We start from the raw sequence: 144,179 nt of genomic DNA on the forward strand, positions 1-144,179 counted from the left end.
TATAGACTGTTCTTGCCGCGACTCTTGCAGCCCCCTTCTGCCCACTTGCATCTCTCTGTTTTGCATATTCTTTGCCCTTGTCGCTGCCTCGCGACACGACGCTCGTTGGACGTATTAAGTTGCCATCAGAATTTTTTTTTTTTATTTCCCCGGTCCCTCAATATTTCATGCGAGAACCTATCGAGAATGCCTTCTGGCACTAGGCTCCGGACGTCGCGAGTTTTTACAAGATTAATTTTTCATTTTTCGAGAGGGATGAATTTATATACAGCTGAATCATCGAGACGTGGCTTTTAATCGTGGCGTTCTCCTTTCATAAGCGACGGAGAATGAAGTCGAAGTGCTTAATAATGTCCAACTTTTATTCTTTGATTAATCTTTAATTTTATTCTCAATTCTCAAAACATGTATTGTTAACTGTTCATATAATCGAAGATTGGTTGAAAGAAACATATAATTTCTTTAAAAACAAAAATAGTGTTGCAGTTTTCCATTTAGAATTTAACAAAATGTGAACGTGAAACCATCGATGAATTCTGTGTCTGACTAAAACGATTGTCATTAGATTATCGCGTGGGAAAAATCCTTGAGCTCTAATTAGGACCAGTTCCGATTTCCCATGCTCTAATTGGAATTTGATCGATCGATGCAGTCCGATCTCATTCGGCAGAGTAACAGTCTGTCGATCAGGTTCTGATTTGGCACCCCACTTAGGGACTACTTTGAAACCTAATGCGTGTTCGATTGGATTCAGACATAATTCTAATCATAAATTTAAAGTATAATTCTTGTAATCTCTAAATAGTCACGAAATTAATTTCAGTTTCGTTCTGTTTTGCGAACATCTTCGAAACGTCAAAACTAATGTTGTTGTCAGTCAATGTCACTGCCAGTTAATCGATCGGTAAAATTGTTGTCGATCAAACCTGGTGTCGTTGAAAACAGTGTCGGTGATTTCAATGGGATTCGATTTTGCATCAATTTTCACTTATGTATCACGAGAATTGCTTGCTCGAGAAATGCTTAAGTCAACCCATCGAACAATTGTTAAAATAAACGCGAAATATACGAAAATTGACTGCAAAGTGTGCAAGTAGCGAATTCGAGAGATTGTACGGGGCGGAAAACAATATTTACGGATATTTTGCATCATAGTTCCCCAATTTTCACTTATGTACCACGAGAATTGCTTGCTCGAGAAATGCTTAGGTCAACCCATCGAATAATTGTTCAAATAAACGTGAAATATACGAAAATTGACTGCAAAGTGTGCAAGTAGCGAATTCGAGAAATTTTACGGGATGGAAAACAATATTTACGGAAATAAAAATGGGGAAGTCGAAGTGTCATGGACCGTGTATTTCAAGTTTGAAATTCCAGGGAAGTTACGAGGGAAATCTTCAGAATTCTTGGATCGTATCTCGTTCGAGATCGTTGGTGCAAGAATCATTGGTGAAAGGGCAGAAAACTTAGCGGCGGTCGGGTGTATTGGAATTTCTGTAACTATTCCGCAAACGTTGTAGTTTCAGTTTCTAATCCCAACGGTTTCTAATTATGCCGCGGCATAGCGTTTGCCGAGGACCGTGTATTCACCTTAATAATCGAAATTTCTAATTAGAAGGGAACACGCGAGTCAAGCTTTTAGCGTTATCGTAGGAAATCGGCGCCAGCTTACAATTAGCCGGGCGTATTTATATTCGCAAAAGGCGCACGTGCAGCCACGTTCAACCGGAAGAATCATTATTCCTTCGACTCCGCGCGTGCTCGATATCGTTCGATGAAAACTCTATTTTTCTCATTAACGTGCTAATTTTTCACCCATCGCGGGCTCGAACAGTCGAATAACCAAGTTTTAAAGCTTCGCGTAATACGTAATACGTAACGGGGGCTAAAAATAACAATTTTAAAAACTTGGTTATTATTTCAGTTAAGTAATCATAAAATTTAAAGAAAGGGATTTTATCAATCTATATGTAATTATATAAAAGTTATTCCAATAATGCTATTTTATGCATCAAAGTATATAGATTTGTCACAGTTTTCAGAGGCGAATCTGTGTATTTAGATCCAATCTATGGTGGAGATTTGATTGAAAAAACCTTCAGAAAAATTCATTTCTGTCATAAAAACTAGGTCCACGTTTTTTAAATCATTTCTGCGCATTTTGCTCGTCGAAAAAGATCGATAGTTTCAAAAGGATTTTCCGTTTGAAACATTTTGGTTTCTCCCAAAATATTAAAGTTGACCAACGAAACGTGAATCCATAGTAAACGAACCACACACACACAAGCAACTCTATGTGCTCTGTGTGACTGAAACTTTTACTAGCTTTGTGGGAGGACCAATCGTTTGCAACATGTGGTTTCTTCACAAATAGCATATCCAAAGTAAAACATCCGACTATGATTTGTATGCTGGACATTCTGGAAATATGTCTGAAAATAAATATCAATTTATTTCTTCTATAGTATATTATTTAAATTTCCACCCCTTTGAAAACAGCAAAATGTGTACATAAGCAATCTGAGCAAATAAGGATATCATAGGAGTGCATAGAGGCAGGTTTCCAGGAAACTTTAAAAATTTCCACCGTTAATAGCTCGAGGAAAAGATTGTTATGGGGATGATTTACAGCCACCTCGTGCTCCACCCTTTACAACATCCCCGTAACGATTGGAAATCGTTGTCGTTCCGGGTGGAATCTTCGATCGGAACAGTCGTTCGCAGCGGGCGGATCGTTTCGCGGAAGGGAACCAAACGTTCTCGTATAACTCACGGTGCCCTGATACCGCGCCGACGAATAGAAACGCCATTGAAATTCCACGCGTCCTACGACGATAATAAAGATAGCTACAACCATTGACATTTCTTCCCGAGCAAAAGAACTGTTGTCGTAAAACCGGGGAACTTGTAACGCGCCACGCGACCTCCAGCACCACCTCCACTTAAGCGTGATCGAACTCTTAACTCCAACGGGAAATTCCCTACGAGCGATGACGTTCGAGTTATTGTCCTTATCGCGAAAGGATGGCCAATCAAGCTTATATCGCGTGGATAGTGTCCCTTCAAACGTGTCTCGCCGTATCCCTCGATCCTTTACGATCGCCTCCGACGTTTCTCGCTGAACTTCCGTTCACTCGTGACGCGTATTTCTCGTTTACAGATTCAAACTTAATGAAAACTCTTTGAAACGTGTGTTTCCTGGCAGGTGGGAAAATAAAAATTTGTTTGACATAGAATTGGCGTTGGGAAAATTGCACGGTGGAACAGCAGCGGAATTTCGGGGGTTTGACGAACGAACCCCGCAGGGAGATTGCAATTTCGGGATACGTCGAGTTTAAGTTGAAGACATCGCGGTGAAATTCTGAAATTGAAGGGGTTGGATTTAGTGAGACGAGGTGCTCTAAACTTCGTTTAAAGAAGCACGGTATCGGGAATGCTCGGTGGATCAGGGGCGGGGACGGTCCGGGCGCGAATGTACGAATAAATCGAATTTGCTCCCCCTCCGGTCATTAAAGTCGGCGAACGTCGATGCAGATATTGAATTATGCGGTTTTGGCTGGATGCAACGATGTTTGCGAGTATAAAAGACAGGAAAGGAACGAGCCTTTACGATCCTCCACGGCCATCCCCGCGCAGCCCCTGCAATCCTCTTTATGACGCGACTTTTGCGATAACTGTAATGGCCACTCTCGCAACACGAAGCACGCCATTACCGTCACTCTATTTCACAGTTGATATCTCTGCTCTTTCAGGCACTACGGCCACCCTCACACTCTCGAGCGTCTCTTAAAGGCTGCACCTTGACCCAGTGTATCTAACGGGTCGTGTGCACCTGCAGGGGAACTCGATAAAAAGCATGCAACACAGTTATTATTATACCATCGAGCGTTGATTTATTTTTAGACGAGGCTTTTTTTTTTTGCGAGGGTTGCTTGTTCCGATGTTCACGTTGGTCCGTTTCAGGGGTCGTTGCGCGCACGATGATGCATTCCATAAAGATGGTACCTTCAGCTTATTAATATCAGATTCAATGCAGTTTTACAACATAAAAGTCCATTTTATTCAACATATTTTATTTTTTAACTTATAAACTCCTAGGAATAACTTCAGTGATTCTAAACACTTTGACTGCCACGTCATCCATGTTCTGGGTTTTTAAATGTCGTGTTTGACTCTTCACTGGCTCTAACAATAAGGAGGTCCCCTCAGTTGGGAAGGATAGAAATGTTCAACCTGCAAATCACTACTGTGCCTGCTATACAACTCGATCGTGTGACAATCTAACGGTTTCCCTGTCGTTTGTGTTTCCAGACGGCGACGCAGTGGAATCGAAAGGCTGACAGTGTCCAGAGGGAACGAGAACATTTTAAGAGGCGACGACTCGGGGCGTGGTGTCGATAATTCGAGCAAGGAGACTTCCGGCAGAACGTCGGCCCTCGCGATTCCGTTAACGACACGTACGGGCGATCGATACACCGGGACTTCGTCGGGTTTCGCGTCCAAAAGGAACTCTGGACGAGAGGAGATGTCCCGCAAGTGGTTCAAGAGACGAGACAGCACGTTCAAGCCGCCAGACATACGAATATAGCGAGTCGAGAACGGTTCAGCAGCCGCTCGAGGGACGAAGATCCAGCCCCGCGGTCGGCATCACGGCCAGGGATGAAACAGATTCGCGTTTCCAGGCGCGGAGGAAGGAAGGCAAGATCAAGCAGAGCCTGAGCGATCGCGTGCAGTCGTCGAAGACCGAGAAGCAGGTCGGTTTCTTCGACAGGCCCGCGTTCAAGTTCGGCTTCAGCGAGAAGGCGAGAAGGAATTCCGATTCGAAGGAGGTGGGTCCTCGCGTGAAATTGCAGAAGAACGACTCCTTTCTCAGGAAGCTCGTCAGAAGTTCCAAGGACAACATCGCTGGGGGCTGCGAGAGGCTGGTCAGGAACATACAGAAGAGCCCGTCGGTTCTGCGAAAGAAGTTCTCGTTCAACGGCGGCGAGGAGAAACCGGTGCCACCGGTCAGAAGAAAAGGATCCACCAAGAGGCCTCTGAAGTTCGATCGAAGCGGAACTTGTTTCAAAGATTCCCTCGCCAAGGAGTCCACGAAGATCCAAGTTTCCATCGTCTGTCCGAGCATCGACACCGTCGAGGACGGTTTTCTGTTGGTGAACGAGCCTTCGCGGATCCAAGTGAGCAGCCACGAGGGTGGAATCTCGCCGGTTCAAGCGCGTCGCGCGGTTTTCGAGGACGAGGATTCGTCGAAGAGCGTGTCCGTGGAGGACGTGGAGGATCTGATAAGGTCGGAGGACAACCTTAGGTTGCTGGAGCAGCGCGTTCTGATCAGGAGACGCTTGGAGAAGTCGACGAAGCTCTTCGAAGCGCTTCAGCCGAATCAACGGAGGTCCACCAGCGAGAAGAACCTTGTCGGGGACTCCAGATTCGACGCAGGCGAGCCAAGGTCGTTGATTTGGTCGGACAAGACGAAGGTACGGTGGAAGTCGTGGAAAGCGAAACGCTCGCCTCCGCCGGACGACTGGCTGGTTCAGAGGTCGACGAGGCTTCGGTGGACTCTGAATAACGAGCACGGGTCAGCCGATAAGCTGATTTCAGCAAGGAAGTCATGGATAACCGATGACGGGCTGCACGCCAGCCGTCAGTCGGCCACGTCGCACGGAGTAAAATGCAGACTTGCGAATTTCGCGGATGCCCGACAGCCAGACGGTGGGGACGCGGAGGGGACCAGAGACCGCGAGACTGCGGAAGAGCAAAGTAAACACGAGCTAGTCGCGAAACCGGACGGGAACTCGAGCAGCCTCGTCTGCTCGAACGCCGAGCCGACTGTTTTTCGCCCGGAAGCGAGCTTACGCGTCGAGACACGGCCCAACGATGAACGGCTAGTCGACGAGACGAAGACCAAAACCAACCCCGATGAAACTGCGGACCAAAGAGACTCTGCGTTGCCCGTCGGCGATGATACGAAGATCAACGTTCCTCCCGATTTCTGTCCAGTTCTGATCGATCGTAAGAAGTCCCAGACGAGATCCGCGAGAAAGAAGAAAGTGAAAATCTCAAAGTGTCGGAGGATCCAGGACTCGAACGATTGGAAGATGAAGTTCACGATCAGGATGATCAGGGTCCGCGACAAGCTGATGCTCGGTCTGAGCGCGTTCGCGATATTGTTCACGATCTTGTTGGTGATGGATCTTCAGATGGACCTGGGCTACAGCGGCCATCACCTGGTGCCCAGCCACGGTCGCGTTCGTATCGGCGACGATCCGAACACGGACACCATTTACAACAACTTCCGGCGGAAGTTCCTCCAGAGAGCGAACGCCAGCAAGGAACAGAACAGTGCTGACGTGTCCGGTACCACGCAGAACACCGGCAAGGACGTTGCTAACGAGCCTAGGGACTCGAGGACCGAGAAAACGAAAGTGCACGACAGCTTTTCGGATTTAGTGGACGTTCTGGTGAAAGGTTACGGTGTTGGGGTGTACGAGGGGGTGGTCAAAATTAGCGGAGAGAATCACTCGTATAATCCTACCTTGAGGGAGCTGAAGAAAATAAATCTAAAGTGAGTATTCGTCTTTTTCCTGGGTAAAAAATTAAATTTCGTTTAAGGTCGGAACGATGTTAATTATAAAATGAAACTAACACTTATTTATTCGTTATAAAGGTAACCGTAACTCGTATCGTGTGTCACGAATTTATCAAAATATTAACTAACGATTCAAAATTTTATTAAAATAATTTCTGTTATATTAGTTATTGCAACATCATATTCTAAATCCAAGTAAAAGGTATTATATAGTCACCATCGATAACCGCGCGTTAGATTTGTTTTTTTTCGGAATGTTGATAAGGTTTCTATAATTAGCTCTATCGAAGCAAACGTACGCGATAAATATCGTCCACCTCTCGGCTTATACGGCTTATGGCAATAATCAAGCTCGTTCCTGTCCCCTGGAACAACAGAGACTCTCGAAAAGGAAATTTACTCATTTATTCGTAACATATCAATGAAATATGGCGCGCTACTGCGTTTAAGTACTGATGATGCGGTATCGTACTTATATGGCTGCTTACGCTCGTTAATTGAAATTTATGCACCGACACGTACCATTTATCGCAGTCGTGTTACCCAGTTTTATTTTCAAGGGAATTGTGTAATGTAATTAAAAGAAGTACATCCACGAAACACACAAAGGAACTGCATTGTATTGTAATTATCTTGGTTTCTCACACTTGCGTAACACGCTGTTATGCTACGTTAATTAGCTACGTTAATTCAGTCGAAGTCAGACGCGGGCAAAATTTTATTAAAATAATAACCAACGCAAATCAACGTATAGCAATTTATTCGTGACGTTTATCTATTTCTTGTGAAATATTTCCTTTCTTCGTTCGTCGTTTGAAATCATTACAAATATTTTGCGCGTCTCTTCGATCGGAACTTTAAATAATATAAACACGTTTTTGGAAGAGTCATTAACTGCTTATCATGAATAAGTGTCTCTCGGCAATATCTCTGTTGATATCGTGAACGATACGACTCGATTATTTGCAGTATATTTCGAGTCGGTTTATAATTCTGAGACTCACTCTTATGATAAGATTCTTCATATTTATGAGTCGATTTAAATGAATAAAAAAATATAAATAGTAACTCCAACTAAAGTTTTCAAGATGTTTTCCATCTGTACATGTTTTATAAATTTCTATCTCTCAACGATAAGTATTTCAAAATTAAGAACCTTGCAGGGATTAAATAAACATTTTCTTCGGCTTGCTGGCCATTTTCAAGGCAGTTCTAAACCATGACTTCTCAATTATTTATAACTTGGATATCTAGAGAAAAAACGTTAGGAATTTTTACCATTTCGGGTTGGAAAATCTGGAACATGTCTTCGTAAGACGTTTCTTAATCAACGTCAGCTCGAATAACAGACGGATGAGTCAACGAGCAACGACATTCGTTTATTTAGTTCGAACCTAAGACGCGCACGTATCTGGAATAGTGTTTAGAAACAGCGTTATTTTTACTGTTCAAACGATGAATTCCTTATCGGTGACGATAACAATGCCCGGAGAGGACGTCTCGTAACAGTTTTCCGTTTGCGTCGACCCTAGTGAAAATATCTGTTCCCGTTTCGTCGTAAGATAAGCGAGCTTTTCAGTTGCTGGCGCGCGACAACTAATTAAACGGAATAACGCCCAAAATAGCAAGTTTTAATCTCGCCTGACCGGCCATCGAAATCTCCTAAACCGATTCCCGGGGCTTCGAATACCACTCTCGTTGTTTTTTCGCCGCGCAGTTAGAAAAGTTTCTGCTATTGGACGAAAGGTTCGATGGAAAACCGATCGGGCCATGGCGACGGAATTAGGTTAGGTTAGGACAACAAGAAATAGTGTTAACGTAAGTTTAATCGATCGTTTCAACAAAGTATCGACACGCTCAATTTTAAAAAAATATCCTTACATATTGAAATGATTTTTTTTTACAAAACAAGTATAAATTATTTATTACATATTTATTTATGTCTCAGGGATGTTCGAGATTTTTTTCACATATTTTATATCGATATTCATACGTAAAGATATTTGAAAAGAGAATGAGTCGATACTTTTTTGATCCACCGTGTATGGATGTTCTATCGATAGAAACGAGATTTACTGTCAAGTATCAGGCTTCGATGCGTCTTCGATTTTTAATTCAGCGAAATCGAGAACGTCGTTCTGTCGTAACAAGCAGATAAGAGGCCTCGAGTCGCGATATGTGGATCACGAATGTTCTTTGCACTGATTGCGTCGACCTTATGCTTTTAACTCGCAGTATCCAGAGAAATGATATGCGCTCGGAGACCGGTAGAAGCATTTCAACCATTTCCCAGCGCAGATGCTAAACATTAGCTTCGTTTGCTGGCTCCTTTTCTTCTTATCAGGGCTCCAATGAAACTGTTAAAATTTTCAATTAGTTCTCACATTGCTGTCATGTCTTTTTACACTTCACTTTTCTGTTCTGAGAAAACACTTTCATATCCACCGTGACTTATCTTCGATGTCTGTTCGAATGTTGACGCAACAATTAAAATAGAAAAAGAAAGAATTTAGGAGTTTAAAGTTTAATAAATAACCTTTATTTATAAAAGTTTACAGTTTCGTTCGAGCCCTGCTTCTTATCGTTGCATCGAAGATTGCATTGTCGAGTCAAAAACCCTGGCTCAGCGGAAATTTTCGTTTCCTTTAATTTCCATTCGCTGGTGCAAATTCTTCTTTCTTTATCCCGCGTTCTTTTTAAGCGCGAGAAAGTAATTTTAACAAACGGCAAAATCTTCAAATGATTTCGAATAGGGAAACCAAGATACGTTTTAGGAATATTTACTTTCCTTTTAATGTTTTTCTCATTGAACGACGTTATTCGCTGAATAAACAAAACGATGTTCAATACCAGACAAATAATATTCGGATAATTCCTTTGCGTTGTGTAATTTCAGTATTCTGTACAATATTGAATTAATTAACGTAGAAACGAGGGAACGAAACGTGTGTCTTTATAATAATTAATATATTGAGGAGTATAATAAAATTAATAAACCGTTCCTCTGAACGTATTTCTAAAGTTAAACGTAATTAAATATGACGGAAGTATTCGATCAATAAATAAAATTTTAGTTTTCCGCCGCGATCCAAATCGATAAATATCGCGATCAGTGTCGATTCAAGTTTGTATCAATTAACGAGCGATCTATTTTCTCGTACGACACAATTAAAAAATATCCTTGAAAGAAGACTTCCTCGACTGGTCGTTGAATAATCTTTCTATCGCTTAAACGATTTTATTGTCTCGCAAGCGCGAATCAGCCGCGTCGCGTGAACCTCTGCACACACCAGCGCGTGTTGTATTAGCATTCACTCACTTATGTGTGTGTCCAGGGCACATATTCTTGTGCAAGCAAGTTGTCCCATGGCAAACGTAATTATACCGATGATAGAAGGAATACGCATGATTCACGTATGTGTTTGCACGGATGTGTTCCCATCGACCGGCGGGGTTGCGCGTCGTTTTCATCGCCTGAACCCTTTCCACTCGACCGTTCGCGAGAACGTGATTTTTCCCCGACGCTTTTCCTCTCTTCGTTCTCCCCCGACGGTCCTTCTCCTCGGAGCCTAATTCCTCCCGCTCGGAATTGCGTGTAATTGTTCTGCACAATGGCCGCGGTAGCCAATCGACAATTCCGACCACGTTGAGTCGTTATAATGTAGAACCGCTCGATCGAATTAGGCTACCCTCCGACTCGGGGGACGGGCGATTGTTTTTTTACTCGATCTCGACCACCAGGCGACTTTAATTCGGGAATTCTTTCACCTGTCGATTTACAGACGTATCCTTCGAACTCGTAAGTGATTTAATCAACGCTATCCATGAAAAAAACCAAAGCTTTTCACGACTTCGAATGTAGAAATGCGTCTCTAATTATTCCAGAAAAAAATGAACCGACCACGTGACGAGAAATAAATATGCGTAATTCGGTGGCCCCCGACCGAACGTTCAGCGTACAACAAATTGAGAATGCCCTTTAGGAGTACAGCAAGCTTTACCCGGAAATCTGTTTAATCGGATTTGGCCTGGCGCTGTCGTTCACGTGCCCATAAAAAAGCTCACCTTTTCTCCGTCCCGCGCGCGCGGCGGGGTTCCCCCCCCGGGAATAAGGATATCGCGATCCCCGGGCGACGTGAAAAACTTCCAACGATAGGAGCTACCCGAGGACTGCATTGAGACGCAGCAGACTGCATTTTTCATTGCATTTCTCTGTGAAGATCGATCCACGGGAATAGAGCTAGGGAACGAAGGGTTTCCGAGGTTCGTGTATTATCGAGCGACCGGGAAGGAAAACAAGAAGCATCTCCCCGAAGGTTACACGTTGTAAGCATCCTCGTAAGCACAGGCCCTCCGTTCTCACTAGATAGACAGCACCAGTGACCTCGCTGTCTGGGGAATACGCCATTGTTTTGCGCCGCACAACCGTCAACAATGCCTTAATGTCCCCGTTCGAGGGGGTTACTTTACCTTTGAATAGACTACGTGTGTCCCGTGCACAATGCCGGAGCGGACCGTTTACACGTGAACTACTCGCCCGCTGATACGCCGCGCAACAGATATATTCCGTCGAGTGCGACAATACTTGTTCGCAGCAGAGTCGTAAACGTTCGATGCAGTCCACTCTCTGAAGCTCCTCCAGTTGGGACGCGGTAAGGTGAATACTGGGTGGTTGGGAGCCATGGCCTTCCGGTGGGATCTATAATTGACGGCGCAAATACAAGGTGCTCCATAACGCGTGACACCCACCTCGATCGTGGGCAGGGACAAGCAAAATCGAATCGAACGCCTTCATTTAGTAGAAACCAGCATTTCGAACGAATTCTTCCTCTTCCATTTTGCGTCGATCGGCCTTAGTTTTCGAGATACGGTAGTGATTCGTAAAATGAACTGACGTGATTCGTAAGATGAACGTGAGAGCTATAATTGACGATACAAGTACAAGGTTCTTCATAACGCGTGCTAGCTAACTCTGATTCGTAAAATGAACTCCTGACATGATTCGTAAGATGAACGTTTCCATCCATCTTGGAACCAGTGAGGCGTGAAAGGCTCGTATATTCCAGTAACTTTACAAGTCATAATAGAGCAAGACAGTGACTGTGACATATCAAATGAAAATGGTGGATGGTCTAATACTTTTGAATGACAGTCTACGTTACACCGAGAACACTCGTAGAAACGTGGACGACTCGCAGTAGGGTTGCTTGGAAGTTCCAGCCCCGGGGTGACAGGTGTTTTCGCGTGCATCGAACACGGGCCGATTTCGAGAGCTTTGTGTGAGATACAAATGCCGGGGAAAAACAAGGAGCACGATAAATATTTAATCATTCGCGGTCTACGGGTCACCGTGCAGTGACAATCCCACGACATCGTTCTTTTTAGAGAACAGAAACATAAAGTATTATATCCGCGTACAGCTGATATTTACTATATACGGGGTACATCGAAACTATAAATAAAGTCTTGGTTGACCCTACCCGGACAATGAACCCATACATGCGTTCGACGAAAGCCATCGGTGTCGTCGATGAACTCCGGCAGTTCACGATTTCAACTCAAAGGTTTCCAAACTTCGTTCGAAACAACCCTTCTTCATAAAATATCAATATCATTTTATTATCGGTTACGAAAGTACCTACCACGCGTCGAAGTTCTCCATTTATACAGCAAATACTACTTTTATCTTTTCGTTTATACGACTGGAATTCTTACTCGAACAGTGGATTTAATTAGCAGCCATTTGATTCGAATGTAAACACACTTTAAATTATTTTTATTTGGTTCCAATGGTGTTTACTTTGTTTCCAAAAAAGTTTCCTCGATATCACCTGTCCTGACAGATGGAATAATTTTCCCCGTGCCCGATGGAATCAGGTTTTCAGTAACAAAGTGAACGCAATTCCCTCGCGAGCGTATTCTTATACGCATGTATCCCGGCGCGCATGATGCAAATTACCATCGCTAGTGTACACATTATTACCCGTGAATTTACACGTGTATAATAGCGTGTACGGGGTGGAGTTATGCATACACGTTTGAACGCGTGTGTACACGGGCTGGCAAACATGCATAATAGCGCATCATCGAGCAGGTTAACGCGTGCGTTGTATCGATTCATCGGCGGAATTTTGGAGGGACACCAAACATTGGAGACTTCAGAAACGCACACAGACCGCGGATCTCCGGGGTGAAGATGACAAAGGTGCTCGAACCGAGTGCCGGATGTTTGCCCGGAAATAATTTATCGTAACTCGGCCGAGTCGCGGCCAGGCGAATTCATGTGGTAGGAAGTACCTCGGTCTATGAGCTTTCTAAGGGCCTCCATTGTTAATTTTACCGAAACCGATAAATTTTCGAGCGTATTAATGGCTCCACCCTACCCGGGGGTCTCGACGGAACGTTGGATATTCTATTATTCTTGCTTTAACGAAAATAAACGTTGCACCGTGTAAAAATAACCAAACGTCGGAACGTTTATTAAAGTACTTAGTTTTATTTAGGAATTATTACCGATCCGGTGAATTTCCTTTTAGACGTCGATCTTTCAGGGGCTTTGAAATATCATTAGGTCACGATTATTATGTAACTATCGGACCCAAGAGAAAATTGTTATTCGAGGCTTTCTGGAAATATTCGAAATATCAGTCGAACGATTAACCGACACCAGGACCGAAATCGTTTCGAATACTCCACCGACCAGTATCGAAAACTTGATTTGTAGGTTATTTATACCGGTGACAGGCGTATCGGAAATTTGCTGGTTTCGAATCTCGCGCTCTACATTGTTAACCCCAAAGAATTGCAGTCGAGTCGTTTCGCGAGTTCTCTTCAAGTTGAAATATGTCGGTGCAACAACGGGAAAACTGTTTTCAGGAATTAACTCTTATTTTCGTAACCTCATCTTTTTTAATCAGTTCTTCGTTTTGTTGCGAAATAAGCGTTTAAAATTGCCGCCTCGTGACATGTGCGCCGCCTAGGATGGGAACAAGTAACTGAAACAAAAAATTATTTGAAAATAATGAGAAAAGAACGATCCGTCTTCATAATTTTTGCAAGCTTCGAGCAATAGTTAGAAGAAAAGCGATCATTTGCAACGTTATTAATCACGGTGGTTCACGATCTGAACGACCGGCCGATTTACGGGTATTCCTCGAACTGCTCCCCAGCGGAGGGAACGTTTTAGGTTCAACACATTTTTCCTCACCCCTCCCCCGGCAGAAAGAAAAAAGGAAATCGTCCGGGGTCGTAGAGTTAAAATATATCGTAAAAGTTGCAGCATCCGATTCGAGGCGAGTGGGGTTCGCTCCTTTCTCGGTTCCTTCGTTTCCCGGGATCGCGAGAGGCAGGTGCAGCCATTGCACATGCATCGTGTACATTTTCGAGCGGCGCCTGCAACACCCGGGACATTTTTCATCCGACTTGCTCGCCGATTTAGAGGCAATTCCGTGCCCCGGGACTCGGTTCGCCTCCTTGACGAAAATTAATCGAACACTCGACCGACAAAGTCCTGATTTCGGGCGGTTTCGCGTCGGGAATCGAAACGAGCGCTACGAGATTGAAACACTCGTCGTCGAATCCTGGCAGCGGTAGCGATATCGAGACGCGAGCAGAAATTTTCGCTGCTTCGTTCGTCAAAATACACCGCCGTGCAAACGTATCAGCTGGTTTTTTAATTAAACCGGGTGTCAAATAAACGCTCGGATAACTGCGAATCATTGTCGATCGGATAAGTGAATGTTAGTCATCTCCATTAATCAGAAGGGACTCCCCAGAAGCTCAACGTCGAGTTGTGTAATATAACCTTATTTCGAATATCGATGAGACATAATGCAAAGATGAAACTTTTTTATTTTTGTTTCTTTTTTAATGAAACTTTTACCAATGTGTTTGTGAGAGTTTTCTGATTAAAATAAGACCAAACACGATATAATTTGTTCTCAATCTACTTCTAAAAGGGTACAAAATCGTGTTAAATACGCTTAATATATCTTGTATTTCAGAGTTCTTTAATCTCTTATGTATTTTCATAGAAATAGATTTAATCGACACTCGCATTTTCAAGGTAGAAGGTTACGTGTGGTTTTGTATGCATTTCGTTAATATCCTAATAATTCATTCAGTCGTTTCTTCCATCGAACGGGCAATTAATTCGCGAAAGTTGAATTTCGCTCGAGTTTGGATGTATTGCAGTTTCACCGATACTGCTTAGTGAAATTTACTCGATAATTTACACGCTGATATCGATCGCGGACCACATTCTGGTGTTAGGGAGAGTTATTTCATTCTTTGTATAACATAGTTTATGAAAATTGATTTTCAACGTGTATTACAACTTTAATTGCATAACTAATATCTATTTTTCAATCATCGAGTTTGTTTTCTAACCACAGTAATTCCTGCTATCGAATTACAATTTTAACAAACTCCTGGAGTTATTTAAAAGATCGAATCTTCTATTTTTCAATTCTTAAGCTGAACTTGGGGATTCTTTTACGCTAGGGAGCGAGCAGGAAAGACGATTTTACTCGAAAAAATGTTTCAAACTTAAATAGTTCCCAGAACTACCCGTTTCAAATTACCATGAATTTTCAGATTGGAATTCCTTCCTTAGAATTACCTCTTCAAAAGTTCATGTGCAATTCTCTTTCACCATTTTATTCCTCTTTGAATAAATATTTACTTTATTTAAAAAATAGAAAATTTATCAACTGAAATGGTGCTCATTTCATTCAATAGAAGGTACTATAATTTAGTTATTTTTTCTTTTAAATTGATTTAACATCCCTAGTGAGACCATTAATATTTTTTGGTAATAGAAGGTAAACATCTTCCATCTTATTAATCTTCAAAAGAGAACGAACTCAGGTTTTTACGTTGCAAGTTCTCCGAACGAGAGCTTTTTTATCTTTTCGATGGAGAAGTCAGTACGATTCGAAGTTCGAGATAGAAGTATCGTTGCGTGAAGACGTTTCGCGACGAGGTGTTCCATGTGCTATTGTCATTAGGTCGCTTCCTTCCTCGTCGAGTAATTGTCCTTGCTAACGAACACAACGTCGCTTTGTGCTGTTGGAATCGCCTTGGTGGAAACTAGAACGGATCCGTTTCGACGGAACGTCTCGAAGTTTCGAACGGATGTTGCTTGCGCTGTGATTTCGACGCGCGGGAGCTGCTAAGTGGTATTCGGTAGGCGTGTTTGGTAAATTAAAGGTTTTCCCGTTAAAACGCCTTTGGCAGCGATCGATCGTTGCTTAAGTTACTGGTAGACAGATTCGAGGGAAATTTAATTTATAGGAAGTCTTATTTTAATCAAGAAAGTCTCACAAATATATTAGTAAATGGTGTCATTAAAAATAAATAAAAAATAAATAAGTTTCTTGAAACAGACACGATAAAGGTAATATAAGATAAAATTAAAGAGGACTGACACGTTAGAAGAAAAATGTTAAGAAACAGTAAAGTGTCGTAAAAAATATCTCGTTCGAAGGAGAACGAGTTAAACGATTTACGATGGAAAATCAATCAAGGAGAAATTGCAGTATCTTAGCAACGGAACAGTTTGGAAAATATTAATTTCGCGATACGTATATTTGAATAATTTTTGCTCCCTTTTATCCGATATATTTTTATCGAATTCGGTCGTGAAAAGTAGGGCATGCCATTTAAAAAATCGAAGTTGACCCACAAATCTCCGAAGTGCTTCCACCGAGAAAAAAAATACATACGTCACTTAATAACTACGCCCGTCCATCACAAACCATGCAATTCTCTATAATTGCTTACATACACGTGTAATATTTTCTTTTGTTACTGGCGAAACTATGGCCAGAGATTTTGGAAATATGTTTTTTTCCGAAAATAAAATGTTTTTCAAATTTGTCTTTGTTAGAGTACGGATAACTTTCGATCTATGAATGAGTTTTATTTTAGAATCTTGTTTGTTAAAGGTTTTGCTGCTACTATTGAAGGTATGAATATAGAGCGAACCATGTTAAACCAAATTTGACCTGTTTTAATCCGGGTTGTTGCAAAAACAAAGAAAAATAACATTTCCAATTATTTTGCAATGTTTACCTAAATTCATTCTATGGTTACAATTTTTTTTTTTTATAAATATTTAAAAAAAATTTTGCCACTCCGACGTTTTAAAAAATAAGTTACGTTCAAAGTATCGCATTTTCCGTAGTTTCCGACGATAAAGGCTGAACTCGGTCCGTTCATTGATTTTTGCTAAATCATGTCGAACTTATCGAAAAACATGGTCACGAGGAAAACGCGTTTTAAGCGTCGAGTGGATGTAATGGAATTTTTACGATATTGTAATTTTCCTTGGCATTTTGAAACCTAGAACCATCTATTTTTTTTCAATCTACCTCGGCACATTACTTTCCCGTAACACTGATTTATTCCCCACACAGTTTTACTTTCAACAAAGTTTGAAAAATCTCGCTGTTGCCACTTCCAATAAATATAGTTTTACTCGACGTTTACACGATAAAATGCTTATAGCTACGTTACTTATATGCGTGTTATGATACGAAAGTTTCGAGAGAAAATGCAGCACGAGTACCTGAGATGGGTGTTGCAGGTGGAGGAGACAAGATTAGAGAAGTGATGAGGGACGAGATGAAGGTGGCAGAAAAAAGGGCAATGGAATATGAAGGAAACCTAAAAAAATTTCAAACTGTTCTGGAAAAATTATTTTTGGCTGCAGGGATCAATTACAATCATTTTTGGTCAATAGACATACCCTCAAAATCCTAACCATTTTCGAGAAAAAAATTCGAATAGGTGCCTAAATTGTCGGCGAAAATAAATTTTTCCAAATCGATCTGGAAAAATTATTTTCAGTTTTGGGGATCAATTACAATCATTTTTGGTCAATAGACATACCCTCGAATTCTTACGCATTTTCGAGAAAAAAATTCGAATAGGTGCTTTAATTGTTGGTGAAAAAAAATTGTTTCGAATCGATCTGGAAAAATTATTTTCAGTTTTGGGGATCAATTATGATCATTTTTGGTTAATGCACATACCCCAGAAATCTTACGTATTTTCGAGAAAAAAATTCGAGTAGGTGGTGAAATTTTTCGCCAATTTAAAAAATTTCAAATCATTCTAAAAAAATTATTTTTTGTTGCAGGGACCAATTACAATCATTTTTGGTGAATACACATACCCCTGAAATCCTACGCATTTTGGAGAAAAAAATTCTTTACTGAAAATACGATGTCTGACTCAGACATTCCGATTCCCCTGAAGTTTCAAGCGTACGTTTAAAGAATCATAACTCCTGAACGGATTGGCGGATTTTAATGTTTCAAAAGGCAAACAACGCGTAATTTAATGGAGAATATGTAGAGAATCGAAGAATATTCGAAAAGTTCCTTAACACCGTAACAAACCATAACTCTTACAATATCGGTATTGTAAGAGCTCAAACAGTAAAAATGATGGGGACGACTTTTGACTATCGCCATTTAGTTAGTCTTCACGCGCCATGTTCGAATATTGCGACACTCGTTCGAAAGTTGTCGCATGTTCCGGTTATCACCCTTAGACGATCCTGTTTGTCGCGGAACAAAGCTAATCGAGTGCCTTCGGAATCGAAGTTAGCGATTCGAGGACAAAAGTTTTCCCTCCGGGAGGAATCCCGCGGGCGTACAGGAATCGTCGATTCGGCGGACGAATCGCCGGGACGTCGTAAACAAGACGCAGCCAGCGTGCAATGGAAATTATAAATGACCCGGGGTAAACAAGCGGCGCGAGGCGAGAAAATGGCTTTTCCTCGGGAGGAATGCGTCTCTGTTTTCCAGAGCGGAACACCGCGGGTGAAAACTCCCGTTTTCCGTTTCCCTTTCTCGCCTTTGCCCCTTTTCTCTCTCTCTGGCCGCGGTTTCGGCGGTCCCGTCTCACTCTGTCACCGGGGCTCGGTTTCTCCGCTACGTCCGACTCCGACTCGTCCGCCGTGGAAAAAACCGCGGCGGAACAGATCCCCGAGGTCCATCGATTATTCGACGAGGCTCGTCCTTAGCGGGGAAACCTTTCTTGGATTTCCCACCCCCCCGTCATCGATTCGAGATTTCTCTTTCTTATTTTCATTCTCGTTCGTTCGCCCTTGTCTTTTTTTTCCCTACCCCGTTGTCGCTTCCGCGAGAGGGAAAAGCTGTTCGAAAGCCTTTGAAATCTCCTCGAAGTCCTTTGAATTGGGCCACCTCGCTTCGAGGTTCAAGAGAAAGGGAAAGAGAAATGGCGACCGAGGAGCATTCCGACGCGGCGGTGGACTAACGAAGAGCAGAATCCTAATTAGGATCGGCTCGAACGGCGACATTTAATTAACGGAAAATCAATTTCGCCGGGACGAAAAAAGTAGCCGGTATCAATTTGCATTGTAATTAATCCCCCGGGTACGATCGATCTCGTACGGTTCTTCTTTTCTGCTTTTTTTTTTTCGCTGATTTCCACGCGGTTCTTGGTAATTCGCGCGTCTTTGTACGCGCGGTGACGCTAATTTCACGAACGATCTCGCGCCTCTCCGTCACTCTTCACTCAAACACCCATTTGAGAAGTAGGTAAGGGTTAATTCCGGGTTGCACGGATCGCTACTTTAAAAAGTCAAATTCACGAATGAACCTTTAAACCAAACTGTTGTTTCCGACGAACAAACTTTGTGTGTTTTCGTCCTTGTCTTAATATTAGAGCGTTCGTGGCCTCGATCGGTCAGATTTATTGGTAATATCGAGTTCGTTTCGCTCTCCCCGTGTCGATGGAACCAGTTTCTGACAGCACGCGTCATGATCCCCCAGCGTCTCTGTCCTCGTCGGTTTCGACGAACGGAAAGAACGGAACCCGTCGTCGGTCGGCGAGCGTGGCTTTATCGGGGATAACTTTATCCTTTCAGCGGCGTGTTATGAACCGACCCAATAACCGTGACACAATTTCTTTCGTTTTCCCTCGCGTGAGAATTCGATTGTTTTCTGCCGTGCGGCTTTTATCGGTCGTGTCGGTAAATCCGTGGCTCGCTGGTAATTGGTTGGAAGAAAGCAACGTTGTATTTTACTTTTTCGCTCGTCTCGTTCGGTCTCGCGTAGATCACGCTCGCGCGGAGAGAATTCTGCGTGAAAATTCGAGCTGCCACTAATTCGTCGAATTATTCTACGTTCGAACACTTCGAATAGAATTTGCGACAAGGGGGCAATTTTACGCGAAGAAATACGGTTGCCCCTGTTCTTCGCGAGGACATAAATTCTTGGAATTGCATCGACAATGTGAGCGTTACAACTTTGGGGATCCATAAGACCAACATACTTCTTTGAAAAACAATGTTCAAAAAATAAGAAAAACGAAATATACAACGACCTAACGTTGAACAATTCAATAGTACCACCCTCGATAAAATAGAAAATAAAATTTTTTGAAAATGTTACGATGACAATAAGAACGATCTAAAAAGAAAAACAATGGAATATACAGTATCCGAATATGATATTATTCGAGATGTTCCAACTTCAGTGAAAATGCAACAAAAGGTGTGTAACTGGAAGTTCGAAATGGTTCCACGTGGCGAGATGCATTCGCGAGAAGAATTTGATATATCGCGGCCGAGTCGAGATTTATTTTCTGTTACGAACATTTGGGAGGTTTGATAAACGCAGAAACCTCGGCGAAGAAATTCTTTAAGGAAAAGATACGATGATTATCGGGTTAGTAGTTCGTCGTGAATAATAAATGGTTAATTAGAATGCGGCCGTTCATGTAAATGCACGTTTTTATAGAAAGCGGGCAGGAAAGTGGGGCTCAGATTGAAATTTGTTTCGTCATTAGGTGGTCTTAATTAATGTAGCGTATTTATCTCGCAAGATTTGTAGGTTGCAGTTATTAATTCGAATAATGGCGTCGTATTAATAGCATGTAAGAAATTTTCTAGCTCGACTTGAAATTTAGCATTCGTTAAGAGACATTTGAGAAAACCATATTTATAATCAGAATAAAGAAATTATATTAGTTTTGATATCTATCACATTTAAATGTGTGTTTATTGCAGAGATAGGGAATTTAAAATTTTTTAATAGCTTCTTGGTAACTTTTGTTGAAGAAAGCTATTTTTTCCCATTCGAATTCATATTTTTATAATAAGAGCGTATTAGCTTGCAGTTAGCGAGTCGCGAGAGAAATATGATAAAATGGACACGGCGAGATAAACTCTTCCGGTTCTCTTGAAAGGCGTACCGTCAGCTAGGAGACAATATCGTATTTCTGCAATTCTCGTCCGTACGCGATAAAAATATTTCACGTTCCAAACTCCACGCGTGTTATTTTTATCATCGCGCGTTGTATCATAAATGTCACGTTAGAAATACTGCGGTAGAAGAAGTTACGGATAAATATCGATGACATGGAAATCTTGAATCAGCAGGTCGCCAAAAGCAGACGCTGAACGTACGAAAGACTCGAATCTGAATTATTGTTATGACATTATTGTGATATGTAATCAGCGTTTCGACATAGTTCGTAAGTTTCTAGATCGTAACGAGCAATGGACACCTGAAAAAGGAAAAATAATAATAATACGCAATTCACCATGGAATTCACCATTTTAATTCGAAACGTTACCACGCGTCCCCGGAGGTCCGAGAAGACCACTTTTGAACGAATGGAAATTGAATCGAACGCCACGAAAGTCCGGTAATTTCCTCGTCTGTCGAACAATCGGTTGCATAAGCCCATAGAAAAACGTGCTCGTTGATGAAACAGGTATAATAGACCGGGCAGACAGGATGTCGCGTGGCGGATGTTGCCTCCATTACATAAATCCCTGATTTGTCATCGTTCGTCTCGTCCCGCGCGAGAAAACCTGCCGCGCAAACCTGTTCTGCAATCGTAGAAAAATCCACGTGCCTGACGTTATTTATTTAAGGGGCGAGCCAATTTATTTAATGCGCCATAAATAGAATCTCCCGCGAGCACCGAGTTCGCGGACCAAACTCGGCGCGTATAGGTTCCTCTAACGATTTTCAAACTTCATTTTCTTGGAGTCGTAATTTAGTTTGGTCGAAAGGCTTTGAGATAACAATATAGAACGTATATCTCACAGTCAATGTATATACATCTCCTGGTCAGTGTTCTCGAAAGAATTCTTTTCTGTTTGGTTGAGCAAGTAAAAACGTATGTCAACGCGATAAGGAAAGGAATAACTCTTTATGACTGTTAGACAAACACGATAGATGCAAAAAGACCGTAGTGGTATCGTTGAAAGTGAACTTTATAAATAGTAGACGTATTAAACACTATCAGATAGGTAAATTAAAAGTAGGTGTTACGAGTGTAACGTTGTCGTGGGACAGTTCCCGCTCCCGCCACCAGGTGGCCACTCTCTCTCACAAGTGCTCGACCGCCAATCTAATGGCGTCCGAGGCAGCTAACGATTCCACTGTTTCTCGGTATTCTCGGTAGATAAATTCTTAAACGAGATCAACGGATTACTTTGTTTGCCCGTACACGTGTCAAGATACGATAACCGTCCAATAACTTCTGAACGGGAGTGTATGTAACGGAACGGAAGATTATTTAACCAATCGGATGCTTTATTTATCGCGGAGATAGGTCATGTCAGATAAGAGGAACGTGTTTGCTCGGGAGAGCGTACGGTAATCCGCCCGGCAAAATCACATTTGCAATCCGCGGTATCGAAATAAAAAGAAAACGTCCGCGGGATGGAGCCAGCGGACCGTGTTAATATAAAGTTGGCGGTAGCGAGCGCGCATGGGAAATTAAAAACGGTTCTCGCGATCGTCTCTATCGCCGGCGCGCGTTTCAAGATTTATCAAAACGACGCATCCGCCAACGCGAATCGTTACCGCTCGGCATTTTTCTCATTAAAAGTATCCAGCGCGCGCGCGCGCGTGCACCGACGACTAAGCGGGAGCATAATTAGGGAGGGTTGGAAATTTACAGCGACCGGACGGAAGACGGACCTTTATGTGATCGCAGGAAACAAATCCGCGCCTATCCGTGAAACGATACGCGCGCTCTGGAAAATTAAATCTAGCGGCGCTGGTCGCGTAATTAAAATAGTTTCGTTCCGTGTTTATCGACGAAACGAGATGAGCGCGCCGCGTTGGAATTTGATAGAATTTCATGAAACGCGAAAACGAAGAAAAAGTGCCCGGACAGCCCCCCGGCGTGCTTTGTCGATAATTACCGATTAAACTCGGTAAAACGTATAGGGTGATTATCGAATGTGGGACAAGCTTGTAGCCAGGCATTAATCCTTTGCGGTTCGTCGCATTTTTTATGCGTCGTCCCGGAAATACAACCCCCCTGGCGAAAAGCTTTCGATCGGACACGCTGATACGTAATTTACTAGAAACATTCTCGCGTTTTTGAAATATTGTTCTGCGACTTTTCAGGATTCACACGTATTCGTAACAGTTTGTGTATTTATTATAATTTTTTTTCATAGACCATCAGATCGATTAGAGCTCCAGATATAGAAATCCACCGTGTAAATAGTATGAAATTTTTACTTTCTCTTTCGTTTTATTTTCGGGTTCAGGAACTGGATGAATTGTATAACAGTTCTAACTTTATCGAAGGGATGAAATAAAAACTTTTGAAGAATATGAAACACAAAAATAGTTAAATGATTTTTACTATATTTTTTAAATTTGCTATCAAGAGATATTTTTCGAACAGTTTTTTTCTAGACAGAATAGGAAAATATATCTTTAATCCGCGACTTTGAAATATTTTTCTAAGAACTGTCTTGCACGTGAATTTAATAAAAATCAGCGCGTTCCACTTAAGTGATGTCCTTTGTTAGAGGTATAAAACCAATTTGTTACGTAAGCAGCTTTCAGAAAAATCCATAAGCAGCTTACGCAGCTGAATTTGTCGTTCAGAAATACACTTCTCTAAAAAAGCATATGTTACTCGTCTAAAAGTTAAAATCTTTCGACTGTGTTTGGAATTGCAAAGTAAACAAAATATGAAAAGTTTTTTTTCGTGTTTCGACAACTCATTGATAACCTGAGGTACCTCCATCTTATTCTTCAAGAATCTTCAGAAACACTGTACTTTTAAAGTCGTATTAGTGTACAAAACTTTAGACGATAAATCGGGGTACGCGTATACGATCGTCAGTCTTATAAAGATCTTAAAATCTATCATTTGTAAGTGTTGTAGTTGCCTCCGTTCACGGTAATAATGTTGCGTTAAAAACGAAGGTTCTTAACAGTGATTCGTCGCTTGGAACCGTGCAAGATTCGAATCTCTCGCGCCACGCCGGTAGCCACGGTTAATGCGCTCCCTATCGCAACGCAAAATGCTTCTCCAACGAAACTCCGGATTCCGAATGCGTCGTTCATGCATCCAATGCAATCTCGAGAGCTTCCAGTTCCATCTTCGTTCGACAATACTCGCAGAAATTCCCCCGGAAACTTGGCCCACTTCCTCTATTCGTCTGTTGCAAACTTGCCCACTTTCGAAAATTGCATTTCCTAATGACGAAAAGCGTGCATTCGTTTCGGGACCACTCGCCGCGTCGTTAGTCCTATCGCCGCGGAGGGCAGTGTATTAACTTCCTCAAGAAACGCCCACTGCGATCGAAGAATTAGTCCCCGGTACATCAAACCGCAAACCAGCAAGGTATGGCTAAAGTCTCCCTGAAAATGTGAATAAAAACAAAATTACGAAGTGAAAACAAACGCATTCGAATGCTCCAAATTCAATAGAAGCGACAGCATTTGATGTTCAGCTGTGTTTTACTATGTTTCTCTGTAAAACAACTTTGTTTATGAGCATCTATACGTCACTATTGGAGGATTTCTTTCTGCTCTAGCGCGTAATGACACAGGACATCTTTACGGACCCTGATAACGCGCATTTAACGCGAGAATACTGCACACAAGATTACTATTTGGTCCTAGGAACCATTTCAGATTCAAGCTTCCGGACCCAGTCGTTTTTAAATCTTAGATCTGCCCGTTTTACCTGTCACGCGGGGTTACGCGTTCCCCTAGATCGCGATTTCCTCTCGCGTGCTTATTCTAATCCGTTCTTTCACCCTCTGGTCTCTTCATTCGTGGGTGGTCAAACCCCGAGTAATGCTCGTATTCGAGCGCAAAGCGCGATTCTGGACAACACTGGCGACTCTAATCCGTGCACGGTCCTCCGTGACCGCTGGCTCCGGGGCTAGGCTAAGCTGCACGTGCTGAGCATATTCATAGTTGGAAACGCGTGTAAGGTGCGCTTTGCGGAACCCCTGGACGCACGTGTGTGCCCCTGTGTGTGCAACCAGCGCTTACAATCGGTGACATTTGCGCTGATTAGTTATTCGTACGCACCAGCATGGCCGCAATTAGACCGATTCCTAGAATTGCCCGCTTTCCAACGTGTCGATTTGATGGACACGCAGCAAAATCTCGACGCGTTTATCGGTCATTGATCGATTACGAATATTTGTCAGGATTTGTCAGCGATCGATGCTCAGACAGACCACCCTCTTCCTCTTGTCTCTGATCGATAGATTCCGTTGGTTTACAAACGGATCGAATTTTCTTATTTTCTTATTATCTTTTTGATTTAAATAATATGTTGTCAATTCGTATGAGTGTAAAAGAAATGTAGGTTTCTCCGTAAAAATCTAGAGGCCACCTTGAAAATTTCGAAAGAGATTAGAATAAATTTAGTAACCTTGTCTCGAAGCTCTCCTTAAATCGTGTTACACTGGACAAAAAAAATTTTCAACGGACCACTGGTAACGGAATAAATTATGCTGATCAAGTCTCGAGCACCCTGTATACCGAGCGCGTCTCCCCATAAATCACTTCTTCTACTTGTCCTGATGTTCGAGTCTTGCTCCACTGTACGCGTAAAGCAAATGTCCCAATTTTTACTTGTTTAGGCATCGACTAGTCGCAAAAGAAATTTCTCGAGTTAAAACGCACTAAATTATTCATTATTAATAGTAATGAATTACTATTTTAATAATACACCAACTGATATAAGGAACATTGAAAAACAGCATTTAAGAAAGTTTTATTATCAATTGTGCTCTGTATCTGCATTTCTGTTCATGAAAAATATTTACACATTTCTACTCATTATTTATACCAATTTCTCCTCGTACGTAGGGTTGCTCTTGCAGTTAAATTAGATCTTTGTAGACATAAAATGTGTTACAAATAATACTAGATAAACGAAGCTATTTAAACTATTCATACAAACATTCATTAAAATATAAATTCAATATAAATAATAAAAATAGAAAACTTGATTATCAAAACAAATTTACGTTCCTCCTTTCTGTTGTTTTTTTTTTTTATAAATGAAAGTCGCTGCTTTTCGTTCGCCAATAGTATATTTTACACCAACGTACATAGACACGACGAACAATGAACGAACACGTCAGCCAAGTCGAACTCCGTCGCGAAACCGACGAATTTTCAAAATCAATTTTCTCCGGAAACAAAGCGTCGTATGAAAAAAAATTTTATTCCATATTTCTGATTCGCTTTCTCATGTAGATTGACTATATTGTCGGTTGGACAGCCAGTTACCGGACACTCTGTATATACTATGGTAATTTGCGTAGAGAAGATGACCCTCGACCCTTGTACAGTTGTGTGCAAAAGTTTCCGGTCAAATGGATTTTTCGTTTACGTGTTCCAAAAGCAATATTTAAAAAAAATTGTATTCATTACCGGGAAAGAAATCTTTACGCTGTGTGTTCGCGATTTTCCTATAATTCTTATTCTTTTTTTAATGAAGATGATAGTTCGTTTAATTGCTCCTTATATTCCGATGGAAAATATAGGCTGCATAATTCGCGCGTGGGAATTTTTATTAACAAACCAGTATTTTCTCACGGTCAACTCTATGTTGCTTTATCCTGTTCAAGAAATCGAGGGAATTTTAAGGTATTTATTACCGGGGGAAGGCAGCAAGGAAACCTTTTAAAAGACAGTAGAATTTTAATTAAAATGTGGTGTATAAGGAAATTCTAGAGGTAAAGATAAACTTTAATCATCTGTCCTGTTTAATTATAAATTTTATTTACAAATAAGTAAAAAAACCTTCGTTCATATTTCTTGCTTAGAAAGAATAAAGAAACAGTTCCTTCGAATCATTTGGTTTATACTTGAAAACGGATGATCGATGGCGAAACTAGAGACGCCAACGATTAATTATGGATTTGGAAAATGTCGATGCCCGTGTGGAAAGTTCTCAGGCATTCGTTTAACAAATATGTGGCTATTGATTCGTGTGAATAATTACTATCGTGCACGAGATGAATTTCACTATTTTCTAATTTCGATTCAACGCCGGACGAAAGTGTTTTTTCTCTCTGAGATTCTTACTTAAATTAAGAAATCAGAAATCATAGTAAAAGTCGTGAACAGCGTGAGCGTGTTACTTTCTTCGATTTTCTGCTTCTTTACGTATAGACTTCCGTAGTCCAAAGTCCTCCCTTTCGGATTATGAGTTCTTTTGAAATTTTCTCTTTGCCGGTAACGATCGATTCGAACCGGCCCGTAAAAAGGAGCTCTTCTCAGTTTACCGAGACTTCTTAGATTTTCCCTTCTGGAAAAAGTTCTACGCGAAAAACGGACGATTCGTCGAGCGCAAATAAACACTGGGGCACGTTTTCTGTAAACGTTTCACCCCTCCATATACGATAAACGATTTTCATTAACGGTACGTCGATTATCAATGCTTGGCGATTTTCTTGGAAATCTTTACGGAAAAATGTTGAAAACAAAACATTAGACGCGAGGAGGAAAATTTTAGTGATAAACGCGAGAAATGTTTACCCGTCGGAATTAATGTTCTTCCTATCTTTCATTTACTCGTTTCCGCGAAAATTCATTTGGTAATCGCGAATGTATAGAAAGAGGAACGCAGATAAGCCGTGCCCATGAATGACCAGGCGTATCTAGACATGGTTTTGTACATCGAATGAAAACCATATCTTGACGAGTTCGCGATGAACCAAGTCAGATAAATGCATTATTTTTTATGGAAATTGGAATATTTTAAATTAATTTTTCTCCCTGAAAGAGAATCGCCAGGTAAGAGATATTCTCTCTTTTCACGATCGTTATTTACGATTGCAACGTTTGTGACATTCTAGTTATCGCCGTACTTTCATTTTTTTTTTACGCGCTGATTAATAGAGAGTTCACGGTAACGGAGAACTTGAAAGGGGTAATTAAAACGGGAGTGGATAAATTATAACTTTCGATTACAGATGAATTTTCAATTTCACGTCCGCCACCGGGCAGACGCGGAATTTTCAAAGTTCAAAATTAGTTTTCAATTATGGGGTCCGCGCCTGTTAAATGGGTCAACGTAAATGAAAGTGCCCGAACAATTTATTACATGTCGAAAGTCCCGCGGTGTTTTCGTTATATTCTTTCCGTTATTAGTCGAAAATAATAAATCTCGCTGGCCACGGGAAAGCAGACAATCGTGTACCAATGATCGCGAAAATTCATCGGTTTCAAGCTATTTTTTACACCCTTTCGAATTACAATTTTTGTTACAAAAATAATACTATCTACATAGCTGTTACGATGAAACTAAATTCACGAAGATACTGGCTTCAGTTACGTTTTAGTTAGCTCTAATATAGGTTTTATTTCGGTTCTGATTGCGGTTTTAGTACATTTTACCTGTCGCGTTTCAATACAGGTTTTATACTACAGAGTGGTTTTTAAATTTGAAACTATTCTCCAGCAAAGTCCATTTCAGTTTGAAACGAATTTGAAAATAACATTTAAGGGCTTTTATTGAATCTCGTATAATTCTAGTAGCGGAGCTCTATTAAAAATAATAAATCGTTTCAACGAAGTGGCAAATAAATTAATCAATTGAAAATGCATCGATTCATTTTTCGTACAAAATACTCACTTTATTTCGCGATAGATTATCATTCGAATAATTTTGAAAATTAATTTCAAAGCGATTCGAGAATGATCCGATTTTCGCGTTAACGAAATTATTTTGTTCGTGTAAAAATTACACGGAAATTGATCAAGATTATACGTTTGCCGAACAGCTGGCCCCGATTCTCTTTTAAACTCGATTCATAAATATGCACGCGCGCAAGGATAGGTACGCGGAAGGCTGCGTATCGCGGAAAATGCCAGGGGTGATCTCCATCGAGGGGAATATTAATTATAATTAAAACTTACGGAGCGCATGGCGTATAATCTCGTTTGTTGGTACACGATCCCCGATCCCTGTTAACGGGACACCGTAAAAGTGAATGGGGACGGGCTCACCGGAAGGGTTGAAATAACGAACGCCCGCGGAACGAAAGTTACGAGTCGCTCGCCGTGAAATCGGAATCCGTGAATGCACATACGAGAGTTCTCACCCGACCTCTGTAAACCCTCTACCTATTTAAAGGGCAATATATTAAATGTCGTCGATTTTTTATGCATTCTCACGAGCAACAAATTCAGTATCCACAAATGGAGAAAATTACGAATAATGCATTTAAAGTTCCCTTTCTATTCTGTTTTTAGGATTTTTTCTTAATTATCAAGGTTCCATTATCTAATATACAAATCCACATTACGTTGAATGTACAAATTTTATAGAAATCCCCCTTGGAGTCAGTGAAACGAATAATGTAACGTGATCCAGTGTCAAATACCCGTGTGAGACAGTACAAGTGTACAGTGGTCCCTCGATATAGTTCGCAGAGCCATCGCCAGACCGCGACTGATCGGTTCGAAGTGAATTCGTTGTCCGTAACTAGCGAATTTTTGTATTTACTCTCATTGAAACCATACCAAACGATATTTTCTCTCACGGATAAGAATTAAAAAAGGAATGTTAAATAAAATGACATACTTTTTATAATAATAACATAAGACAAATAAGGTGATGAAACCAGATTTCTTGCACTCCTTAAAAATACCAGTGGACACAAAAATTGAAAATTTGAGACAGTTAAAATTGTTTTTTAGATTTTTGTTCGATCCTTCGTACTTTGTAAATCTTTTGGGAATCGGCCATACACCGGTGTTACATTCTGCACGTTCCTCGAGAAGCCGCTGCGTTTTATCTTCCCCAGACTATCGCATTAACGCAAGATTGGCTATGCATGTTTTTGGTAGAATATCATTACATTAACATAGAGTTGTGTATGTTAATCTTCACAGAATATCTTGGCACTGTCACTCTTTGGTCGAATATCATTACATTAACATAGTGGCATTTGAATTCCATCGGAATATTGCTCCACTTATTTTTTTCCCCTCCCGAATACGTTATGCATGTTTACGTTTTCGAAGCGCCATCCCAACACGGGTGGTCCATTCAGCGAAACAAAACAATTTTTCGCGCCCGTCTACTTCACGAAATTGGACAACTTTTTATTTACTATATTTTTGTAAATTGCATATATGTTTAATATGTAAAAGTGATATGGTAAAGTTCCCAGGATTTTGTCGAACGTTGTGAAGTGTACGAGCGTGAAAAATTAGGTTTTATCCCGCCGGATCGACGATCGTTAGCTGTCGTTTGAACGATAGGGCTGGTAAATAACATCGTTGCATCAACGTCTGGAAAGCAGAGAGGTTTTTCTTCTCACATTGGTCCCTTTGAGCGAGCACGGTATTGTTTCTTCATCTGGTTGCATGTACCGAGTGGAACTCTCCTTTTCTGCTCGCCTCGAGAGTCTCACAGTTCTACCGAGAGAGCGTGAGAGAATTCGAGATGCGTTGATTCAAGCACGGTGTAATTGTTTCACTCTGATTAGTCAATTTACAGGAGACCCTAATTTTCCTCGCCAACGTTTACAATTAGAAATAGAAAACGTGTCAAAACGCTGCGCACCGCCGCGCCAGAATATTCGTTTACGTGAAAATTAGAAACAAATATTTGTTTTATCAATATCTCATCACGAACACGAAGATTCAACGCTGGTTAGTTTCATGAAATATGTACGTCGAGAGAAATTTAAAAACATTATTACAAAGTAACGTTTCAATAGACAAAATTTTGTTGTCGTTGGGCAGTAATAATGATTATAACACGTAATATAATTCGACGGTTTATCAGTGCCATTTTGAATCCGAAAACATTTAAATATATTAATGTGAAAGAAATAGAAATTTATTAAAAATATCTCGGGATTTATCAAGATCAGATCCTCGAGGTTTTGTTACATTGATATCGTCGGTAGATTCAATGGAGCAAAGTTTCAGCTCCGTTCTCGTGGTCGGTGAAGACGCTGGGGAGTGGAAGAACTTTTTCGACACACCCGTTACAGTTGGAGAGCACTGAATTTTAAAGATAGCCATCTAGTCCCTCTTGCTGGTCACTCTTTGGTCAAATATTTGAGGCGCCTCTTTTCTTCTCCACGAGGAGACTCTTCTCTCTCGCGCGTACTCTCTCCAACGCCCGAATCTTCAACCCAGATGGCCTATTGACTCGAAACGACCTCTTGAAAGAACCGCAGAACTTTTGAAAAGAGCCTCCGACCGGCAACGACACTTTGTACACTGCTAGAATTAGAACGAAGTTGAGGAAACTATATATAACACGGATCCAGGAGAGCGAAGTCTCTCTCTAATTGTGGTTTAAATATCTTATGAAATATTAATAACCGCTATGCCAGAAATAAAGTAAAACTAGGGGTAAACGAACCACTCTCGATAAAGGGTGAAAGATCGAACGGAAAAAATTGAATAAAAATCTTATTTCTTTCAATTATATTTAGAAAAAATATCTTGCAAGTTAAATGCCTCAATTTACGCTAATTTAAACGTGTACTTGTCATTAAAAAAGTGTAACAAATTATTTATAAAATTTCATTACATTGCTGTAGATTGGATAACTAAAAATAATAATAATTTGTACGTTTTGCATCGAACTGGGTCCGGCGGTTTATCGAGAGCCGTACGCAGCCATTTATCGAACTTCTTTTTAATCGATTCTGGCAGGCTGGCGGGGGTTCGATGCAATAATTAATCAGAAGACTCGATGTTAGTCGGGTGGTTTTGTTCCGGCAAATCCTTGTCTTTTGCCAGCTTACAGTTCGGCAATCAAAGCGTAATTTTACTCTCCCCGTTAAATTAATTCCGCCCGGGGCCAGTTAATTACCAATTTCACTGGAATTCAATAAATACCGGGATCGATACGTCGCAACACGTAACTAATTAATTGAGGTCAAAAGGCAGTTCCTACCTTCGTATTTGTTACATGCTGTTCTCTAAAAGTGTCTTTTTTTATTTGTATCAACAGTGTACAATTCGTGAGTGTAACTTGCAGACAGAGGTGTACTTTACGAATGATTGTTTTAAATGTCAGGCCGGTGCAATTGATCAACTTGTATCAGTTTACTAGGTTCGAGCAACGCAGAGAAAATTGACGAGTTGGCGAAACCATAAAACGTGAAGGTTAGTTTCGACCAAGCGGAAAAATCACGATTCTCTGGGATTTTCCTGCGAATTCGATGATCGACGATGATGCATCGCGCAATTTACGAGTGCATCGGGTGCAATCGTTGTTACGTACGTGCCGGGGAGAAAAGAAGGGACATCGGGGGGAGGAAATTCTCTCGACGATTATTCTTCCCTCTGACCACCAATTTTACCCAAAAAATTTGATTAACGAAATTATTCGAGTCGAAGCAAGCAGCTTGTATCGAATGTTAAAAGAAAAACTGCAGTTCAGGTAATCAAGTTCACGTTGATTGATTTTTCGTATTTTATGAGGACAGTAATTTTACGAACGTAATCCTTTATTTGGTTCAAGAAGAAAAATAGCAGTTATGAATCTTTTATTTAGTAAATATGAAGTACTAATAAAAAATACACGTTTCGTTAATTATAAATAGTCCAATAATTTTCATTCAAGGATTGTAAAAAATAAATTAATTTCCACTTGCTTCCCGCTGTGCTTTCGATATTTTATTAACCAGATTTGAACACTGGAATACGTCCCAGCAGGAGGTATCGTGAAATCGGTAAATCGGGTATCGACGAAAATTACGTTTCAATAAATCGTGTTCCATCGTATTATTATTTAAATTATGCGGTCGTCGACCATTGTCACTCTCCTATTGAAAAACTGATTACCGTCGAATCTGGGCAGAGATTCGAAGTCGAAAACCGTGTCGGGGGGGTCAAACTTCCGGCAGCCGACAATATTCGTCGACCTCTGTAAACACCTGTCGCCCCGGCGTAATTCAGTTTAATCGGAAACTCGTTTAACTCGCGGCCACTTTTTCTTCGAATACAATGGACGCGTGAAATGCGATTATTTAACTTTCCGCGGCCACGTCGTCGAGTCGAGTTCTCGTTGAAGTCCCCGTCATTAGCATCTTCCAGACCTCGAATGCTCGCCTGGAACGTTGTCGGTCCCCGGGACACGGACAAACAAAAACGTTCCCCTACGTTGAAATTCCATTTCGCGGTTTTTGATAAATCATATTTGTATTAATCCGCGCAACGAGACAGGTACACGCGGGGTTCTCGATTTCCACAAAGTGACACTTTACTCCGGGCGTTTGGTTCCCGACACTCGATCGTGCTGCTCGTTAATTGCTCAATTAATTAACCGTTATTGGCGCGGGCAAGTGCACATGCAAACACGGCACACGGTTTATATAATCTTCGCTCCAGTTAACAGCGAAGGAACGACACAATTTTTAACGACGGTTTCAATCAGTTAATCGCGTCCCTTTTTATCACTTTCGTGCAAACATAGTTCTTCGACCACTCGGGCGTTGCAACATTCAGTATGCTGGAATATTTTAGACTCGTTCAATTATTAGTCGATCGTTCCCCTATGTATTATATATAAGGCAATTTCTATTTCCAAGCGATGATATTTTACGTGAGATTATGCAATGGACCATCCCCCTATTACTAGACATATGGGGTGTTTGGTCACTCCTAGAAAAAATTTTAATGGGAGATTCTAGAGGCCGAAATAAGACGGAAATCAAGAATATCAATTTTTTGACTGAGGCTTCGTTGAAAAGTTATTAAAAAATTAAATTAAAAAATTTCAAATCATACTGAAAAAATTATTTTCGATTACGGGGGTAAATTATAATCATTTTTGGTCATTAGACCTACCCTCGAAATTCTACCCACTTTCGAGAAAAAAATTCGAGAAAGGATGAAATTTGTCGACCAAATTAAAAAATTTCAAATCGTTCTGGAAAAATTATTTTCGGTTGCAGGGGTCAATTACAATCATTTTTGGTCATTAGACCTACCCTCGAAATTCTACCCACTTTCGAGAAAAAAATTCGAGAAGGTGTGAAATTTTTTGGTGAAAAAAAAAATTTCAAATCGTTTTGGAAAAATTATTTTCGGTTGCAGGGGTCAATTACAATCATTTTTGGTAATTAGACATACCATCGAAATTCTACCCACTTTCGAGAAAAAAATTCGAGAAGGTGTGAAATTTTTTGGTGAAAAAAAAAATTTCAAATCGTTTTGGAAAAATTATTTTCGGTTGCAGGGGTCAATTACAATCATTTTTGGTCAATAGACATACCCTCGAAATCCTGCGTATTTTCGAGAAAAATATTCATTACTGGCGGAACTTTAAACGTTAATAACTTCTTAACGAAGCGTCCATCAACAAATTGATATATTCGATTTTTGTCTTCTTTTGGCCTCTAGAATCTTCCATTAAAATTTAAAGGGCCATTTTTTTAAAATACAGAAATAAATTTCAACACCAACTCCAAAAATTTACTTTTAAATTAATACGCAGAGATTTATAATTTACATAGTAGAGAAAATTTATTTTTGATTAAATATTGCAGATTACATTGGATTTGGGATACTCTTGTTTGGCAATTAACACGTATTTTCACCATTATTATTACTTTTAAGGGTCGAAAATATTGTTTTACTTAACTAGTTTCCTCTTCGATGCGCGAATTTGACGGTCGTTGAAGCGACGCGTAGCAACGGGCGAGTCTCTAAATTGAAATTCCGCGCGCTTTGGTATTTAAACTTCGCCGTTTCGCGTAAAGAAACGTCGCGTTCCCGAAGTAATCGTCTCGAAGCATCGGAGGAGGTGTCGAAATTGCATCCTTTCTCTGGGAGCGAGTCGTTGGAGCTCGTTTAGTAAATTCCGCGTTGTCTACTTGTCGCGAAAATCAATTTCTGCCTTCGAGCTCGGGGACACCGAACCCCATTGCCCAAACAGCGAACGACACAATTGATCACGATTTCGCTGGAAATCACAGCCGCCTCGTTCAGTCGTTTAATATTCTCGCGGTCCTTCAATTTATTTTAATCGACGGCGAATATACTCGTCGGGAATTTTTACTGGAACGTCGTGCAACCGTGCGACGATTAATCGAGCTTTAAATAAATAATGTGGAATTTAAAATTTTTCGATCTTAAAGCGTTTCGAGGCTTGCACTTGCTGTCCATAAGTTACGAGACACGCGTTCAACTTGAAAGGTGCAAATTATGAATACAGTCGTTTACTAGATACTGGTAATACTATCATAAAAATTTTTTCTAAGAAATACAAACATCTTTATACAGAAATCTTTTATCGAGGTAACAGTTCTGACTTTTAACGAGGTATGTTTATGCTGCTTGAATCTTTCCGTATTTCATTAACTGTTTCATCACTGCATAACTGATAATATTGTTTAAATTAAGTATATTTTAGTTAGATATATAATTGTGCGACAGGAACAATTTTTGTGTAATATAATTTAGTAAAAGTCAACAACTGTTATGGGGTAATATTAAAGTAATTTATATCGAGAATAAATTTAAACACCTTACGAGTGAATTAAGTTTAAAAAATTAATATTTGCTTTCTTCGTTAGTGCGTGGTCGCACAATTATATCTGTTATTTATGAGGCAAAAGTGTTCGATGAAACGCTGTACTTATAATTATTTTCTCGAACGTAATAGCCGCGCTCGTTCAAGCTGTGCATTTTATTAAATGTCCCGCGGAAAGAGTTATCAAAGTGTTACGTGCACATGGAGGCCTGATTCTGTTAGCCTCTTGTTATTGCAGCCTCGCCATCTTGTCATCTTGCGGTTAATTTGCGGCATCCAATTTGCATTAATCGGTGACGATGCACGCGGAGAAGTTACATCTACTCGCATGCATATTCATATTAAATTTATGCATCGCGTCTGGTCCGATGATTCCTCGTGTAATTGATAAGGAACGAAAGGCGCAATCTCGCGTAGATTTTACGCGAGCTCGCCATTTCCTGTAATCAACGAGCACAGAGATTCGCTCTCTTGGAAAGCTTTCAAATTCATGGTTTCATCAAGATTGCAAGCCTCCTCGCTGCTCTGCGATTGTTCAAGCTATCGGCTGTAGGAATATACGGACCATGGCGCGTTGAGCTTCAAGTAATTATAGGTCCGTCGGGATATGATAATTCGCGCGTAATTTATTCGCGAGAAGGGGCATCGAACGATTGACAATCTTTGATCGTTGTCGGAATTTTCTTATTTGGTATTCGTATTCAAAGGGTGAAATCTAGAGTTATTATTTAAAAAAGCAAATCAGATTTTGCTTCTTTTGTGATATCTTGGCAAACTAAAGGAATATTGTCTTGGTAGTTGTGAATTTTAATCACTCTCGACCTCTTCAAAATGTAATGAATTCCAGAAGGGACTGTTTTGTAGTATATTTTTGTATCAAGTTTGAACACATTTAGATCTATATTTGAAGAAAAATTTTTCTATACAAAAAAAATAGTTTAGAAGTTGCGGTAACCTTGGTAAATAATTTTAAAAGTAAGCAATGGAGTCCCTAGCAATATTAAGGGGACTTGATCGGCGCAGTTTCACGGGGAAACGAAGTTACACTTTACAAAAAATGGACGATTTCGTTGGTCGATCTTCTCTGGAGAAAAGCAGACATAATTATTCCATGTTAAGAGCTGCCAAAGCGAGGGGGGAAGTGGACCATCCCCGTCAGAGTATGACAAATGGCTGATTCATATGCATGAGGATGCACTCTCCAAAGAAGTTCCATTCAACGGCAAAGTGAAAACGTCACTTTTGTGTTTTGTCCGTCGATCGTGATAAAAGAAAGTGGTTAGAATTTTATCCCGATAGATTACACGACGAAATTGACAGGACAAAGTTCCTCGATACGATATCGTCTACATTTGCCACATTCCCTTGCTCAATTTTCGTAACCAGTATTTAATTTTTGGTTGAAAATATAATAATCAAAGAATATTTGTCATAGAATTGCATCGTTCGACAGGATACAATACAAAGTATAATAAAATGTAATAAAATTTTAAACGACTATTTGCAATAGTTTTCTCTCCGTAACATTCTTTACTTTTTCTAACTACGCAATTACGTTACGAGTTTTTCTGTTTTATTGATATTGCCAGTTATTCGAGTTTATTTATTTGACTGAAACAATCGAACGGGAACAACAGATAGTAAACAATGGATGTAACAATGTTTCGTAAAAATTCAATTCCCGATTCCAGGCTCAAACGATTTTCGTAGCCGTGGTTCTCTTAATTTAAATAATATGAATAAAAGTCGCGGTCGTGGTATTTCCCCCGGTTCCTCGGCGCTAGATTTTTAAAGTCGCCTCCGGAAGACGTCGCAAACTTTATTTTGCGCGGACGTGAAACGATCTAAAATCGTGGACCAGGGTGTTCCGTATACACGTACACCGCAACGCCGGTAAGGCATGCATAATGCATATTGTGCACTTACCAGATCTGGACTGCATCACGGGGAAATATTATCGACTCGGGAATATCAATGCGAGGAGGTGAGAGTGTCGTTTCTTTTGTCCACATTCAATTCCGCGACATACGTTGCCTGGACAGGGAAGAATGGTAGCCGCATAAATAATAAAACGTCCTTCCAATCGCGAATTTTTGCCTCGCGCCCTTATGAATTCATCCCCGTGCCCTCGCTAAAAATACTTGCAACGTGTCTTCGTTGAAAAATAGATATCTTCGTCGAAAAATAGAGTTTTAGATATTGTATGTCATCCGAGAAGTCTATAAAAAGCGTGCCAAAAGCGTAGACACGTGAAACGCGAATAAATGGTAGAATATAGAATAAGAAAAATAACAGTATCAGAGAAAATCAATACAAATGAGGATAGAAAGTAAGATCAATCGAGCGTGAATAAAAATAAGTCAGACACGAACAACGATCGATAAGAAGTTTGGAATCAGCTGAATATACAAAGCATTCAAAGCTCGTCTTGTAAGTTAAAGAAAATGCACACAAAGAAGAACAATTTACTGTAATGATAATTCCAAGAGAAGAAACGAGAAAGAAGAAAACAACTGTTACGGAATACATTAATACTAATGGGAAACATGTTGCACACGTCGGTAGATAAACCGGGATAATTCCAGCTGCCCGGGCAAGGAACGCTATAAAATTTGAATAAATTACATGTTTGCTACTTTTCGTTGCGTTGAACAGTTTGAAGCATCTTGTTTGCATCAGCGTGACTAAGAAAGCGTAAGTTCACGCGATACTAGCCGTTTAACACCGAATGATTTATTTTACAGCAAGCTTTCGAGTGCCATTAGGAAAGTTCTGAAATTTATTTGCGGAGACCTTGACGATTCCTTCGTTTCTTCCCCCCATTCGTTTATTAGCCACGTCGTGTTTGATTTATGAACAGTTAGCTAAATAATTCAACGGAAGGCACAGCAACAAACACGTTACTCCCTGTTTCTGTCAGTTCGCAGGTGGTTATTCGTAGCAATAGTGGATTTTATCGATGACACGTATAGAAATTGTAACAAGCATAGTTGAGTGACATTTATACGAAGCTCGTTCGAAGTAGTGGCTTGTTTCGGTGATTGATGGTTTCCCGTGATATTCGATTCGATCGGTGGGCTATGCAAATAATTATTTGAATGATCACTGTGCGTCGCGTTCCCATGTAAATGGCCGTTTGATTGATGATCATTCCGCGCCGATTGGTAAACGACGATAAATTTAAGAGATCTTTATCGCCGTTGACAATCTCTTTCGCGATGTTTCCTAACAGGGGATAACGTTTCGTCAAATATCAAAGAAAACTCGCGAGCGTTCGTGAAACTGTGCACTTTTAAATTGCAAGGTTTCCACGCGCATGGTTTTGCTTTTACCGTCATTGTCGCCTTTCACGGTGAAAATTCACGGTGTACTTAAAAGGGAATACGACCCTTTGAAGCGTCAAGTTCGTCGTAGTATCGACAGCAAAAATCTAACGCAAAAATAACGAATCGAAAGCATCATTTTCAAAGTGTAAACAAACATATAAGTGACATTTTTGTTGACAATTTAAGGTTGCAAAATAATCTAACATTTTGTTATTTTCTTTTTATTATCAAAGTGTCTTGCTCCCTTGACGATCACAGTGTATACAAATTATTATGTTCCACGTCTTTTTTAAATAATTTTAGAACTGTTTACATTCGGAACAATTTATGTGCGAAGGGGGGAAACGTTCGAAGATGCATCGATGATACGTCGATAAGAGTATTCGATAATTTATCGATGATCGTCAGCGGCGTTTCTGGTTGGTCGTAGCGCGGGAACAACACTCGTCGCGCATAAATTTGCATCCGGTTGTTAGAATTTGCGGATCACGGGCCTCCGACAGAGGCCACACGCGCGCGTTCGCGTTTTACGTGCGCGCGAAGACGTGCATTGCTGAATCGCGACGCCTCTACCGTCTCTAAAACAAACAACCGGGGCGTATTTGCCCGGCGAGAATCGGTAGAATCGCTGATGTCTCGTAAAATACGCGCGTCGCGTCTTTCTCTTCGTTTTTCCCCATTTCTTTTTTTTTTCCACCGATAAATCTTCCTGGCGGGCGCCACCCTCCACGCGTCGCTTTCAATGGCTTCTGTCGCTGATCCGCGCGCTAATTTTACCTCGATTCGACCGCGAGGCGGCCCGAGTTCTCGATAAAATAGCATAGATTCGTGTTCCTGTCGCTCGTCGCGCGCTGAGAACGATGTTCCAACGGTGTGAAACACAAATTCGGCTCCTTTGCTTCTGCGAATGCGTAAGACTCGACACATGGACCGCATTCATCACCTCTTTATTGAGCGGTTATTTCTTAAGTGGTCTCAGACGGACGAAAAACAGGCGATTTTCCTAGGTATCATTTCTGAAGAAAATATGAATCAATATTAAATTCATATTCATCAGTGTACTTGCTGTAGTGTCAAGTGTGTTTAGCAATTTTTTGGTTTAGTTTGAGAGAAAAGGCATATGGTAATTTTCGTTATAAAATTAGTTTTGGAATTTGAACTTGAATCTATTTTTACATTTATTTTTGAAAATCAAGTTTTCGAGCCTCTCTTTTGTGCAAAATAATAAACATAAGTGAAGAACATAGAAAGTATAAATCACAGAAAAAATTTGTTTTAGCTTTCAGGTACTCTAGTAAGGAGCAAGTTATTTATTTCACGAAGTGAAGTTATTCAATTAGAAATGCATTAATTCATTTTCCATTTGAGATACACCATATATCGAAATTACTTTTCGAATAACTTTGAGAATTAATTTTGCAATAATGTGTTTCAAAAATTTTCCCCAAATCGTCCAGGTCTGCCCTATATAATACCAGTACTTATTTCAATTAAATTTTATCATTTCGTATAGATTTTAATGCCTGGATTTATCAAAGCAGCAACTGCTTTTGTTTGTGTTTCTCGAAACCGTTCGAAGAGCCTGAAATTGAATCAACAAGTACGATCCTTATTTCTCGAAGGGTTTAACTTCCGGTGGCGTGGCGCATGCACTCGGAAAGGGTTACACAAAGCTCGTTTCGCATGCACGAGACCGAGGCATCTTCGAGAAGTCGACGAGTCGGATAGAATGAATCGACCTCGAAGCAAGTGTTCGTCGAGAACGTACCGCGCCACGAGCTCGATTTATAATTTATATCGCATAACTCGCGCGCGATTCGAGCATGGGTTTTGTTCAGAACGATCCGGATTATTCACTGCGAAACGCATAATACTTTTCAAAATAACATCGGGGCGATAATTGCTTGGTAATTAACGAAACTACTCCCTGGTGGAAATTTAGTAAATATTGATTTACCGAATTAATTCAATCCTGTATTTAATGCATAATTATAAACGATTGCGTGTAGCTATTAGGATTGGTTCATTCTACTCCCACCAATGAACGGTGGAATCTGTAATCCCCAAGCAATATATTATTATCGACTGTCGGGGCCAGAGGCTCGAATGAAACTCGTAACATTTTCAATTAATTCTGATATAGTGTTACTTTTTACTTTTCATTTGACCGTAGAACAGTTTTTTATTATTTTAGCGTGTGGATTCAGCTCCTTAAGCAATTACATTTAATTCTGAAACACCCTGTATATTCAAAGAAAGACTGTTTTTTAACACGACCTATTATTCTGGATTTTAGTTTTCCTTTGCATCGCATCGAGTAATGTATTTCCTTATTTCCAATAATTTTCCACAACAGTGAAATTTTGTTTCAGTATTTTCCACGCATATTTGCTTGATTCCGGTTTCGTTTTTCAGTAAACGTGACAGATGCACTCTTTCCCAACACAATGTCGAACGCTGTAGCATAGTATTGTTCACGGTTGTGGTAGATGTTAATCTCGGGTATTACGAGAAAGAAATGTTCCCCGTTGGTGGTCCCGTTTCGAGGAGGAACGCGAAACGAAGAAAGTTTAGCGCGGTCACTTCTGAAAACACCTGAACGCGGGTCCGCCAGAGGCCAGATAAAAGAAATCTGTGTAATTGAAGTTGCCAGATGAGTTTGCGGGCTACGTGGCTCGGCGTGTACGTATTCGGAACCTGTTCGACGACGTGCCAGGGCTATGGCGACCCTATGAATAACAAATGAACGCCACCTTCGTGGTTTCGCTCTGCCCGCCGCCTTTTTTCTTGCGCCTCTTTCTTCCTGCTCCCGTCCGAGCTCGCCTCGTGTCCTCCTTGTCCCGTCCTGGCGTGGATAAAGCCGCGTTAAAAGATTCAGTGGCAAGTGTTCGCCATTAACACCAAACCTACAGACGCTTCACGTGTACCCGTTCCTACTATGACCGGTCAAATGACCTTTCTTTTCCCCTTTTTGTCAGACAACGTACCCCTAACGTTTCAATTCTATGCACAGAATGGTGTGTCTTTAACTGTAATCGAAAGCTTTCTTTCTCTTTTATGTAGCATACCTTTTCTTATCCCGTGCATTTTAAAAATCTGTGTTAAAATATTCAATATTTTTAATCTAAATAATACAGTTTTCCAATATTAGAATCAATAGATATTGCTGGAACTTCTTTGGGTATGTAGCATCAAAGTAAATGTGAAAATAAACATAGAAGGCGGCATAAATTATAGTAGTTGTTATATTCATTGGATTGAGGATGGAATACCCTTTAAAATGAGCGTTTGTACGAGTCGATAGCTCTATTAGTTCCGGAGATATAGCGATTTTAGTTTCAAGTCGATGCGGTGGCTAGTTTCGGAGATATGAGGGTCCAAAGCGTTTGTTTACATTCTTACTAAGGTCATTGACCGCACGTGCACTCGGTCAACGCGCGACAAGGAGGTCCGACGCGATGCATTAGACGGAGACAGCGATAGTCGAATTAAGAAAAACTACCTTTTACATAAATTACGATATCTCCGAAACGGAAAGTCCGATCGTCAAAAACCAAAAGCCATTTTAAAGGGGAGACCTTACCGCTTCTAACAGTGGTTCAATTTTGGATAAAGCACTGGTGGTTTCGGAACTACACGCGTCTAAAGTTTACCTATTTTTAATACGCGGTGTTTATTAATTTATTAGCTATGAAAGACGCCCATACAGGCTGTTTCGCGTATCCAGGACGAAATGTCAACACTTTCCGAACCTGTGTTTGCATGTATTAGGGGTGACGATGTTTGGCCAGCAGAGCTATAGAAAAACGAACCCTTCCACGATTGTTTGACTCCTGCAACGTCCCTGCGCTTCTCAACCCCCGAAGAAAAGTAAATTCAGCGAGTCATTGACTAACATACTGATACTGGGAGATCCAAGTAACTAAAAATGCACTGATGTCTGATTCCAATTTTGCAACGACAATAAAACGTCGAATGCAATAAGAAAAGGTCGTGAAAAGGGGGACGCTGAGTGTATTATTTGCCTTAAGACGTCAAAATCAGGGGAGCTTTTTATTAAATGCACTCTTTATGCACTGGGTGTAAAAACGACGTTCTCATTTCTGACTATTGTTCGACGTCTCAGAGAACTTCGATAATTTCATTATTTCTAAACTCGAAGCAAATATCGACTAAATTAAAGCTCTCAGTTCAGACGGGAGAACATTCTGAAGAGAATAGGCGAAGAAGTGTTCGGGTACCTTTTGTCCAACTATTTTAATTTCCGTTGACCCCCACGCTATTTTTCACTAAATCTCCCGACGAAACCAAACGCCAGTTCGCCAGAATCTCAGCGAAAAAACTTCCTGAAACGTCGGTACCGCGGTGGCTCGAAAATCGCTGATGTATTCGATATAAGTTCGGTCGTATCTCGCGTTGGAATTCTAATTCCCTGCGAAGAGGTTCCGCGAAAAGATCGTTCGGGATTCATCTCGCGTACCGATACAGAGATTCCGCCGGACATATCCCAGGGCTCAATCTCGGATCCGTTGGTTTACGATCGGTCGTACATGCGAACGAAGCTTAAATTCTAGTCTTGATAGAGTTACAGACGCGGACGGAGTTGCACGAAGCACGCTGCCCACGGCACAGACGAGGGGGGGTGAGGGTGGAGGGCGCCGGGGGTGACGGGGGCGAGACGAGATTAGTTCGACTCGCGCGTGTGTTTCCGAACTCAATCTACGCCGGAAGATTCGGTTTGCAGTTTGGCTTGTTCGCGAGCACGCCGCCTGCCAGGCACACCGGAAGACTCGCGATGGTTTCTCGACTTCCGGCCGCCCGTCTCGCGCCACCCACCCCGAACTTCCCCGGGAAACACACTAATCAGACAATCCCGTAATCAGGCCAGGCTCGTTTGCTCGGGTGTCTCAAAGGCGTCCGAATTAATTGACTCCGTGGCTAATTTAATAATTTACTTATGACCGATGGGGGAGGGATGGGGTCGAACATTCCGATACTTCACGTTCTCGTGTTATCGTTTTCACACTCCATTCGTAATACAGGCTCGATTTCTTCGAATTATAATTTACAAAATATTGTTATTTACTGTCATTTACAATTTTGTATTTAAGTTATAAACGATTTTATAACACGTAAGTGGGTACCATCAACGTGTTAAGGAGGGAGACTCGTGTAAAATGGTAAAACGGGAAGCGATATTTGACAATTTTTTTTACATTTAAGGATTTGATGAAATTTTTTTGTATTGCCACTAATTTTGACTATTTTTCGTTGTAAAAATTTGCGAATATCACTGAAAGAGTAGTAAATATATACGCGAAACATCGATGCAAGAAGTTGCATAGTTTCTTTATAAAAAAATATCAAAAACGCGTTTTGCAGTAGAAGACCCCCTTAAGTTGACGGAGTGTATAATAATCGATGAAACGAATCGAAGTTGGTACATTGCTAAGGAGCGAATTGGCACGAACCAAAACCGAGCAGATAGAGGCAATTTGTAGTTTCTCCGACTTCCGTTTGCCGTGGTTTCAGCGGCGAAGCTTGCTGGTATGGTTGGTTTTGGTTGGTCTATATTGTTTCTTGCAGTAATTCTACTATCTTTGGTAGAAAGCAATCACGGCACGCAGGTGTCTTTTTCCTGATTGGTATTTGCACGGAGGCACAGGTGTCATTGGCTGACTTTTCCATCGGTTTTGCGAGATAAGTGGAGTCTGAGGAACCGATGGTATCTCTAAGTACCTCCTTCGATGGTGAATCGACTTCAAAGACCCTCGTGGAAGGCGTGGATCTCACGACACCTTAATTAGGTAACTTCAGAAGCGTCTGAATTAATTGCCCCAGTCCTTTGCACGTGGCATGCATTACCAACAATTCCGCGGAATGATATAAAATTCTTCGAATCGAGTTAGACGGGCGATCGCGGGATTTCGTTCGAGTCTTTTGCGTTTGTAAATATTCATCGTTTCGGTTGCCTCGACGCGATATTTTAATAACAATGGCGGTTCACGACGGCGGATAGAAGTTTATTTTGCTTGTTCGGCTTGTTAATCTTGATTTATCGTATTTCCCGTCATTTTGGAATTCATTTGCAGAATTCCGGGCACAGAATCGAGACGCCCGGTATTCTTCCGCTGGAATAGAACCGATCGATGCATTTTATATGGAATGTTTGCTCGGTAAATTAAGTTAGCATCCGTCACGGGTCGAGAAAGATTGATGACGAAGCTGGGTTAATTTCGAGGAATTCTTCGAGTGTTTAGAAATCCAATCATAACGCTGTCATGCTAATCTCCATTGTCCGAGGTGCTATTAATTCCAAGGTCTGGCCTGCGGTGTTTTATAAATAACAGAGATTATTCAGATAATATCATTTCTTTAAACGGAAAATCGCCGATGACTAACTCGATTCTGATGGATATTCGTCATCGACTCGTCGCTTTCTTCGCTGCATATTCTCTGTCTCGTTTATTGTCCCTTAGTTTTGTTCGAGTCTTTTAATATCTATTGGCTTTTCAAGTGGATCTTATTCGAAATTTAACGATCGCCTTCGAATTGGGCGAAGCGAAGCAACGATCCGAAGGTAGTGATCTGTTCTATTTTCCCCGTTTTTACTGACATCATTCGCTCAAAATCCGCATGCCTTCGTGCACGTTGTTCCACACAATTCATGCGTGTGTTTCCGTTCTGCGTAGATGCGTTTATTATGCATGTAGCTCACCGTGTATGACGAGGATTAAGCTCAGTGCTAGGCAAAACAATGGATTACCTGCAAAACTACATCGTCCTCGCCGCTCTGACGTAAATGCTCGCTGAAATTGCTTTGCCAATGAATTGGCTACCGATAGTACTTCCAGTAATTACCACATTTTCGATTAATGTCGCCAGCGCGTCTATTTATACCTCGATCTTTAAAAGACTCTTACTAGAATCTGCAGTCAAAGATTTTTCTGTCGAATTAATTAGTGTGCTTGGTTTCTCCAGCCAGTATAGGATATTCCAATATTCGGGATAGCAATAGAATAATCCTAATAATAGAAAATATTAGGTTGAGTTTGATAGTTTGAATAATACAGTAATACCCGGATAACTGTGATTTTCGATCGGATAAGTGAACGGTACTCATCCCCACTAAGAGGAGACTAATCTGGGCTTGAATATCGGCCAGACAATACATAATGCAAAGATGAGACTCTTATTTTTGTCCTTTTTTTTTTAATTAAGATTTTATCGATTTATTTGTGAGAGTTTTCTAATGGTCATTTAGCAAACTTACGCTATTATGTAGACACCATTTTACGGACATTGGGATTTAACGGACATTCGGATTTTACGGGCAGCCTTTTCCTCAATTAGTCCACTAAATCGAGGTTTTACTGTATTTCAATAAACCCCCATTAACGCGTCCTGGATTTAACAGCGTACACGCGCTCGAAACGAATCTTTTTTAATGCCAATTACGTAACAAATGTTACTTCGATACAAATACAGTGCATTTCATCGTTTATACGCGCACATCTGATTTTGCGTACATCTGACTTCCTGTTAATTAATTAATGCTCCGATTATTAGTATGTTGCTTGGCCTCGAAATTCACGTATATTCGCAAGAAGTTATATCAATTAAAACCGTACGAAGAAGTTATTCTCTTGAAAACAGATTTTTTGAGGTTATCTAATCGTAATTCAGTATAGAATATCTTCCTGTGTACTTTTATAAGAAGATGGTGGCTCGAGATTCATACAAAAATGATTAAACAAGTCTAACGAAGAGTGTAAATAAGAATATTGTCTCGTGCGAATCGAAAGTCGATAAAATCAGAATTTTACGCCCAATCGCGTAAATCGAGACTTTGGAAATCGTGTGAGCGTCAGAAAATTACATACAGCCGATAATCGTTTGAAATACTCGTTTGTTCGCGGATTTCGATATTCGACTGCCATAATTCCCGATGAAATTAGCAAATGCCCCGCTGTACTATCGTCCATGGCGGATTAGCGTATTACAACAGAATACAGTTCGGTACGCGCTAATGCCTTTTGTTTTCGCGCTTCGTTAAAAGCGACGTTACCGTCGCCAAAATGATGGGACCGTTCCAATGACGTGCTAATTAATACCAATGCGTATCAATTCCCAAACATTGCGTCCAGCCAGCGAATAAGTAGCGAGATAAATTGTCGTTGACGTTCTTTACAGCCTCGATACAATCCAAAGTGTATCGATTAAATCATCCATGGCTGAGCTACCGTACAAAAATCATGCAAAAAAGTTAGATACACGCTTTGATTTCTGATCGATTTTAGAATCCGTAGGACGAACAAACGTTGAACGTTCCTCTCCGTTTCAATTACTCTCAGTGTTTTTTTCTTTTGCCTTTAAAAGAGTATTGCTGGCCAGACTGTCAATTTTTTCAATCTTTTTTGTGATTTTTTTTTTATGGCAGGTACGCTGTTTCGTGCTGAGATTTCACCGATATATTTATTCATCTTATGAGCATGTACAGTATTTTTTTCATGAAAAAATATTAAAAATTGTGGGAGTTGTAACTTCTTGTTTAAATGTGTCCTTTTACATTAGCTTCTATGATATTTCAAGATCCAGCAGACCGATTAACTTCAAATTTGGAGAAAATATTTAGCAGACACTCCTCTATGGCTAGGAACTAGAGATTTTTAAAAATATTGAGTTTTACTATTTTTTTTTAAAAATAGAAATTTGAAATTTGCAGTGTCGTCATTCCTTTATTTATCGAGATTTTGACTTCTTCCTAGTTTCTGCTATAACTACCCCCTTCCTAACGAAGATACTTTAGCCCCTTCCGTTTCAGATTTACAGATACACTGGAATAGTGGATGGATCACTTTTTTCAGAGGAGCCATTAATTAATAAGTTATAACTCCCACAATTTTTAATATTTCTTCATAAAAAAAATACTGTACATGCTCATAAGATGAGTAAATATATCTTCCAAATCTCAGTACAAAACAGCCTACCTATCATTAAAAAAAAAAATCACAAAAAGGACTAGACAGCAATATCCCCTTAACCCCTTAACCCCTTAACGTACGATTTAAAATTGTACTAAAATGTATTAAAAATGTATTGATTTTAATATACAAAACGAGTGAGTAGCCTCGTGATTGCAAAACTTGACATCAAGTACTTGTGACAAGTCAGTCTCGTCATTCTATGGCAAAGGGTTAATGCGATCAATTAGCAAGTACCTCCCTCGATAATGAGTGATCACTGTCGCGCGAGAGTCTCGATTCGACATCCACGGGACACACGGATGCACTTTAATCGAAGATAATTTTCCGCGAAACACGCAACGGGCGCGAGGATCGTTTTAACGATCAAGAACCAACCGATTCTCTGGATTCTGTTTCTCAATTATCTCCTAGGCGATCCTTGGGTCTAGGCAAGGCTTTAATTCATAATACGATTGGACGCAGACTCTCACGACGGATCATCCTCGAGGACCTGCCTCTGTCTTTGACGCGTATCAACGTTGGATGATCGAAATCTGCGTGGATTAATTTTAATTCGATTTACGTCATTCCGTCCATCTTTGATGTTCCTTGAAACAACCCTTAACAGTGCTTCAAGATCGAGAAGTTTTGGAATATGCAGAATTTTTAGCCCATTAAAATTTCCTCGTTCAAAAATCAAATTTGCAATTTAGTATTAAATTACGAGTCTCTATGTCAATTCTATTTGGATTAATTTTAATTCGATTTGTGTCATTCCGTCCATCTTTGATGTTCCTTGAAACAACCCTTAACAGTGCTTCAAGATCGAGAAGTTTTGGAATATGCAGAATTTTTAGCCCATTAAAATTTCCTCGTTCAAAAATCAAATTTGCAATTTAGTATTAAATTACGAGTCTCCATGTCAATTCTATTTGGATTAATTTTAATTCGATTTGCGTCATTCCGTCGATCTTTGATGTTCCTTGAAACAACCTTTTACAGGGCTTCAAGATCGAGAAGTTTAGAAGAGGTTTTGGAATATGCAGAACTTTTTTTCCATTAAAATTTTCTCTTTCAAAAATTAGGCAAGTTAAAATTAAATTACAAAATTAGCAAAAGTTAGAAATTTTGCCCATCTTTGCTTTAAGAGTGAATTTTGGAAATTTAGAAATTCCTGAAAATTAATATGACATATGAAATTGAAAAAGCCCCCGTGCACGTGTACTCCAAAAGCAAAACGTTAGCTCTTTTTCCCCTCTGTGTTCTCAAAAGTGAGAAATTTTGCCCAAATCTACTTTAGAAATGAAATTTGGAAATCTGAAAATTCCTAAACACAAAAATAACATAAAATTGAAAAAGTCCCCTTTGCACCCAAACTCCAAAAGCAAAACATGGGCTCTTTTCCCCCTCTGTGATCTCAAGAGGTTAGAAATTTGGACACGAACATATAAAGAAATGAAAATGAATCGTGAATCCTCGAATCGTGAAGGTTATCCGTGATCCAACGGTTCGGAGATCGGCCATTTCCTTTTTCATTTTCGGGGAAAAAGGGTGAAGCGCCGCGGACCGTGGCCCCGGGCGCAGCTTGAAACTGTCCCCAGCGTGAGTAATAGAATCGCATTGAAATCTGCGGACCGCGAAAATAAACAAGAAAGTTAATTAATACGACGTGGACGGGGCGAGGCGTGCAGTTCGATTCCGTATCGAATCGTTCTCATAAAACGATACTCGGACAGCCTAGTTACACGGGTGCACGTCTACAGGCAAGACGTAATCAGTCAGTGTACATGAAAGCGTGACCTAAGCCTTCGTTACTGCACGTGCATGCGCCATGAAATTGCATTAGTGATCACTGCATATTGAGGCAGACTGTGTGCATTCTGACCTATACACACAGGAACGCGCGACCGGGTACACGTACCCGGTTCCGTGTACACTTGCACGAATTGTATGAAACCCCAACTAGATATACACGGTGTGTCTACTTTAACGATCTCATCAATTGCGACCTAGCCAATATATGCTCGAGGCCGCCGTTTTCATATCGATTTTCACGCCCCGGCCAAAAATCATATCTTCGCTTCGCGACGCAACCGTCGACCCTAAACGATTTTTTTTTTTTTTCGAACAAACGTTATCTCGTAGCACGCGAAAACCAGCTGGACACGGGTTAGAAGGGGGTGAAATCAATCGCGATAACGTACCCGTTAGCTTTTGATCGGTCGGGGCTAACGAGACGTTGGCAAACCGAGATTTCAGATTTCGACGAGGCTTCTATTTATCAGGTTTCTAGTTTTTATAATAAAAAGATTGATAGTGGAAATTTTCTCAGATTCTAAGTTTGGAAATTTTCTGTTTATGTAAAGAATGAACGTTTCGATTCTTGCTTAACGTCTCTTGACGAGTTTGGAATCGTTTGAAGAGACTTACACTGATATGATTGTGAATGAAATTGCGTTGATGTAGAAAGATTGATTATTTTCTCAGATTCTAAACTTGGAAAGTTGCTTATTGTGTTGAAATTCCTCTTCTGTTTATGAAAATAATAAACGAGTTTGGAATCGTTTGAAGAGACTTACGATCATGTAATAAATAAAATTGTATCAAGATAGGAGCAAAAGGGGCTCGTGATCCATCTCAGGATAACGCAGATAGACGTCCTTAAATCCAAACAAAAATTAAATTAACCTTCCATGCACCAGTTTTCAGAGTCTGATTTCATAATTTTATTATCGCGCGCCATTGTGGCTCTAAAACAGTAGGATCATCAGCATATACAGTGATATGATTGTAAATGAAATTGCGTTGATGTAAAAAGATTGATTATTTTCTCAGATTCTAAGCTTGGAAAGTTGCTCATTGTGTTGAAATTCCTCTTCTGTTTATGAAAATAATAAACGAGTTTGGAATCGTTTGAAGAGACTTACGATTATGTAATAAATAAAATTGTATCCAGATAGGAGCAAAAGGGGCTCGTGATCTACTCAAGATGGCGCAGATGGGCTCAATTAAATCCAAACAAAAATTAAATTAACCTTTCATACAGCAGTTTTCAGAGTCTGATTTCATAATTTTATTATCGCGCGCCATTGTGGCTCTAAAACAGTAGGATCATCAGCTCGAACGTGAGTGTAAGTAGACACGAATACGCGTCTCGGTCCCATTCCATGCAAATGTGAGCCAACGGACCCTGAAGATTATTGTCAGACGCGAGACGATCCAGAAAATGTAACTCGTAGCCTTTTAAAATGCATGGAACGGCATTCACAGCTCTTGTCGCGCGTTTCTACGTCGGGACCGAGGGTTTGCTGCCCGTCTGATAGGCCATCTCATGCCAGAGAGGGGTGTTTTCCATAGCGCTACGTGAACACCATTAAGGGATAGTCCCTGGCCTTATCTCCGGCTAGAATGGTCGAGTTGCGTATGCGTGACACGCGTCTCTAAGAATCCGGGCTACTTCGCTACCCAAAATCCACCGAATTGCACCCTTTTCTTCCCCCTCGTACTGTCTCTTCGCTTCTTCCTCTGTTTTTTCGAACATTTCTGTTCTTTGCCTAATGTATTTTCTTCCTTCATGTACCTTATCAAATCTATTATAAATTAAAGAGTTACCATGAAAATTAAAAAAAATGAATTTCTAATGTCAATAACGCGATTTCGAAGGTAATCTATACGTGTCTATGCTCCAGTTATACGTGCAATAGAAAAGAATTCTGAGACCGTGTTTGTTATTAATAATAACTAGTTTCGTGCATTATTTGGTTTGCAATAACGTCAAATATCCTCCTGGCCGTGTTTGCCGTGACTGCATGTAAATATTTAACTGCATTTCTCTGCAGATACTCCTTATGTGTCCCAATGGTACAGAATGCGACACGCTTATTGTTAATAAATGAATTGTGCGTTGTTTCGCTGTGAAAGTCACGCCGGAATGTTATACAACGCGCTCGCAATAATCACGGGAAGAGAAACGACCGGATGACGAAGATGACAATTAGTCCGGTGATTAATTTTAATAGATCGTTTGCGTCCACCGATGAATCTCTCAGGTGAAAAAGAGAAACATCCATTTGCTATCGTCAGCGTTCTTAAAAACTCGTCCGAATCTTGTTCCAGTATTATGTATGGAATTTTAAAAACATTTGGCGTTTGCACTGTTCGTTGAGTATCAAATATGTACCGAGCGTTTCATTGTAATTAATGCTGGCCATCGAGTCTAATATTAAACGGAAATCTGTCTGTTCTCTTGTTGCAGATTTAAACGGAAGCACTGAGAAACACCGACAGAGAAGTTGATGAATTTTCAATCTGTACTTACCTCTAAATGTTGACTCGCGAATTAGTAACGAAGCATGTACTTCTACAGGGTTGCTTGCACATTTTATTTGAAACAAAATGGCGAATAATTACCATTTCAAATGCTTCATAAAGAAACGAGAGAAATTTTTCGATTGTATTATTGAAAAATCAATATAAATGTTGGAAATTTATAAAAATACGTTCACCTCAAATGTAGCATTTCAAGCTATTTTACGTTAAAAAAATCTCGATATTATTGCAATGAAAGGGGAATATCAAAGGGTTAAACCCTTCGAAACTTACACAGGGTGTTCGGCCACCTCTAGGAAAAATTTTAGTGGTAGATTCTAGAGACCAAAATAAGACAAAAATCAGGAATACCAATTTGTTAATCGAGGCTTCGTTAAAAAGTTATTAACGTTTAAAATTAGGCCCGTACTGAATTTTTTTCTCGAAAGTGCGTAGGATTTCGGGGGAATATGTATTCACCAAAAATGGTTGTATTTGACCCCAGAACCTAGAAATAATTTTTTCAACTCGATTTGAAAAATTGTTTTTTCGCTGTCAATTTAGTCACCCATTCGAATTTTTTTCTTGAAAGTGCGTAGGATTTCGAGGGTATATCTAATGACCAAAAATGATTGTAATTGGCCCCCAAAAGTGAAAATAATTTTTCCAGATCGATTTGGAAAAATTTATTTTCTCCGAATTTGGGCACCTAAAAAAATCTTTAAAAATAATTCTTTTAAGCCGATTTCAAATTCATACAACGAGTGAAATACATATTTTAATACAAAATCAGCTAATATTCGATGACTGATATGAAACGACACAAGAGCTGCTCTTGAATTTACATAATAAACGTGGAAATTCTATGGAAATTCTACCCGTAATTTCTTCTTCCAATATGTCGTAAATTGCACGTTGTACGATGAATATACATAATTGTATTAATCGTACGAGCTTATTAACTAATGAGAGCAACGTTATCTATCTTCTTTGTAACTCAACGCACGAAATGAAACGATCTTTTTGCGTGGAATTAATGACTACTTCTATCGAAAGTATAACAAGTATAATTGTTATTTTTAAAGCGTCGAATCTTGAGTAAAATTTAGTGTTTCGGTGGATAGACCGAAATTAATATTCGAACAGCATGGTATTCCGGTAGATTATTGATTCACATACAGAGTGTCCCAGTAATTGTGGTACAACCGACAGAAGGGGGAATCCTGCATAAAAAATAAGTCGAAAAAATGGAATAAAATTGTTTCGTTCGAAGCCTTGTTTTCGAGAAAATCGACTTTGAAAGTTCATCGGATATGCATGCAATAGAGCATGACCATTAGCTATTAGCATAAGTAGAAGTAGTGAGTAATGGACGGACGCGTCAGGCATATCGTATTTAATCGCTCGCGTACCTGAACAATTTTCTAATTCAATTATCTCGAAAACGAAGCCACCGAAAACAACTTCATTCCACGTTTTCGACTGATATTTTTATGCATTTTTAATTTCTCTGTAATTTATACCCCGCAAAAATATCTGGACACTTTAGAAAATATACTGTGATATAAAATATTACGTAACATTCGCACAGTATATTCCCCAAAGTGTCCAAATATTTTTGCAACGTATAAATTACAGATTACTCTGTTTGCTGATCATTATGTGAATCATAAATGATAAAAATTTCTTTCCTCTGCAATAAAATTATAATACAGTCTTTTGTCGAGTATACTGTTTGGTTAATAAGACGTCCTAAACGCTTAGACACGTCAGACGTGAATCTGAGTAAATAATTTTGTGAATCACGCTCCCATTCTTCTGTCAGACGTATTTTTGGTTCTCCCTTTGTTTTTCTGACTGGTTTTCGAACGATGTAATCCAATAAATTCCCTAGACTCTCTGCAGAATTTAAATCCAGCGATTGTGGAGTCAGACGCGATACTTTTCAGCAGGAATATAATAGATATTCCTGAACAATTCGTGACATTTTTTTTTTATTATTATTTTTGTTAAATTTAAAAGTATCACGCGCGTAGCACTTTCCATTAAATGTTTTTCCAGTCAAATAATTTTTAACTTTTTTTACTCGATGTTAAATATCATAATAATGATTCTTTTTGTTTTAATATGATTACGCTTATTTTGGGAATTACTCGGTATAATACGAACTCGTGTTTAAAAAACAATTAATTCTTAAGTTGAAATGTTAAAGAAAATAATTTTTAAAAGACTTCATAAATTTTAATGAGGTCACGAAAGACCAACTTTTGAGTTGCGTAGTTTGCAATTGACTAAAATCAAAGTTTTGGTTCAAGACAGAATGCGTTCGTTTTAATGTACCATCAATTATTTAGTCGATTTCATGCTCCGCGTACGAAACAAACGAATTCAATCATCAGGTTTCTCCAAACGAGGCCCGAAGCAAAAATCATCGTCGCTGTCGAACAGGCACCGATAATTAGTTACTGCCGCTAAAAATGCAGGCAATCGGTTCGGAACTTTTTCCAGTCCAGTGGAGGGGAACCGAGGCTTCCGGGAAGTTTCCCAATTTCTGTTTCGTTCGAAAGTTGATTCCGTTTGCGCGGCGTTTTCTGCGCGGCTTTCAAACGGCCGAATTACGCGCGTGCAGCGCAATTACGCGTACGCGTTAACGAGATTTACGAGCAGATATATTTTTAATTGGTAACTAATCGTTATTACTTCCCAACAGCAGCCACACTTTGCCTATCGGGGCGTTCACTAATTTTTAATGCAATTCCGAATCGTTCAAAATCTACGGTAAAAATATCAAATTTTTACGTTTCTCAGGGAACAGAAATTTTCATTTCACAACTTCGTATTTTATCTTGTGTGTCGAAATGGAATTTTATTATTTTATACTTAGAATTTTGAGCAATTTATAGACAACATAACACGATTCATTATTTTCGTAATTTACTACATTTACTAATTTTTATTGCAATTTTGAATCGTTCAAAACCTACGGTAAAAATATCAAATTTTTACGTTTCTCAGGGAACAGAAATTTTCATTTCACAACTTCGTATTTTATCCTGTTTATCAAAATAGAATTTTATTATTTTATACTTAGAATTTTAAGCAATTCACAGCAGACATAACGCGATTATTTTCGTAATTAGTGGACGAATCAGACACTTTCATAAATATAAAGTGTGGTTTATAAGAATTATTTTCTTTATGATGCATATATTATATTACATAATTTTTTTTTATAATTTTAGCGCTTCGAAGATGGCCAAACGTTAAGATAAATAAACGCAATTATTATTTCGCAAAAGATACACTCTAAGAGTCAAATAATTTAAATCTTGACTCCGCATTGATTTTACGCGTACTTGGAACAACGAGATACATAAATTTCCTTCGTTGATAACTTCGTATTATATCATGATTTAATACTTGTTTGGATCAGAGTATAATACGGAACGTCAGTTAATTTACAACGTATGAATGTACGACGGTGACGCGAATCAAGTCATAAATACAATTCACAGGGAAGGGAAAAACTGACAGGAAACACGACAGGTGATAAATATAATGTACCACGGGTTATAAGGAGCTACAAACTAGCGAATTGTAATTGGAATTCGTCTCGTGTACGCCCTTTCAATCTCGGTATCTTACCGGATATCCGACATAACGTGTTTCCAATGAAACCTACATTTTTCAGTCAATAAATCGAACACGGTACAATTCCATTTGCGTTATACTTTGTTTCGTACCTTCTAATAATTATTATATAATTTTATCGCATTAATTGTATCGTTATAGAGCGTGGGTTAATTTTTCTTTCCCCTTTTGTTCGATTTCAGGAAGAATAGTTCAACCCTAGAGAAGTTCCATTTGCAAATCTCCAGAGCGGAACTGTACCCGTTGGACTCGAAATACGTGGACCAATTGTTGCACGAAATCGCGACGAGGCCTATCGTTCATGTTGGTAAGCGTTTTTTTGATCTTTTACTTTTAACTTTTTCACGATTCGTTGAGAAACTAGATCGCTTCTTAAACGCATACGAATTTAAATTAAACGGGGAACATTTACATATATCGCGGTATTTTTTATTAGAAATTCTAGCGCTGTTCACAATATTCACAGTTTCCTTTTCTTTTTCGCGAGGAATTAAAATCTCTTCGTGTTATTTTTTAACCTTCGCGCAGCGGCCTTCGACTTTAATCCGCGCGACGTTAAAATTTATTCGCCTTCGTTGCAAGGTCTGACAATGTTTTCCCACTCGGCTAGGGAATTATTCTATCGCAAATTAGAATTCTGCTCAGAAACTACTATCTGTTGAGGTGTTCTATACACGCAAAGTTTATAAAAAAGTTTCTTTCGAAGAACATTCTTCGAACTTTCGGGTTAGTGCAGGTAAATAAATTATAAAATACAGGGTGTTCAGCCACCCCTGGGAAAAATTTTAGCGGTAGATTCTAGGGGCCAAACTAAGACGAAAATCAAGAATACCAATTTGTTGATTAGGGCTTTGTTAAAAAGTTATTAACGTTTAAAGTTCAGCCTGTTCTGAATTTTTTTCTCGAAAATGCGCAGGATTTTTGGGCTATGTCTATTCACCAAAATTGATTGTAATTGTCCCCCCTAAACGAACATAATTTTTCCAAGACGATTCGAAATTCTTTTTTTTCACCCAAAACTTTCAGCACTTGCTCGAATTTTTTTCTCGAAACTGCGTAGGATTTCGGAGGTATATCTATTCACCAAAAATGATTGTAATTGACCCCCCTAAACGAACATAATTTTTCCAAGACGATTCGAAATTCTTTTTTTTCACCCAAAACTTTCAGCACTTGCTCGAATTTTTTTCTCGAAACTGCGTAGGATTTCTGGGGTATGTCTATTCACCAAAAATAATTATAATTGACTCCTTCAACTGAAAATATTTTTTCCAGAAGGATTTGAAATTTTTTAATTTCGTCGAAAAATTTCACCACTTTCCTGAATTTTTTTCTCGAAATTGCGTAGGATTTCGGGGGTATGTGTATTCACCAAAAATGCTTGTAATTAACCCCTGCAACCGAAAATAATTTTTCCAGAAGGATTTGAAATTTTTTAATTTCATTTTTTAATAACTTTTTAACGAAACCTCAGTCAAGAAATTGATATTCTTGATTTTCGTCTTATTTTGGCCTCCAGAATCGCCAATTAAAATTTTTCCCAGGGGTAGCCAAACATCCTGTATACAAATACCATGTTTGGTGAATAAAGACCAAAAAATGATCAGTCAATGCAACGAAATATTATCTATAGAAGTGTACTATACACACAAAGTTCATAAAAAAGTTCGTGTACCTAAAATATTGAGAGAAAAATATTTCAAACTTTCCTCTTGATATAGGAAAATAAATTTCAAAATATGATACATACAAATATCATTTTTAGTCGAAACGAAGCTCGCATAATTAACACAAGCCTCAATAAAAATTAATATTCCTGGATTCCAGTCGCGTTATATTAAAATACAGTCTTTCTTTGAATATACAGGATGTTTCAAAAGTACATGTAATCACTCGAAGAATCTACGCACTGAAATAATAAAAAAAATTGTTCTATGAAGAAATGAAAGGTAAAATAATAATTATTATATTAGAGCTGATTGGGAATTTCAGCAGTTTCGTTCGAGACCTGGTTTCTCAGTAGAATCGGGCGCCGCTGGTCAGACGTTCTATCGCTACGCAATGCATAACAATCGAAATTCTTGGGCGGTCGCTGTCGAACTCCTTCCACTCGGGTATTACAGCGATCGAACATGCTGTAATATAAATTTTCGAGCGACAGTGCACGCAAATCGTGCTCGGAATTTTTCCTTGGGCGAAGTAATGGATGATAAGCCCCGGCCACCGTACGTGGACCTTTATTAAATTTTACGTGGCTCACAGTAAATTGACTTTTTCGAGAGGTCTTCGAACCATTTGACGTACCACGGGTTCGTCGATTTTCCCTAAAATTAATTTCCTTCGACGAACAACGACAGCTTTGTTCCTATCTTTTCTATTTACATTACAGAAAATAGACTGTTTCATTTGAATATTGAATATTCGAATCGACGTACCACAAGATCGTCGATTTTCCCTAAAATTAAAATAAAAAAATTAGTTTTGCTCCTGTCTTTTGTATTTATATTACAAAAAATAGAATGTTTAGGCAGCTACCCCCTTGTCGATTTTTCTTAGAAATTCGTTTTTCATTTTTAATAATTTTGTTTGACGCCCTATAGAAAAGTTGTCTAATACCTTCTTGTAGGTATCGATAAGTTCTACTTCAGAAAAAAGTTTCATTGAAATATATTCACTATTGTAGGAGTTATGGCTGCTTGAAAATTGGACCATTTTTATGGGGTTTTTCTCACTTTACGGGGTTAAGGAATAACTTTTTGAATATTTTTGGAATTTCTGCATATTCTCTACCTAAATACGCATTGTTTGCCGTTTGGAACATTAAAATCCGCCAATCCGTTCAGGAGTTATGATTTTTTAAAGATTCGCATGAAACTTCAGGGGAATCGGAATGTCCGAGTCAGACATTGTATTTTCAGTAAGGAATTTTTTTCTCGAAAAGGGTTAGGATTTCGGGGGTATGTCTATTGACCAAAAACGACTCTACTCGACTCCTGCAACTGAAAATAATTTTTTTAGACCAATTGGAAATTTTTTAATTTTATCAAAAAATTTCACCACCTACCCGAATTTTTTTCTCGAAACTCGGTAAGATTTCAGGGATATGTGTAATGACCAAAAATGATTGTAATCGACCCTTGCAACCGAGAATAATTTTTTTAGAAAGATTTGAAACTTTTTAATTTAATTTTTTAATAATTTTTTATTAAAACCTTAGTCAAAAATTGATATTCTTGATTTTCGTCTTATTTTGGGCCATCACCCTGTATAATTATATAAATTTGAACATTTTCAATAGAACCAAGATACTGAATTTGTCGCGTGTGTCCAGCTTTCCCGTCCGCGACACGTTTCATTAACAGAACTGCAACAGAACGTATGGAATGTAACAGTGACGGTAACGGAACCGTCGCAACAAATGAAACGAACAATGAGAATTAGACGCGGAGGCATAAAATTAATTTGGAAACGGCGCCGTAATAATCTTCCGCGTTGAAATTAATTCCTCTACGGCCCATGAAGCTAGTCAATTAACCGGTGTTATTGTGACCGTGGATTTGTGCTTAGTAATTACCGCGACGCGGTTTATTGACCAACAATGCAACGATCGTACGAATCGAAAGAGAGAACGAGCGAAACGGATTGTTCCTGGTCTCAGAACCGTAACGTTTTAAAATTAGTTCTGGCATCGACGTACCACGCGTAATTTTCGATCGTTCGCTCATGGTCGCTCGTCCAATAATCGCTTCTATTTGATAGTAAAACTGAACAATCTCCAAACAATGGTATCATCTAATTCATCTAATTTTTGTCTTGCAAATTAAAGCTCCATTCTATTCAACAGTCTTTTATTTCATTTGTTATAATTATACATTTTTGAAACAAGTAACTATAGTCCAGTTTAACATGTAAACTCCTATTAATATTAATAACAAACTTTACGTTATAAGTGATTGATATTTCTGTACGAAAACAGTGTTCACTCTGTATATTTTCCTTAAATAATCTACGATACAAAATTATCAAATTTAGTCATATCCTGATCAGTAAAATATAATACTTATGTCTCGTCACTCTTCTAAAGATGATCACAAAATTCATTCTGATACTGGTAACAGCAAAAAAACATCTTTTTGAAAAAGAAATATCAGTGGACAGTCGGACAAACGAAAACGAGACAGCAATTCCGCGCCTAGAAGTAAACATGTTTGATTACGGACTTCAGTAGAATAGACTATCGTTGATCAGCCCTCCATCGATACAGTGGATCCTGATGGAAAATATGGAAATCATATTCGCGATAGCATTTTGTTTGCGCAAGCTCCGCCCGTGTTGGTATCGCGAATTTCAAACGGAATATTAAATTTTAATCAAACGAATACCGTAGTTCGATCTGTACAATACAAAAATGGAAAAAACGGAGGGGTGGAGGGGGAAGACAAAAGTTTCGACGACATTGTTCGATACAATTTGATGAATTACAATAGAGCTCGCGGATTCTGTGGGTGACACTCCCGAATAAAATGATATCTATGGATTATTCGGATCGAAAACTTGTCGAACGAGAAGTACCTGGCCTGAGGTATAGATGGCGATTATTGTTTAAAAAAAATGACTATGGTTGAGTGACAGAATGAAGGAAAAATGGCCGCATTTGGCGAAAAAGAAAGTGTTGTTTCACCAGTTCACACATCCGTTATTGCGATGGCCAAAATTCAGAAGTTAAAGTTCGAATTGCTCCCTCGCGCACCCTATTCGCTAGACTTAGCCCCCTCAAGTTATTTTCTATTTCCAAACTTGAAAAAATGGCTCGATCGTAAAAGATTTTCCAATAATGAAGAGGTGGAGTCTGCGGTTGATGGCTATTTTGAGGAATTCGATGGTTCCCGCTATAAACAGGGTATCGAAGCTATTGAACACAGCTGGGAAAAGTGTACCCAGCTAAAAGGAAATCATGTTGAAAAATATTTGTCCCCTTTCTTGTTTTTTTTTGTTAGGTCAGGTACTTGTGGGAAAATCCTCGTAAAGCAGCGCGCGATTCGAATTTAAACAACTTCCCGTGGATCCGGGGAGCTGGTAATACGGGTCGAAAGGCGAGGTATCTGTTGATTTCTTCGATCCGTAGAAAATTCCGTCGGATAGACGGGATCGGTGTAATTTCGATTACATTTAGTCGTTGAGCGACAGTTTGTTAAACAAATAGCAAGGCCAGCGTAGGGTCGAGTGGCAGCGGAACGAAGTTAAATCAGCGCCAAGGAGTCCCCCCCCCCGGCTGCCGCGGATGCAATTATTAAGCAGTATCGAACTGCCGTAGGAAATTAGATCGTCGATCAAAAGGGAGGATAGGGCGGAGATGGTTCCCCGGGCATCTCGGTGACAAAGGAGGTCGATCCAAGTTGCTAAACAATAATTAAATTGAGCGGAGAGGGCGCCGCCATTCGATTCCCAGCGAGCTGATTTCGATACGTAATCACGGTCCACGAAATTAAACGTTTAATCGGCTAGAAATCTCCGCCCTGGCCTCCTAAAAGTTGCCAGCAGAATTCAATTCGTACGGAACCCTTTTGCTTAAGAAATTCTTCGTTTCGGGCTAGCAATTGCTTTCAAACGACAAGAAAATGGATTGTTTGGTCGTTGGGGTATGTAAGCGTCTTTTCGAGACGAAATCTGGTAAAAAGAATGCCCTCTGTTAAAATTTCTTCCATTTTACTACAAATGGAAATAGTAGTTTTTATTTAAAAAAGTATTCGAGACATTTGTTGAGTTTGGAAACGAACACACTGTATGTAAAGCTAATATGAAAATTGGGAGACATTTTGAACGAAATAAACAATTGATTATTTTATTTGATTTCATGTATCGTTGATGAATAAAATTATTTAATTATTTACTTAAAATAATTTTCTCAGGTTATATAAGTTCATATATAAATTTATTAATATTAATGAGTATATACGTGTGTACAGTTTGGAATGTGTTGCTCAAGAATGTTATTGAAATTAAATTCCAGAATATGGTTCGTAGTGCAATATAATCTTTTAAAAAATCGATGGAAGAAAGTTATGGGAGAGGTCAGTGTGCTGGCGTTAGAAAAGTTGGAGAATTTTCTTAGGTTGTCTCGTATATTGAAACGTTCGTAGGAAATACGACTTCGGTGTCTGCTCGGTCTCTAACAATAAGCTTTGCGTTTATAAGAAATGGCGATTTTGCACGTGCCGGTAACGCGAATTCCGTGCACTCTGTAAGACCTTTTACGTTTGCTAATTTTACCGATCTCGCTGGTTCTATTAAGTGTAGTTCCTCAGAGTCAGTGTCCTTTAAACGTGAAGATCAATCTAAAACCATTGACTCTTTTATGAGGTGAATATTTCAGATGATGTGGCACTAAATCTTGAAATCCTCCGTGTTTGGATTCTTTATTAATACCAAAGATAACGACCCTAGATATACGTATCCTTATTTTCAAAATTTCAGCTCGAAAACATTAATTTTGACGTTTCAAAGGGACGAACTTCTTTTCAAGATATTCACGTTCACTACGAAGTACTCATAATTTGTGTGAAAAATAGTGTCCAGATGCAAATAAAGAAACCTCGATAATAAATATCAATTAAATTTTGATTTTAACATTCTGCATTAAAATCGAGCGTTATTTATTATATTAATCTGAACTCCCTTTTTCCCCCAAGTGACCTTACAACATTACGCGAGTTCAAGGCAAAGTTTCCATTCGATCGGTTCCGAACATCGATGGATGTTCGCGTAAAATGTCAGCGTTCTTAAATATCCCATTATCCCGGCGCATGTTCGCGTCGATCTAAAATTGTTTTAGAAAATAAGTTCCGCGACAAACAAGCTCTTGCACAATGGTAACACGCTCGACAGAGAACTTTGCCTTTCTCTTAGTTGCGTAACGACGCGTTCCATATTTCAATGTTAATTTTAATTATAACTCTCGTTTCTGACTTTGCCTCTTGAACATGCGCTTTTAACGTTATCTCTGATAACTGGCGACACGAATACTCGTTTAGAAGCGTCCATTTTAGATAATCGAGAAAATAATTAGTCGTACAAAGTTTTTATGGAAATAAAGATAAAATAATAGATAAGTAGAAAAACACCGTTGAAATTATCCGGATAAATGGTTTGGAATTATTTTGCAGTTTTGTAGTTTCGACCCTGGCGGAATGACTTGGATTTTCAACACAGAAAATAATTTATTACTATTACCATGTAAATAGTGTTTTGTTTCGTTTAGAGTTTTTATTTGGATCAAGATTTTGCCCAACTGCGGGTGTTGGGCATTCAGGTGTAAGTAGTTCGAGTCAATAACTTTGGCGACACGACAGGAGAGCGACGATTAATTATTGTCCTTTATGATAAATTGACCTCGAGTAACCCGCGCGGCTGGTACGTAAATTAGGCATATATCATTTATGATATTGACACAGTGGGCGACGAACGATCGATATACCTCCGTGCGTCTCTGTCAAGAATTTTTTTCCACGCCAACTTGCCGCGAGCTGCGCGATTTTTCATTATCGCGAAACCGTGCAACTATTTTATTCGCAAGCTTCGAGACCGTCGAGCTCGTATTTTTATTATCAATTCTCTGGGAAACATTTGCCCGCCGAATGCTGCAATTTTTAATTCATTAAAGAATTCTATCGTTCGACGAAAGATCGATGAAAGCAAAATAATCCGGTGTTTTTCGCAATGTTATCCAACCGTTGCTGAATTTCGCTCGCGAAGAATAACTGGCGGCAATTGTCATCGACAACGACGACGACGGTAATAAATGCAATAATTTCCAGTTGAAAAATGGGATCGTTGGCTCGCTCGAAGCGATTTCGATCTCGAGCCGAAGCCAGCGAGGATCCATCGATCGCGTTGAATAAATATAAACAGTGGCGGGTTCGACCCCGTAACTTGCATTTGGCGCAAATATTGTCGCTCGAAACCGGGGATTGCTGTAAAACGATGAAAATACAGAAGGAGTCGGGTCGAACGACGCTCAAACAGCGAAGGGGGGTTGGTCGAAACCGAATCGGTGCTCGGCAGACGGACTTTTCTGATTATTGCTCGGTATCTGCATACGCGGCAAGTGCAATTAAGCGCGGCTTAATCGTGCCGGGACGAATTGAATCGAAAATGCCGCTTGTTCCGACTCCGTCAGACCGAGAAAATCGAGCCGGAAAACTACTCCTAAGCAATTTGCGTGTTCCGGTCGCTCGGCCGGATAATCGCGCCTTTATTTCCACGAAACTGGAGAGTAAACAACCCCTGTTTTACCATTTTTGTTTTCAGCTCAGAAAGAAGGCGGCACGCAGCTGAAGCTCGAGATAAACTATTCGTACATGCAGGCGCTGTTCAAACCTATGAGGTGAGTGCAATTAAATTCCCCGAACAAAGAATTACCCAGAGTTTCGAGCAGGGGAGCACCGCCAACAAATAGGACGTTACGATTATAAGAACTGTAAATCTTTCTATAATTAACTATAATATTTTTCACTCTAAATGTGCATACTTAGTATTTTAAAATTTCAAGGTAGTTTGTAAATTTTCTGCACGAAGTTATAGTTTTCATAAGATAGAGCTCTTGAGAATGAATTTTGTTTCAAGTCGATATCGTAGTTTATTCCGGAGAAAACAATTATTTACGATAAAATGCTGGCTAGTAACTACGCAAACATCCTGTATAGGAATTTAAATTCACTAAATAAACAATTTATAGTCTAGTTTTATCGCACACCAATCATATAATTGCAGAATCTTCTTTAGGTGCATAGAGTCAAAGTAAATTCGAAATAAAACATAGAAGATAGCCTAAATTATAGTAGTTAATATAGTCATATGATAGGGGATGAAATGCCCTTTAAAATGAGCGTTTGTACGAGTCGATAGCTTTATTAGTTCCGGAGATATAGCGATTTTAGTTTCAAGTCGATGCGGTGGCTAGTTTCGGAGATATGAGGGTCCGAAGCGTTTGTTTACATTCTTACTAAGGTCATTGACCGCACGTGCACTCGGTCAACGCGCGACAAGGAGGTCCGACGCGATGCATTAGACGGAGACAGCGATAGTCGAATTAAGAAAAACTACCTTTTACATAAATTACGATATCTCCGAAACGGAAAGTCCGATCGTCAAAAACCAAAAGCCATTTTAAAGGGGAGACCTTACCGCTTCTAACAGTGGTTCAATTTTATATAAATCACCAGTAGTTTCGGAACTACACGCGTCTAAAGTTTATCTATTTTTAATACGCGTTGTTAGACTGTTCTAAGGCAGTGGAAGCTGAAGATTCTCTACTTGCCTGTTTTGTACAATCTTTTATAACAAAATATGAATCGTTCAACCTGTCGTAGTAGGCAGACTACATATTTTTCTCAAAAAGCAAACAATAAAAATATAATAATAAATTCATTGTACGTATATTACAAGAAAAATGGTGAGGTTAAATGACGCTAAAGTAACACTGTACGTTAGAAATTCTAAACGAAATTTAAAAAACGCTCGTTCGTAGGTTTACTGTTAAAACAACGAGATAAGTATCGGGGTATAAACTTTTAAAACTGTTCTTTTACCCCCGATGTTTGGTTTCTTAAGTACGAGTGTATCTACTCGGTTAATCAAAGGAGCCAGGAGTTTCTTGAAAGCTGCCGCTTATCTCTGCTAAACGCATGAGTTATAACTGACGTTTAGAGAACCGAGTGCACTGCTTAGTGTTACAAATGAAGGTGTAAAACTTCGTGGACGAAGATAGGAGGGAAAACTTTTGTAGTTTGGAGCAGGGTTTACCTTAAATTATTTTGACGGTAATCAAATCTGCTAGACCCGTTCCGGGGACGTGATAAAATCGAGAAACAGCGTAGAATTCGGTCAACTTGTTAGACGAGTCGATGTTGGTTTAAGGGATTGAGGATTTATTTAATCGTTAAACTAGCGCGAACACTTTCGTACAAGTTGCACCGCTCGAATACCGAGTCCGCGTTGTCCAAACTTAACGAACAACTCTCTTTTATTTGAATAAATAGTAATTTTCAACTTTTCTAAATACGATTATAAAAGACAACCTTCTTTAAGAAAAAGTCTACTCTTATATTTCGTTGTAGATACTTTCTGTGGTGCTTCATTTCACAGGTATGTTATAATATTTACGGGCAACGCAGACGTCTGATGCAATTAGGAGCAACTCGTAGGAAATTGGAGTAGAAATCGGACTTCCGGTCTCCACGAATGACTACGCAGCCGGGCCACCGGTGCATAGATAGGGCCAGAAAGTTTCGTATCTCGAACTCGCAGCCAGCGAGAAATTACTTCAACAGTTTGTCCGTGACGTCACGACGCCTCGCGTCGCGAAATCCCGCAAGACTCGCGTTGACTCACGCTCGTACATTCGCCACGATAACAATCGGGAATTTAACGTTGAAACATTGGTCCCTTCCAGTTGGAAGCGCTATTTACTTTATTCGAAGCTTCGAAAAGTTGGCTAAATCCAAAAAATTTGATTCGCTTATTCGAGTAGGCTACCCTCTCGTGTTAAATAATAGCAAGTAAAATATAGTTGAAACCCATTTGTTCCTTTAAAACTTTTATTAATCAAATGTCACTGCTGAAAGTTGAAACTTTTTACAGAATTAAAAGTTTAAACTGTTGACAGATTCATTATGGAACTGAAACAATTAATTCTAATTTATGTGATTTACAATTGTCCAGAATGAGAGTTCTGGTCTCGTAAAAAAATTTTAAGGTTCTCGTCCGACAGTGGACGCGTTGAAACAGAAAAAGAAAGTCCGTGGAAGTTAAAAGTTCACCAGATTACCTTTATTTGTGAAAGTTCGCAGTTTCGTTCGGGCTCCGATTCAAACTGTATCGATGTTTCCTCGAAAGACACGTCGAAGTTGTTTCGTTCGACGAGTGGCGCGCACACCCACCCGAGGGAGAAATAAGCGACGCATCCAAAACGATCACCACCCTCGACACTCGTTCCCGCCAGGTCTTCGCGAAAGCGTTTCTGGGTCTCAGACAATAGGAGGATGTGACGTATCGCGTTTTCTGGAGGGAGAAAGAGAGAACGGACAATGATAATTGAGTAGAAGAGGCAAGGACAGTTCGAGTGGCTCTCTCACGGCACGAGGCACTTGGGCCTCCACTTATGTAATTGTGCTCGTAATCCCATCCACATAACTTCGTCAGCCCCGGTGCCGGGTAAAACCGCAGACTTCGCTGCGTGACGGGAGATGCTTGGGGTGAAAAAAACAGAGATAGACGTCGCGGTAATTTCGTAATTTCAAACCGATCGACCAACACTCTTCTCGACATTTTCCCATTTTTTTATCCCCTCGAAGTTTAATTTTATCTTCGCCTTTGGATCCCTGGAATTTAATTAGAAATATCGGAACAAAGTCGAATTACATATTGATATCAAAATTATTATCGAGTTCGTTCTGATTAAAAACGTACATTGGATATTACAAATACTTTGAATTATAAATATTATATTTTACTGAGATTCTAGAGACCAAAATAAGACGAAAATCAAGGATACCAATTTGTTGATCGAGGCTTCGTTAAAAAGTTATTGACGTTTAAAGTTGCGCCTGTAGATAGGCAACCTGCGTGCAGCTGCGTGCGCGCGATAGTGGTTCTCACTCAGCATGAGAAGCTCTACAAGTAGTGATATATCGACAGCTTTACAAGTTTTCTGAGTGAGAATCACTGTCACGCCTATGCAGCTGTTCGCAGATTGCCGTTCAAGGGGTCGGTCGAGCGCTTGTGAGAGCGCGATCCCTCTGGTGATGAGCGTGGGAGGCGACGCCACAGAACTTTGAACGTTAATAACGTTTTAACGAAGCCTCGATCAACAAATTGGTATTCTTGATTTTCGTTTTATTTTGCCCTCTAGAACACTCTGTATATGATAAAAATATAGTAGCTGAGAGTTACCTAATATAAAAGAGAAACTGTTACAATTTTAGTGTTAAAATTGTTCGAAACGCTCGGCTGGTAGGAAATTTCGATCGAACCGCGATCCACGCGTCTCGACTACGTCGGCCCTCGGCGTCTCGAATCGTTCGGAACGAGTTACGGGGCAGTAACGGTACAGGGTACCGGAAGAACGGGACCTGAAAGACGGGAATAAAGTAGAGACAACGTAATATCCCGAAGTGGAGAGAAAATTCGAGACAAGCGAGGGTGGCCGGGACCGCTTATTGCATCTCTTTTTATCTGCCCTGCACCTTCGACCCTTTCGAATCCCTCTGGTGCACACATTTGCCCCTTTAAACTTCCGGTTGGCCGAAGATTCCGCGATAAGTGGCCGAGGCCGGCTTAAACTCCGGTAATAAGTTCGGCAATAAGTTCCATGGAAAGTTTCCGGCCTCGACCACCGCCCCTATACCCACAGAGGGAGAAAGAGAGTATTCCTGGGCGAAATTGCGAGCGTCCCGACGCCACCAATCCCGCAATAAGCTCTCGTTACACGTTAAGGAGGACACCTCTTTTCCTCCTTTCGAAACGAACAAGTCATGGCTTTTCTTTTTCCCCGTTGCGGTGGCGAACCCTCCTCCCGGACGCTAAGATTCATTGAATGGACAATTTTTCGCAAACGCTCCCACTCGGGAAATTATTTCTTCGTAGATCTTTTTATCGGCCCCTCCCTTGAAGGCTCTTTGATTGCGGACGTTGCCTCTGCTCACCGAGTGTCCCGAAGTGCCACCCTTATTTCTCCTTTTTCGCTCATTTTTGGTCGTTCGTGGATGGTACGCTTTTTCGTTTTGTCGCGGAGGAAGAAGTAATTTACCCTTTATATAACTCATATACGATAAATCCCGCTTTCGAGCGACGGAATCGGTACACCGTTATTTTTATCGCGAGATAAAATTCGTAATGCGAATGGAATACAGTAATGTACCTCTTGGTTTTCAAACATTTTTTTATGGAGAAAACGAGGTGAGATAGCAGGAGGAAAGAAAAGAAAAGGGTGGTCGAGTACTTGCGAGAAAGCGAAGCCCTCTGCTGGTGAGCGCGGGAACTGTCGTCACTCTTATTTATAAAAAAGAAGAATATTAAAAACTAACCAGTTTTAGCCATTTTCATATACTTTTTGTTTGTCATTATTACTGAGAGTCGTAAATCATAATAACTAATTTCACCGTGATATGCAGTGTTATTCATTCCCATTCCCTGCCATAAATTTAAAGAAACTAGCATTCCACGCACGTTGCACTTCCTCTACTAATTAAATAAATAATTTATTTCTATCATAAAGTACTCCATTCTCTCATATCATGATGTAAACAAAAAATAATACTCAGAATCTTGTAATTACGTTAAAAATAACAGTTACGTGTCTTCGAGTATTCCCAAAATTATGCCCAGTAAGAAAATTCTCTGTAACGATAAAAAAAAAAATAGTATTCTCTATCCTCGTCGTACTTTCCCGCGGATTCAGAAGTTCGCGTTATTAAATTTCGCTCGAAACTTCCGCGTTTGAATTCCGTCTACTCGATTATTAAAAACAACTTCCTCTTCCCCGGGTTTTCCCCGAATAGCATTTTCATCTGAAAAAATTTCGATAATTTCCACCGGCTCGTCCCGGCGGATCTTTAAATTTCATACGCGGAATTCACGTTTACTGGAAAAAAATTCGTTACAACGCGTGCAATTTAATATTTCTCCAGATTAATTTCCCGTGACGCGTGCGCGTAAAAAGAAAACGCTTTCAATGCTCCCAGCATTGAATTTATCGAATACGTGCACGTAATATGTTTAATCCGGCTCGTTAAAGGGAAGTGGCCTGGCGCGGGGCAGACATTTTTCTTTCGCCCCGCCGCTCGCGGCCCGATCGAGAAGCAATAATTAACATCGACCTACATCATTAGCCGGCCCGTAATTAGCGTTTGGTCGTTCGCGGTTTCGCGCATTCCAAAGAAAAAACTGGTCTCATAGACACTCGAACGAGCTATTTACGATTGCTCGTACGTAAAAATTATTACCGAGTGGCTCTAAATTGGACCTTTAAATTAAAGAAAATCGAACGTCGCCCATTAAATCGTCGCGAAACGTCAAACTCGTTAACGAAAATCTAACCAAAGGGATCTCGAAGAGTATACAGCGATGCTCGGATAACTGACATTTTCGAGTCATTCTCGATCGGATAACTGAAGTGACTGATCGAGACAACGAACATTTCAAAATAAAAAGTTTATTTCTTAATTCACTAAATGTGTATACAGAGTGTTCTACAATTTTACCAAGATTTCTAACGAATCTCAAGATATTCAAGACTTTCGTTAACAACGGTTTCGCGGCGGGAAATTTCTTGAGTTACGTTTCTTGACTGGGTTCGTCTTGAAATAGTTTGAATCCCGTCGCTCGAGTGCCAAAACAAGCAGCACACCTTATTATACCTACGATTAATAATTGCCAGGGACAATTTGCGAACCGGTTCATTTGAATAGAAAATACCAGGCGACTAGCGGGGTTCTTGTTCCGCGCAATTATTCCCTCCAAATACCGGTTATCTTTTCCGCAGACTTTCGCGGCACGGGGGCGGAACGGTGCCCCGAAAATTCGCGAACGGAGAAGCTCGGTAAACAAAATTATGCCAGCGAAGTCGGAAGGTCAGGGCGGCGAGGCCTGGCTGGCTGCCTTGCGACGCCAGTTAACTTTTAATCAGATGCAAATTACGCGCTAATTACCGCTCGACCGTCGTATTAATTAGCCCAGGCTGCTCGGAGAAGTTTCCCCTGGCCAGCCATCCGTGGTTTTCCAAGTCTCGTTGCTCCGTGTCGGCCCGCTGTCTTTAAGCGTTTCCATATTTGGAATCGTTTCGCGCGCCACTCGTTAGTATGGTTACCTCTTGATCTTACGAAAATCTGAATTTACACACGTGTGGCGCTGCTTTAATGCGGTTAGGAACTCGTGAGAATCGTAGGAGGACGGAAAAAAGAAAAGGAGGGGGCACGGTTTCGACTAGGTTTGCTAGTGGACTCGTCAGTAAGGCTTTTTAGCAGACCCTCCCTTAAAGAAGTCGTTCGAGGAATGTATAGCAACCAAGGAGTCGGTCGAGCGCTTGTGAGAGCGCGATCCCTCTGGCGGCGAGCGTGGGAGGCGACGCCACACTCGGATACCAAACCGGACCGAAGCTTTCGAAAGGATTTCTTGATAGAAAATTATTTTGGCACTGAACTCTGATTCTAGAAAATTTTTTATTCAGAGATAAACGAGATCGTTCCTAACTAGGTCTGCAACTTCGGTAGAATTTATTATACAAATTAATAAATAGTTGCAAGAGAAAGATCTTTTTTTCAAATAGAGAGTAACTTTTATTTTGTGTTATTGCGAGAACTTTCTATTCTGCGTGGTTAAAGTTAATTTAAAATAGAAAAATAATGTTGATATCTCTGTTAAATTTACAGAAAATAGCTGTAACTCTAATATTCGATGCAACCTGTATGGAGCAGAAAAATTGTTGAAAAAATTTAGCAAAGTTTGTTTCTTAGAGTTTTGAGGTTACTTTTTAAAAATATCAGGCTCGATCCGTTTCTTCTATATCAGCAGCTTGAATTTAGGACATTCCATGAAAAGATTTATTATAGTCCACCAGGTATCATAATGTCAAGGCATGGAAAGGTGAAGATAATATTTTTAGGCATATTACTATGCACAACTCTCTAGGTTAGCAGTCACCAATAAGAGCTGTATAAGTTATTTCGTCTGAATATTTTTTATAAACACAGCAAATATTTAAATATCTTCCTTGTGTCAAATTTATTCAAATACGTACAAATTGTGTCGTAAACATTGATTAAGAATATCTCAAAAAATCAACATTTTTCTTACCTTTGGAACGGATAATTTCTCACGAAAAACCGTCAAAAATGTTCTGCTCAAGTTGCAATTTCTTATCGTGGGGGAGCATAATTTCTCACCAGTGCATGGAAGCTCCTAGCTTAGCAAATGATAAATATTTACGCTTTTAACGACTTTTCGAAAGGTTAGTGTTCGCTAAAAGAAGACGGGGGGCACCCGAGTCGTTCTATTTTTCGTTCTAATCTATTTTCGTCAGCAATCTCGACCACCTGCAACCTTCCGAGCGTCACTACATTTGCCAATAAAGCATCGCAGTAAAACGGTGAACTTCTTGTGACTGACATTTCGGAGGAAACGGTATAAACTCGTCCCGCCGTGTCGAATAATTTACCGCCCCATGAATTAAAACTTTCCTCGTTGTTTTACGTGTCACCGTTTAGCTGTTTCTTCTTTTTTTTCGAAGAATGATGCGTCGCTTTTCGAGAACTAGCATTAAGATCGATCCAATGAGATATTTACCAATACCGATACCCATCAATTTCCCAACTACTGTTAAAGTTTCTGGAAAGACTTTGTATGTGCTGGAATTTATGGCAAGGACACCAAGAAACACTATATTTGGGAAGACTAAATTAGTATTCGAACCTCAGAAAAATAATTTAAAAAGGATCAAGAACTCGATCGAGCACTTGTGAGAAAGGTACAGGTTAAGCGTAGCCCTCTGCTGGCGAGTACGAGACGTATCGTAAACCCACGCCATTCTCTGGACCAAATATGCATATTTTGACTTGTCTCATTGTTTTGAAACGTCCTGTACATGCATGGTATTAAAATACATTTCGATTCCATGTCTATTTCAAGGAAGAAATTCCATAATATATGTAATTACACGTCATTTATTTAATTCTATATAAAAAATCTCCTTAAAGAATCTAGAGCATTGTGTGCATATATAGAAACACTCGAATTTTTCAGAAATTGTTCAGAAGTCATAAATTACGAAATTTAAATAATTAGTACGATTCTTTCGTACCTCCAATGAGTTTTAAATTCCGATATTTTCGAATTTGAAGGTTTTCGACATAAACATGCCAAAAAACAATACCTCAGATTTCCATGGTATTCTAATCGAGAGCTATGCTAGCTATTCGATCAAAGTAATGCGGTTTGTTTGAAATCAGCCCATTGCATCTCAATATTGCTGGCAAATCGGTCTACTGGAATATTGGTAAATAACGTAGAATTCGTGAAATTTTTACTGGTAATTAGCAATTGCAATGTCTATAAACAGCGAATACCTTCACATTTTTGCATTTAACTTGGTATATTAATAACATTTCTAATATAATGAACGGTGTTACTATTTTTACGTTTAAAAAATTTGTGCACGATATGTCTTTTGTATAAATTGACTACGATATTAAAATTCTATATTAAGAACGAGTTGTTAAAAAAGAAACTTGACAACTTCGAGTCACTCATAAATTATTTGGTGTACGAAGATACGTTTCAAATAAAAATTGCATGTCAAGAAGGGCATTCTTGAAATCAATTTTGTACGACTTTACTCTTCTATCGAAATACAAAAATAGGGTTTAAATAAACAGCTATCAAGATATTACAAAAACAGTTTACCAGTATGATTTGTTGTAAATAAAATTGTCCTTTTATTCCAAAAGTTTCCCAGAATTATTCGATACGAGAGAATTAATTTCGAGCATAAATGTATGGTAATTTGATCACCGTCGTTAAATATCTAGGGACCTTGAATTAATCGTTATTTTGGTAAACGCGGACGTATGTACGTTTTCAGTGTACTCGGTTCTCGGCGATGGCGTTATAGATCCACCGTGTACGTACCAGGTGGCTCGTAAAATCTACAGGAAGATCGTGAATAAATATTTGATCGAGGAGAGAATCTTTCGAGGCGGTGCATTTCGAGATCTCTCGCGTCGTGCATGTTTCCCTTGTTATTGTCCGTTGTTTCGTTTATTCCCGCGGGAATTATTCCGGAAATATTTGCGTTCGGTTAAAAAGATTTTAATGTTTACGGAAACTTTGTTCACGTTTGTTCATTATTACAATCGCTCGGTAATTCTCCGATAATATTTCAATAAAATCGATGGCGCAAACATTGTTTCGACCCTCGTGGAGATTTTAAATCTGTTCTATTTGTTGTATCGCGATCGATTCTTTCGAAAGCCTTTCTGATATTTTTTCAATTCGCCGTGGACCAAACGTTCACGGATTCGTCGAAATTTTTATCAAGAATAATTGTTTTCGCGCAGAAGTTTTACCCATTATTTACATTCCCATCGAGTCTCGTTGGAGCACACTCGTTCAACGTCAGTACACCGACGGAATTCAGGCTTCTTGTTCCTTTCCCGTGTTCCACGAGAAAAGGTGCACACGTACGAGAAGGATTCCCCCGGGATGCCTTTTTTATTTATCGCCGTCGACTTCCACGGCAAAACCGTAGAGGGAGGTTAGACCATTTCTTCTGTCTCTACCTATACCCCCTCTCTCTCTCTCTCTCTCCATATCGCCGTGTTTTCTCGCGAAATCGTCTCCCTTTAGATTCAGACGACGGTGGTACGTGACTGTCCTTGAACGAGAAAAATATTTTCCGGCAAACAAACCAAATAGAGGGAAAACACTTGATCGTGGGGGACTCCCTACGACTCAATTTCATTTTAGTTCGCAAAACACAATTTTTCACCCATTACAATTATGTACTTAGAATTAATCGCTCGTACTGAGCACAAAATAATCGAAAAAATTTATTTTTCATTAAACACTGTTGAGGTTTTTTTTTACTGCACAGTGTATTATTTTAATTATATACGTTTTATTTGTAACAAGTAATGAGTTACAGATGTGTTACAGTACAGACTGATCTAAAAATCAATAAGTGATCCAACAAATGGCGATCGATTACTTGCTCTACTTTAGCGACGCAAGTGAGATTTTTGGTATTGTGGAATATTTTGGCACCCCAGCGATTACGTTAATTTATTCATAAGTAATATTGGACTTTGCCATTTTGTGTGATCACCTAAGTAAATTAAAGACAATTATATTTTAGTGCGTTGAAATGCTTTACGATACTAATTTCGATAAAGTACAGTCGAGAAGAAGTATCGAAAGTGGAAGCCACTTTCCGTTTCCACTTTCTCTCCTCCATTTTCCGCTGTACTTTCCACGTAAAGTTCCCTGGTCGTGTATTCTCATTGGTAAATCTCGGCGGTGCCCTCAAACGGAAATATATTTATCAGGAAACGCAAATATCCCTAGAGCCTCGAGATCGAACAGAGATCTTGCGAGAAACATTTCGATTCGTATCTGGAAAGCTTAAAATGCTTTTTAATCCTGGAATAATTTTCGAAATTTCTCTGGGGGTTGTTTAAAACCACTCTCGAATATTTAAGTGTCAAATCAGTCGATTCAAATGCTTAATAACTATAATGTTTGTGATAGGTTTCCTCGGGAGCAGCAGACACTACCAAATCATTTTTATTTCACCGACTTCGAGAGACATACGGCGGAAATCGCAGCCTTCCATTTAGACAGGTAATATACACCTTTCTTTATAATATTGTAATATTATGTAATCGACGATACTGCGATAATAACAATTCAGAAAAGTAGGGCAAATTTTTCGGCTAAAAAGAAAAATGTCAAATCGTTCCGGAAAAATTATTCTCGGTTGCAGGGGTCGATTACAATCATTTTTGGTCATTACACATATTCCCGAAATATTACCCAGTTTCGAGAAAAAAATTCGAGTAGGTGTAGACATTTTTCGATGAAAAAAAAATATTTCAAATCGTTCTAAAAAAATTATTTGTAGGTTCTGAAGTCAAATACAACCATTTTTGGTAAATACATATACCCCCGAAATCCTACGCATTTTCGAGTAAAAAATTCAGGAAGGTGGACGAATTTTTCGGCGAAAAAAAAATTTCAAATCGTCGTAAAAAAATTATTTTCGTTTACGGGGGGCAATTACAATCATTTCTTGTCAATACACATACCCCTAAAATCCTACCCAGTGTCGAGAAAAAAATTCCTACGTCATTTGGTTCAATATAATTGGCAAAAATCTCCATTGTGTCCCATCATGAAAAAGACTCGTTCTTGGAGTTTGCTAGATTCACGACGTCCCCTCAGAGGGTAGAGATTAATTTAGAACGATTTAATAGTTTCTTCAAATGAGATTGGTGGAACGTCGAGTAAGGATTTCCTCGAATTTTGTTTACAGACTATTGGGGTTCCGGAGGGCGATGCCAGTCACTGGTAGAACATTGAACCTGACGACAGAGGTTTATCAGATCGCCGACGGCGAGCTCTTGAAGACGTTCTTCGTCAGTCCCGCCGGTAATATCTGCTTCCACGGCAAGTGCAGTTATTACTGCGATACGGCGCACGCGATTTGCGGAAATCCGGACACCCTCGAAGGAAGTTTTGCCGCGTTTTTGCCGGATAAATCGTTGGTCACGCGGAAAGCCTGGCGACACCCTTGGAGAAGGAGTTACCACAAACGGAAAAAGGCGCAGTGGGAGCACGGTAAGGGTTTCACGAGCGTGGAGATCAATAAAAAAAATTTATATCTAGTGAAAATTACTCGTATCGCACATCTGTACAGTTCCACTTTCTACGTGTTGCTGTTGAAATAGTGAAATTAACGTTTGAAATAGTGCAACATAAAGAAAATATATATTCTATCGTTTGACCGAATTATTCGACCAAATAGAATATATTTAACATATAAAATAAGCTGTAAATTATGTGGAAATGTATTACGTCGTTCAAGGCCCAGAAGACGTTCTGCATCTAAAACTGATGCCTTTCGGTGGATAGGAACGCGAGGTTAACTTTGAATATAAAATACGTCGAAAACCATCGTGAAATTTTAAATGTAAATCGATTCAGTAGATCGAGGAAAGCGTGTCCTTGATAATGCATTTTATTTCGCGTGAATGCGTCAATCGATTCTTGAGATATCGGACTTTAAATCGCGCATTTAAAATGCACGGGGTTGCCGAATGCCAGACAAAATTCTTGGAAACGCGGCGACCCAATTTTTTTAAAGAAACGAATATGTTCCCTTTAAATAATAACGAAAGACCATTGATCCGGTATTTGTTACTGACCAACGCACTCGTGGCGGTGTTCGATCAGGTGAATTAACATCTGCGAGCAAGAAATCCAGCTGCGAAGACATAGATAGCGGAATATTAAAAATCATGCTTTGCTTTAAATGATGTTATCTCGAGAACGGGAATTCTTATGAATATGAAACAGAAACCGTTTCATAAAGAAGACTTTCATGACCCCGATACTGTTACAGAGCGAGTTAAAGTATGAATAACTTTTAAATATCAAGTATATGAAGTTTTAATAACGTTTGTTTTTTTTTTATTTGGAATAAGAAATTTATTTTTTTCTCTGTTATGTACAATAAGTTGGGCTTTGTGTTTACGTACACTTCTGTCACATAGGTTAACTATTTACGAAAAATTGTTGGTTAGTAATTACGCGAACGTCCTGTATACAAACTTAAATTCATTTTCAACTAAATAAATAATTTATGATTTAGTTTGGGTATGTAGCATCAAAGTTAATGTGAAAATAAACATAGAAGACAGCATAAATTATAGTAGTTGGTATGGTCATTGGATAGGGGATGAAATGCCCTTTAAAATGAGCGTTTGTACGAGTCGATAGCTTTATTAGTTCCGGAGATATAGCGATTTTAGTTTCAAGTCGATGCGGTGGCTAGTTTCGGAGATATGAGGGTCCGAAGCGTTTGTTTACTTTCTTACTAAGGTCATTGACCGCACGTGCACTCGGTCAACGCGCGACAAGGAGGTCCGACGCGATGCATTAGACGGAGACAGCGATAGTCGAATTAAGAAAAACTACCTTTTACATAAATTACGATATCTCCGAAACGGAAAGTCCGATCGACAAAAACCAAAAACCATTTTAAAGGGGAGACCTTACCGCTTCTAACAGTGGGTCAATTTTGAATAAAGCACTAGTAGTTTCGGAACTACACGCGTCTAAAGTTTACCTATTTTTAATACGCGTTGTTAGACTGTTCTAAGACAGTGGAAGCTGAAGATTCTCTCCTTTCGTGATAGGTTTAGTGTTAAATGACTGACAAATTTTCGTTTGTCAAAACATGTCTCGTGCAGAAATTGCTAATATTCTGTATTTCAATGGTTTCAGATTCCGATTACTGTTCCCTAGTGAAAGAAATACCGCCGTACGACGAGGGTCGAAGGCTGTTGGATTTGATGGACATGGCTGTCTTAGACTTCCTCATGGGAAATATGGACAGACACCACTACGAAACATTCAAGATATTCGGCAACAACACGTTCCCCTTGCATTTGGATCACGGCAGGGGCTTTGGACGACCCTTCCACGATGAGATCTCCATCCTGGCCCCCATCTTGCAATGCTGCATGATCAGACAAACTACCCTAAGCACTCTATTAAAGTAAGTTTACATCGAAGTTTCAGAAATTCTTGATTAATTACTTTACTCGTACTTTTATATAGTTTCCTAACTACTCTTCGACAAACTGAAGGGAAACTTGCTCGACCCCTTCCACCTGTTTGGTGCGTAACTCACGATGAGAAAAGTCTTTCAACAAGACACGGTATTTTACATTGTCATGTAATACAAATCTATAGAAGTTCATAACATCGTCAGCCTGAAAACTCAGTAGTTGGTACATAATACAAAATCATGTCTAGTTTGTGCAAAGTAACGATTTGATGAGAAACAGAAGGAACTTGGAATTATCAGCAATTTTAACAACAGTGGGAATTAATTTCTTCGGGGGAGTAGCGTATAAGTAGAACTAAAGCCCAGCAAGTGAAAGAATCGACTTGGTTAGGGGAGACATTTCCACAAACGAAAACTCTATTCTCGTGGTCCTGTTGGATACTTTCAGACATCGATACTTCCGGGCAGTTGTCTCTGAGCGTTCCAACTGCCTGGCCAAAGCGGTAAAAGGTGGAAGAGTTTCCCTCGACATGGCAACTGGTGGGAGGTCTCCCTAGTCGATACTTTCATTTTTCGAACCTTGTATCCAACAGAAATGGAGAAAATATAGATAACTCGAATAACGAATGAACTGCTCATTCGTTGGTTGTTAAATGATAATTAAAGTTGCAATTATATGATTAAATCACGATGGTGACGTCGTAAAGATAACCTCATATTTAAAACACCATGACAGACAGAAGGCTTAATGTCGAACGGACCGCGTAAAACCTAAACCTCGCGTGACAATGCAAAGTACAGAATGCAAAGACGAAACTTGTTTATTTTCGTCTTTTTTTAAATAAAACTTTTATCGATGTATTGGTGACAGTTTTCTGATTAAAATAAGACCAAACACGATATAATTTGTTTTTAACCAGCTTCTGATAAAGTACAAGATCGTGTTAAATACGAGTAAATACGCAAATACGATTCAAGTTATATCGCGTTTGGTCTTATTTCAACCAGAAAACCCCAGCAAATATATTAGTAGAGGTCCCATTAACAAAAAATAGCGACGAATAAAATAAACATTCTGCAGTTTCTGATTCGCTTCGATTGATTTGTCCACGCCCGGTGGAAGACCGTCGATCGTCGATCCTTCTTGCGTCTCTAATTCCACGGTGGTCGTATCGTAGCCGTCGCAAGGGATCGATCGTCCAAAATTTACAATTCAGAGCAATCGTCCCTCTCTCTCTCTCTCTCTCTCTCGCCGCGGATTTCGAAAAAGGGAAACGCCAGGAAAACTTTACGACCCGAGGAGGGGGGGGGGGGGTGTGTGTCCGGATAAGGCGGATTTCGGAGTGAAACGTTTTACCAGAATTGGCCGCCAGTACCGTCGCTCGTGAATCTCCGCTTTGATGCGGATTCACGGGGACGGGCTTTTTACGGGCGCGATAAATTCGATGAGAAGCGGATTTCGTCGACACGCATAGTCCACGCCACGTGCGCCGGGCGTGGGTGTGCGGTGACCGATGCACGATTCCGCCAACCGATTATCGATTTGTCCGGGGGAGCACCGATGCTTAAGCCGCCGTTACGAGCTACTAACTCGAACCGCCGATATCTCCTTGGCGGGCCGGGCGTATTTCTTCCCCCGGTGCGCGACACCTGCCACTGTCTCGATAAAAATGTACCCTAGATTGAATCCTCGAGGAGATTCGAACCGAAGGTACCCGTTGAATCCTTTGACCCTTCGCGGTTCGATTTAGTTTTTACGCCTTGAATCGAACCCTCAGACACGGTAGGATCTCGATTAACCGACGAACAATGACCCTTAAAGCTAGGTCCACACGTGATTCGTTGATTGAACGTTTCTATTCCATCCTTCTATCTACCCCATATGTCGATACTGATTAGTGTCTATGTGTTTAGGCCTATTAGTGGCTCCAATTTTGATTAATGTTGCACCCCAGTTATCGTACATATGAAACGATGTGCGATCTCTATGGAAACGTTCAACTTACGAATCTGGGGTTCATTTTACGAATCATCACTGTAGATGGCGCCACGCTAACCTATAGAATACTAATATACTTTTCTTTTACGAAATCTTGAACCAAATTTGTAATAGGGTGTCGCATTAATATTATAATTCACATAAAAAAATCCTTTAGAAATGTATCGTACGAGTACAAGTGAAAGTTTGTATAGCCAGTTGAATAAACGAAAACCAAAACAGCTTTAGTAAATAGAACCAGACTGGTGTAACGAAGCAAAATGTGATCAAGGTAAAGGTACTAACAGGTAACACGTTTCTTCTCATTTATATTAAACGTTTGCGTACGAACACGATTACGAATAATTGTATATTAAGGTTAATTTAAGGGGTAGGATACAGGCTGAAGGTAGAAGATCGATAGCTGGATGGCTGTTTATCGCGAAGAATTTAATAATCGCGTTGAACGATCGGTTATTCTGGTTATTCTTAGAGAGAGTCGCGAGTCGATGTAACTTCTCAAATGAAATCATGCTGCTCGTTGAAAGCATATTAAAGAAGCCCACACACTGTCCATTAAACCAGATATTATAGGATAATTGCATCCTGTGGCTACTTCATCGCGTCAGTCATGGTTGCTTTTTTCATTATGACTTCGTTTTCATTCAATTCCCATCCAGCTAGCCGCATCGTGCGCGTTAATGCGCAACGTTATGTGGCACGGCGCTACGAATGCGTTATTAGATAATTAAGTTTGCAATTTGATATGTTTCCTGATTATTCGAAACAACGACGCGTCGATATACATATTCATCGCGTTCATACCTCTCAATCACCGCACGAGATTCGGTTTTTCGCGGCGAATATTTCAAAATTACATTACCCATTTCGCCGGAGTGGAAAAATAATCGACGAGATTACTGGGGATTAGAATCATTAAATCGATCGTCGATCGAAACTTCTACACCGATCATTTAAAAAACAATTTCTCTATTATTAAATCAATTGTAATTTATCGAATTAAGATTGTTCTCGGAGCTGCGCAAAATCGAAAGGAACAAATATTTCGGATATCGTTTGAAATAACAGGGTAGTTCGAGAAAGAAATATTTTAAACGGGGAATGAAATATCGGGGAATAAAATATTTTATCGCACGCAAGATGTAAGATAAAATATTTACTATTCGAGATTCCGCGTCTCTGGTTTTTCTCGCGTCGTAAAAAAAAGTTCTGTTACCTGTTGCCAGTAGCAATAAATAACACATCTATTTCAGCGGTGCTGGACAATCCATGCACCGCTTCCTAACATATAAAAAAGATAAATTTAAGTGTTCCAAAACTATACGTGGTCCACGTTCGTACCTTTATAATACTGTTTTTAAAATCCTACTGCAGCAAACGTGATTAAAGGAAATTTTGTTAAATTTTGATTAAACGACTGAATAATTCACGTACCATTTCCTAACATAATATAGAATGGAGGGAAGATAGATGTAGGTGTTTTAAAACTACATATATGTAACCCACAAGCGTACCTTTATAGTACCGTTTTTAAAATCTTACTGCAGCAAACGTGATTAAAGGAAATTTTGTTAAATTTTGATTAAACGACTGAATAATTCACGTACCATTTCCTAACGTAATATAGAGTGGAAGGAAGATGGATTTAGGTGTTCCAAAACTATACTCGAGAAGCTGAAGGGAGACGGACTATCAAGTATAGTATAAATGGCATCCAAGAGTTGTCTACTTAACTCGATACTTTATTCATTGCCTCTTCCGCGAGGCAGACCTAGATCCTCCATTATTGGTCTCCGTCTCGAAATCTCGATGGAGGTTCGAACACCACCGGGAGTTCTTCAACCTACGCGTTGCAAAAATAATCATCGAACCGGCGTAACAGAAACGAAGATACGTATCTTCCGATCGGTCCGAGGACTTCTAATTACGATTATTTGCATTTTTATTGAAAAATTCCTTCCGAAGCGCGCGGGCGCGAGAGCTGATCAATTTACTGGGGACAGGGGGATGGAGAGGGGGAAGGGGGAGGGAGGGGTCACGTTTTTTAATCTTTTCAGTCCCGACGACTTCTGCGTCGTCCGCGGATTTGCATGTTTATTAAAAACGATCGACTTACTTTGATTCTGTGAATATTGAAAGCCCCCATCGTTGGGGATGGAGAAGTTTTTTGGATGCGTTCACCATTCGCATTTTCGCTTGGAAAAAAATCGCGAGCATTCGTGAACCATAGATAAATGTGTACGCAAAATATGGAGATTGAGAAATTTGCAATTTTTCTTTTAAAAAAAATCGTGTATAATGTTCTTTGAGCCATTTGTCATCCTTTTGTATTCTTTTTTCGACTCCATTCATGACGAAGGGTTGGTTTATTACACAAACCTTTAGCGACCGCTAACAGCCCAGCGACATGATCCTTTGTGCTTTTTTTTTTTTGTAGGTTTCACAATGGACCAGTGTCTTTGAGCGCGGCAATGCGAAAAAGTATGGCGAAGGACCCGGTGGCGCCAGTTTTATGGGAGCCTCACTTCACAGCCCTCGACAGAAGGGTGCGCGTGATACTCCAAGCAATCAGGGACTGCATAAATCGCGAGGACTCGAGTCAAGTCGTTCACGAGAGGACCGAGAACTCTGCGTCCTAACCCTTTCACGGGTTCTCAGTGAGACAGACGTTGAGACTGCCGGTAAAACGGAAATGGAGGTTGGAAATCGTCGTGAGAACTGTGTCCAATTGTAAAAAGAAGATATAAAAAAGACTTGTAAAAAGGCAACGCGTCGAACGATCACCGGGGGCGCGTGTATTCGTTTGTTGATTTGACGTCGATCGGTCAATTATTCTTTATCGAGCTTGAGCGCGACTTGGGAAACCGTTACATTGTTATTGAATATTGATATTCTTGTTGAAGTTTCATCCAGTTTTGTTCTGTCCGTCTCGACGAAGTTTGTACATAGGTGATGTACATAGTGTACGTATTACGAGAGAGAAAACGTTTTGAGAATCAAAAACAACCGCGACGTTCGGCTTTCTGTGTACATAACGAAGAAACTGAAGAAAAAGTATATGTGCAAATGGGAAATGCGTGAATGAGAATCGGTGATTCCCGGCGGAATATTTTCGAATCGGTTCGTGGGAGCGTCTCGATGCTTGGCGGTTTCATCGTTGAGATGTTTATGCAGTCTCCATTGAAAAAAGTGTCTTATTCCAACGGTGGATCTGACAATGAGTTCAAAGTGAGAGGGGTAGCTAACAAAAAAGATTCTGAAAATTATAAATTTAAATGTTGAAAGTTTACCATACTTTGAATCAATGTTTTTGGTCAGTCTAGAAGGGGGGTGATCTCTATCCCTCCACCCTCTCTGTATCCACCACCGTAGATCGTTCTTCGACGATGAAACTCCGCCGATTGTCAGCGATTTAACGGGAAGGTTGTCGTTTTCTTCGCGAAACGAAACGATTTTCTGTGCCACAGTTCCTCGCGTTGACACGACGCGCTCCCGTCAAACTTTTTTTTTTACGGGGATTCGCCTATCGCGAATGGGGGATTCACAGTTCTCTGGCCTCGCGCGAGATCGAGCGCGTGTCGTGGCTGAATGGAACGTGGGTGCGTGATATCTTTTGTAAAGTGTGCTTTTCATACGCATGTACTTCCGTGACCGTTTCCAAAGTGCACCTGTATTTGTAAGTGTGTGTTTTTTTTTCTTTTTTTGGAAAGCAATGGAAAAAAAAAAGAAAACAGCTCTACCGGAGAAACATTGGTGTACTTTCGTCGCTATCATTGATCTCATCGGATACATTGAAGTTCCTTAATTCCCTGTTACTCGTGCCTTCCTAGTCTTCCAAAAACCGATAAGCGTCAATATATTGAGATGTAAGTGGAATAATTTATTATACAATTTTTTGTCAATTCTGCTCTGCCGGATTTTGAAGAAAAAAAAACATCATTGAAAAGTACGATTGCCTTTTAATCGACAGGGAGGATATTGTTGCATGGCCGGTGGAAAATATTAACGGAAGGTAAGAAAATAATTGTCGTGATTAAAACTTCTTTTCGAATATAACAAAATGATATTTCAGTTCGAAAAATGGGAATTGAAATGTGTAAAACTGTGTCCGCTCTTCTCGAAACGATACTCGATGAGTTTGAAATATCGAAATGTACTGCTGGACGAAATAATGTGAACCTTCTGTTGCAATTAAACGCTGGTAAGCAGTTGGGAATAATTAAACTGAATTTTAAATATTGTGTAGAGGTTCGTGTAACGAAATTATGAGGAAAATATATATTTTTAACGGAACAATACCAGAATTTCGAGTACTCGAGCACGACGTACCAGATTTGCACTAAAAATCGACTATTTTTAAAGTAGTTCCCTAAAACAAATTATGCGTAATTAATTGTTTCTTTTTCTATTTATTTCGATGTGTGGATACGTACATTCACGAGCTGCCTTCTATTTATTCGCGATGAAAGATAGAATCGTCGAATTTTCCAGCTTCTTCTAGCAGAAAAATTGCTCGTTTGCAGCGTTGCTTCCGATAAAAATTTCCAAGTTCGAGGCGACTTCGGGAATAACAAAATTCCACGAATGTTTTTCGTGACATTGTTCCAACGATGATGGTTCTACGCGGATACACCTTCCCTCTACTAACGCAAGTTCTGCGAAGCTGCCGCTTTATCCGCCATGTCAGTACCCTTATTCGAGGCGAAACTTTCGTTCCATAGAACTTTTCGCCTTCACGTGCAAAGGTAAACGTTGAATTTTAGCGGAAGATCAATAGAAGTGCCCGGAAGAAGCTGTGCTCGTTCAAAACTTTCTATTTCTTGCGCGAATTGTGCATTTAATCATCGCGTATTTACGCAACGAGATTATTAAACGATCGCTTTACGGATTCCACAGCCAATCCCGAACGTTAATCTTCGAATCTCCCAGAAAATACAACGAAATTTTTATTATTTCGCTTCCCTTTATGTATTAATATAAGGAGAAGTTTGTTGAAAAATCTTAAGAATCCTCGAGACGGGTTTCTCGAGCACAATCGTTACGCAAGAACGCGCTTCGAATCCTGTTTTCCATATTTTCTTCGCACATTTCATACATTTTCTAATGTTTTAATTATTTTTATTTTTCACGTACGTTTTTAATTATTTTAATGTGATGGTGCACAGTTTCTGAGAGCAACTACAAGTAAGTTTGACAAGTAAGAAATTTATTGAGAAGCTAGAAAAGCATGTCGAGGCTCAAATAAGTAATCGGTATTTATCTGCAATGGAGGGACACAATTCGAATCGATCGTCCGCTGCAATTTTTAAAGACACGATAACGTACAGCGTCGTTTGCGTCGAAGTTAATTTTAGAGGCACCTGTATTTGCAAATGTAAACCAAATTTGTTCCCCAATACGGCAATCAAAATGTAGTCGCAATCAGTGTGCATTCATAAAGCATCCTGTGTTCGGAAAGACTTTCTGTTTTTCATGTTTTTACGACTTGCATCATCCGGTATATTGCGGAAAATAGACGGGTATCAATTTTAATTTTACGTTCCCAGTGATAACTACAGCTTCTTTACGTACTTCGTTGCGTTTCTCGTTTATGTAGAATTATATTATTCCAATATTAATTTCAAAGTAATAGTTTTTCAAGGTAATGGTTCTTCTGGACTGTGAATGCATTTGGATAATTCGCGTAACAAACGATAAAGTTCGAGTAATTCATGGCAAATTGCATATTGTCACTCATCTACGATGAGTTTTAAGTGACCCATGGACGAATTTAGAGTGACCCACCGCGAGCTTCGAGTGACCCACTATGAGTTTTAACACGTTGACTGCCAAACGAAACCCCTAAAATTAAAAGGAAAATTGAATTTTGCTTTTAGACAATTGCTAACTAGCATACCAAGAATTTGTAATGGAATTTTTGTGTATAGTCTCGTTAAAATTCAAGGGATCTACCTAGCTTTATTTTCTTTGACATTTAATCTTGAGAATTAATTGTTTTAACTCCTTGGTGAAAAGTCGTGTCACTCATATTGTGGGTAACGTGGCAGTCAATGTGTTAAGTGACCCATCGAGAGCTTTGAATGGCTCACAGCGAGTTTTAAGTGACCCACCGCGAGCTTCGAGTGGCCCACTGTGAATTTTAACACGTTGACTGCCAAACGAAACCCCCAAAATTAAAAGGAAACTTAAATTTTGCTTTCAGACAATTGGAAACTAACATACCAAGAATTTGTCATGGAATTTTTGTGTATAGACTCGTTAAAATTCAAGGTATCTACCTAGCTTTATTTTCTTTGACATCTAATCTCGAGAATTAATTGTTTTAACTCCTTGGTGAAAAGTCGTGTCACCCATATGTGGGTGACGTGGCAGTCAATGTGTTAAGTGACCCACTGCGAGCTTTGAGTGACCCACCGCGAGTTTTAAGTAACCCACAGCGAGTTTCGAGTGGCCCACTGTGAATTTTAACACGTGGACTGCCAGACCAAACCCCTAAAATTAAAAGGAAAATTGAATTTTGCTTTTAGACAATTGGAAACTAGCATACCAAGAATTTGTCATGGAATTTTTGTGTATAGACTCGTTAAAATTCAAGGGATCTACCTAGCTTTATTTTCTTTGACATTTAATCTTGAGAATTAATTGTTTTAACTCCTTGGTGAAAAGTCGTGTCATCCATATGTGGGAGACGTGGCAGTCAATGGGTTAAGTGACCCACTGCGAGCTTTGAGTGACCCACCGCGAGTTTTAAGTAACCCACAGCGAGTTTCGAGTGGCCCACTGTGAGTTTTAACACGTGGACTGTCAGACCAAACCCCTAAAATTAAAAGGAAAATTAAATTTTGCTTTTAGACAATTGGAAACTAGCATACCAAGAATTTGTCATGGAATTTTTGTGTATAGACTCGTTAAAATTCAAGGGATCTACCTAGCTTTATTTTCTTTGACATTTAATCTTGAGAATTAATTGTTTTAACTCCTTGGTGAAAAGTCGTGTCACCCATATGTGGGTGACGTGGCAGTCAATGTGTTAAGTGACCCACTGCGAGCTTTGAATGACCCACCGCGAGCTTTTAGTGGCCCACTCTGAGTTTTAAGTGACCTACCGTGAATTTGAGGTGGACAATTTAGAGAGATTGTTGAAAACAGAGGATTCGTGGCTACTTGCCTCAGTTATAAATTCTGACGTCCAAACTGACAACATCGTTCGTAATTTTTATCCTCAAAGCTGATCCTTCTTTTCTCTATGGTGGTGATAACTCCAGTCAATCACGATACCGTATAAAAGTTTCTCCGATTGGGATTCGAGAAGCAAGCAATGCGGCGGGCCTTTGTTCCCCAAGATTACACATTCGTCTACAGAGGAAATTCGAGCTGTCAGGAAACAGACGTCCTGGCCGGGACGTCTAACGTCATAGGCAAACCCGAGATCGCGTAATTAACAGGATATATCCTTCCCAATCCTCCCGTGTGTCGGTGCCACCGGGGTTCCCTCCACCGTCAAGCAAAGGGGGATTGAGATCGTGTTACGGTACTGTCGGTTACAGGAACCGCTCGCTAAACCCGCCTAAGACGACTACTAAGACTGATTGGGGATCTCGACTTGCATACGTCTCTTTAGCCACTGAGAGGATTGTTTTTGAACTGTAATCCCTTTGATACGCTGGATACGGTTGCGCGTGCTCGATTTCGAAACGAGATTTACCAACGTTCGATCGACCCGACAGGGTTCGTGTCTCGAAGGAAAACTGAACGTCTTTTTACCCCCCAAAGATTACCTTTCGATTTTCTAAGTCTCTGGCAACGTTGGGTATTTGGAGAAAAATACGAAGGTTCGAATTTGAAAATTGGACCGTGTTATTGTTGAATATTAACAGTTGATAACCTGAAACAGTTTTTAAAAAATAGGACAAGGAATAAATCTCATCGAGGGCGTAAATATTGTTCCTGTTGCATTAGCAAATTAAATTCAATACACGTGATTAATAAATAAACAATTTTAAGTAACATTCTCCTTTCTGTTTGAATTCTTCCAGTACTCTTTAACCCTTTTTACTTCCACGTTCCTATCTACATTTCACGCCTCTTTTAGCTCCTCAATTACTACTCTTTCACCATAAATACACATCATTGCCAACTTACAGGAAGATTATTCCCCAACAGTTTCGATGAATGATTTTTAAACTGACAAGAAACAGAGGTAATTAAAAAGCACGATGTATTTTGGTGCAGTTAAATATTAAACGCGTCCGAATGAACTGTACGGAATAATTAATGGCGGCGCCTTGTTCCCGCCGGAAGTTATTATTTGCACGTGTCTTATGCGCGACGTCGCGTGTGAAATTATAGCGAAATTGCCGGAGATCAAAGTTTCCGTGATTTTCGAAGGACTAACGAGTACGGGGGAGATCCCGCTCCCCGAGTCTTCCTCAATTTTCGAAAAGTTCTCGGTGTAGCATCCCGCGGAAACTTGCGAACTCTCAGCCGGGGAGGAGTTATCTCGGCCGGAAGTGCTCTTCGAAATTGTTGCTAAAACCCTTCGAACGCGTCGGCGTAGGGCAAAATAAGTACTTCGCGTTTACGTTGCCGGCGCGAAATTCTACGAGCTTGTATTCTCCTATTGGGGCGTCTGATCATTGCGCGACCTTATCTCCTTAACTTTCACGCTCCTAATCGCGACGTACACCAGCCTGAAAGTGAGCATATTTTATGTTCAAACACTTCTATTTATATTGAAAAAAAAGATGTTATATTTGGTTGTGGAAATACAGCGATTTATGATTTATGATTTAATATTTTTTACACGTAAAATAAACATGCAATTCGTGAATTACAGAAAGTATGCGTATTTGATTAATAAAACGAGGGTTAAGCATTTGAGCTCTTTACCAGAACTCTGCAATTTTCCTATTAAATTTTTGTCGCTTTGCTTAACGCTTTCCAACTGTAATTATTTTTACGATTGTCAAAATAGTGGTTTACATATTCAATCTAAAATTCTAGGAAATTTTATCGAAAGCAGTATTTCATACAGAAATTAAACGGTACAATAATGCGTTCAGTAATTAGTTTCTGTGATTTCAGTAATGTCAATTGAATGGAACAATATTGAAAAGGAATATTAATTCTGGACTGTTTCAATATGAAGTTTTAGTTCATGAGTTACATGTGCCAACACTGCAATTAATTGATTGATTTTCATCAAAGTTCGTTACGTTTTGACGTAAAATAGGGAATGCTTTGTGCAGGAAATTCGATAAAATGAGAATAAAACAATAAAAAAAAATGAATTCCCCTTTTTCGTTAAAGCGATCGAAATGACAGAGTTGATTCAGGGGAAACAGATGTATTTTTCTCGGCGAGAGCAAGCTCATTGGGAAACTGGGACAGCGGAATAATTGCGTGGGACATATTTTGAGGATCTCTGAGAATTTTGATCGTCAACAGAGCTTGTTTACCCGCGGAAACTCCAGGGACAGTTCAAACAGATTTGGTAGCTGAAAACTTTCGATCCGACGACACTTTTTTCATCTGACTAGCATACCACACCGTGCACAAACCTTTCCCCAATAGCAGCCAGAACGATAAAACTGATAGAAACGCAAAATCGGTAAATGGGTCGGTCGATCGATCGCTTAAAAATTGACACTCGAAAATGAAGAACTTGGTTCAAATAGATCGCGCTATATCTAGTAATATTCTTGCTCTACTGAAATAATTTAGCGCAGAAACTAAACGTAGACGAAAACTGAAGTGTACAGATTTGTAAATTTATTCTAAGAAGCAATGCTATTTTATGCTTGATATATTTTATTGTTAATTGAAATTGACGTACGAGCATGAAACAGGAATAATTTTCATGTATATTGTATCTTGGTTACAAAATACTGTTCACACATTTAATCTTCTACTTATTTACCAGAGTCCTTATTAATCTTTCATTGCACTCCATAGATACTCAGTTGATCCAAACTATATTTGTCTGTCCTAGTTCACCAAGAAATCAAGTTTCGATCACTCTTTTTTTATACGGTTGCATACTAATTTCTAATATTATTCTTGGCTTTATTATTGGCACTTTCTTTTGCTTCTTTAAGAAGTGTGTAGCGTCGCCTCCTAGGCTGGCCACCAGAGGGATCGCGCTCTCACAAGCGCTCGACTGACTTCCCAATATCTATCACACAATTGCTTCGTTGCATGAGGAAGCAAAAATCGAGCATATCCGCGAACATGTCATGAAACTGACTGCCCTGTAGCTCAAGTTACTAACTCTCAGCATCCAAAAACCCCCTAGTAGCGACACTAGGGAATTATATAACCCCAAAGATATACCATTAAGGATACGAATACAACTCCCAGACATTAGTTTGGGTTAAGTCTGGGTTAGGTTAGGTCTGGGTTAAGTTAGGTCTGGGTTAGGTTAGGTCTGGGTTAGCTTAGATCTGGGTTAGGTTAGGTCTGGGTTAGTATGGTGCATTCAAACGAGGTTTTTGAAACCTTTCCCTCGAGCCCTAACCCAAGGAAAACCACAATAACACATCCTCATAAACATCACAGTCACTAACAAACATTTTAAGTGCAGATTATGGGGCTCCAGCCCAGGGTACTGCAGAACAATCATGAAAACGAGATAAAAAACAAAAAAACTTCCCAATATCCCAGTCGTCTAAGGCAGGGCCTGCTAGAAAGCAGTGGACTTTGATGTCCATCTACTCCTACGAGTTCCACGAGATGCTACCCGCAACCAAACAGCTCCCCAAGTGCAATAATCACAAAATAAAGTCGTTTAATGCCTTTCAATTATCCATACACTGTACCAATTTTTCGTGAATCATTATTCTTTATCCATTTGAATGATTTGCAACAAAGAAGGCTTCTATTCACCAAAAAGGGACCCACAGATCTATGGGTCCTTCTTCTAGAAACGTTTTCAACTCCCATCTGAACTAGTCCAAAGTGTCAGCAGCGATAATGATTTGCAAAAGATCGAAGGATCTTATGAAAATCTTATTCTGTGGTAACTTCACCTTCGGGGCTGTTGGCTGTAGGACGTTGAATCGAATTGTTGTTCGTTTTACGAGGGCAAGTTTTCTTCTGGGGTAGACAGAAATCTCTATCTCTATCGGTCTAGACACAAAGGGAGACGCACCGCGAGTCGACGAAAATAGAAGAAAGTGGAAAGTTTCTCGTCCAGTCTGGAACGGCGAGAGGAGAGTCGAGGACGTCGTCGATGATCACAAAGGGGAGCGCGTTAAGGGTTGATTTATAGCCAGATGCGAAAAAGCTGCGAACCAATACGCCTGGACAAATATTGTTTACCCACCTCTTCGATATCTTTTCTCCCAAGTTTACCGTGGTTCCTGTTTGGCGATTCAATTTTTTTGGACGCCATGGCGAGGGATGACAAATGAATTTTGCATAGTTTAAAATTTATTTTGTACAAATTATAATATTATTATAAAAACTGGAATTTCATTGCGTAATGAGTCGATTATAACGTACATCTCATTTTGTAGATAATGATAATACTTATTACACTTATAATTACCTTCGATCGTTTGTTCACGAGTTACGAAGACTTTTGCTAATTTCGTCACTTTTTATTATTTATAGCCGCTGTTATTATCACTTTTTCGAAAATCGATGCCTCATTATTTTTGAAAACCTTCTTAATGACGTTACTCGATAAAATTTCAGCTTTTTTTCGTCTTTGAGTACTTGAACCTCCAATTAATATAGTCAGGAGGATATCCAGCGGATAACTGTTAAGTGGATGCGAAAAAACGGAAATATGGCAGGTATCTGCCAGTTCCAGATATTCTCGATCGATTTGTAGTAATTTATGCATTCGTTGAACTTGATTTTTGTTGTATACGCGATGTCAGAACGGTGCAAACGGTGTATTGATTACGGATACAATATGGTGGATGGTATTTAACCGAGATTCTTATTTCGCCTCAGAGATACGCGATATTACTATCTCATAGTAGTGAATTGTATACGTTCGATGCATTCCATGCACTTTGTAGAGTTGTCGACAAAGGTTGGGCGCAGCTAAGAGCTTTCGAAGTTAGGGGGTATTGAATTCTCAATTGCAATAAGTCAAATAATCACGAAGACGTATCTTGTGTTAAGCAATAATACAATTGTGAAACTCAGTTCCCAATTTTTAAAAAGATTCCTCTCAAATATTTTTGGGTCCCTGTACTATTCTTTGGTTCACGGATATTTTATTTTCTTTTGAATATTATAAACAAAAATTTAATAGCTTCTCTTCTACTAATTCATTGTTCTGGAAACTTGTTATTCAACCATTGACAAATTTTTTATTTTATCAAATGTCCTTGCAAGATAAAAGTTTATCTCGTAGTCAGAATTGTTGTTATATCTTTACAATTGATAATGATAATCACGATTTCTGTCCCATCAAACTCGACGTCGCGGTTATCGTAGCAGCAACGCCGAAAAGCGACGGAGAATAGCAACGGCTTAAATGGCATGGAAAAGGAATCCGACAAGAACATGGATAAACACGACGTTCTGTGTATGTGCGAGCCTTTTATCCCCAACGAGGGACGTTAAAGGCATTCTCGATGGAGTGCAGAAAACGCTCTTCAGGTGCTCTTATGTGTATATTTGTGCACCGCGCTACGTGACCGCGTGTCTTCGTCGACCAGGCCACTCGCGACACTTAGCTTTTCTACCGCCATTCTGATATTCGTTCTGCTGCTTTTCGAACAACGACTTTATTCGATTTGTCTTTAAGGGGGTATTCCATTCCCGAGTTTCATTTTATTAGTTCTCTTAAGAACTTATTTTTTTACAAAAAACATGTAAGTTTGATAATTTTGACATTTTGCAACACGTATCTATTTATGTTCCTGGAATGTTCGCGATTTCGTTCGAGTGAAAATAATCGACACTGAAGAATATCAATTCTTTCGACGTTCTTCATGTTTAGCAAGCTAAACAAATATACAAACTTTTATAATTTAAATGTTAAATTATCAGAGATCTTACAAGCTATCGTTTAGCTTTTCTCTTCTTAAAGTAACTCCTGAAAATTGCATATTTCTTGCCAATTGATTGGCAGAGTTAAATTAGGAGATCGAAGGAATTTTGCTTTCCTTCATCTGATGAATTTAGTAAAGTAATTCGTTATTTTCGACGATAGATGGCGCTGATTTTCGACCTCAGGCCCCCTGGTGCTAAAACGCCCAAGTTTGTCATGGAATAGTTCGTATCGCCGACTGGCTACTGTGTGGCCGCCAGTCGGAACGTTGGCGCATCTCGGCCATCACCGTGATGCCCCTGGTGGACAGACAGCGAATTAATAGGGTTTTCCCAACATCGAGTGACCACTCTAGCTACAATGAGGTAGCTGGGACAACGCGCGCGGAAGAGTTCGAGGAGACACGTTGTTGATTTACGTTTAGTTACATTTGTTAACACTTTTTGAGAAATAAAGGAATATATACCAAATATTCATCCACCTCGTCCTGAACATTATTGTGTGTATAGCCGTAGACGCTATAACTGTCAGCCTCTCCCAACCTCTGCTGACCACAGCTTATAACTCTCACAACGTATAACGATTACTACTGACTACTGGCGGCCTCTACTGGTCTTTGCTGGCCACTACTGACCACCCCTGATGCTTCTGATAACGTATGACGATTACGACTGGCTACTGCTAGTCTTCCCAGCCTCTGCTGACCACCGCTTATATTTCTGACAACGTATAACGATTACTACTGACTTCTGCCAACCTTCGCTGGACTCTGCTGACCGCTGCTGACCTTTCCTGGTATTTCTGACAACGTATAACGATTACGACTGGCTACTGCTTGCCGCTGCTGGTCTCTGCTGTCCACGGCTAGCCTCCGCTGGACTCTGCTGACCACCCCTGATTCTTCTAACAACGTATAATTATTACTACTTGTCACTGCTGGTCTCTGCATGCGTCTGCATCCCTCTGCTGGCCTCTGTTGACTAGTGCTGACCACTGCTGACCACTGCTGACCAACGCTGACCAGTGTTGACAACTTCTGATATCATGTATATGTATTAAAACTTTGTATAATGTAAATCTATGGCAATAAATGATATAATTACAAAGAATTCTATGTGTTCACATCATTTTTTACCTTACTTTTCCTCTCCAAATCATTACCTTAGTTATAAGACTCCCTGAAACTCCTTGGTTTCCCTGAACCCACTAGGAAGTCCTGAAACTCAGAACTTTGCTAAAAATTCAGGGTTTCCAAGAATTTTCGACGTTTCCAAGAAATTCCAGGACTTCCCAGTTGTTTCAGGGCATTCCAGCTGTTTCAGGATTTTCCAGTTGTTTCAGGACTTTCCAGTTGTTCCAGGACTTTCCAGCTGGCTCGGGGCTTCCAAAATCCCAAGGCGTTTCAGGACTTTCCAGCTGTCTCAGGCCTTTCCCGTTGTTTCAGGACTTTCCAGCTGGCTCGGGGCTTCCAAAATTCCAAGGAGTTTCAGGACTTCCCAGTTGTTTCAGGACTTTCCAGCTGTTTCAGGACTTCCAAAATTCCAAGGCGTTTCAGGGCTTCCCAGTTGTTTCAGGACTTTCCAGCTGTTTCAGGACTTTCCAATTGTTTCAGGACAAAATTTAAACGGGTCCCCCCTCAAATCTTTTCGAGGTACTTAGAAATTTTCCGGGCAAAAATTTTTAAGAGAGAAATTTGAAAGTTAATTTTTGATTTTGGCAGCAGGTACGCGGCGGTGGCGGTTTTAGGTTCGTTTTAGACTTTGTCATCAGGTGGACATGATATGGGAACAGATGGCACGTATCTTATAACTATGGGAATGATTTGGAGAGGAAAAGGAAGGCAAGAATGATGAGAACACAGAGAATTCTTTGAAATATATCATTTATTGTCATAGATTTACATTATACAAAGCTTTAATACATATATATCATGTCAGAAGTTGGCAACAACGGTCAGCAGTGGTCAGGTGTGGTCAGCAGGGGCCAGCAGAGGTCAGCTATGGCCAGCAGAGGCATGCAGAGACCAACAGGGACAAGCAGTAATACGTAGTAATCGTCATACGTTGTCAGAAGCATCAGGGGTGGTCAGTAGTGGTCAGCTGAGGCCAGCAGAGGCCGCCAGTAGTCAGTAGTAATCGTTATACGTTGTCAAAGATATAAGCGGTGGTCAGCAGAGGTTGACAGTAGCCAGTCGTAATCGTTATGCGTTGTCAGAAGTATCGGGAGTGGTCAGCAGCCGTGAGCAGAGGCCAGCGGTGGGTGGCAGTAGCGGTGGGTGGCAGTAGCGGTGAGCAAAGGCCAGCGGAGGGTGGCAGCAGCCAGTAGTAATCGTTATATGTTGTCATAAGTATCAGGAGTTGTCAGCAGTGGTCAGGATAGGTCAGGATAGGTCAGGATAGGTCAGCAGAGGCCAGCAGAGGCAAGCAGAGACCCGCACATGCTGGCAGAGGTCAGCAGAGGCAAGCAGTAGCAAATAATAATCTTTTTACGTTGTCGGAAGTATTAGAAATGGCAAGCAGTGGTCAGCAGAAGCAAGTGGAGACCAGTAGAGGCAAGCAAAGACCAACACATGCAGGCAGAGATCAGCAGATGCTGGCAACAGTCAGTAGCAATCATTACACATTGTCAAAAGTATCAGGAGTGGTCAGCAATGGTCAGCTGAGGCCTGTAGGAAAATTTAAGTTAAAAAAAAATAATGTATTATTACAGTACACGTTATACAATTTCATATTATAAACACAATGGTTCTCATTATTGAGGTTTTTAGGTTTACCGGATACTATTAACACCATGCTTGCGAAACATTTAAATACTTTCAAATGAATATAGATTAAACATAAAAGCCTCTATATTAAGAACTGAACAATGCTAGCACACAAATGTCTCAAAAATCTTTAGACACTATGAATTTTATTTTATTAACATGTGTATCTTATAGGTATATATTTTCATATTTACTTACCAGTATGTACTTCTGTATTCATAACTACCACTGTCTCTGTTGTTTCAATTGTTCTCTGTTGTAAAATGCTCAAATCTCTGTATTCTGTAAATGTATAATACATCCACAAGTTATTACAATTTATCTGCCAATGCATAATTTATTACAAGTCTTTTATATGTATACATACCTGGTAGATGAAGAGTAGGTACAGCCGATTTGCTTAAATGGCTTTGTAATTTAAAGCGACTTTCGAAATGCTCGTCACAAATTTTCTTGTCCTTATATACATTCTTGCACAACAATTCTGGATTGCCGCATGCCTCTATCCATTTTAAACAACGTTCCCTTTCTGTCACGATGTTGGGAAATGCTCGAAGCCTCGTGCTCTCCAGTGTACATCCCATAACTTCACATTTTTTACGTCCCATGGTGTTTGCAATTTAGGTTTTATTTGACGAGAACGATCGTGTAAAATGTCGAATGTAAGTAAATTAAAAATAGCGTTTGATGCCAGTTCTGAGTCAGATTATTCGACACGTTCTATGGCGGATGGCGTTAAGCCGATGGCGTTAGCCAATGGTTTGGCGTGTGAGCGCCATTTTAAGTTCACTAGCCGAAACTCCCTGCACTCAGTGTTACCAAATCAATTTGGTATAATTGAGTGTATGAACACAATTTATAGGATTAATGGGAATCATATTCAACATTATAGAAGCTAGATTCGCTATTAAAGATTAAGGACTATAAAGAAACTTGTCCTCATCCTTGAAACATCCCAAAAATGTCTCTAGTACTACCACGTTTCGTCGTTTGAAAACTGGACCATTTTTATGGGGTTTTTTTTTCACTTTACGAGGTTAGGGAACAAACGAAATTCGTCATTGATTGCTAAACAAGAAAAGACATGATGTGATGCTCGAACTCGATTAATCGGCACTTTGTAATTACATATTTTTGTTCAAAACTTTATTTATAGATCGTGCGCATTCCTAAGAATATTTAATACGACATGTATTCGTTGAAATATCATAATAATATACAGTAAAATTTTTTTAAAGTTGAAATTAAAAATTTACAATTGAGCAGACAGTGTTTCTCATGATTCATAATTTATTAATTTCCATTGACTCGTATTTAACCCTCGGTGGACGAACCTGTGTCACTTTTTAACCGATACTTAACATTGTTTCTGATGGGCGTTGGCCAGTTACGATAAAACGAGCGAGTTTTGTGCAGAAAGCAAATTTTCAGATACTCGAAATAACCTAATAATTAGAGAACGATTATATACTATGATTTTGGGACTCTTCCAGACTAAAATCAATCGCAACGTTGAAGATTCAGTGGACAAGGAGATAACAATGCAAAATAAAAATTCAATGTAATAAATGAGACAATTAAAATAAATATTATTCATAAATTGTAAATATATTTCCTTGTTCTTCCCTTCTTACAAAATAATAATACACACGTGGAAAGAAGCAAATAATTGGACACGAAATTCATTCCGAAATACGAGACTTTAGTATGGGTCTGTTACGACCCAGGTTTATCGTCCGAGAATTAAACCAACGATTTACTAATTTCAATTTAATAGCATCTCTGATAACTAAATATTGGCTCGATCATCAGTTTATCGTTAATCGATCAATTGATTATTTTAGTTGCTCTATAAGAAAATTATCGCTAAACGTTCGAAATAAAATTCTTAATCGAAATTGCAAACCTAAGAACTACCTACTATTTACAGTTTTAATAAATTTTTGGTCGCACTGTATTACACACCAGAACATAATAGTAGAACATTACGAAGGAGAACCCGAAAACCGAGAATAAAGGAAGTAAATATGTACACTGTACAATTAACTACCTACAGTATTAATTTAAGCTACATGATGTAAGAAAATGTACAATTTTTACAAGTGACAAATTCTCTCGTTACTTTCATGACAGTTGCCTGCAAACTGTCTTCAAACATGGACAGTGTTTGCCAATTTCTACTTTAATACTTACATTTTTAGACTGCAAATATAAATACAATCACTGGACCCGTTCGTCCCCGAGACAAGGAAGATTTTTACAAAGACAATTATTCTAACTTTTACACAACGATATTACATTATTCACCTAAATTCAAAACTTAAATACTAAGTGGATTTATTGGCATTGTTTACACCAGTTCTTCGAATTGTAAAGAAACTGTCATTTAAGTTCTGTTTCTTTTGTATAAAACATTCTTTTCTTTCATGATTCGAATTTTAATACTATTCTATAAGATTCCATACGAAAAATTGAAGTGAATGGCTACTAAAAAAATGTTTTCTTCATAATTGACAATTTCCTTTACATTTTATCTTTACCAAAATGTAAATACGATTTCCTTTTAATTTTTCTCATGAAAGATTAAAATAAATTAATATAGTTAAACGTACTTCGATTATAGCCTATAATAATTTACATTGTTCAGTCCTTTGCTCATACATACGATACGACACACAGAATTTCATTTTCATTCTCGATTGTTGCCTCTCATAGAATATTTAAATAAATAACTACATCTACAGACTGTCTATTATCTACAACAGACGGCCATGTATGCCAAAAACATAGTCGAATACAATTCAAACATTCGTAAATATAGTAGAACACCAATGACAGTGATATTGGTTCTGTGAATTTCCAGTACACAGACATGTAATCAGAACTATAATCAAATATTTTACAGGTATCACCGATTCATCGAACTACCTTAATTGTTATTTTACTGTAGATCGATTCGTTCAAACCTTATATCCACGAATATGTATTTATTATCAATAGCTATACGCCTGTGCTTACTTTGGTGGTTCCTTTAACCCCCAATTGGTAGAATAAAATTCTTATTTAACTACATAGGTAATTAGGTTTGTATCAATACTCTTCTCAGGAACGATAATTTCTACGATAGCAGATTTGTACTTTGCATGTAAATTAATTAATTATCTGCCTCGATGTTCTGCAGTTTCGTACTTTTATGTATGCTGGTTCATTTTCCAATACTGTCAAAATTTATTGCAATGATTACATTCTATCAATTGAGGGTTTAAATACGAGTACTCAGAGCTCTGAATGCATAAGAAAGAAAACGAGACTGTTCGAACTGTTTCGAACCAAGTCAGTTGGCAGAGTTGCGTTATAAGATATTCCACCATTCGACTATTTCGATTTTGGATGAAGCCTGTTAACCAAGGTTCCACTGTATTTGGACATACGCGTCATCTCAGTACCAACTATAAAAAGGTTGGTGAGGTGCTGGTCTAGGGGGTTGCTGAAAACTCTGAGCGCTATAATGGCTAGCGAAAGCCTGATGGGGATGAGAGGGGTGCACGTGGGGTTGTTGTAGGCTCGAGGGTGGACTGGGCAGTCCGATTCTGCTACCGCTGGAGATTGGAAGGTTCCACGAGGGCGATGTGTTACCTTGGCTAGTTTGTTGTTGTTGTTGCTGCTGCTGCTGCTGCACCGGCGACACCGAGCTTATCGGAAGATCCGAGGAGGTCAACTGATCGGACGATGGGTTCGAGTTGCCTGAATTTGGTCCCATCATAGTCACCAACGAGTTGGGGGTCGGTGGTAGCTGATGGCTGCTGGGTTGCTGGTAAGCCGACGAAGACGCAGGTGCCACAGGTGATCCCTGGTGGGTCATGTGGCTCATACTGGTCGAGGACGTTGCAGGTAAAAGCGAGCTTGGGTAAGTTACCGATGGTGGCAAACCGTAACTAGCAGTAGAACCGACGGAAGAAGGTAAACGAGCCGAATCCGGCGTCAGCTGATGAGACATCGTGCTGTGATGCGAGGAGTATAGCTCTGGAACTGAAAGAAACTTCAATTAATCGGGATATTCTTCGAACAACAGTAACAAAGCGTTGCAACGTTTCGTAAGAAAGACATCAGACGTGCAGCCATCTACTAGTTTTGATAATATTTACAAAATAATTCTGAAAGTAACTCTTTTACCTGACGCCAAGAAAAGTGAATTGAAACGGGAGCAAGAAGATGTGAAAGTAAATAAATAAATTATCGACCAAGGAGAAAGAGAACAAAAAATTCAGGAAAACCAGAACATTCAAACTACGAGAATGAAACTTGGAAACCATTTGAAGGGTTTGTTTAGAAAGCAACGAGGAAAAACACCTAATGATTTGCTAAAATTCTCTACCAAAGTTTAATCAAAGTTTCAGTCAACTGTTGTAACGATATTACTTGTTTTGTTGCTTTGTATTGATTTCTAATATTGTTAAATTATAAATGAAACAGTATAGAAGGCACAAAACGTTGTAAATGCTCTTATGGCATAGAATGCAACTTAGAAGTCTCGTTCGACGATGAAAATTGTCTCACCTTGGCTGGACGAGAACGTAGTGTCTGGCAGAGACTGTCCATGAGGATGGGGGTGTGGATGACTTGGAGGAACTGTAGCTGCAGCGTGAGGATGAGGCGCCCCCGGGGGATGAAGAACGTAGGAGGCCGTGGGATAAGCCACCGAACTGACGTAACCGCCAGACGTGGTCGACGACAACTGTTTCCTGAGTCTGGCTCTTCTGTTGCTAAACCAAACTTGGATCCTAGCTTCCGTCAACTTGGTCCTCTGCGCTAGTTCCTCCCTGGTGTATATATCCGGGTACTGGGTCCTCTCGAAAGCTCTTTCGAGCTCGTCCAGTTGGTGGGCAGTGAAGGTCGTTCTGCTTCTACGCTGCTTCCTTTTCAACGGGATTCCCGGCTCGCTCTCGCAGTCGGATCCGGAACTAGTTTTGCCTGGAAGCGGAACGAACCTTCGATGTTTATTTTTAACGATAGTTATTTAGTGGATGGTCTAGCACTTCCCTGTCTCTTATTATCTGAGATCTAGTTAACGAGGATTAGGAAGGAGATGATTCTTTCGAGCAATAAAGTAGATGTTATCAAATATTTGGTAAAATTATTTTTCAGGATGAGACAATCTTTAACGATAGAAGTACCATCAAGTGTATTTACTTCTAACAGAGGAGTTTGACTTGTTTGTTGAAAGATGAAGAAATATTTTTCAATATCGATAGATTTTTTTTTTAAATTCCTCGCTCTACTTTGAGGTAAAGTTGGGTTTCGATGTTTCTCTGTTTCATGGCGGTTCAACCTCTCGTACCGGCGTCTTAATGAGGCAGGAAAGAGCGATTCACAACGCTAAATTTCCTGCCTGTTTTGCGTTAACATCCCGCTGGTTATCGGAGCCGCGGAACGTGGCAACAAAATAACAGAAAGTCGAGAAATAACGGGGTGTCAATACATGGATAAGGCGGACCAAATTACGAGATCGTGTCTAACGACTATTAATTCCCCATGCTCGTGTCACCTGCCTAACCCCGTCTCACCGGGCGAACGCACACGTCCTCGTTTATGGTTTGTTTTGCCGTGCCAGGGTTCAAAAGGAACCGCTCTCCGGCTCGCGTCGCATTGGTTATTTCACACTCGATTCGTTTGCAAGGCTCTTTTTTTCGTGAGTCATTCCCTCTCTGTATTGTTTTATTAAAAAATGGCTATCGTAGCATAAATGTTACGTTTGAAACTCATGCACAGGGGCGTGTCGTGATTTTTACACGCTCCTGTGGCGAATTCAACCGATTCGATCGTTTCCATCCCCGACACTTATCCAGACAAACAGAGACTCCTGTTTCGAGGCGGCTAAAAAATGAATTCCCGGACACGCGACTGTTTCTATTATTTTCCCTCTCGTGACAGCGTTTCTCCTCGTTCGCGCGAGGAATTCGAAAGAGGGTGAAACGCAAAAAGCCGCAGACCGGTCACATTTTTAGATTATCGTAGATTCATCATCGCGGCCTGCAAATGCAGAGACGGACGACACACGCGCGTAAGAAAAAGGAAAAAAAAGAACGAAGCCTGTTTCTTCCGCCGATGGCCTCGGTGCGTCTTGAAATTGTCGAGTGGCTTTACACGGGCCGCGACTAATCGGCCGACGACGCCTGACGCCGGGACGCCCCGCGTTGATGCCCATTCGACACGGACTCTATTCCCGGACGGACCGTTTCTTCCTTTTCCTTTCTTGCATCGGCTCGTTTCGGTCGTTTCGCGAGCTTCCGCGCTTCCCAACACCTTCTTCCTTTTCTTAATTACTATTATTGTTATCATCGGGGTGACTATATCCTCCGATCTGCTGGAACGCCCCAACAACGACCAAACATTTTCATGGATATTTCGGAATTGCAAATTCACAAATATTGTCGGTGTAAAAAGTGATACTTCTTTAGAACGGGAACGTTTCTTGACAAAATTTTAATAAATGTACTTGGACACTTGCACGTTATTGGAAAATTGTGAATTATAATATTAGTGGCTCAAGATTTCATCTTAGACGATATAATGCTTATAAATACCAAAAAATATTTACAGGAAAAGAATGGAAAATTATAATGTAAGAAATTTCCTGTTTCGTTATTGTGGTATTTAAATCTAATTGAGCATGCATGGAATGAGTTGCATGAACGTTTAAAGAAATTATTACTAATGAAACTCAACCAGCAGTGGCCTTAAAAAAAACACTAGAAGGCTGAGAATAAAATATTAAATTATTTGTTATTAATTTTGTACCAGTTTAGGGCGTTCAAAATAAACGTTGATCCTGTGGCAATACTTTTGTCAGTGTGCATGGAACAGCAACCCCTTAATTAATTTCTATAGTTGGGAACTGTGAAAAATCGTTCTTTCGTTGAAGTTTTGGGTCCGTTTAAATGGTTTGTAGAAGACGAACCCGGTAAATTCACAAAATCACGACAAAAATTGTAACCTTCATGGGACTAAGCGGTCGCTACCGGCTAGTAATTACCAAACTTTCGAACCCCGACATTACCGCCAGGGGTTGAGAGATTACTAGGTTGCTCGTTCGACGCGATCCTATAACGTGGATCGGAAGACATCGATGAAGACACGACACGTGTGGTTTTTCTTTTAACCCCTTATCAATTATTTTTGCGTTATATTATCATTTTCAGTAACATAGAAGACTCTTAAATTCGATCTCTTCGACAACTGGAAATCGAATAAATTATTATTATTATTTGTTTGCAATTTTTAGAAGTTCGTTTCTCTCCTTGAACGACAGAGCAACGCAAGAACTGTATTTTCTCGGTGGTTTGACAACCAAAAGCGTTCAATGGTCGGTGGGCCCTTTTTAAGTTTCTCACCCCTCCGTTGTTTTTGCCCTCCTCTTTTTGTTTTGAAAGGGCGGCCGACCATCGGGCTGATCGACTTACAAATCTACAGGGCAGTTTCTTCTCGTTTTGCTCTTTCATCTTTGCCGGCGAGAGTTCTCGAACGATCCCACAGCGGACCACTGCCATCGGTACAAGTTTCATTTGTCTTGTCGTTAAGGGGGTGGAAACGAAACCGAATCGTGAGAAACTCTCCGCGTTTGTTGCAATATCTTACACGTTTCATTCAATTTTTTCTTATCGATTAGATTCATGGTAATTTTAACAACTATATTTTAAATAGCAAGACTTCGTTTGTAATGGTGGTTGCAATATATTTCCTTCTATCTACCATAATTACTATATTCCCATTTTACACCTTCTTTCCATCTAATTCGACTCGAAGTATTATATCTTCCATAAAAATTATATTTACAGAAGTATACAGTATATATATACTGTTACTCGTATATCGAATGCCTGAATATTATAATATTACAACATAATTATTTTTCCTGTTTAACAATCTCGAAAAGGAAACCAAACAATAATTTGGCACTCGACGAGTTAATTCTGACCTAGAACAATGAATATTTTCCCCCCCATTACTTGCGTTACGCGATAGAGGATTGAATTGACTTGCAACAAATGGAGCAGGACCGTTCGATCGAAGGATTTCCAGATCCTCTCGTGAATCCCGATACCACCTATCGAACATTCGGTCGTGTGCACGTGGGCATGTACCGGGCGGCGAGAAAATTACAGAGCCGGGGCCGGCTACCGACTGTTCGCCGCGGCGAACGAGAACCGGTAATTTCTAAGATCGAGAAACGCGAGGCTGATTAATGCGCTAGCATTTAATTTATTCATTCATCGTTTTTTCAGATCCTGCTCGAATCCTTGGTGGTCTAACGGCCAGCTGATGGGGCGTGTCATCGTCGAGCAAGCTTGCTACTAAGTCCGACTTCTCAATTTTCCTATTCAGGATCGGTTGCGGCTATTACGTTGTACATTCAGCAATGCACCGAAGGTGGAAGGGCGAATCGACTCGATAAAAGGCAAAAATTCTTACATACGAGTTGAAATACAGTACACGTGACACATGGATGGAGTAAATCTTTTTAACGTGTTGTTAGCCGCTCTTAAAAAGAATCCTTTTGAGTTAGTTTGCTTCGATAATCTCCCATTGAATCACCGTGAATTTATTCCAACTTCCATACATATCACAAAATAATACGCGTTATAATACGAGTTATGGAAAGCCCCTGTTTCGGGCCGGCGAACAATTCTCTTTACCAGAGTGGAGAGTTTAAACGTGTCCAGAACAGTTTTTGATCGATAGCGAAACGTAACTGTAGCCCCAGGTAAATGATACAAGTGAAACAACATTGTAAGCTTGGAACTTTGTAAACGGCCCCCGTTAACGTTTTATCGATCCTCGAGATCGCTGGGAAACGCGGCAATTTCAAACGAAAAATCTTTGTATCGCGAGGTCGAGTTAAAGTTAAAAATAAATTGGGGGGAAGTCGGTATACGGTAACTAAGAAACACTTTTTCGAATCCTCCGCGATGATTAAAGAGTCACGGTGCAAAGTTTCAGCTTCGAGTAGCGAATTAACTGCGAACTACTCCGCTAAGCTCCACTTTTGATCTGCCTCGTAATTCCCAGCGTTATAATTTCCCCTGGGATCGAGTATTACCCGCGCAGGATGCTGTTTTACTCTAATAGTCGCTTTTATCGCGTACATGCTTTTTGTCGAATTTTTCCATTTCGAAAATTCAAATATCAACGTCACTTCGAGGATCCAGAGATCCTCTCGCACGATTTAAAAATTTATTCACGAAACGATATTATCTCGGTTAACAATATCGACTGTAAATCAAATCATTTATATAAACACGATGAACAAAACTCTGGCGGAAGAAAATTAGGTGGTGCAAAAAAAAAAGATGGCCGATTCAATTTGGAGGGACCTCGCGTAACGAGAGCCTCGAGGACGAAATTACGAGCCGGTGTGTTGTTATAATCTAATTTTGCACGATGGCGCTGCCACGGGAATATTTGCGAGAGGCTGATTCACTGATTCAGGTGGATCATCAATCTTGGTCAGAGCGGCCGAGAAAAGACACGAGCCCAGCGTGCTCTCGATCGAAGAAGTTTTTGTCAAAGCGTTCGCGAAAACGTCGCAGTATTTTAATATGCAATTTTGCGGCCGACCAGAAACTTGAATCTCAAAAGGCGAAAGTCTAAATGGAAATGCGTGGATTTTTGCAAGTCGACCCCGGGGGCTGATTAAAATAATTCCAATTTCAATATTAATGAAGGAAGTTTTATTTGGTCCGTTGGATCTTGTTCGCCTTTTTAAAAATTGTGTTTAATTCTAGATGTACCAGTTCTTATTAAATATAAAAATAATAAATGATCGAAGATAACAACCCTCGAGCAAGCTCGTATTAATTTCTACAAATAGTTTGGTAGCATTTAAATTGAGTTTCTAAGGGGGCACGAAATGAATAAATTAACGTTTCGAATCGGATAGAGAGATTTCAAATGAAAATAAAATGTGATTATTGAAAGTGAAATTTACCATCGCCGAGTTTCGTCTCGTCTTCGGGATCGCGGCCTCTGAGGAGCCTGGAGATCGCAGAAACACTCGGTGCGCTGGTCCTGTCGCAGATTCCTTCCTTGATGAGTCTGTCTCGAATCTCCCAGGAGAATATACCCGGATTGTCGCGCTTATATTCCTCGATTCTGGCCTCGACTTCCGGCGTGGCTACTCTCGGCTTGCTACCGCCGATCACCCCCGGCCTGATGCTTCCTGTTTCCTGGTATCGATTTAGAATTTTCGAGACGCAACCGTGCGACACCCTCAACTGCCTGTTCAAGTGGAAAACAACAATTAGGTCTAATTTTTTGCACGAACAACAGAACCGGAAACGAGAAATACAGTGGTTCGATGCATCGCAGATTTATAGCACTCGTTATCGTAAATAATATACGATATTCGATGATACTGATTATAATAATAGAACAAGTATAAATAAAAGTTGAAATAGAAATGTAAGACGTTCTTATATGTGCTGCAAGGTTAATATGTTTCGAGCCACTTTTCAATGATATTTTTATATATTCTGAGTTCAAATATTGCTTGTTTACCTTGAAATAACGCAAGGCCTGACACCCGCAGCAGCCATCTCGACGATTTTCAGACGAATGTGATTCGGTAGCGGGCGTCCATTTATAAAGACGCCGCCGAGCTGATTGACGCGCCCCTGACCTGGTATCGATCCCAAATCTGCGTCAGAAATTAGTCGAAATCAGAACAGGATTCATTTACCAGACATACAAACGTTTACCCAACCGATTAGAACTTCGAACTTTGGATTTATCAATCCTTACGAGGAAATTTTGAAAATTACTTTCCTTCGTTTAGCGAACTGAATTTAACGATTAAAGCAATTCGAAAAATTTTCACTGAGGAACCAAAAAAAATTAATTCTCTGAGATTAGATGTTAAAGGGAACAAAGTTTCCAATTGTCTTGCACCGTCAACCCTTGCTTCAGAAAATATAATTTAAAAACATGGACACGAGTTGAATTTTCAGATGACAGAAAGTGTCAGGGGCTAATTCTACGTACAAAAATAAGGAAAATAATTTGGTATATTGCAACGTGGAAGTAGCCATTAAAATGGTGAATAAATATTAGGAACGAAATTTACCAATTAAATTTTTCTTTCAATGGCAGAAATCGATTAAGGAATTTTTTTTCCTGTTCCAACCCCTTGCTTCAGGCGATTTCGAAAGGATCCGTGGTTTTTCCGAGCACACGGGCTCGTCGATCGAAGGCTACTTACGAAATCGCGGATCCTTTTGTTTCCGCGCGCGAACGAGGCGAGAGAACAGTTACTCGATGGAGAATAAAGAGAAACCTGGATTTATCGTTCCACCTTCACCTCGACGTGTTTCCTGCTTGTCGAGGGGAAACAGGACGAAAGGGGAAAGGAGGAAGAAAGAGAGGCAGCCGAGAAGGAAAGAGTTATTGGCTGGCACATGGTCCCATAAATAACGATAAGACCAATGAATCTAAGGGTTTACGACGTACGCAACACTGATAGCGTATAATTTGCCTGGCTGACTGCGATCTACGTCATGCGATTATGATCGGAACGAACTATTTGCCTTGCAATTTTCTATTCCACCTTTTTAATTCGAACTTCTGCCCCGCTCTTTCCGCTCAAATACAGGCCTTTGGGCAAGAGGTAGCTCACGGCGATGTAAACATCGACGAATATTACAACAATTAAGATTTATTCTTAACCCCGTACGGGGACTAGACAGATTTTAAGTTATCGTAATTAATATTGAAAGCAATCACTCTGAAATTGCGAAGAAATATCCATAATTGAAGGACAATTTTTACCTTGACTAGCAACGAATGGTTTATATCGGATATCTTTCCATATTAATAATTGAACAGTTCTCCGGGGAGGGGAACTGCCTAATGTATACGAAAATCGAATTCGAAGCAACTATGCAACACGATTTATTCATCGTGTATTCTATCACCGGTTGTCTCTGTCCGTGCTACTCGTATAGTTCGATGCCTGACACAGGTCGTAATTTATCAGACTGCGTAACAGTTCGTTTCGTTTCATTTGTTGCGGATTATCAAGTTATGGCACGGTATTCTAATCGAGAGTATGTTGAGTATGTTACTCGCTTTGGAGGTTTGTGGAGGTAACGCTTCTGCTGCAAGTACAGTAGTCCCTCGTTAATGTTCGCTACTTTTCCCTCGATATTGTTCGCGGAGTCATCTCCGCCAATTCCTTGAACTGCGTCGACGAGGTGAACGTTCCAAGCCTGGTCATTAAACGTTCATACATAAGACTAACCATACTTTCTCGAAAACATGGAAAACGATGTTTAAAAATAAGGAAGGATGCTTACTGATGAATACGTTATCAACTAATCAGCCTTATCTATTTTTAAGTTAAGTTAATTTATAAAGAATCTAGACATGTACTTTGACCTCTGAACGATTTTAGAATTTGCAGAAACATTATTAGCAACTCCCTCGATAACTGTTCCTTAATTCCTCGACTACTATAATTTGTTAATGTCCCAGAATTTAGGTTCCCAGGCCCCCGTTCGACGATGAAGCCAGATTTTTTTATCAAAGTTTTGAGCGACGGGTTTTTCGTTTTCCTCGAAAGCCTTGAAACGAATTAAAAAACACGAGTGTTAATTCGAACGTAACAGCGGCGTTCTTTCCTCGATCGCGTGAAACGGCAAACTTCCAACTAAATAGTCGTGACAAATATTACGGTAACTGGATCGATCGCGATCGAACGCGCAAAAACCTCTGATACGCGTGTGACTCATTTTTGTAACGCAGTAATGAAAGGAAAAACGGAGTCTCCCGGCGACGATCGAGCACAAACTCTGCTCGCCGATGCGAAACGTTACGAAAACAAAAAAAAAAAAGAATAAAGAATTATTATTACTAATTATTCGACACCGTACGATACCTGCGCCAGATCCACTCGCCTCGCAATAATCAATCGCGAGTTACCGTGATTAAAAAAAAAAAAATATTCACACGGTCGAGTTGACTTCGAGCAATTGTAATTTTTTCGCGATCTTCGCAACGAAGTTGCGGTTTTCCCTGTTTTTCTCCCAGCGATTGATTTTTATCAAATACCGTTTAACGTAAGTTTCGCAATTCTAGTTTCGAAGAAATCTATATTATATACAACTCGGAATAAATTCGAATGACGAACAACGAAGGTGTTATGCCTGTCACGAGGAAAACATTCGTTATGAAACGTCGGTTATTGCAAGAAATTTATTCCACCCGCTTGAGGCCATTTTCAGAAGGAATAAATTGTGATGATTTATAAAATATATCTGTCTCTTCTTTGGATATTGAAGCGCTTATTGGATAGAACTTTGATACAACAAATTTCCAAGATTCAACAATAAAATCGAAAACGATATTTTCATCTTTCGTATTCTTGTTCTTAAGCTTTAACGAAATAAAGAAATTTCTTTTGATAAAGATTGCTAAATAGTTGTTGCAATTAAAATGCAATACTATCCGTTGAGGGCAAGTGTTTTTTGGCGCATTCCTCGAAGTCGAAACGATAAATTCAATAAAAAACACTCTGCAGCATTATTGCAGAACATTCACGGTATTAATTTGGAACAAATGAAATTTCCTCGCTTTTAATAGTAAAAGTTGCTGGCAGAAAATTTCAGAATTACATGGGAAAAAGGATGAGAATTCGGTTTTGTTTTTATAATTCTGCACGATTCCTGTTTCTTTAAAAATTGTAATTTTTTTTGCACGATTCAACGTCATTTAGTGCCCACTTTAATCATTCAGTCATTTTAGAATGTGTTGATTCGTGGTGTCCAAGTCTGTGTCGATTTATTATTGTTCGATCTTTTCTTTGATTGTTCGCAGTTTGAAATTGTATTTGGTTTACCAAACGATGGTTCCGTTGTTGTTTAAACATTGTTGCTGGTTGGATACTGATCGGTTTCCCACGGTGATCTGCGAGAAATCGTATCACCTTGACGCGGGAAGAAGAACGAACGAAAGAACGGACCGAATAAGCGAGTCGTTCACGTAACGAAAATGAAAAGAAAAAAAAGTAGGCGAGAGCGACGGATAAAAATAAATAAGCGAAACGGTGATTTCAATTGCGCAGAATCCGTGCTCGATTGCATAACCAGAGTTATGCACCGGCTCGGGTGCACACGACGCGACGGCCCGAAAAACCCACAACGGAACGCGATAATGGTCGCGGTTTTATTTTTTCTCGAAAACCTTCCGTACTCGAAAGAACTGCTGCTAATTGTTTCGCTAATTCGCTCGACTTTTTTCGCGTCACGAGTTTTCTAACTAGGCATGCGTGACATAAGTTACATTTAACGCATGTTCCTCGAGACATACATTTTCAAAAAGTAGGTAAAAAATATAATTATTGGAAAATATAGATTTCCTACGAGAATATAAATTCAAGTGTAAGTGGAAATATAGTAATGTTATCAACTAAACCTGGCAAATTTAGATATGGTAATTTTTAAGTTACGCTATTTTTATATTTGTCAAAAGCTATTGTCAACGATAATAAGATTCTATAATTATTTCACAGTTTAATATTCCAGTCACTCTGATATGTATTATTGTGTGTCCAATTGCAAGAAATTTTCCTTTCAAATTCACATATACCTTTTCGAATCAATTTTCTTTTGTTATTTTATAGATTATTGGGTCGTTTTGAAAATTACTCAAAATAAGACTGCCAGATTGTGTTCATAATGCATTAAAAGATACGAGAAACAGACTCGATTGATTCTAGCTCGTCAAATTCTTTCAGAGTTGTAAATTTCTAGTTTTTAATGAATAACTATAAGAATATTAATATTGAGCGAGCTTGTAAAATTAACAACGCTGAGAAATAATGAATTTGCAGATACGAGAACGCAGAAATTGCATTGGAATGCGAAATAGTAAAATTCAGATTCAGTTCAAAATGGACGTGGCGTCCGCCATGCATTATTTGGTATCTTGCGTAGAAATTGTGTCACGACGTCTGTAATTTTCTAATCGTAAAATATTAACTGAATGTTATTCGGTACAGCCAAAGCGTTCGTGCAAATTGCAGAGACGCGTTAGCTGTAATTTCCTTTAATACTACGTTCAGAAGCAGATACGTGGAGGAGGGGGTTAAAAGGGCTTAAAACCCCCCTCTTTCATTGATCAGAGAAATCTATTATCTGAATTCCAATCGAAGCGATTTCTAATGGCTAACGATCTTAAAAATTGGACTTCTCTAATTTTGTTCGAAATTTTTTTGTTAGCCCCCTCCCCTTGTGCTCTCTGAGTTTTTTCTGAATTTACCATTTAATTATTTAATTATTATTATTAGTGAAAAACCAGCGAATGACGAAATTTATAGGTGTTTGTTATTCGTGACTAAAATTTTCCCAACTCTACCGCCAGGGTACTGCACACGCTACGGATGAGAGCAGCGCCATTTTCTTTTCTCGCGTTTAACATACACGTAAAGCTTATTGTATGTTTTATTTACAGTAGTAAAAGTGAAAAGTGTACCCTTTGTTTTGTCTCAAAGAAGCGTACCAACTCTTTCATTTTTACCAAATATTTAGAAGAAAATATCATTCTGTGATATTCGAAACACTTTCGGTAAGTTTCATTAATTGAAATCAGTACAAACTGAAATTGATACTGACCAACGACACGCATCAATCTCATAAACGACGATGTCATGTTTCAAGGCTGGAAAATTTAATTATACAGATTTATTCGGAATTGTTAATGATTATTTTCATGCACAATATACACGTAATTACTTAAAAACTAACCTACCAGTATTTCTACAGGAATTAAATAACGAACGTTTGTAATTGCTGCTGTAATTCTAAATACGGTGATTATCGTCGTAATTACATTCTTCGGCCGTTCCTGTAACATCGCTTATCGCGTTGCCGCGAGATTTGAAATTTAATTAACGTTAGCATCGTCGGAAACTGGCAATCGTCACGCCCGTGGAGGATAATTAAGAAAATGATTCGAAAGCTCGGACCCGAGCCCATCTTTGCAATTAACGGTCGATAAAGGAAAGCAACTTCCGAGAAGTTAACCGAGATTTTCCCTCCTGCTTCTCACGTCTTAACGTTTCAACATGTAGTAAAATAATTAACGATACCCGATGCAAAGTGCAACGCGCGTAATTGCGAGAAACGCGCCCGCAACATTATTAATCTTCCAGGAATATTTAATTACACGTTCCACGAGCGTTAAACGCTTCCATTTTGCATACAAGTCGCACAAACGATTCGTTGACTAATTGTCGGCTGCAATTAAACTCGCGCGCTCGACGCGTAATGCCGGACAGTGACAAATGATGATCCATGAAGCGCATAAGCAACAAATGTAAATGGAAAATTCAGATACGGAGTACCCATTTGCATTAGAATTGCTTCTAACTTCGTTTCCAATCTGTCTAATTATCGTCCCTTATTGCTTGGAATGAAATTCCACCGGGACTGTTTACTATTATTTACTACGGTAATTATTTAGATTGGCGTGAACATATTCTGGAATTCTTCACGGTTTGAATACACTGTTCCTTGATTATTTTTAATTATCGCGACCCGAGGACGATATAAAGAAAACCGATACGGGTGACACGGATATTAGGATATTTTAACCGATAATTTGTCGCTCGAAGCACGGTTCTAATGTGACGTTCAATTAAATAATTTTCAACGGACTCGAGGTCGTCGCGATCGAGGGGACACGTTGGAAAGTCGACTTCACGGAAGAATATTGAAATTTACGAGGTAATAAACGAGGGTCACGAAGTCTATTCTTGAAACTTTCGTGGAGAGTTGCTCGGTGAAGTCGGCACCGGACATTTGCCGGCCACGGAAACCGACAATACCGAACAAACTCGACGATTACTCGGTCGATTCTCGATTTCCGGATGGTTTACGAAAAAAAAACTCTGCAGAATAACTGCAAAAATACGGGATTTTCTAATTGCTTCGTTCGCCATTAGAGTGGAAACTGAAAACGGGGCGGCAGTATCGATAAGAAAATTTTAATGATGCGTAACTATATCTTACTATTGACACTACTAACTGGAAACGATGATTAATGAAGTATTCAAATAGACAGTGCAAACATTACACGGTGCAATAATTGTTTTTAAACGACTGATTGAGGAATATTTTCTTTGGCTACAAAGTAATCTTAAAAGTTAAGTCGAGGGGGGGTTTGCAGACGAGTCCACAAATTTTTTACCTCGACGAAAAAAAACTGTCGAAACGAGCACGACTTCGAGTTTCCCGAAAGCGACGGCAAAACTCGACAAATTTCATTATTTATGGTGGTCATTAATGGTAATGTTCCGGTCTTCTCGGGTCAGGTAAGGTTATATATCAATGCCCCGTTTAAAATCTTAAGGATATCCTGTCGGTCGAATCTGGAGGATCTTCCTGCCACCAGGTCGGTTGTAAAATTCTGATCTCTGAATGGTCCTCGACGGAATATTGCACAATTCTAATGCAACCTACTGTCCCTCCCAACTTTTTCACCTTCCTACTACGAACTTTTAAATTTCTCCGTTCACAGATCCTTTTTAATCTATCAGAAATTTATTCAATCAAGGACCTTCTTTCAGCTTGGACTAACTTCGCTGGTTACCCAAGAAGTTCCCCAGGTTTAACTCTTTAAACAAAACGTTTACTCTCTGTTTGGAAAATCCTTGTTCCAGAGACGAGATCTTTAACATCTGTAAAACGAGGTGTAGGGACTTTTGATCCAACGCAACCCTCACCTTGAAAGGGGTATCCAGTGAAGCAGGGTCGCATCATCGAAAAGTTAGTGGTCACCGTCATCTCAGCGCGTCAGCGCTACCGGTTTTCCGCTCACAAAACGCAACAAACGCTGTCACAGCACTGTGTCCCTCCCTTGCGAGAATCGCGTTCACCAAAACGATTAAATCACCAGACCGATAGACACTGATCGAAACAGTTCTGGAGACCGAACGTACGCAAGTATCGAAGGTAGAACGCGATCTCTGGTATCAGGATCGCGCCAACGAGAGTAACTGTCACTCGACGCCTCCAGGATCGGTCACTTGTTCGCGCCACGCTGTTCAGGATCGATCTGCACGCGATCCAGTCCCGTCGCGAGCCCCCTGTCCTTGGATCGCGGCCAGACACCTGTGTCCTCGAAACCCGAAGTCCTTCGACAACTTGGCTGAACCTCGACAGTCGGCTTCCTGATCCTGACTAGCCTCCTCTACCTCTCGGCACCGAGGTAACTAACGCTTGGCCACTCCCATCGCGTGCTTCCTGAGACCAGCCGATGGCGGGGGAACCTGGTCGAGATGTTAGTCCAAGCTGGCCTCTGTTAGCTGGCGAGGATAACGTGCTCCAGCCGCTTTCGTACCTGTTTCATCGGCTTGGTCAGCCAATCCATGCACCGAGAGGCTTCCCTTGTCGCGCCCCTAAAGGCACGCCCAGCCGCGCATGAGTGGAAGCCTGCGGGGGAGGCCCGCGGAGACCATGCTGTCGTTGGGACGAATGCTCCTTTTTCTGGATACCGCTTTGGTAGGGGATACCCCGACGATTTTCGCGCGCTATTTTGCCAACCGAGACCAGGGCGGGATCCAGCTTCGATGGGGATGGTCGGAGAATAAAAATATCATTTTCAATTATATGGACATTTTTTTCGTGGGTTGAAACCAGGCTGTATACTTTTCAACTATGTTAATATTTTAATTATTCGTTTGTACAAGTAGAGGAGGATTACGAGATAGGGTAGAAATATGAGACGATAAGATTTTGACCATGTATAGTTTGTCATGAAAGTGTTCGAACACCCTTAACTGGACTTAATTTTTATTAAATTGGTAAATGGAAATCAACTTTCCTTTAAAGCATTTAAAACAATAAAACTTACACAATTACATTGACATGTATTAAATAATTATTATTTTAAACTTGCAGAGGCCCCAATAATCCACTTAAGGGTTGAAGAAAGTAAATAACAATTTTGTATAATATTATGTGTGCCCCGTTTCGAGCTCTTAGAACCGGAAGAAACAGTAAATGCTGACCGCTACTGTGAACAATTAAATCGTTTGGCCAACGAAATCGAAGAGAAAAAAACCTTTCTCGATCAAGGAAATTGGAAAGCCGTTCTGCTGCGCTAACAGCTCAACAAACTATCCGTAACACGTTGATTGCTATGCTAATTTTCTATGTCTAATGATTTTCTCGATATTTGTTTAAATTATCACTGCTCGCTGCGTTACTAAATTTCATAAATTCCTATATCTCCTTCAAATATGCTGTTTTATTTCTTCTCCATATCCGATGATGCTACTTTTTCTTTTTCCTCTTAACAGAATATTTTTGTTCTTATTTAGACAATTTAAAATTATTAAATGCTGCTAACATATTCTTTTTGGTGCTGTCATGTCGTTGATTCAGGTTTCTGAACGATTTCTCTTTTGGAGTACTGTTTATAAGACTCATTTCTGCCAGTAAGTGACATTGCTTTCTAAGCATTCAAGTTCAATTAATTCCTATGCTCCACTTCATACACACAGTATTGGTCATAATTTCAAAGTGGTTCTTTCGTGAAAAATTTTTATAATAAAAAAATTACTTGATATTTTCGTTTCTTACCAAAACCAAATAGAAACGTTACAATGGTTTGGACTATGCACCCCATTTTTCGCGCACAAGCATCCACAATCTAATAATAACTTTTATTAACTTGTAGTGTAGAGATGCAAAACTAAATTCCCGAAACCGTCGTGGGTGTTGATCAACGTAGTGAAGCGGCAACGAGTTAAGCAAGCGACGATCGCAAATAACACGACTCGTTTCGAACCGTCCCCCAAGCGGTGGGTGTCGGTCATTAATGCATGATCACAGTCCATCGACTTCCAGCTTTCGCTTCTTAGGCCCACCGTTCCTTTTTCCTATCGAGGAAATGACAATGCTTAGTTTCAAACAGGACGTGACGCCCGATATTGACGTAAAAAGTCTAATCGAATCAGAAGACCCGATGAGTTCCGCTTTTTCCATTTTCTTGCCGTTCGAAATGTCCGAGTTCACGTTAGGATAACTTTCGGATAAACGGCGGTTAAATATGGAGGTTTCTTATTATCTTACGCGACAGAGGCGAGAGAATTTTACTCGCGGGCAACGAATTAACTTTCTTTCCCGCTTTATTTGCAAATTCACTGGCAAATTGGAATTCATTGGTCGATTAGACGTCGCGGTCCCCGTTTAGGGGTCCCAGAGCAACCGAGATAAAGTTAGGTAGATCTCTATTCGAACATTTATTGTTTCCATCTTTGTATAATACATTTTTGTATAGGTTAATAACATACGAAATGTTTGCTTTCTTCAAAATGACCAGGGGGTGTACGAAGACACTTTGATCGTGACGTTTATCGAACAAAGAACGTATCGACAGTGGTTGATCGGTATCTAGATAATAACGTTGGTTATCCCTGCTGCCGAGGAGGAAGTAAATCAATTCGAGTCGCAACTAGGCCCCTGCAAGCTCGTCCCCCGCGTCAGCTTATTTCCGAATAATGGTTGCAAGGACCCCCTTCGATTTCCAGGAGCGTAGGTCGTCAGGGCGTTGATTCGTTCCATGAGAAATCAGCGTCCGGGGGAAAGCCCGGTAGGAAAAAAGCTCGGAGAGTCAGGGGTGGACATTGTTCCACCGGCGTAGGAACCGCGCGGGGCCGCTGATGCTCCATCAATGTTTATTATCGGTCTGTTTGTGCGCTCCGTAGAGCGAGAATGGCCAAACAGAAGGCCGCTGTAGAGAGGACGCGCATTGACACGCGGAAGGTGACGGAAAAGCGGAAGGAAACTGGCGATGGACCACCCGCCGGGCCTTCCCGGCGAAGTAATACGGCGTTACTTTTAACGGGGCTGCCCCGGTCGACGGTGTCCCGCGGCGAGGACAAAACAAACTCCCTAATGTCTTCATGCTACTCATCTCGGACCATCTACGAGGGCCAGACAGAGAAAAAGGGAGAGGGAAAGAGATCTTAGCCAGTTGGTAGCTCCCGAGGATTACCGCACAGAGCCACTTCTTCAAGGTCGCGTCGAGATCGTCACGGTATCGTCACAATATCGCTGATTGTCGAGCGTGAAGCGGAGAATTCGGGGGAGGAGGGACGAGGACGTAATTGATTTACGGGAATGCCTCCATTATTGGGAAAGGGACCCGTTTGTATGTTTGTTTTCGGCGTGTAGTCTGCTCGAACGTTACCCTCCGTAGGGGAGGGCCGGTGTCAATAGTAACACTTTGACTTTGGAACGCGATAACTCAAAAATCATTACACTTGCAATGAAGATTGTTGTACGAAAATGTTACCTGATTATCTGACGGTATTCTATGTCAAGTGATACTTGAGTTATTAGCAAAACATGGAAGACAGAGAAAATGTTACAACTCTCCCTAAAAATACATTTTTAATGAGTAATAATTTTCAACGTACAATATAATATGTTCTTTAACTTTTATGTAGAAGTATTTAATAATAGACTGTAAGGTGAGCTTACACCACTATGGTTCGAAATGCTTTGCTAACTTTGTTTAGTGACAGACAAAAGTTTCGCCATTTCTCGATGGAGTATACACTTACAAGCAAATCGATTTTGATAATAAATAGAAGACAGCTTGAGTGTTAACTCAAATTTGGACTTACACCACTATGGCCCTCAACCTGCCAATTGATCACATTACGTAACAAAGGGTAATTTTAATGTTCTTCGAAATGCATTCGAGTAAAATGACTTATGGAATAGGAAGGGTTAATTTGGATCGATAATCTGGAATTTGAATAATTTCCAGGCGCTGTTTCGAACGACGAAAAAAGCGGCGGACTCCGACACGAGGTAACTGATCCCGATATAATATCGAGGGCAAAAAACAACGGCTCCTGGCCAGCGTAAGTGTGAAACAGCGGAGGCGATACGTATCTGGTCTCATGGGGAGCCATGAAAGGGGGCGTTCTCAGGAACCCGCAAATAAATGCAAATTGCTTCAGACGTCCGATCCGCCTACCTGACAACGAAGACAACAGCCCCCGGAAGACCGTTACGCCGTAAATAATCCACCCCCTTCGAGCATCCAACCCCTTCTTCGTCTCGTTCTCGCGCCGGTTGCGCTTCCCCGTTTCTCCATTTGCCGCGGAGGGGCTCGATGTGTAAATAAGAGATCGTAAATATCCAAGCGGCCGTATAATGGATCCGGATAAAGATGCGGTCTCAATGGCTAACCGTAAATCATCGGTTTCCGTGGTTTTCAAGAATCGGCTACCGAACGATCAGAGAAACTGCGGTTTCGGGACGCTCAGTGGCTGTGGTCGAGACGTCCATTGTTCCCGGAACTCGATTCCCTTGTCTCCGTTCGACGACGCTGAAATCGTCCGGCGCATACCTCGGCCAACGATAAAAACGACGACGACATTGACATCAATTTCCAAGATTTCCGTGCTATAAGCAGATTTTCTTTTATCCGCGGACTAAACGTTCCGTTCTGTTCGGTTTTTGCACTGTGACAAATAAAGGCAACAATAGTCTGCCGTGGCAAGAAATTATTGGTCGTGTCGCGTAAGAGTAAGCTGATAATAACGCCACACTGTACGATACGTTCTACTTTCCTTATATCTTGTTCGGATAATGATCCAACAGAACGAATTTCACAAACAATAAACTTTTCATCTTACCATGAATCGTTGATTTCAAGCCCATAAACTAAATCCTTGGAACTCGTGGCAACCTCTCTAACAGTTTATCCAATCTGCGGGATGTTCTAGTTTCTTTTGTTGCATTGTACGCTTCGAAGCTACGCTTTTGATATATGATGATCATCTTCTGTAGACATTTGGATCCACAGATGTACGCGTAAAACTGCAGACGTACGTTGCAATTGCAAATGCTGATCTCTCGTTGTACGTATCTTTTCGAGATATTTTCCGAATTGAATTACTCAAACTTTCATTATTATTTTGGCGGAAGTTATACGTCGCAGTAACAATCCTCAATTTAAGTATTCAACGGTTCAAATAATCTTTAAATCTAAATGTAGAGTTAATATAATTACGCAAACACCCTGTATACAAATTTAAATTCATTTTCATTTAAATAAACAATTTATGATTCAGTATTATCGCACACCAGTCGTATGATCAATAGGGAGTGCTGAAACTTCTTTGGGTATGTAGCGTCAAAGTAAATGTGAAAATAAACATGGAAGACAGCATAAATTATAGTAGTTGGTATAGTCATTGGATAGGGGATGAAATGCCCTTTAAAATGAGCGTTTGTACGAGTCGATAGCGTAATTAGTTTCGGAGATATGAGGATTTTAGTTTCAAGTCGATGCGTTGGCTAGTTCCGAAGATATAAGGGTTCGAAGTGTTTGTTTACGTCGCGCGGTCATTGAACTCACGTGACAGTAGTAAATAGTGAACGTGACGTCACTCGATCACGACTCACGTGTGACAAAAAGGTACGTCGCGATGCATCTGACGAAGACAAAGATAGTCAAATTAAGAAAAATACCCTTTTACATAAATTACGATATCTCGAAAACCAAAAGCCATTTTAATTTTTGAAAAATTTTTGAAAAATCTTTGGATCAATCTTGAAACCTTTGTTTCAAGTTCACGTTAGTTGATCCGTGGGTTTAAAGAAGTTTAACAAGAATTTTGTGTAAAAGTAATTTATTTTAGTTGTGTAAAAAGACCGTAAAGTCAATCGTGCACCGATTTGAAGTGGAGGACGAAGAAGACAGGCAATGAAAAAGCTATAAAAGCCTCGGTACTTTGTTCGACTAACGGAAGAATCGCTGAAAGGGGATTCAAAGGAGCATAATCGAAGGTAAGAAGCTAGACTGGCCAGCAGAGCTACCTCGTTCCTTTGACCAGCCTGCTCTTTGCTATCGAAATTTTTCACGGGACACGATGAGATCGATCTCGACACGGAGGCCAACGAAATGGCTTCCAGAGAGTTGATTTTTTGCCAGCAAACAACCCGGTTGGCCGAGGGCTCTTTGTCGGTCCACAAGAAGGGATTTCAATGCGACTTTGACGAGGATGTTGACAGATTCGCAGCAGCAAGACCGTAGGGGGTTCCCGAGTACAGCGTCTCGATGTTGTCGGTAGCAGATCTGTGTGTAGCTTCCGAGAGAAAGAGAATTTTGACGCCGACCTTGCCTCCGCGAGCAAAATATCACATCGAATAAGCAACGAGTAAAAAAAAACGTTGCTGAGCTAAATCTCCGAAGGCGATCGAAGGCCCTTTCATCGCGAGATTGCCGACCTTTTTACCGCGAGAAATTTGATCGAACAATCACCAAGCACGTTGCACATTTTATACACAACCTCGTAAAATATTTCCTTTCCTAAGTCGAGGAGAATATTTCTATATTTTTATATCAAACGATTAAAAGATCAAGAATGATTCTTTGCTCCCGACGGTAAGAAACAAGAGTCGTGTCAACATCGCAGCAGCAGCCCTTCGTTTCCTTTTTTTTTTTGTCCACCCTTGGCCCCCGCCAGGACAGGTTGAAAGCAACCCCGTCAAGGATGTTGACGGCTGACCAGCAGGACGCCCTGTAAACCAGAAAACTTCCATCCTCGTAAGATGGAAATGCTCCTGGAAGTTTGCGAGTTCGAGGCGGAGGGTAGTCCCGACCGCGTTAAAGCCTAACTTTTGACCACTTCTCGTCACGGACCGCTGTAGTTGTCGCGAAGTAAATTATTCAAGCCCCCTTTCATCCGACAGTGGCGTAACAGAATCACTTGGGGAGCTTTGCAAAACGGCAGAAAATAAATTTCGCTTGAACACAATAGACACTGGAACTTTTGGCTCTCTATCTATACCGACATTATGCGTTCCTCGAATCCAACGAGACGTAAACAGTCTTTTCTTGCATCTTCTCGCGGAAAATTGATACGTCACTTTTTATTTGATCAGGAAACACATATGTCTATAAGACTGAAATAAAAAACTATTGGTGAACATACGAAAAACAAACTCTGCTGGCTGCCATTGGCTCGAAATTAAAAACGATTCGAACCGTTTTCTCGGTCTTCAATTGTATCCTCCGGGATCTGCGAAGCGAATCCCGACGCCAATGGACCCACAGAGGTTCCACGACATCCTAATTGTGAAAGAAGGAAGGAAGGAAGCGCTGGGCACTTCATAAACGTTTCTCGGGTCGGTTCCAGGTCCGATCGTAAATCTGACGCAGCTCGAATCGGTTGTCATTGTGCGACAACATTCCGTAAGAGGAAGGACGAAGGAAGGCATGATGGCTATACGAGGATGGCTGTAAACTCATCATTCCTGATATACGACTTCGGGATCGTCAGATCATGCTAGTTCGAGATCCACGACAGCTTTTAACGCGTTATTACCACGCTATTACGAGGAGCTCGCCTCGTTTTCGAACGACCAAAGCGACTAGCGATTTATGGAATTGTACTCGAAACGTTCCCCAATAGTGACAACCTGGAGGAATTGCGTCCTAAAAATGTTTCAATGGAAGTCTTTCAATTCTTATTCTTATTTTTTAATTCTTCTGACGCGAAATTGGGTGGGGAATTTCAGGCGACGATGCGTGTAAAGAAATTCTAGAGTAGCTCGCTAAAAAACATTTGAAATCCATCGATTTGTCGGATTTGATTCGCGCCGTCGATTCGGTGAAATCTTCCCACCGGAGTTGCCAATTGGCCCGAAAAATCGGCAAAGAACGACTCCGGTCTTCCGGTTTCAGCGAACCCGCAATGTTGGACCTACTTAGTTAATCGCGATTTCCACGATGAACTTTTTTGCCTATCGGTTTTTTGGGGGCTCGCGGAATGAACCGGGCAACCGAACTTGCAAATCAAATAACGGCAGACCTAATTAATAAATGACCGTCGGCGAATCGATGGGACGTACATTTTTCACAGATATCGTCGATCGCGCCGGGAGAAACAGGTGTCGAATGTTTTTATCGCGACGATTTCGCTTCGGTGTTAAAAACGATTCCACGAATTTCAGAGGCAAAAGTAGAAGTTATACAAATTGATAAGAGAGATATGAAACAATTCTTGTTATTTTGTAGCAACTGACTCGACTCTGTAGCTTCTGCCAAATGGTTTTCTAGGTAAAGGAACTGCTGCCAGAGAGAAAAAGATGCTCCGGATGCGACCACGTGACGGGCGCCCGGTCAGGACTTTGTTTCTTCGAAACGGGATGGCGTCCTTCGCGTGTAGGCGGTAAAATCTCGAGTCGTAAAGTCATCAGATCGTAAACTCATAAATAATCGTCATCATCGCTCATAATCCGCATTGTTACCGAATGAACTGGGATAGGTTCAGGGGTGAAAAAAAGGGGCCCAGCCCTTTTCGAGCGGACCAGAAAAATTCGCTCGTCCGTCCTAAGTGCGACTGGAACGCGAAGAAAAAATCGACGTTACCTGATCTCTCTGACTCTCTCTCTCTCTCTCTCTTTCACGGCTTTTTGAAATTTACGATTCTGATTTTTTGCTCGTGTGCTCAACTCCCGCCTCGAGAAACGACGCTTCGTGCTCTTGCGATTATTTTTCAGCTGCTTTGTGCCTACGAACCCTTTCAGAATTCCCTCGAAAGAAAAATCCTGTTTCTTGTATAAGCAGAATTCCTTTGTAACATTGGAATCTAATTGTAAATTTAAATTTTCAAAAATCTCCGTTTAGTCGCCATTGTGAAATCTTTGTGCACGAATAAGTCTTAAAATTGGTCACAATTATTGGACAAACTTTTTAAAATATTTTTGAAATATTTCGACCACAACTTTTCGAACGAACACTGTGCAAGTTTCAGTGCGATCGTAAGTTTTTCCGGACGCCATAGAGAAACGAACGAAGGGTTTCGCGAAAATTGTTCCATCGTCACGCACGTAACGAGATACCGTGATCGAGAGTCGCCCCAGTCTCCTCGATAACAGAATGATCGTTCTCACGCTGTTTTGCCAGCCAATTAACCAGAAGGAGGATGATTCTCGACGGTGGATTTCGCGGAAAACCGAGAACGACGCCTACGATCTGACCCGAGGCGAAGCAGCCGATTCATGCAACCTTGATATTCTACTTAACGATCGGCGAAAGACGCGATATTGGCGAAGACAAAAAGCCTCCACTCTCGATCGTGAGCGGATTTTCTCGATCGTGGCTGGCGACTTTATCGCCTCGAGTTCTGCCGATAATCGGGCCATTGGACGAATATTGCCTCTTCCTTTCACAGTGATCGTCCTATTCTCGATCGCGGTCGATTATCCTCGGGAAGAATCAGGAATAACAAAAAACGTAGAAGTGATTGCTGATTAACGAGCTCCGATAACCGAACGGAGCGACAGGAATCGTGATAAAAGGAGTTAAACAAATCTACGGGCAACGTAACTAAATTGCGTTTCATAGTTGCGTGAAATCGATCGTTAAAAGATAAGTGCGTATGTGTTTAGCGGATGAAACGTTCGATAGTCCCTACAAAGGGAAACACAATAGCGAGATGAGCAAGCAGTCGGTTGTAGACAGGGATAGGAAAAATTCTTATTTAGGAAAAAATATCGAAATAAAACAACCGTTTGTCCGTTACCTCGGATCCCGTCGAATGTACACGGTGTTTCGAAACGTACGAATTCGGACAGAGTGGACGTTGATCGAAAATTAATATCACCGGCGCAAAGCAAATTGCGCGACAAAACACACCGTCCACCATCGAGCACCCTTTCGACGATTAAACATTATTATAGCGGATAACGTAGCAATTACCGTTTTTGCCCGAACTCCGGATATTTTCTGACATGCCCGTCGTAACGCGTGTCCAGATATTGACGCAATAAAGCGTTTCTTGCGTCGGAGAAAACGGTGATCTCGAAAAGTTTAATTAATAGATAATTCAGAAATAAATTCTTAACTTTTACTAAATTTTATGTGGAAGATAATTGTTACATATTTAAAGCGACCAGATGTCTCGAATCGAAGTTGATTAAATTTGCAAGAATGTACCAAATGTACTTAACAAAATAAGAAGAATATTTTAAGACTATTATTGAAATTTGTGACTCTTCTTCCTTATAATTAGTATGATACGATGCAATCGTAAAATAGGTATGTCGAGAACAATTCTACGAGCAGAGTTTGGATAAATCTTGATAGATCCAGAGACGTAGAATCACACTGTGGTGGTCGTGACATATAAGGTTGGGACACCCTGTACACTCAGCAGGTGTAAATATTGTTGGTTAACGGAGTATAAGTTCTCGCGACTGGCTACGCTTGGGAATGTGGAGCACGGGAAATTAGCGACTGTGGGAATTTTCTTTGCCCAGAGGCGGTAGATTGCTGACGACAAAATGGTGATTGTGTTTTACCTAGAGTGCATTTAAGTGTGTAGACAAACAATATCGTATCTCCTCCTTCCCTTCTAGCGAAAAGAAATATTGTAAATTGGAAAAAAGTCATTTTAAAGAAACACGACTACGTATGCTTAAAACTTATACAACGTATAGTTTGAAAAAAATACGTGCTAATTTTCTTGTAGTTTTTGCATTGCTGGATTCAAATTCTACTGTTTTGCTAATATAATTTTGATTAAATTACTAAACCTAAAATACTAAAACAATTTCGTAACCCAATTTGAATCAGCATAGCAAATCTACGAGGCATGATGGGTTTCGTTTAGGTTCCCAAAAAGAACTCAATTGTGTTATCAATCTTGTATAATAACAGTAACTATTGTGAATTTCATTAAGTCGAGGACCATTTCGAAACTCACACGAGCGATATTTATCTTTCGGACGAGCCCATCGCTAGATCCTTTGCTTCCATTCTAATCTTGACACCGTTTAGTCACGCGTCTCCCTTTTTCACCCTCCGGAGATCGTCGCGTTTCTATCCACCGCTCTTTCGACGCTGTCAACGCGGCCTGTCCATTCCTTTTTATTTTTATTTCACGAATTCCATCCAGAATATCTCAACCACGCGCGCGGAGAAATTATTTTGAAAAGTCTGATCGAGTGCCCCACAGCTGTACATCCATCCAAATATATTCCTTACAAAGCAGAAACCCAGTTTGTTTTCTTTGTCTTTCGATTAATTTTCTTCGAAACTCGTTAGAAAATCACGATAGCGAAAGTAAAATTTACTTCTTTTCGTATCCTTGACATTTCGTAACGCCAATTACATCACTTTTCAAATGGCAATACTACTTTTTCATTTCCCCTTTGTCACAGTCTTCTACAATTTGAAATTACTGTTTTCTGGCGAAACTCACGTGTCGATCTCGCGATAGCGTAATTAATAATCCAATATTTACTTAATTAATAAATAAATAAAAAATTTTAGTTTTCTTATTAAATTTATTTTATATCGTATAATGTTTCTATGACTTCGGATTAGTTATTGCAATTGAAATAAAGATTTTAATAATGATAATTTTTCCTGTACCTTTTGGTTTAAAAATCACGTTTTCTTTTGTCATGGCTTATTCTCTGATCTTAATCGGATTTAATTAAGTTTTACCACACCGTTTGAAATATCCACGTCGCGACGCGACGCGTCGAGGAAGTTCACGGACCATCGTCGAGCGTCGTGACTTTGATCCAGATTCTGCTCGTAAACTTCTCGACTTCGACGTTGAGTAATCGCGTTACGTCACTCGGCGCGATCGATCTTGCTGATCGCTGGCAACACCGCGATCATCGGACAGCGGAATATAAAGTCATTAGTCGAGTACGTGTGCGGACGCATGATGAAACACCGAGTCCTTTCCTTCTGATGTAAAAACAGGTGATTAAAGGAAACTTCTATCGACGATTGAACAGAAGTTTCACTCTAACGTGTTTCACATCTTACTTGTCAGATAGTTTCCTTCGATTTTAATCTTCTACCGCTGGGATTTTATTTTACTTTTTCGAAAATAAGCGAAGAGCAATTATTCCTCGGATATTCACGGATCGATTTACACTCGAACCGATATGTGGCTGATCCTGCAGAGCTGTTAAATAAATCTATAAGAGAACTCGATTTGCAGATTTAAACGAGTCTGGAATTTTTATTAGCTATTCGTGAATAAGATTTGCCCAACTCTGATGGGTCACTCACTCCGCTTAATCCCCTCCAAGAATCCCTGAGCCTTTAGATTCTTAGCGATCATACTGACTCGATGTTCCTTCTTCGTGACCTTCGTCACGCAATATGCTTGCGGATGTAATCGACTTAGCCAATAATGACAATCCGTGTGACTGAAGGTAGTACAGCTAATTTGATTCGTCGGCAACTTACGATCTCTGCACACTACCAGGGATGTTCCTGGCGGGGGTGCAAAAGGTGCCACCTGGACTGCAAACTATTTACTCAACCCAATTCGATAAAATTAATTTTATATTTTATAACATCATTGGCACAAATATATATATTACAAAAGAAATATATTTAGCCAATTTAGTATTTAACGACAAATGTTTGGTTGGTGCAAATTGCATTTCATTTTGTAAAAACAAATATGAAGAAATATTTCTTTTCATGATGAAAGTGTTACGAAAATAAACTTTTCCAATATGGCGCAGGAAAATCAGCTTTTAGTAATAATTTTCACGTAGAACCTAATATTTTCTATTTTTCTTCGCGAACACGTTAGATGGATTGGTCATACGCGATCAAAACTTCGTTAGAACCATGATAAATAGGTACAACAGAACGCTAAAAAGACCCCGTAATTCGTGTACAGTTACAAGTTATGTATCTCTGATATCTGAAGTTACTGTGCGTTAAGTATCGGCCTGAAGAAGAAGACGAAGAAGGAGAAATAAAATAGATTTCAAATACCGATATAACTTTGTAGCTCGGGGTGCCACTTTTGCCGTCCCTGATGACTCGAATTACACGTCGCCGCGGAAGCACCTGCCATCTCAAGGGACAGATCATCTCATTTTTACTTCGTTTCTGGTGTTATTACGATACGAACGTTTCGCGGGGAACGCATTTCGCTTCTTTCGCATTGTTTTTCACCGAAACGAAGATTCCCGCGGTATCGGCTAGACGAAGTCCGCGTTTTGAGAACGCCGGTAGCCGATGACACGATTCATCGGCTATTTCTGTATACTTACGGCTGCTACGCCGCTGCGGGAAAAAAGTATTTTGCATATTTTTTCACTTAGGCGACTTCATCAACGACGGTCATTAAGCGGTGCAATTTTACCGCCTGGCGGGAGACGCATGCAACGCGACACACGAGAAGACACGCCACACGGGAAACCACAGTGTTTGAATTAATCAACCACTCGCGCGATAATGCGCCGCTCCATTTTACCCAATATGGAAAATCAATATCGCCTGCGAGACCAATTTAAGAAGAATCGGCGCAAACAACCCTGAAACCATGTTTCTTCCAGCGAACTGCATCGACTATTCGCTTAAATCTTTCGTTGAATAAAATAATGAGGAGTGGTCCCAACAGGGGTACTTTTTTATCATTAAAATTACGATTTTAAGTTTTTAGAATTCTCTAAGAATAAAGCATATTTCTACCCAAGTTGTTTCACCTGTTCTTTCCTAAAAACAATTTTCATCCTCAGTCTAGTTACAATTAACGCTCGTTTTCACGATTTTCTTAAAAAGAATCGCGACTGAAACGAACGAGTCGGAGGTGTAATTCTGACTGCAAGGAGACAGAATCCTTGGACTTCTGAACCATTACCATCGAGAATGTGAAACACTGGGACGCTAATATATGACATCCGGATCACAATGACGCCTCCCATCGCGGAATGCTCTTCATCATGTCGGCTCTCACCGCGGGTTATCACGGTAGCCACGACTTCATTCAGGTACCAGATCGAGGAATTCTTTTCAGCAGGATAGGCTGTGCCGGCAGGATCTATCAGGCCTTAATAAGATCAAGAAAACCTATAGAAAGAGACCGAGAGGCGAGATGTAATTTTGTTCGCGTATTGTCGAGCCGGACGATGGAGGCCTTCGTTCATCTTTTTTTTTCATTTTTTTTCGCCATCGCATCGGCTAAACGACCTGGCTTCCGTTTTCTGGAATCGTTTCAGGCGATCCTCGCGGGTTTCGATACACCGGTACGGTTCATCGAAGAACTTAAACAATTTCGAAAAAATAATTTCGTAACGATAACCGGAATATTCGGATCTTCTTTCATTATTTTGGAACGTATCGTTTCGTTGCCTCTCTGTATCTTGTACTGCAGACGTCTAATTTCGATTTTAAGTTGTTTAATAAGATTCTTATGAAGAAGGTTGGCATAATAACATTAGTGTATTGAAGTATCTGTTATCATCTGTTGTGATACGTGGCGACGATATTTGTATTGGTGGTACGAGTGGATGATTGCAACACTGTTGACGACGTTGGCGGTGGTTTTTGTGTGTCTGCGTTCATCTGTGCATCTTGGATTCCTGCTACTTCTCCTTTGATGTTTTATAGTTCTTGTATCAGGTATCTATTGTTTGTTATTATGATACGAGGTATGGACCCGGTGTTGTTCTTGTTAATTCATAGAGTTGACCAGAAAGGAAACGTTCTTGCAGGCAATTGTACTTGGAGTCGATGAGGGTCATGGCCTTTGGCGTGGTTTTCTTTTCTGTGACGTTTGTCAGGTGTATCCTGTTCAAATAGTTTCCAGTTTGCTTGTTATGAAGTACCAACGCATGGCATTTCATAATAGAGATTGCTATTATCGCCTACAATCACCGTCATCTCGCATGTTGTCATAGATCCTTTTCAGCGATGAGATCCGTTTAGCAACGATCACGAAAAGGGCTCAATTTGTAAAGCGAAAATCACGAGTGTTAACACACATTACCCCTTTACGATTCTCTGAGATCGCAAAGAATCCAGTATACATACATTCAAAATGGAGCACCGTGTTTATTCAACATCGAATAATAAAATAGTCTAGTCGAAACCAAAAATTACAGATAATATGGTACGATAATGAAGAAATAAAGAACATGGTAAACCAATGTGCACAAAGCACGTAAAAAAGAATAGCACCAAAGGGTAAAAGTAGACGTATGGAAGAACTTATTACTTAATAAATTGTATCGTTACGATTAGCATGGGGCTTTCAACCCCTTGACGTACGATTTAATGCAATTTTTGATTTTGCAAAATCGATTTCAATTTATAAGATTCGATGACGAGTGAGCAGCCTCGTAATTGTGAAACTTGGCATAAAGAGCTTGCGACAAGGGGTTAATCTTACCAAAAGCACGAGGAGTCTCGATAATTTTGGTCGTAATTCGACGAGCCAGGTATCCAGTGGTGAATTGCCTTTCCTGCTCGAGGAGCCGAATGAGTTTTCGCGTCCGTACGTAAAGTGATGTCGAGAGAGGCGTAAGACGGTAGCCGCGCGTGCGTTTCACCGTGACGGCCGCCATTGTACGGGTCCCACACGTGAAACCGGCTCGTGTTTTCCTGTGGCGTGTTGCGTGCACGCACGCACCCGCGCACACACGTCGGTCAGGTGAACACTGGCCGTCGTAGCTTAGCCGGTGGATGGAAAAAGAGGGCCAATATTTGTCTCTTTCTTTATTTGCGGGCGCGCGTGTGTGCGTCGAGGCAGGCGGCCGCATGATAAATGCATCCGAGGCGGCCGACGTGCAGCAAATGAGGGGCATATTCGTCGTGTCGTACACGCGTGCACCGTTCGTGAGCGCGTTAAAAGATCCGCCGACGGCCACGGAATTATAATGACAGTGCGTGCCCCACGGCCGGGAATCGATCTTTCTTCCATCGACTGTCATCGGCTTCTCCCATCGACCGGTGTGAATCTTCGGTTGTTCGGTCGCCGCCAGGGGATCATTATCTTGTGGTGTTGCGCGTCCAGTGCGGGGAATTACCGCCTTAAACGGCTTGTTCTCGATCGACTCCTCCCGGGGCAAAGAAGCCACTTCCTGGTTCGATTCCATTTACAGAGGTAACCGATCGGTAATGAAATTTCGATCGTATTCCCGTTACCGTTTTCCTCCCTTAGCTCTTAACCATTTAAGGGGGGGAAACTACAGCGACGGTTTGAAGAGATCGATATTTTCGTTATCTCTTTACGATGCTTGGGGGTTTAAGAATGACCCCCTTTAATATTAAAGTAAAATTCACAAGAACGACAAAATTACAGAAGATTTAGTAGAAAATGTAAACTGCTCCTTATTTCGAGACATTCATTTGTAACTCTTTTATTATTTCTGCCGTGGTAAATGTTTCGTATGAATGGAAAGTGTCTTGGTCGAGTCAACTATGTGAATCAAGAATAAAGTCGGTGATTACAGTAAAATGGCGCCGTACAAATTACGATAGCGTCAAAAGCGAGAGGGTACAACCGAGAAACGATTCAAATTCAGACTTCCATGCTGGTTTCTCTTCACTTCTAACTTCAATTCCGAGAATCGACACTTTGAACTACAACTGTACACTCGCGTGCTAACAAAGAACCGCCTTCGCTAGATAATTGTGGAGCGTATCCAATTTGAATTATGCATCGCAGGTTGACACTTACGCCGTTCCGTAACTACACCCTCAGACGTCTTCCATTTTCAGAAATTGTAATAAGTATACACAGCTCTTAGAAGTTATGTAATTTGAATATAAATACAATTGATACCGCCATCATAAAATACTTTTACGTATGTTTAAAAACGAAAGAAGTTACAGAATTTATGTAAAAGTATGTTGCAATGTTTTTGCTGAGTATATAATCTACAAAAACTGTAATACAAATATCTTTAACGTATCTACTACTTATTATAGATCAATGTATTCTTTTATTTTGAAATACTAAATAGTGGTAATTCTAAATAGACTCCTGGCCAAAATGAAGTTTCCTGGCCTATTTGTCACATTATTTGATTTAAACAACGTGACACCTGTTGTCTCGACTAATAGAAAATTGCGGCCGACTCTGATGTACGACTGTCGGGCCCAAAAATCGTTGATCGAGGCGCGAATTTGCGCCAGCAAGAAACGTCGTGAGAGGGGAAGATTCGAGCGAAAGAATCGCGAGAAAGAAAAGTGGAGGGGGAGAACGACACAGAGAGGGGTTGATTTTTCTCATTGGCCGGGGGCGTGGGACGCCGCGGACGCTGTGTACGAGCCAAGACCGAGCCGGCTTCTTCAAGTTTTTACCGACAACCAGAGTGACTCAGCGGCTATTTCTCATTACCAGACCGATATTTTTGTAAAATTGGATTTTCGTGTGAGAAAGCCCGCGACCCTCCTCCTCCTGCGCCGACCATCTTTGAACGCCGCGCTTCGAGCCGATGCTCGTTTAACTGTGAACAGGAATTCGTTTGCAGGATTCTCCAACCATACTTTCAATTATATACACTGCCGTGCGAAAGTTTCCAGCCAGATTGTTTTTCCACTCTTGTTCCCCCCCGAAAGCAAAACTTAACGGAATTTATATTTTCCCATACGCGTCAAAGAATTATTTAACTGACACGTTTAAAAGTTTTTAGCCAAATCTTTCAATTTCATCTCGTTTTTCAAGGATCTCGAGCGTTGCTGATTTTGTTTTACATAAACTATATTTCTTCCTATCCTCTTTGGTTCAACACCTATTATTTTCTCTCATATTCCCACATCTAAAGCCGTTAATTCCTGATCATCCTTCCTCTGTTTATCAAGATACTGCGGAGTCAAATCACACCTTATCATCTATTCCACCTATTATACATATTATATTTGCATTTGTATCTCCTTATTCTTAGTTACTGTCTGACATGTAACATTATTTCCAGCATCGATTGGAAGTCAAAAAAATTGAATAAAATACTACTTATGTTAAAACATCCTGCTCTGTCCCTGGCAGAAGTGTACTCAAACAGATGGAAAGCATTTCATGTGCATCGAAGTTCAGTTTAGCGTCTTTTACAAGAATTTTACCGGTTTCCAGTTACAGTGTACGACGTAGAATCCGGATTCGGAATCGAGCGGAACGTCTGTCGCATCCTGACGCAATTCGGTCTTTTCCTTTTCTCTTTATTATTGGCCCCGTCGCAGGGAATCGCGAGCGTGCCGCGAAATTTCGCGATGCAAATGGCTTGTAACTGACCCACCGCAGTGTCAGACCAATTTAAGGGATCATTTCCCGGCCCGGCCATACTTCACATCAGAGCGTTGCGACGAGGAGCGAGCCTCGTGATGAATTGGGGGACCACACACATTTTCTGCGGTGCTTCTGCATCCTGAGGCCTGGCAGTTCAGGGCTCACTTTCGATCGCCAGGTTTTCGGAATCCACCCTCCAAAATTATCATACACGAATTCGTTCGTATAACAAAATCATTCAGGAAAGATATACAAAAAATAATAAAACCTTTCTCGATTTTTATAATTTAATTTCGTTACTTCGTTGCGCTTCAAGCTAACATTGTAGACATCTGAATACGCGACATCCAGATAACTACTGTTACTACCGTAATCTGGAATGTTCCAGAAGAACGATACCTTGTAGAACCGTAACGACTCGCGTTCGCTTCAAAAGCCACCGGCACGGCGTGAAGACCAGACGCGTGTATTAAAGTATCAAACTAGTAAAAGTCCACCGTGTGTAAAATCCTTTTTCTCCGCTCGAACAACGGATACCAAGAAGGTAACAAATACCTGTATGTAAATCATTCAAATTCTCGCTCTCTCCTGCCCGTTTCTCATTTTAAATCAAACCCGCGAGTTTAGATTGTTCTCGTATTTTATACGAAACAAAGTACGACCAACGAATTACACGGTCTAACGGGTTAATACGTATTCTGTGGGGTTCGTTGGGTAATTGCTCGCGTTACCAATTGGTCGAACGTGCGTGATTTCGCTGCGAAAACGCGTTCGATCTTTCAGCGAAGAATGCAGAAGGCACGCGCGGACATTCCGATGCAACCTCATCTCGTTCCTTGATGCACGTCGCCACGGCCCATTGAGCTCGCAGCGAGTGCACGCACGCAATGCACGTGCAGGTGCGCGTACTATGCTGCGCAGAGAAATCGTTTGAATTCCCCGGCGAGAGAGAGATACGACTACAATGTTGCGAGTGTCGCGAAGCTCGTACCGTCGCGGAGCTTCCGCGTCTTCGAAACCGTTCGCGGTCTCGTCGTGACCGCGAATTAATCGGGCCATTAGCGCTCTGAAACATTGTTGCTCCCGCGGCGCAATTTGTTTAAGACGCCCGCGACGATACATATTCCGCGTTGGCTATTCAGAATTTCTGTCCAGCTCGTAGATGAAAAACCCGCAAAAAACGCACGGGAGCGACTCCAGCTGGGCGCAAACGAGTCCCGCTGATTAACTCCGCCGAGGACTATTATCCGAGAATAGTCCCGGCGAGCGGCGTAACTGGAAATGACCAGGATCATGATCCGAAAGCTTCGGATTCAAGCCGACGGGTGTTCACCAATGGACCAAAGTAAATAAAAACGGAAGTCCACGTTTTACGAATTCTTGTAACTTAAAATGGTGATGAAGGAACTTAGATTTTAATAATATTTTCTACTGAAAGCCTATGGAACGATATATAGACTTCTATCGACAGCCTTACAGATGTGTGAGTCAAAACCACTAGCAGCTGGTCGCAGCTGTTTTGATTTTCCTCTTATTTTGGCCTCTAGAATCTCCCATTAGAATTTCATATGCCGAATAATTGGACTATATCTACATATGAAGCGATAAAAACGAGGAATATAATTACAAATCTCTAGCCACACATTATAATTGCAGTAAAGAATTTTTTTTCTCAAAAGTGCGTAGGATTTCAGGGATATGTGTATTCACCCAAAATGATTGCAATCGACCCCCACAGCTAAAAATAATTTTTTCAGGACGATTTGAAATTTTTTTTTCGCATGAAACTTCAGGGAATTCGGAATTTCAGGGTCAGACGTTGTATCTTCAGTAAAGAATTTTTTTCTCGAAACTGAATAGGATTTCGACGGTATACCTATCCACCGAAAATGATTGTAATCGACCCCCGCAACTAAAAATATTTTTTTCAGAAAGATTTGAAATTTTTTAATTCCGTCGAAAAATTTGTCCACCTTCTTGAATTTTTTTCTCGAAACTGAGTAGGATTTCCACGGTATACCTATTCACCGAAAATGATTGTAGTCGACCCCGGCAACTAAAAATATTTTTTTCAGAACGATTTGAAATTTTTTAATTTCGTCGAAAAATTTGTCCACCTTCTTGAATTTTTTTCTCGAAAATGCGTAGGATTTCGATGGTATACCTATTCACCGAAAATGATTGTAATCGACCCTCGCATCTAAATATATTTTTTTCAGAACGATTTGAAATTTTTTAATTTCGCCGATTTCCATCTTCTGTTGTAGTCGTTCAGATAACCGGGTGTCGGATTTTAATTTGAGTTATGGAGAACGAAAGACGACGCAACGCGTTGGTCGTTGTCCTGTCGACCACAGTTGCGGAAAGTGGACAAAGTGGAACTAGTAACGGATATCTGCTCGATTCCCACGAGTTCTGCCGTCTGGCAAAAAGTCGTCTCGCCGACAGTGTTCGAGGACAATCCCCCTAGTTGGTCTTACGAGACGGGGTACGTGCCCGTCGATTTACAGTTTCTACTTGGCCGAATCATTATCCGGTGTAGACAATCGACCGGAGGATGGTTACCATGTCAGATCGACGGAATTTCTCGTTGACTTTTCGTCACGGCCCATGTAGACCCAACCGTGTTCTTCTTTCTATTCCCATTGGCTCCATTTTGCAGCTCCCTGGTGATCAGAAATGGCTAATAAATTTCATAAAACTTGAGAAAATATTACTCATAAAGAGTGCCGCTGAAAACGAAACGAAAAATTATATTTCAGTTGCAAGCAACGCTGCTTAATTTAAGGGAGTAATCTGGTCTTTCATTCTTTTTACAAGAAATGTATAAGTTTCTTAATTTCGACATTTTGCGTTACGTATTTATGTATCACGAATGTTCACAATTTTTCTCACATGAAAATAATCAAAACTAACTGAATTACCCCTTGAATAATCTTTACTCCAAGTGTCGTTGCACATAAGGACAGTTTCTCTTTCTGATTCGTGTCTATATTATTCCAGCAACTCATCCACAGACTAGACCCGGAATTAGAGCTGATCAGCCGGAATCAGGCGCCCACGTGGCTTCGTCATATTCGTGACAAAGTGAAATTTTCAATTGCAGGATACGCCCAGTTGTACGAACCGCGGCTAATCCCATAAATCGACCGTGGAAGGCCCGGCCTCATGAGGGTGTTGAAGAAGCGGCCGCGGTATAAAAATTAATCATCCTCGCGTTAATTGACGCGCATGATTAAGCTTCCGTAAGTCAGGCCCCTGTAACTTGTATTTCCACCACGACACGGGACAACGACGTAACAAACTTCGATAATTAATATATTTTTACTTCATCAAATTTGTTCATATATATTTCCTAAATAATTTCGTTGATATACAACAAAATATGTTTCCGTACATATTTTTGTAAAATTCACGAATTCTATATATCCCACGATGCCTCAACTTGAGAACTAATTTTTCTAGTTTTATCGCGGTAAATCGTGTCGCTGAATAATTCGCGTCGAGCGTTTGAATCATTTGTTGTCGGTAAATATACAGGCTCTGCGGTTGCTTCGAACCACCCTCTTTCCAACTTGCAGTCCTGGAAGCAACAGGGTCCCCTTGTTTGGAGGTTATGTAAACACTAAATCCCATTACCTCGCAATCTCCATTTCATACCGGACGCAGGACTTTCGAGTCGTCCCCGACCACGGGGGGTTGTGACTGGGAGAACGAAGGGAGGGGACGTGTTTCGCAGCTCTCGCGTTACAAACGAAGCCGACACCCACCTGTGTCCGTCATTCGCACCCCTGTTCCCTTCATTTCTTTTTTTTTTACCTGCCCCCCTTCCTCGTCGGGCTTAGGAACTCTGTTTTTTTTCATTTTTATTTTGATTTCTTTGATCCTTCGCGCGTGCTCCTCGAAGACGGATGCGAAAGAAATTGGAACGAATGTGGCCACGTTCACGTGTTCCTGCTTCGAAGAAAAGTCACTTCAACGTTTATAACCTTGCTAGCTTCCTAATAAACATTGTGAAAAATCCAATAAAAAAGTATTTCGTACTATATTTTATAAGCACACTTTTTCATTACTACTTGCCTTTAATGGTTTTCTTTCTTTGCGTTTACTTGTTTACTTGTTTACTTGGTTGTTTAGATTAATTATTTTACGAGAATTTAAAGCATTAAATGGATAAAAGAAATAATAAAACCTGTAGGATCGATCTTCTCTTCCGAATTGCGAAGAATTTCTGAAATTCAGGGAAACTGCGCGAGGCCGGAGATTTCGTAGATCCATTCAGCGTGCAGTTAGAGCAATATTGCGCGGTTTTTTGTTAGATGCAATGGCGTTGCATCGGGAGCATTAAGGTGAACGTGTACACGAGTTAGGCTGGGCATTTGAAGGCAAAATTACTGATTTTGTACGCCCCGGGGCATTCATTCCACTCTAATGTCTCGCTTCCTCGTCTGTTTACACTAGGCTTCTGTTGCTCCATCGCGGACGAAAGTGGAATAACGGAAGGAAAAAAGGAAACGCGTATTACACACGCGTTTGCTCGTGCGCCTCCAGAAGAACGCCGTCTTATTTCCTCGCCTCTTGTTTCCTGGGATCGCAAAAAATTATCGCGTGTCATCTGTGGCCTCTGCGTTTCTTTCATTTTCCGTAGCGAAAGTATTGGGTTCGAACGTAGAAAATGCCTCTTTCTTTCCACTCGAACGGAAACGATTCCATTAAATATTTGTGATTCGAATCGAACCACTTTTGGATTTATTCCCCATAACGAAATCCCCAATGAAACGTTCAACGAATTACCCTACCCAATTTTAATTTCAATCGTTCGAATACTCCTCGAGTAAACATTCGAGATATTTATCGATCTGTTAGTTTTTTAAAAGCAGAATTCTTGCGAGACTTCGAGGACCAATCGTCTGGAAAATACAGGTAAGAGTTTGGCATGGCTGCAGTGGATAATGTTCTAGAAAGCGTTCTAAAACGCCTAGGCTGACTTACGATCCAGATTGATTCGGTTCAGGAGCAAAAAATAAATGAAATTGATTTGCTGATCGATAACGAAAGTCAAGAAGAATCCTCCGGGTATTCTGTTATTATTTCCCATGCGATATCCGTTGAAAATAATTCTAGGCTTCGATCTAGAAACGATTTCAGCTGAGAATCGCAGGTCTAATTAATCGGTATTCGTATCTCGCGGCGTATTAACACGCGTCGATCATGTTCGTTCGCCGGGGCGGCATTATGCGCGAAAATGAGAGCCGAGTTTCGGCGCGCCAACGGGCGCGTAGCCTTGTTGCACGGTAAAACTAATCAAGCTCCTGGAATTAGCCCGTCGACGGAGGTGGTGGGAGAAAAGAAAGAAAAAAAAAAAGAATCGAAAGAATATGAAATTTTCCCCGGGGGCGCAGCGGGTCGTCGAAAAAACTGAGGGTCCACAATGCGCCCCAATTTTTATTCGAGCCTCTCTCGTTGCTCGTTTCGCCGGCCCCGCCGACTTTGTTCCTTTTTGCCCGAGACGCGAGCACCCCGGAATTCTTCGGGGCATGAATGAACCAGGACTCCGGGCATCATTAATTAAACTTTCGGGCTACCGGGCTAGCGGTACTCAACTCGTTTTTTCTGACCGACTCGTGGATCGTATCACCTAAGGTCGCCTCGACGACCTTAAATTCCGATTACAACCTCGATCATCGCGGGTCTTCGAGCTGGAAAATTATTGCGTGAATCTTAGAACAAAAAGCAAAACGTGATGTGAACACCGTAAAATGGTAGGGGAACGCGGGGCAAAACGAGACGCGAAAAGACACGGAATTTTGCTGGATGTTTAAGCGGACCTTAACCTACAAAAAACTGAAATACGCTGTTGAAAAATGGAATATTTCTTAAATATACTTGTGGTCCCGGGACCATTTTTACGTCTGATTTCAACGATAATTTATCAAATAATTGCAGAGTCGGAATTTGTAATGAAACGTGATATCGAACGATGCTGTAACAGCGATAAAATTGTATGGAATGTGTGAACAAGAAAGAAAGGAGCGACTTCCTTGGGAAACCTGTTGCTCATTGTCAGCGTTCCAGCCAAAAATGGTCCCCACCTCGGGATAGAGACCGTTACCGTTAGAAAGGACACCGTCGAACCTCGATGGAAAAAAAAAAAAGAAGAAGAAGCGAGAGTAGCCCGAGAAAAGGAAGACGTGGAAGAAGACGAAGACGAAGTAGAAGAACAAGAGGTGGAGAAGTATCCGCGTCGGCTCGATCAAGCGTCAATGACTGGACAACTTTCCGCGGATGGGTATCTCGGTAGGGCCCAGAAATGGCGTCCGAGGCGACAGCCTCTCCCGCCCACCCTCCCCCGTTCCACCGCTGGAAACCGTCGGGCAAATTAGGTAAAAACAAAAACACCTCACCCTCCGCCGACGCCGCGGCGGATCGAACGAGGCGAAAGGAGGTGTTGCGGGGCCCGAGGGCCCTCATTGTCAGCGATAATGGGCCTTCGAGTAATTAACACCGCTTCCCAATAAGTTCGACCTTTCCGGTAGCGATCTAAGCACCGAAACTTTCTTTCCACGTTGCACGGTAGCCAATTTTTATTCATCTATTTTGCAAACGGGTATAAAACTCATTAGTGCGATACGAAGAAGTGTACAGTGGCCACATCTTTCCCTCGATATTGTCCGCAGAGTCATCCACACCAATTCCTATGAAATTAGTCGAAATTTGTCCATCGACGAATAATATTTAATATAAGTTCAACAATCTGTAGAAGTTTTTGCCCAGAATCGCCCTGAATCGTTAAAAGTTAGCCCAATTTTCTTTTATAACTTCAGATAGCAAGCGGAAATGACTTGTAACAAACGTAAACTTATCTTACGAATGCACAGAACGACTCTACAACATCTTGAATCTTGCCAAAATGAGTTGCATAAAAAATGTCTGCTTTTTTATTTAGGCGCTTCACTTGTTGCAACTAATGGAGTTTTACTCATTATGCAATAAAGTAGACTATCTTCTCATCGAGGAAATGTTTCCCAAATCATTATGTTGCCATGCTGTCATGTACCATTTATTAAAACGTTGATCGAATGGATGGCGAACACAACCCTCTCCATCATCCGAAAACAAATTATTGTCCTTTCGTTCGACCAAAGTAGTTCGTTCCGATTTTTGATGCTTCAATCCGTTCTCGAGCAAAAACAAGTTGCTCGACGACGTTTTACACCAAAAACAGTGACTTTTTAGCAAAACTTCTCTCAAATGCCAGGAGAGTCGCAGATTTTGTGGAATTTGCCGCACTCGCTGGATTTGCTATTTTAGACAAATTAAATTATCAACGAACGTTCCCGCTGACGCTGGATCATCCAAGGTCGCGAGGATTCGATCTCCTGGATGGATCTTCTTACCTCCAATTTCTGGTTTTCTTCGAGTTTTTAGCTCCTTCTCGTTTCTCTTCGTTCGCGAGAAGTTGCACCCGAAGTCTACAATTTGCGGTGTCTGAAACGACTTCGTCGATTTACTTTCTGCTTCTTTCCATGGTACTGTTCCTGTACAGCTGATGGCTCTATCCATATAGAGATCTCTTTTTATTTTCTTTCCTCGAGATTATGCAGGGTTGACAAGTGATACCATATCTCTTCTTAAGGGTAGACATTGGCACGCATAGAGATTCGTATTATTTCCAACTTATTTTAAAAACTGTAGCACCGTGATAATTTACATTTTTGTGGTCGTCTTCTGACTTAAGTGATCGTAAGAAAATATTCGAAGAAAGTGCACCAATTTGTGCAGTTGTGTAGTGTACATTGAAATACCCATACAAGATTTATATTGAATCTGATACGTAGAAAACACAGATCTTTATAACGTCTGGCGCAATTTTACTTCTTCCCAGTTCAACGCTCTCAATCTTTGTCGAACGAATGGACCGAATCGTTGCCGAATCTGTCTTCCCTGTCTTCCCCTCGCTCGTCCGAGATTTCTTCATATGTTAAATCCGGTAGCTGATTGCGATCCGACACGGCACGATCGTAACGGCCAGATAACTCTCCGTGCACGATCGCTAAACAAATGATCCCGATCTCTCCGAGCGATCGTTTTAATTAACCACCGGCACGATGACGTGGGGCCCATTACCGGTTTACTCGGAGAGACGTCAACGCGTTTGCTGTTAAATCGTCGCTTCTTTTTACCAGGAATAAAGCAATTCGTACCAATAAAGGGAAAATAAAATGGAGAATTCCCATGCTCCAAAATTTACAAAAATCGAACACTTTGGAAACGGGAAAATTCACTCTTCGAAAGCTGAAAGACGATTGACTCCAATGTCAAGAAAAAATAGATCTGACCAAGTGTAACTTACGAACAAATATGTGAAACAAGGAGTAACCAAAATTGTCAGGTGTATTGAACTAATTATTAAGTTTAATACGCCTTGACTTTGGTCCGTGCTTTTAAGCAGCGAATAATGGCGACGGTTCGAATTAAGATGAGGATACGATAGGCTACCTGAACTGTCACGCGCGCGTATAGTCCCCTCGTGGGGTTCCCGAGTTGATGAACCATCGAGAAAACAATGAACGCCGAACCAGCTCGTTCCCGTGTGGCTTGATTAGTTATTATCTGGATAGGTGGTGCATCATCCTGATCCTCCGCTGCCCGTGTTACCAGCGACGCGGCGAGACCGAGCTCCGGACGGCCATTGTTGTGCCAGGAAAAACTCGAATCTGCCGGGCGGGGATAAAAAAAAAAAAAAGAAAAAAAAACACCCCGGAGAAAGACGGGGAAAAAAGAGGTGGGACGGAGAGAGGAGAAAAAGGAGAGACCGGGGAGCACTCGTTTGAGGTAGCCGCCGGCTCATTCACGTTTCGAAATGAGATCGTCGTCCTTCCTTCTCTTTTGATCCAGCTTCTCTCTTCGTTACTCGACGTGGCGTTCTTTTTTCTCTCGAGCCTCCTCGCCGCTGCTCCCGGTATCACTATCCTGCCCTTCTCTTTGCATATTAGAACGGATTCCGGGCTCTTTCGCGCCGAAAAACTGATTTCACGTTACTGTTACGTCACGTTGTTATTAACTCCGATGCGCTCCTTGATTCAATTGTACGTTCAAGGTCATTCGGGACAAAAATGTATCGTCAGTTTTTTTGATTATAACGTTTCGTACAAGCAAATTTGAGGCCACCTTTACTGCTGTTCTCAAATAAATAACGTTCACCCTTCTTTTCATAGACAAAAATGAATTTAAAAAAAAAGGTGCACCAGGAGAAAAATGTCCAAACGACTCGCAATCTCGATGGTCGATTCTAGTTACCGGACGCCTATGGTGCTCGAAGAAGCTTGTTTGGATTTGAAAGTGAAGGCACGTAAGTTGGAAGTTGCTGTGCAACATGATTTTTATTGCTTTTATCGAACGTTTTTATCGCGCGCAGCTAAGGGTACCTACCGATATACATGCGTACCCTACCATCCATGAGCAGGTATCTGGACACCTGGTGAAATATACGCGCGTCGGTCAATAAGTAAGTCAGTCGCCTATAGTAACTTCCGTTCTAAAAGAAACACGTACACTCCTGCTCACAAGTCATTAGACGGTTCTACTTTTTAATAAAAGCCTAGTATTTCGAGAAGATTATGAACCTTCGACTACAATGAATGTCCACCATGTTACTTTTTTCTTAGACATTCATACTTTTCGTTTATAATTCTCAAATTTTTTTAATATACCCTTGGATTTTTAATGTTTCTCAAATCCCAATGATATATACAATGATTTTATATTGAAGATTTGCATTAACCTGATGCGAAATTAACCCATTTTTGTAAATCGAGCGAATCCCACCCACGAAGCGCGTGTTAATCAAGCTCGAAACGTTACGATGGATCGTCGAAGATTGTACATTGTATCGTTTGGCACGATTCTCCAGCATTGTAGAGTCCGGTGGCTAGTTCGTACGAGAAGAACCAAATCAAACCGAGTTAATGCTACAGGAACAAAGACGGGGAACCCCGTTGGCTCACCCGGTAGCACGTAATGGCGTCATTTCCTTGTCAGGCATTTCCGGTGCAAATTAATTTATCAACAGAGCGAGCCACTCCTGGCCAGGACCATTTCGTCGTCGGGGCTCGTCGTTAGCCTGGACCAGCCTCGAAATTACGTCGCTTTTTTGTTCGACGCCATCCTTAAATTAGGAGCCAATTGGTCCGCGCGATCGGCGCCCCGCTGATCTCGCTATTCGCCGCCGAAGAAAATTGGATTTCGTGCCTGGATGTCCGGCTCGGGGACGAAATCGCGGCAAGATTGATGACCGCCGCCATAGGTACCTCCGAGTAAATTTTTTCAAATCGTTTCACAGGATTAACGCAAACCTCTGCGATGCTTTCTCGTAGCATCGCGTGAGTTCTTCGGCAACGAAAACGCATCTTCCCCGTTCGTACGAAATTTCTTAATCGCCTAGACCATCGAGGGCAGCTTTTGAAATTCTAATAAATTATTTCTTCAAATTCAATTTCTTGAAAATCGTATGGAATGTGAAACATTTATAAAAATTTTGTAAATAACAAATAAAACAAAATTGAATAGACATTCACCGACTTGTCAATTACATCTACCTGATGCAACAAACGCATACTTTGAACAGAATGTGCACGATATTCGCAAGTTACATTTTGCCCATCTCTGACAGAGGGGGCTGGGTCTATCGTGACTCGAAAGTTATGACACAAAGAAAATTGGATTTATTATAATGCATTACATTTACGCCATGGGTGGCTGGGGGCTCCGCCCTCGGAGCTCCTAAAAAATCTAACCTAAGCTAATCATACTCTGCCACTATTAAGACCGCGATTCTACACAAATGCATTTGCAACTTCATTTTACATTGGGGCAAATGCAACGTAATAATTAGAATTTTCTTTTCCTTGTAATTATTGAATTAATTCTCAGACTTAACTTATTTCGATGTTTCCATTTGTACCAACTTTAGTCAGAGCAAGCCAGAGAATACGACGAAAAGTTGAGTTTCTTTTACGAGTGCTATTATAATATACAATAGCATATTTTATTTTTAAAATTAATTCTCAAGTTGAGACGTTGAATTTCAGCAAGGTTACAAAAATAAGTAGCTAAACAAATGTTAGGTTACGTGGTTTACAATGGTCCAAAATCCAAATTAGCGTTAAATGAGAATATTTTATTTAGTTAAAAATATAATTTCATGCTACGAATGAAAACGGAAAGAAAGAAACGAAGCGTGCACCGGTGAAGACTAGATCCAACAGAAATGTCTCAATCCGCGGGTTTTCGGGCCTCGGCGGATGTTCCGCCATTTACACGGATGCCATCAGGTGTAAAGACAGATCAGTGACTATAAATAAGCAAAACCACGTGTCAGCGACGTCGCGGGGCGCACCTATTATTAGTGGCAATTAATGAGATACGGTTTCCGTGGGGAATGTATCCGTGGTAACGCGCGTTCGCCTCGCCTATCTTGCCGTGGAAACTTCCTACCAGCCTAATTGCAACCGCTTATGCTCGTCAAAGTATTCTCGACCTCGCGTGGCCGTTTGTCGCCTCGACTACCCGAAGCTTGCACTTTCAACCCTTTTCCATGTTCCGTTGGTAGACCAAGGCAACGCACAGCCAGATTTGAAATTTAGAGGTTCGAATCAATTTAAAAGAATCGAAATCGTAGAAAATGTACTGGGCAAAAATATAAGAGGGAAATAAAATATTGTATAGCATATAAAAACAACAGGTCAGGAGGAGAATAGTATGTAAAAAGATACGGAAAAAATTTGATACTAAATTTTTTAATCCGAGACTTTCGTTTCGAAAAAATCGAATTTGAAGTTGACTCAACTGTGAATTTATCGATGTATAAAGTCTAGAATGTATTTCTTTAAGACAATGGACATCACCGGGAATGGAAGTCCACCAGGAAATATTGCTCAACATCGTAAGAAGAGATGTTGCACGCCGTAAGCCTAATCCTGTTGTTACCAAAACATTTGCACAGGTCGTCGACGCGATCTCCAAAGTCGAACGACAGCTTTAACCCGATTAACTCGAAAGTTTAGCCAATTCGCAGCGCGAACCGAGTGCCAACAGTCCGCCTAATCCTGTATTAATAAGGGAACGTTTGAAAGCAATGGGCTGTCCGGTCCTCGTGGTTAATCCCATAATCCCTCTTGTCTGTCATGTGACCGCACACTGTCCATTAACCGGCCCCACGGGGCCAATAGCTCGATGAATGACCGCTAGGGAACGAGTTGGACAGTCGCCCGTAGGAAATTTTCTTTATTCGACTTCCGACTGTTCGCGGCGTCGTAAAATGGCGGCCCCCAGCGTCGGCCGATACACGCAACGCGCT

At 40.4% G+C, this 144,179-nt stretch overlaps 3 protein-coding genes across 4 annotated transcripts; 1 reads left to right on the forward strand and 2 right to left on the reverse strand.

Moving 5' to 3' along the window:
- Positions 1 to 4,460: 4,460 nt before the first annotated feature.
- Positions 4,461 to 84,249, forward strand: LOC122396626 (extracellular serine/threonine protein CG31145). 2 transcript variants are annotated; one of them, XR_006259057.1, is made up of 8 exons: positions 4,461 to 6,565; positions 55,811 to 55,935; positions 63,936 to 64,011; positions 74,925 to 75,017; positions 75,709 to 76,013; positions 77,682 to 77,955; positions 82,404 to 83,978; positions 84,039 to 84,249. XR_006259057.1 is itself a non-coding variant. In XM_043395197.1 (7 exons), exons 1-7 carry the CDS (start codon positions 6,099 to 6,101, stop codon positions 82,603 to 82,605), a joined length of 1,542 nt encoding a protein of 513 aa, XP_043251132.1. In that variant the 5' UTR covers positions 4,461 to 6,098; the 3' UTR covers positions 82,606 to 84,249. The 2 variants fall into 2 exon arrangements, 1 of the variants encoding a protein (XP_043251132.1); XM_043395197.1 differs by having other exon boundaries at positions 82,404 to 84,249.
- A 10,915-nt stretch (positions 84,250 to 95,164) lies between these two features.
- Positions 95,165 to 96,430, reverse strand: LOC122396355. The gene is made up of 3 exons (XM_043394666.1): positions 96,110 to 96,430; positions 95,941 to 96,024; positions 95,165 to 95,643 (listed from the first exon to the last, which is right to left on the reverse strand). Exons 1-3 carry the CDS (start codon positions 96,348 to 96,350, stop codon positions 95,633 to 95,635), a joined length of 336 nt encoding a protein of 111 aa, XP_043250601.1. The 5' UTR covers positions 96,351 to 96,430; the 3' UTR covers positions 95,165 to 95,632.
- Positions 96,431 to 98,879: 2,449 nt separating this feature from the next.
- On the reverse strand, positions 98,880 to 113,576 carry LOC122396114 (protein gooseberry-like). The gene is made up of 5 exons (XM_043394240.1): positions 113,516 to 113,576; positions 106,297 to 106,435; positions 105,728 to 106,017; positions 100,300 to 100,713; positions 98,880 to 99,771 (listed from the first exon to the last, which is right to left on the reverse strand). The coding sequence occupies exons 1-5, from the start codon at positions 113,574 to 113,576 to the stop codon at positions 99,182 to 99,184; spliced, it is 1,494 nt and encodes a 497-aa protein (XP_043250175.1). The 3' UTR covers positions 98,880 to 99,181.
- Positions 113,577 to 144,179: the final 30,603 nt, after the last annotated feature.

The sequence above is a fragment of the Colletes gigas genome, unplaced genomic scaffold, assembly GCF_013123115.1.
Source record: "Colletes gigas isolate AHSC1104 unplaced genomic scaffold, ASM1312311v1 Colletes_gigas_Sc00007, whole genome shotgun sequence".
NCBI classification, from domain to species: Eukaryota; Metazoa; Arthropoda; class Insecta; order Hymenoptera; family Colletidae; genus Colletes; species Colletes gigas.

What these genes read in the sequence shown, in the direction of transcription:
- LOC122396626 (XM_043395197.1), top strand. Translation starts at nt 6,099, where the DNA reads ATGAAGTTCACGATCAGGATGATCAGGGTCCGCGACAAGCTGATGCTC. An exon ending in GAGGCCTATCGTTCATGTTG is followed by an intron (nt 55,936 to 63,935) that starts GTAAGCGTTTTT and finishes TTTTGTTTTCAG; the next exon opens with CTCAGAAAGAAGGCGGCACG. An exon ending in GCAGCCTTCCATTTAGACAG is followed by an intron (nt 75,018 to 75,708) that starts GTAATATACACC and finishes TTTTGTTTACAG; the next exon opens with ACTATTGGGGTTCCGGAGGG.
- LOC122396114 (XM_043394240.1), bottom strand. Translation starts at nt 113,576, where the DNA reads ATGACGGTGACCACTAACTTTTCGATGATGCGACCCTGCTTCACTGGA. An exon ending in AGGCCTTGCGTTATTTCAAG is followed by an intron (nt 106,018 to 106,296) that starts GTAAACAAGCAA and finishes CCACTTGAACAG; the next exon opens with GCAGTTGAGGGTGTCGCACG. An exon ending in TACGTTCTCGTCCAGCCAAG is followed by an intron (nt 99,772 to 100,299) that starts GTGAGACAATTT and finishes AGTTTCTTTCAG; the next exon opens with TTCCAGAGCTATACTCCTCG.
- LOC122396355 (XM_043394666.1), bottom strand. Translation starts at nt 96,350, where the DNA reads ATGGGACGTAAAAAATGTGAAGTTATGGGATGTACACTGGAGAGCACG. An exon ending in ACCTACTCTTCATCTACCAG is followed by an intron (nt 96,025 to 96,109) that starts GTATGTATACAT and finishes ATACATTTACAG; the next exon opens with AATACAGAGATTTGAGCATT.